This window comes from Toxotes jaculatrix, chromosome 5 (genome assembly GCF_017976425.1).
Source record: "Toxotes jaculatrix isolate fToxJac2 chromosome 5, fToxJac2.pri, whole genome shotgun sequence".
Lineage (NCBI taxonomy): Eukaryota > Metazoa > Chordata > Actinopteri > Toxotidae > Toxotes > Toxotes jaculatrix.
The window spans coordinates 16,703,424-16,810,576 of NC_054398.1; the positions used below are offsets into that span (position 1 = coordinate 16,703,424).

Sequence of the window (107,153 nt, forward strand, 5' to 3'; positions counted from 1 at the left end):
AAGAGCTTTTCATACATTCTGCTGTGTCATCTTGGATGGCGTAATCATATCTTTGTAACAACAACATCCATTCTGTGTTGACATTACATTTTTGTGTATAAGCGATCATGACAATCACTAAAACTAAAATGTTGGACATGGTATTTACTTTTACAGATATGTAAAAGGTTGAAAAGTGAGGGATTACTTTAGACCAAAAAATGAGATATAAAACAGGTTGAGTGCAATAAATCTATGAATGATGGTTACTGTTTGAATTGAGAAGGTCTGGTTGGATAAAAAAATGAAAAATATAAATCCATGAGATTACCAGGAGAGTCGTTATGACAACTTGAATTCTCCAAATTGATTGCATTGTCAGCAGCAGCAGACTGTCTGAGTTTTCATTTGTCTCTGTGAGATTGAATCACACACAGACTGAAAGCCCCTGACTCCGGTCCGGGATGTCTGCGTGTAAGCAAAAATCATCATCTGCTCTCCTCTAAGGGGTTTTCCTCACCCAGAGATCTTGTCTGGTATTTCAGATGTGTGGGATTTCACAGAAAGTGAGACAAGGTGTTCAAATTTCTGGACAAGCCCAGACACTGAAGCCAAAAGGGTTTAAATGACTTCAAACAACTTGCTAATTCTCATAATAATAATTCAGTTTTCAGGAGATATTCTTATGTAGTCATAAAAGAACCTCCATTTGGGAAAGTGACTGTTCATTGATTTCTCTATCTTAAAGCTACTACAGACAATTCACAGGCCTTTCATAAGCATCCCACTTGCTCTGGCATGCAGGTTTATGGATGGTATCAACAGAGGCCTCCACATTTACCACAGTAATGCTGTCTGGATAATAAGTAAACTCAAAAAAGGCTAAAGGCATGACAAGTTCAAGTTTCCCCCTCACAGAACTGCAAATTCCAAGACCATTTGTATGGTTGCACCATTAATTTAAATATAAAAATCTTTGTTTCTCTGAAACACCTCCTAGTGACACATTGGGCCTTGACTAGAAACTTCTTCTCACACAACACCAGTCTGTAAATATGAAAGTGCCAAAGGGATTGTAACATTCAGTTTTGACTAAACTACAAACAGCAATTCAGCAGAGGTCTTCAAATCTACCACATTAGTGCTGTCTGGACTGGACCCCGTTTCAGATCCTTTGCTGTCGAGCATCTGCTCTGTTGAAGCTGCTTGATAAGAACTTGAACAGCTTCCAGTTATGAGGGTGTTTTTCATTAGCTGACCGTGACCTTAAATCTTGGTGCAGACATACGGACAGCAAATATGAATTTACACTGTAATTTGCTCAAGAATTCAGCTGCAGATTATGATCGATGATGTTCATAATAACATTTAATGCTATGGTCAGTCATGATCTTTGACTTCCTATAGAGAGCTGTAGTAACTGCAAAATCTTAAAGTATACATGTCATGCTGTCTGAAGCCAGAAACAGTGAATTCATTGCCTCTGCAGAAAACAAATCTGTAGCACTGACATCATGTGCAGCATGAGCTCTGAAGCTGTAGATCAAACACAAAACAGACAGCTTCTGTAGGCGTTGTACTCATTCATGTAACAAGGTGAATATAGCGATAAAGCCTGTGATGAAGGCCTGTCAATAACTACTGCTGCTGTAAAAAGAGGGAAGAAGAGCATCCATGGCAACAACCTGTACTGTACAACAGTGAGATATTTCATAAAGAGTTGCAGACAATTTGGATGTTTGTTGGTTAGTATGTTCACAGATTTGTTTGTACACATAGTTATTATTATTTTCTTTTTAATTTTTGGTAATCTTTATTTCATTGATTTTATTTTTTGCAACTTTATCTGATCCCTTTCACACAGCAACTGAGTATCTTTTTAATTTCACTGCATGTTTTACTCTGTATCTCTGTGCATATGACAAATAAAGAATCATTAGAAGAAGCATTAGGTACAGGTGTGAGTCAGTGTGTTAGTTAATATCCCTGCTGAAAAATTATATGATCAAAATTAATTAGAAATGTTTTTAAAAATCTTAAAATAAACACTCAGTGAGGTTGAAAGAGCATTTATCACTGCAAATTTAAAGTTTTTTTTCGCAGTAAACCTGTCAAGCCAGTTAAAAATCAGCCAGCCTGACATGTTTGTTTAAAAAAAATACTGTCAGAAACTACAAAATAATGCTAATAAATGTTCCACAAGGCAGCATCTTCGACTGGTCACGCAAGCTGCACCAATTTGACCAGCATATGATGGCTTAGATGTCTTTTTCAAGAGTGCAACTCATGCATAAAATATCTTCCCTGTGACCACACCTGTAACTGAGCTAACAATGGTCTGCATTTTAAAACAGAAAAGTTTTTTTAAAAGTTTTTCTTTAAAGCTCTGGTGCCTGTTAAAACAGACTTTCAGGGTCCTACCGTATTCTCTACTGTGGCAAAACACCGACCTGATTAAAATTTTATGAAGGTATTTTTGAATTAAACTTAAATGTATCAACCTTTTTACTGTTCTTGTTTTGACAGAAAACTCACATTTGCCCTCCAACAATATAGCATTACATCTTCAATAGTGAGTTACTACAATTCAGTAAAGTCTGTCACTTGCTAAACAGTTTGAATACAGGAGTTCTTACTGAGAGAGCAACACACGAACGACATCCGTCTTGGCGTTTTTATTAATTTATCAACATATTTACCAATGAGTGGCAACAAACGCCATTTGTGAAAAGCTAAGGTCCCACCGAGATTTGAACTCGGATCGCTGGATTCAGAGTCCAGAGTGCTAACCATTACACCATGGAACCGCTTAGCACGCATCGTTTTAAAACTGGGTTCAGGCCTACTGATAATTATCGTGTTTTTACATTTCTCCTTTGTGATTACAATTAGTTATGAATATTTAGACGCGCCTACAGAGAGTGAAAACTTCTCAGTCGTTCCAGCTCTTCACCCACTCATGTTGTCTGCTCCCTGTTGGTCATGAGGAGGAACTGCAGTGTTTATACCGAACATGAATGAAGATTAAAACCAGCTTTTGCTGAAACTGATTTAAGGAGGTTTGAACTCAAATTTATGAGCATTTTAACGGCTGAAGTCTGTAATGCTGCTGAACCGTGTTGCATTATGCTCATCGTTATGAATAGTGTGGGAAAAACTAATAGAAACACCTGTCAGCTCACTTATTTCCAATAGCTCTTCTCCGGAGATCTTCAGCGTTTTCATGGAGGGACTAAAGATTAATGAACATCACGTTTCAGTTGGGAGTTTTAAAATGCAGGTACCTTGAAGGCCTTTTAAAAATGTGTTTCTGCATCTAATAGCTGGTATCACCACCTTTCCTTAAAAATAATGACTACACCTCCAGTGGCGGTTCTACATTGAGTTACTCCCTGGGCGATCCCCCCTCCGAGCACCCACCCCCCCAAAAAAGAAAAGACATTTAACACAAACAGCTGTGTTTTAACAATATTTATATTATAACAATCTCCAACTCCAACATTGCCAAAACAATTTAGAAATTAAAGTTATCAGAAATTAAATAAATATATTCTATATACATAAAAGTGGCAAAAATATACACAATCACGCATAACAACAGCAGAGAATAACAATAATATAAAATAAAAACAATATAATTTTATTATTTTATAATAATAAAGAAATGTCTGAATAGTACAAATCCTTCATCACACAAATGAAAACACACTAAAGGAAATCTATAACACTTTTAAAAAAAAACTAACAAACAAAAGCTAAAACTAAAACCTGACCTTTCCGGCCTTCCTTGATGCAAAATCATCAATAATGTCATCATATGAAACCTGCTCCCATATTGAGTGATTGATACTGTTGACAGCAAGGCCAGTGAGCCATTCCTGACACATGGTCAACCTCAGGTACGACTTCATCAACTTTAGCTTTGAAAAGCTCCTCTCTGCTTGAGCCACAGTGACTGCCAAAGTAAGTGTGATCCTGAGAACAGGATTATCAGAAAAACAAAACCGTGCAGGAATTATAGGCCTGTATTTATGATATGAATGAAATGTGAAATGAGAAAGTCGAGGTGGCTTTAGCCCACTAATTCCATTAGAGTACTTGTTTACATAACCTTGGTAAAATCTTTTGGCGGTGTTGGCATCATGATAGATAGATGTAGACACTTTGTCATACATTTTCAATCCCAGTTGGCACTTGGCCTGGTGTTGCTCTATACACGCCTCCCAATACCCACAATGCCCGCCGCCACTCCCTTGTGTCGTGGTGTTGCTTTATACGCGCCTCCCAATACCCACAATGCCCGCCGCCACTCATTTCTTTACTTCGGAGTAGATGATCATAATCACTTCATGTCAGCTGTACTGTGATCTGCAGCTACTGCACACAGTGACAAACCATAAACTCTGATATTTCAATGTAATAAATCTTTGACACAGTCAAGGTTGCTATATCTTTCTTCCTGTGGAGGAAATCACTTCTGATTTGGGGGATATAATAAACACTTGGCTGCTCTTGAATAGTAAACCTATACCATGGGTAAAAAATGAGCATGAGTATAGCTCTCTCCCTGTAAATAATCCATCCAAACAATCCATGTATGCTGCCCTTAGCGCTGCTTGGAACCATGTACATGTTGTTGCTTTATAAATATAAAGTCTTTTTCAACTTAAAACCTTTACATCTTTCATTTTAATCTTTCTCATTGATACTTTAAGTGAAAATATGTGAGACTGTGTATAACTTAAGCATTGAACACATCAGACTGAAATAAGAAGAAGAACAGGGGATGAGAAATGAGTTTTTCCTTCCTGCTGCGAGGATTAATTTTTATACCTGAGATGTGAAATGTGTTAGATAGAAAAACAAATGACTTCCTCTGAGACAGCTGCTGCACCTAGATTAGAAATGATGGCACAGATGTAGACAAGTGAGGATTTGAGAATCTAGTATTTTGTGAAATTTTAGATTTACATTACTTAATGATATACCTTGCATTGTAATCTAACCCAGACTAGCACAGAATGGCTGAACTACGAGTCAAGACTAAGAGAATCAAAAACATTTCCTTTTTCTGTCGCAGTGACTCAGCTGAAAGGCAGAACCAGCTCCCCAGCAGCAGTAATCATACCTGCATTTGAACATGAGTGGTGGTTTCAGTACCTTTTTGGGCAAATGTCATGCTGGGAAGCATCTGATTTCCACTCAGTTTGAACAACTTGAACATTTCAGTTTCTGTTCAGCTCTCAATCTGACGTCAAAGAAGTTAAATTAAATCCCTGTTTTGCTGCTGTCTTTAACTCTGACCGGTGAGAAATCACATATATTATTTCGATGTTGAGAGGATATTCAACAAGCTACACCAGAATTGAAATCTCTCTCGAGTGCTCGCCTTGCTTCAGTCTGACCTTGTTGTTTCGTGCGTCTCTCTACTCCCAGCTCTTTTTGAGGCACTCACATGTAGCTGTTCCATTAGCTCCTTGACTTACTGGCTGCATTTGCTTTCAGTGGGGCATCACTCAGGGCTTGTTGGCTGTCAGCTGGGTGGCATGTCCCAGGCCAGTCACCCTCTGTCAGGGTTTTGCTTTTATACACTTCCTCATCAGGTGGCCATCATCACTACTAGGCCCAGCCCAGCCACCCTCTGTCAGGGTTTTGCACTGCTGATTGGCTGTTACCCATGCCAATCAGCTCGGCGTGTAACCAGATGGTGTGGTTGGTGGGACAATGCTAGAGACAGAGAGAGGAGCGGCTGCATAAGAGCCAAAATGACCCAGTTTTAAATTGATCACTCATCGGCTGTCGGATTAAAAAAAAAGGCCGATGCAGATATGCGTCAAAATGCCGAATATCAGCACAGATAATCGGCCAGGCCGATAATCAGTATATCTCTACTCTGAAAGCACATTGTTAGCATAACTTAGACTGAGGTGTGCGAAGCATGACCAGCTGTACAACGTGACACGATGCGTAAATGTGAAAGCCTGAACAGACAGATCATTTTATATTGTCATAGTGCACAGAGTAATTCATATATTAATGATTTTAAACTGTTTAGTAATCAAACCTGGTAGACAGATGCACAGGGAAATTAAAGACATTAACAACCCGTAAACAGCTTGTCTTTGCTGACCACTACTGGTTTAAGTTGTTCTGCTGGATGTTGTGTTGACCAGTCACATACCTGCAAGCACTCATTCCTTGTGTATGTATTTCTACTGCTTAACTCATGATCATTGTGATTAATGATAAAAATGTTGCTGCTGTGATACCCAGAGTTGTAAAATCGTGTGTGTGAGTATTACAAACTGTGTGTGTTTTAGCAACATTAAGCTGTTACTACAACAGGCCTGGTTCATTGCCTCACCAATACCCACAACATGCACTCACCAACACAGCACGTTGTGTAGATGCTGTTTTCAGTCTGAATCTGAAACACTGGTGGTGCTGACAGTGTGTGGAAATTCAACCCTTTCATTTAAAATTTGTGAATAAAGTGAGCATCTGAAGAAAAGCTTCACATACCTAGCTACATAATTGCGCTGTTCAAATCACAAGCTACACAGAACTGCGACAATTTATAAATCATGTAGCTTCACTTCAGAGAGCTCATTGACAAAATGTAATGGAAGTTTTTTGTAATTCATGCAGAAGCAAGTAAGAAATTGAAAGCACTCCATTACAGAATAACATTTCATGAAATCCTTCATTCACCAGCATCAAACAATCTAGTCAACATTCATTATCATGACATTTGAAAAGTCAGAGCTACAGATGAAGAGAGACATGTCCTGTCTAACACTTGACATGAGAGGTAAATTCATGAAATTCATCTTTCATCTCTCCCGGGTATTAACCTGAGCAGAACAGGTTTTTCGATGGCAGAATAGGCTTTTAATTTGAAATTTATGTACCAAAACAACAAGCAGCATTGATATGACAGCAACTGGAAAAAACCTCCACAGAGGACAAAACAGTCACATAAAATATGATCCACTGTCACCACACTGGTCAAAGATGGTCAAAGATAATGTCCAGCACTAATGAAATGCTGTGTGGGCATCGATTGTCAACATGTTATTGCTTCTACAGAGGGTGAAATGGAATTCACATAGTGAATGAATAAACTGAGTTCAGTAAATAAGTAAGTTAATTAGCCTGATACAAACATAAAACATTTTTAAAATGGACTTTTTACATTATGGTTCTCTTTATAATTACCGCACAGGGTATTTGTGGGTCTAGAATTGGTCAGCTGAAACCTTATTTTAAATTTACAATCTGACACAGAGAGAGAAAAGACATTTTAAGCAACTTCAAAAACGGTTCACAAAATGACACTGATCATCTCACAAGAAGATAAGTTGTCTGTTATCTACATCAGTGGGTATCCATTATCTGATCATGCTCATCTTTTTTTTTTTTAAATCTAGTGTCACATTAATAAAGAGTCACCATCACTAATATAAATTAATAAATAAACAATTAGCTTTATAAATACAAAACTTAAAAGGTCAAAGCAATCCCTTCTTAACACCCAATATTCCAAAAACGTAAACTAAGACATTTGCAAGAAAAAAATGCTTCCACATAGAAAACAACACAAGATCTGATCACTTCATCAGTGTGGGAAAAAATACTGACTTTTAGACCTACTGTGTGTGTGTGTGTGTTTGTGTGTGTGTGTGTGTGTGTGTGTGTGTGTGTGTGTGTGTAACTCTGTAATGCAATAAATGCATGAACTCTGGTGACCTGAGAATCTCCAGATACACTGGGCCTCATTTACACTGCAACTTAAAGGAAGCTGTCAAGTTACAGACAGAGGTCACATTAGTATTAACTGTGGGATCATTACTGAATAAGAACGAATAAAGGACCATTACAATATTTTATGATTTATCCATGCTTTATCAGACTCGGCTCACTCTCAGCTAGGTTTCCATGTATAACATTTAAAATAGAGACTTCTCTACTATATAACTGAACATTTCTTTACTTCAGAGTAGATGATCATAATCACTTCGTGTCAGCTGAACTGTGATCTGCAGCTACTGCACACAGTGACGAACCATAAACTCTGATATCTCAATGTAATAAATCTTTGACTGCTTTGACACAGTCAAGGTTGCTATCTCTTCCTTCCTGTGGAGGAAATCACTTCTGATTTGGGGGATATAATAAACACTTGGCTGCTCTTAAATAGTAAACCTATACCATGGGCTAAAAATGAGCATGAGTATAGCTCTCTCCCTGTAAATAATCCGTCCAAACAATCCATGTATGCTGCCCTTAGCGCTGCTTGGAACCATTATGTTCCGCTTCAGGAGGTCCATGAAGAGGCCGGGCAGCAGTCTGAGTGATCAGTTCTATAAGAAAATAAAATGGACGAATGATCGCTGGTGTCTGGGACAGTCTTTCCTCCCCTCCCTCCTTCAGGGCCACAGAAGACTGTGAGTGACGGAGCCAAAGAGAGCAGGGTCCAGAGGAGCTGTGGCTGTCCCTTCATCTCAACATCTCAGCAACATCTAAATCAAACACACACGGAGACAGAGGGAGGGGTGTTGGTTGAAAGTTGGCTGAATGTTGTCCGGATGCTGGCACGTTCTCAGGACCAGGAGAAAGGTGTACCCTCTAGAGCAGGGAGCTGGGGCTTTCTGGGGGCGGCGGGGGTGTGTGTGTGGGGCTGTGACGCATGGGCAGTATATCATAGTGGCTGGGGATGTGGCTGCTGCGGGGAAGGTCATAGGGGCTCTGGGAAAAGCCGGTGGCCATTCCATTGGGTCCCTGCAGGACGCTCACCGTTGGCTCTGTGATAGTTTGGGAAAGAAGGAAGGAAAAACATAGGAAAGGTACGTAAGACTCACTGAGGCTGAAAAGTGAAAGGTGCAGTCTGAGGGAAAAGGAGAAAAGACAAGTGCATGCAATAGAGAGGCAGCTCACACTTCCTCTTATCAAGGCTTACAAAGTCTGTACAGGCTCACCGCAGGGAATATGACCAGAGAGGCCATAAGCTACTGGACCCCACTGAGCTCCACACATCAGAGCAACAACGCACTCACCAACATCATAGACATTCCTGCTAGCACTGCCCAGGAGGGTGGCAGTGCCTCCAAAGGGCACTTCGCGGTGGGAGGGGGACTTCATCTCCACATAACTGCTCTCTGTATGCTTGCAAGCCAGCCCTGGTGGGTCTCTAATGGTGGCATATGGATTCTCGCTATTCAGAGAGCAGGAGCTGTTGCTGCACATGGAGCCCTTGATGTAATCTGCAGTAGCCAGGAGACAAGGATATATTCAGTATCAGCAAAGATGAAGAGATTGTCACTTACTTTAAGCCATGGTATTAATGCTAGACGCTGACATTACCTCTAAAATTTAAATAGACATCAGAGTGCAGCCTGGAGAATGACAATGAATATCGTTGGCATTCTGGAGAAGTTGTACTTCTTTTGTCTCTGACAGGTGACTAATGGTGGTATAAAGTAATCAGAGTACAAAGGGGAGAGAGTGGAAGGCTCATCTCATCCATAACAGTCTCATCAGCCTGATAAGAGGCCTCATTAGAGACCACAGCAAAGCTCCTTCAGACCACTCTTCACACCCCTGGGTCCCTCGAATTCACCACCGACTGCACAGTGTGGGAGACAAAATGACGTATCGGGCACTGAGCCATAGAGAGCAATTACCCCTGGAACAAAACCTCAGCCCACCATGATCTTGTCCAAGTGCAGAGAGTTTTCACATAAATCATAGAGAATATATGGATATGGGATTTGGGGTCACAGAAATAGCTGTCTCAGAGGGGAACAGGAACCAAATGGGGAAACTGATACATGGGCTGTTGAGCATAAAAGGGTTTTGTAATATTGGTGCTGCTGAAAGCTGAACAGATTTCGACACACACACAAAAGCAGAACACACACACTGTTGTTACAATTAATTACTTACCTTTTCTCGACCCTCTCTGTGTCTGTGTCTCTCCCTGTTGAACATCTGTAACAAATGTCAAAACATGAAAGTCAAACGCCAAATATGAATTCCTCCAATGAATGAAGGTTGACAGGAAATATCTTATTAAAGGTACAAAGTAGTATGTCTGATTTTTCTAGAAGAACATGAGGGACGTGAATGTGAGGCATTACTGAATGTTTCATCCGCTTGCCATCATATTCCTTCAAGGCCTGCAAGCTTATATAATCAACTGTGGTCATGATGGGATATTTGCCAAACAACAAAACATCATGAATAGAATACTTCAGCGCGTCAGGATGAACATGCACAACTTTTTTTTTTTTTTGAGGGGGACATGTCAGTATGATTGATGTGTTGTGTGCTTTAACACACACTGGAATGAGCAGGTCAATGTGCAGATACTGACTTTTAAGTGAAGCGTGACAAAGCATAGATCGCAGATATTTAGATTTTTGCATGCAGCTTAGCAGTAATGAGCTTGTAATCACTACACAAGCATAGTTTTCATACCCACAGCACAGTTTTTACAATCTCTTTTGGTTTGCACAACCACAAACCAAGAGACTACAAGCAAGATTTATGTATTTCATTATGTAATCTTGATAAAGCATTATTTTAATTTCCATTATTCTGCATTTACAAATACCATATTTAAAGGTCAATAAATGACAATTATAATTGTCAGCAATTACAAAGTCTCCTATGAGACACAGAGGGAGTTACTGTTGTTGACTAATACATTAATAAACATTTAAATTTTCTTACAACTAGATTATAAAGGCAAAATAATGTGTTGAGATACAGCCAGTTAGCACAGATAATAAACCACATTTAAGTTATTATCAAATCAGTTTGCTGTCACACTTAATTTTCCGTTATCCACAGACCAGGAGTGTGCACTGTTTGACCCAGTGTAAGCGATTGCAGGGAAATGTGCAAGTGGGGGAAGTGAAAGAGGACTAATGAGCTCACAGTGACCCCTATTCACCTCTTCACCAGTGCGTCCTCTTTCCCACCCGCATATCTTATCAAAATCAGAGCAAAGGTTATGTCTAACAAGAAACCCCTGGTTCATCTTCATTCACAGCAAGGTAGCTATGTCCAGGCTGCTGCCAATGTAAGGTTTGCACTAATGACACATGCAATTTTTTTTTTGTCCTTGAACTGACAATCCTACAAAGTTCAAATTCCTCCTCCGTGGTATGTCATGATAAGAGAGAGAAAAACTGACCTAGGTCATTGAGGTTGCAGTAAGCTCTCCACTCTGAGCCATTTCTGCTTTTCAGTGTGCTTGACTGTGAAAGGAAGAGCACAGTTTGGTGTTGCTTTTACACTGTAGTGTGTTTTTGGGAAATTATGTTTTATGTAAATACACGTGTGGTCATACTTTGAGGGTCAGGGTGCCATCCAGATTGCTGGAAATGGTCGAGACAACATTACACTGGGCCACAGTGTGGTAACTGGGGTTGGAGAAGCACTGGCCACTGTTGCTGCTGCTCTGGCTCTGATTGACGTCTGCAGCACTGGTCCTCATTGCTACAGTACTGCCACACTCTGAGGATTCAAACAACAGGTTTAGAGGATTGAAAACGAAATGTATGGGTTTTTTGCATTAAATATTTTAGCTGCTAGTCTTGACATGCATTGATCAGATATAATAAATAATATATTTTTAAATATATATTTAATTAGTGAACTAAAATTAATAATAGTGAGCAAGTCCCTAAAAAGTTTTACCAGACAGGGAATAGTCAGTGTTGTTGATGTGCATCGCCTGTGTATACGACACGCTGGGCTGGATCTCGTGGCCTTTGTCCCTCTGCCTCTGTCTGTACCACACAAACAGACTGAGCATGGCCATGATGATGAGGAGGAGGAAGATGATGCCCATGACAGCCCCTGCCGACTGCCGTTCCGAACCTCGTGCTGGACTAATCTTGGTGTACGGGTTCAGCTCCTCCATCATCAGAGCTGCTACAGAGAAAACACAGAAAGTGGATTGTTTAAACACTGTGTACACATCTGTGTTTGAGTGATAGTACACTGGAGGGCTTCGATCATCTTGATCACCTCTCACCTTGATCGCAACGGATGCCTTTATATCCAGGGCTGCAGTAGCATGTTCCAGTCACATAGTCACAGGTAGCATTGTTCAGGCACTCACACAGCTGCTGGCAACCATATCCAAATGTGCCAGCAGGACACTCTGCATGGGAGAGAGGTGCATTACTACATCCATCAAAATTAAAGCACTTAGAGAGTGGGAGCCAAAGTGTTTATAGAACACATACACATAACCACACTCATCCACAGGGTAATTTTGCTCAGAGCTAAAATGTGCAGGGCCTACTCAACTCTGCTCACAGCTCGTCCCAATGAAGCCCGTTCGGCAAGCACACTGGCCAGTGATGTGGTCGCAGTCTGCGCCGTTTTGGCAGCGACAGACTTCAGAGCAATCCCTGCCGTAGAACCCTGAAGGACAGCCTGGGACAGAGATGTATAAAATGTTGGTGTGGGAGGGGTGGAGAAAACAAAGAGGGGAGAAGAAAATGTAAAGAGTCAAGGTCATATCGCAGGGGAACAGGAAAATCAATACCATTCAATGTCTCTGCAGCATACTCAATAAGGGACAATGAGAGTGAATGGAAATGAAACATTTCCTGCCTCAGCAGAAAATGCATTTCTGCTGGTAACATAGAGGTGGAGATACAGAACAAGAAAACTGCAAATAGTAAGAATCTATGTAAGATAAAAGGAAAAAACAAATGTTATTTCCATGCACAATGGCAGGAGCATGACACTTCAAAAAAAGACTGAATAAACCCTGGGGTCATAGATAATGGAATTCAAATTAGTGGACTGATGTTGATGATCTGGATTGTTCCTGGGTGAATGACTGGAATGTATAATAAGCAAAATAATGAAGTGATCATTACTTTTATTTTGATGTTGCTCTCTCAAAAAAAAATAAGGAAAAAAAACAAATGTGCCCAGTTGTCACTGAAAAAAAAATGTCTCGTTTCTCATTTGTTATCTGCTGCAGCTCTGTTGGACTGCCAGTAGAGGACAGTGTGTGTCTACTAACGGTATGAGAGACTCACGCTGTGTGCAGTAGAGTCCGGTCCAGCCAGGGCTGCACCTGCACTCCCCATCGTAGGCACTGCACTGGGCTCCGTTGTGACAGTTACACGAGTTGAGACAATCAGGGCCCCAGTGCCCAGAGGGACAGGCTGCAGACGCCAGAGACACAGTCAAGCTCATGGTCACAAACTCTATGTAATATGCATACAAGAAACACATACGTTTCAGAGGAGTTGCTGCGATATTCTCTACACACACATTCCACAGTATGCTTTATCCAAATCCTTGCAGAAAATCCAGTGTGTTCTTTCCCCCTCCACAAGCTCATAATAATGTCTTATATGAGCAGACACTGGTGTCAGGTTGAATAACCTGTAAAACACTAGTCCTGTAGCAGCTATCTAATCATGAGTTATTTTAACTTTAAGCAGTTATTGCCATAAAAAAAAACAACACATCAATTTCCCACGGCATGACAGCTCAAAGCTTCACTAATGATCTTTAGCCTACAGTGCTGTAAATCAAAGAGCATAATGTATTACAACAATCATTTAAGCAAGCTATGTGTTTTGCATCAGCTGGGGCTGAGAGCAGTTTGTGGAATATGTAAGGTCATGAAAATAATGAAGTGTTTGTGAAGCTGTGTATGAAGGTAAGTGAGAGAGAGAAATTAGGAGTGCAGACAGAAAATGAGAGGGGGAAAATAAAGCAAAACAAGCAAATGAAACCCAGGACGAAGGAGAGAAGCCATACCCTGAGAGCAATCCTCTCCTATCCAACCAGGGAAGCATTGGCAGGAGCCATCGATAGGGTTGCAGGTGCCGTTGTTGGTGCAGAGGCAGATCTCAGCGCAGGCCCTCCCGTACCTGCCGCTTGGACACACTACAAAAAAACAAAACAAAACAAAACAAAACAAAAACAAACAAAAAATAAATCCCATTACTTTACAAAATAACCCTAATCTGCATATTATCACTTACACCCAAAGACTAGTAAAATCCATTAACATTATGACCTCAAATTTGGACACATTATTGTGAGCACATTTATTCAAACAGAATCATTCTGTGAAAGGTTGTGTAAACACTATTTCTCTAATGGATGATATTGTTCTATTTGAGTGGACATGAAGTGAAGTGATCTGTTTAGACAAAAGGAGGAGTCAATCACTGCCTCCAGTGGCACAACTGCCCCATTTCCACTCACTAGAGTGGAATGAGAGATGTGCCACAGAATTAAAATAGACCATGTACACAGACCACTGTATACATTTTTTATGAAATTAATATTTCAATGGTCTCTGACGCTCTTCAATAAAAGATGTCATTTCCAATGAAACCACCTCCATTGTGTTTTCTTGTTGGACCGTGGGACAAATTGAACCAAGGTGTATCTAACCATCAGGATCAGGGAGCTGCAGCACCAGCAGATACATCAAAGGTCTCGTATAAAGAGAATAGCCCAGCATCAGAAATATCAGATAAGGTGGCTGGCTGTGAAAGAAACTCATTTTCATGTGGGGCGATTTTAATGATTGCATTTCAACTGGCTTTCCCCTCTTCTTGAGAGCTCTTTCAAGCTCCTTCAAGCAGGTTGTCATTAGGCCATGAGGTTGGCTCCCCCATACTGCTGCTTCTGGGGATTCAAGCCTCAACACACCAGGAGAGCTTCATTAGGCTGGGACTTTGTGAGCTGGACAGAGGACAAGTGAGGACGCCAAAGGAGCTCAACAAGAGGAGAATGTGCATGTTGTTGGCCACCTTCGTCCCCCATGGCCTAACGCCTGCTCACCAGTAATTACAGTCCAGACAAATTAGAACTGGCTCTCGTTATTTCTTTTTCCTTTTCCTTCAGCTAACCTATTAAACTTTTATTTGTAAGACACTGCTCAAAGCCATGAAAGAGAATTCAAAAATTCCCCACTGCCTTTCTGTAATTTATTGAAAAAAAAAGGTAAATTATTAGATGTAAAAGCTACAGTACATTGTAGGTATCATTCCTCAACGCAGTGATGGGAAGAAGATTTTTATAGCAGGAACTGCTGACAAGACAAATACAGTACCTTTGGTCATACAAATTGTCACACATGAGTTGGTATTGGATAAACTTAAAAGCTTTACTTTAAGCCCCGCTATTTAGCATTTATGAGCAGGAAATAAACATTTTATAAACACTCACGGCTCGTAACACTCTGTCATTCAGTTATATGCAGCTGTATGGGCACTTTTAAGTGCATATTTATGTAAAGTGTTTGTCAACAATTACAACTTTTCTTGTTAAGATTCATGTTTTTTTCTTTTTTTTTTTTTTTACAATTCAAAGAGAAATGTTTGCCTTGCTATATTGTCATTCATTATGAGTTTATACACCAGCACCTGAGAATAGATGTCTCACAAGAAGAGTTAAAGTCAATGACAAATATATTAACAGTTATCGGTGTAGAACTAAAATTTAGTGCATTATAGGCCATTTATTCAGTGTTTATATACTGTTATATACTTTGGTTATTGAGCAGATGAATGAGGACACAGAAAAAAACAATGATTCTACTTCAAATTTTAAATAAAAAAAAAAAAAAAATTGACCTGTCCTCTCTTTTGTTTTTTTTTTGTTTTTTGTGCTACACAGAAATTTTTACATGTATTTGATGTTTTACCTCTAATCTGTTAAAACGTTTTAATTTAAATGTTCTTGTTCTATGCACCTGACACGCTACAAGAGCAACATCATTAAAGAAACACTTCACATGGTAATTACAAATTCTTAATTGTCTATTGTCTAAAATGTATGTTGGCTCCGAAGGACGCAGATGTGTTAAAATGACCCATGACTTCTAAAAGTGTGACAACCTAATTAAACACATCTAGTGCTAAAATAAGAACCTGTAAGGAGGTAAATTGTATGTTTTCTGTCAGTGACATCTGACTAAAACAACATCGCAGAAGGAATTCACAGAAAATTGTCTGGTTGCCTTGAAATTAAATGCAACTAGAAAAACAAACGTGCCCATGTGTTTCGTCTTTGTCTCCATGTGGAAAGCAAATTACATATACCACTCTCTTTAGGAGTTAGGAAGATGGACAGAAACATTTGCTTGACGTATCCTTTGTCTGAAAAAGTGGGTCTCAGCAATATTCAGGCTCCTGTTGAAGGCTGATTTTCTTTTTTTCTTTTTTGGTCTGGGTTGCACTGATAATAGCCTTTATTCAGAGTTTCAAGGCTAAGATGCCAGTGGGGGAGGCAGCAGGTCATCCGTTGATCTTATTAGAGCCAGAGAGCACAGCACGGACTGTATGACAATGTACAGGTATACTCACAAAAAGCTGTGACAGAAAAGGTTTATTGGCATGTTACTGCACCCCAGAATATTATGAGTTATTGTAGGTACCTGCACATACCAGCTTTTAAAACAGTATCCTCTTTAATGCATTACACATTATTGTTTTTTTTAAAATAATCAACGCTATTTTCTAACCTATTTCAAATACAGATTTTTGTATTTTATGCCAAGAGAAAATGCCAAGACATTTTCAGAAATAAACTGTACTTGCCATTTTCCAGTAGCAAAGACAAAAACTTCACAGCGATTGAATTTGACAGTTAGTGAAACAGCAGGGAAAGGTCAAAGGGACACAGAAGGATACTTGCCTTGGTTGCACAGAGAGCCAGTGAAGCCGGACAGGCATTCACAGTGGCCCGTGATATGATGGCAGGGCCCGGTGCTGTGGACACACTGTGGACACGACTGGCTGCAGCGATGCCCGTAGAAACCTGGAGAGCAGACTGTAGCGGACAGGACAGGAGAGGAGAGGGAATCAATCGACAGTGTGCGATGGAACAAGAGGTATATAATAATGAAACAGGGCATGACAAGAGTGATCAAGAGAGTGCAGAAAAATCAAGGCCGGAAGAATTACAGAAAAGACGAGGAGAGACAGCAAAGGGAGGGAGAAAGCAGAAAAGTCAGTCTTTATTGTAATCACTCCCATTTCATCTCCTGTCAGATGGAATAGTAAAAGAGTTAAGAGAATCGTGAAAGTCTGTTTTATGTAATATCTTGAGAGTAGCTCTATAAATGTCAGGAAACAACGGTGCATTAATAAAGTGGATTTTATTGAAAGAATGTGAACCATTAAGAGATACTCAAAAGGTGGTAAAAAGATAATTATACTAACATTTTATACAAAGAGCCTTAACTGTGCAACCATGATAAGAGGCTGCATTTTATATTAGAAACATATTTTCATTTCAGTACAGCGAGAGCCTTAAAAATCTATGTTATGTTCCTATTTTCACAAAGTGATTTGGGAAAATTCCTGCTCCAATATCACTATTCCCGGGAGACAATCAGGTATTTCAAAAATAGAAACCTTTTAGGAACTGAAAAAAAAACACCCTGGGTTGTTGTTTGACAACCACACAGCGGTAAGTTTACCCATGGGTTTAGATTTTATTTAAAGAAGCAGGTGTGATGCACCTTTATCAGCCTCTGGAGAAGCATGTAATCCTTCGATTAAAGTTTCAACAGGAAAACTGCAGTTATGAGGTTTTCATCTGACGAGAAAATTATCTGTGTAAACATTGAATTTGGAGGAATAATCACTTCCTCTTGCACAGCCACACACACACACACACACAGCTTGTTTAAGCCCCTCTCTTACATTCCACTCAAACTGATGTTTACAGGTTTGTGACTGCAAATTTCACTCCCAATCAGTGAGCTCATCAATTGAGAGCGGCTTCAGACAGACACCATTCAGAAACCGGAGCTGGCACTCCCAGTGAGCACGCCCTCTGATGAGCCATGGGTGAAGACTGAGTCTCCCACTGAGAGTCCGTTGTTGAGGACAGGGGTAGGGGAGTGAAGAGAGCATGTGTTTGTGTTACTGTTTGTTTGTGTGTGTGTGTGTGTGTGTCTGGTGGGTTGCGTCGGGGTAAAGACACTGTGATTAAGTGATAGCAGTGATGAAGGGTTTACACTCAAGCAGTTATGACCGACAACGAAGTGCTTCTCCTCAGCTGGCTCACCCTTCAACAATTCTTCAAAGATCAAAGGAAGGTCAGTTCTGTGACGGAAGTTGTTACTGCACCGCTCTCAGTCTCGTGGCATTATTTCTTAAAGGTTGGAAAGAAAAGAGGTTGCCTAGAGAAAGAGAAGAAGGCTCACTTCTTTTGCAGGAGGTCCCTCTGTACCCAGGTGCGCACACACATGTACCATCCTCCGGAGAGCAGGATCCTCCGTTCTGACAGGAGCAGCTGACTGAACAGTTGGGTCCCCAGAAGCCTTGTGGGCACACATTATCACAGTGGATTCCTGCAGGCACATTACAATGACGAATATTCAGCGAATGCACGCTAAAAAGGCAAAGGCTGGTATGCTGAAATATTCTAAACAGCCTACCATCTGTAAAAACATATCATCAAAGGACAGCATTCACAATGTCTGATCACAGCGGATCTGTGGAGGGTTGTTCACCCAGCATGGATCCTCAATTGATTTTAGTCCTGAATGAAGAAGCTGCAGTTTGGAGTGTTTTTTTTTTTTTTAGTTCAGCCCACCCTTTCAGACTCTGTTTCTCCTTTCCAAATGCATTTTATTTTTGATCTGACTGCGGCTGCCTGCCAGTGCACTGTGTTGATTAACAGGGTTGGGTCTCCAGAGGGGCCGAGCTTGTCTCCCATTCTCTTTCAGCAGAGCCGAAGGGAAGTACTCTGGCTACAAGAGCACAGTCTGGAAGTGTCACTGTGTGTTTGGCACAGCTCCAACGAACAAACGCAAAACACCGCATCCATACAGAGCTCTCACTGTGCACATCAATGCATCGGCACATCCACTGGAGCAGCACGTTTTCTCTCAGCCATAGCCATGCCCTCAAAAAGTCACATGTACCATACTGTACATACAGTACATCACTGCAAACACAGACAATTGCGCACGCGCGCACACACACACACACACACACACACACGGTCACACACAGTCACACACTCACACAGAAACTCTGAAACCTTTCAAGCATCAGCCTTTAGTTCGAAGCCTCATTTGAAATTTCCTTTGAATGAGAATATCTGAGAATGGTGTGGCCATTAAAGCAGCATTAGTGCAGTACCTTTGATGTAAACCTGGACTAAACTCTGGGGACTAATGTTATACTGTAACCAGGGTGACTTAGGGCTGGAATGAAGGAGTAACTGAGAGGAAATGTTACTGCTGATGAGGAGGGGGCATGGTAGCAGTGATTTAGTCAGAAGCCCAGCCATGGACATCAAAAGGAGGGCAAGACTTGTGCAAGTGTGTTTGAGGTTCTGCTGGCCCAGGCAGAAAAAACACTGACGGCCTTTACTGTCAGAAAATGAATGCGGACAGAGCATCACACTCCTCAGTCTAATGGTGACAAACAGAGGGGCTTTGGATGCACAGTGAGGGAGAAGAAGAAAGAGCGAGAGAAGCCAGAACTGAAGTCTCTTCAAAGAAGGCTTTTCGAGGAGAAGCGCCAGAGGTCCCACTATCCAATTTGTGCAGAGTGAGCAGAGCAAAGCAAACCTCTCTCTCCCTCTTTAACTCGCTCTCTTTCTTTCTTTCTCAATGCATGTAAACACACGCTCACATTAACTGCTCTTTGACATGGACTAGAATCTCCTCAGAAATAAAAGGTGAAGGTGAAGTCCTATTTAACATGGAGTAGTCCCTGCATCAAGTGCCTAGTTACAGAGCGCTTTTAAATCTTTGTTGGCTGATGTCAGACTTACGACAGTTCAGCAACAACAGTGTGGGTCACAGAAAGCTTAGCCACTTACCCGCACACACTCCTAGAGTCAAGTTTCTTGACAGTTTTACGCAAACCTCACAACAAAACAAACAACAAGTTGACAGCAAAGTAGGATGCCATACCAACTGTGGGGCTTCCACGCTCAGTGATATGACAGTGTTTACTGCAAGAAATAGCTATAGTGTTTCTGTAAATAGCCATTTTTTTCCAACCCTGACTTAGTCCTGTGACGAATCCCGCATTGTCCTCTCTCTAGGTGCTCCTTCCTTCAGAGAGCCCATTGTCAAGCCTCGATGATTCAAGTATGTATGTATGTGTGTTTGTTCGGCCCACTGGGCTGCACACTGCCCCCAGCCCTGCACCCTGGTGACTCAATTAAGGCTGACAGATGGTCCCGACCTGTGCAGGATTCAGAGCATGAGAGGCCCGTTTTGCCGGCACCATTCTTGCAGATAATAAAACCCACATTTTTTCCCAGAATAAATGCCCTAAGCTCAGGAGGCTGAATGGAGTGGGCTGCTGAGAGCTCACAGGCTTGACCTTTCCTGCTGAATCTATTCCCTCCCTGACTGCACCTCTCCACCCAGGCTCAGAGACCAGGTCCTTAGCTAGCCCCCTGTATTTGACATTCAGATACAACGCTTCATTTTTGAGCATAATGATCCTCACCCTTGCTGTGACATTCACACTTTCCCACCTCCTGCTCTTTCCCTGTAAGCAAATGTTTGAAATGACAAGAAACAAAGAGCAGACATGCTGTATGTTTATGTGAAACTGACTATTTCTGTCTTGAGTGGATCAGAGTTCAAATGCAGAGTCAAAGAAAGAATTAATCCTCTGATGAACAAATAAGGCAGCAGGTTCAGTGAGATTTCACAACAACCTGGAACTTTAAATAACTAGCAGAGCCAAAAATAAAAATATTATAGGCTGTGTTTAAAACTCATGAGAACATTCTAGGCCAATGATTCGATTCAGTCTCCAAATATTTATCTGGTGAGTCACTTCAGACGTTGTGTATAACCAATAATGGATGCAATATAAGCATGATTGCATACCAGCATCCAGTGTGTCAGCCAAGAGAATTAATTTAGAGCTCAATTCTCAACATCTCTCATTCACATACCCCGCCGGCTCAGTGGCAAACAAATTGAACATTTAATTAACAAAACACTGTTGAGATATTCTGTAAACATACTGTAAAACACAAACCATAAATGTCCCAGCATATTTTGCTATTTTGGTAAATAAGTATGTCTGACTAGAATCTGATGTCTTTGATTTTCAGCTGATGAGGATAAATAAATACAGTTTAGATCACAGAGTTTATTTCTGCTCCTAATGTCAGACTGCTCTGATTAGTCTTTTGAAAAAGCAGCACTTACCTGTCCAGCCAGGGTAGCAGCGGCAGTAGCCACTCACTGGGTCACAGCCATCTGCATGGGTACAGTCACAGCGCTCACGGCACTCCAACCCATAGGTGCCATCCTGACAACGATAAAAGCTCACCGTTGTAAAATTTTACAACATGGCGCGTGGGAACAATGAGACGGTGCTCCAAAAGATTCGAGACCCAAAGAATCTTTTGCAGCATCCTCCCAGTTAGATGTTAGACAAACTTACAGGGCAGGACTCATCGCAGTGCTCTCCCCTCCACCCTGGAGAACATGTGCAGGTGCCATCCATAGGGTCACATGCAGCTCCATTGCCACATAAGCATGTTTGATTACAGCCCAGACCCCACGTACCACTGGAACAGAGGATGGAGCAGTCCACTCCCTGCCATCCTGCAGTAAGAGAAAGCAGAGACATATCAAACTTTAGACATATATATAAATGTCCCTTTAACCAGAGTACCAGAGTAGTGCTCTGGTTTAAAGGTGAAAGAACTGAGCCAGTGAAAGAAATGAACACCTAAAAGAAAAGGTGTCCCTAATGTGCACAGGCAGACAGGTTTAAGAAAACAGAGACCCCAGCGTGACACATTATCACTAACACAATACACATACACTTCAGTGCTTATGTGGCAAGACCACTGTCCAACCGCTCTAGTGTGGGAAACAAATATTTCCTTGTGTGTGTGCTGACAGTGGGTCTTAAACAAAACAAGCTTTTCCCATGAAAGCTGCCACAAGAAGGACAGTCTCTGCCAAGATTGTGGAGTTGCTGATCTAATATCCCACCATCCGGTTGCTAAAGATGGATAATGGGAAACATTTCAGTAATCCAACTCTTAGAGCAAGGGGAATCCAACAAATATCGGCAGTTCCCTATAAATCAGAAACTAATGGGGGGAGCTGAGAGAACAGTGAGAGCAGCAAAAGAATGGTTAATTAAAAATGCACTAAGTAACTGGGATACTCCAGAAAAACTGGTATTGGTACCACACAAGCACATCCAGGCTCCCAAACTGAATCAGAAATCAGTACCTACTCCACCTAACACAGACCCTCTTGTGTTTCAGGTTGGGGATGCTGTCTTGATGAGAAGGAAAGTCAGTCCTGACAAAGAAGCAATTAAAGCCAAAACAAAAGGGGAAGACAACATATTTACAGTAAACCCCAATAACACAGTAGTTCTTAAAGAGTTTGGTCCAGTATATTTCTCTCAGTTTAGAAGGAAATAGTGAGGATCATCCTTGCTACTGGCAAACACATTATAGGGGACTTGTGGTCCTGGCCCAAGGATTCTCCCCCCCCCCCCCCCCCCCCCCCCCCCCCACACCCCCCCCCAAATGATGGGAAGAGTACTGTTAGGGGAAGCTATGGTGCAGAAAGACTACCTCAGAGAAGAGCAAACTCCTGTGAACCAGGTCACCGTATAACATGTCAGGACAAATCCACCATTCCCCAAACCCCAAAATCTAGCAAGCACAAGATTTGGCTTTTCTCTAGGGGCACTGCAAAAAAAAGAAGAAGAACTGGGCAGTTATTTTAGCTTCTTTTTTTTCATCTTTAAGATTATTGTGCCACAGCTCACACCACCCACATATACCCTTTGTCTTAAGGCTTTTATTCAGAATACATCCAACAGTCAAGGGCTCCTGGACTCAGCTCTGGACTCTCTTACAGCTAACTGAACCATCAGACCTGATGTAAGAACCAGCTATGGTAGATAACTCAAGCTATGCCCATGGATTCAATCAAAGTCTAGCCAACATCTCGCCTGGAGAAGTGCAATGGGGAGAGGTTGTAAGACGAATTGTTTTAACTATTTTACTTTTCTTGGTGCCAAGCTCTCTAAGGACAAGAAACACTATAATCTAGATTCTTGTTATACCAATCATTGCGGCTAAAAATATACTCAAATTTATGACAGGACAACAATCCAGTTTAATTATGTACCCATTTTCGACAGAAAGAGAGATGCCAGTAAAATATTGGCAGTGTACTCTATTAGGATGTTTTGTTCTAGCTGGAACCAGTTTTATATTTCATTTAGTGTCACATCTGCTAAACAGACTAGGCTCATTCAGGTACAGCTTGATAGGTGTTGAACTGATGTGTTGAACTCAACCGATTCAGGCAGCAGCACCTGGTGCTTAACTCAGTCATGGACCATAGTCAAAGATCTTCAGCAAGGCAAATATAGCGCTAACCTCATAATAGGCTTAGCCAAGACAACCATAATGCTAGCAGGCCTATGTTTGCTGATAACGCTAGAACAACTAAGATTTTTAGCCCCCAGGCAAAGCATTTACTTACCAACCACCTGGATACGTTATGTTCTAGGATTAAGTACAAATCAGCGGAACAGGCTCAGTTCAGCATCTGACACCCTCAAGGGAAGAGAGTCCCAGGGACGGATGTGATGCATGTGGATGTAACCCCTTCCACTGCAGGCCGTCCCTTAGCTGCAGCACAATATGTATATTATGCAGTCTGAGACCCACTGTGCAGGCCAGATTTGACCTTTCTGAATTAGACGACCATGGATTTGGAAGTCTAATCCAATCATTTACCAATACCATTCATAAACTGTCTACCCAGAAGACAACTGGGACCTAGAAACTCCAGTGAGCCCTCATTTACAGGCTTGAATGATAACACAAGCCTGAGTTGAACTGAAAACAACCCTGGTGTGTTGAGAGAGAGATTAATTAGTGGTGCATTGCTTTGCATGCACACTAGGCACCTCTATAGCAAAGCTATAGAGGTACCTAGTGTGCAATGCAAAGCATGCACACTATTGTTCTCCCCGTTTTTAGTGGTGCATTGCTATGCATGCACACTAGGCACCTCTATAGCAAAGCTATAGAGGTACCTAGTGTGCAATGCAAAGCAATGCACACTACTGTTCTTCCCGTTTTTCTTCTTCTTCTTCCGTGTCGACTTTCGGTTCGTAACTCGTCCCACACCGTTGAGCGCACATCAACAAATGATACATCAAAACGTGCGGCTCGATCGGACTCGGTGTGCTTGTATTTTGTTCTCCAGAATATTCACGTTTCGCGAAGAAATTTGCGAAAAACCGGCCGAAATTTTCCCATAGAGAATGGCTGGGAAATTTTCAAAAAAGTCGCAAATTCTCCCCTTTTTCAAACAGTATCTCCTCTGGCATACTTTCACCTAGAAACACCATTCAAACTGTAAAATGTAGACACAAGTCTCGTGTATTCGGGGTGTATTCAACTTTTTCAAAAGTTGTGTAGTTTTTGAACTGTGAGCCCTAATTGATCAGCAGTGAATTTGGAAAAAATCAGGGTTTACAATGAGTGTGTATTGCGGAATGTTCCGGGCTAGAGTGGGAGGTTAGAGTGGAGAGGCTTTAAAAGAACTCTCTGAAATTTTTTCTTTACACGATGACTACGGCCACAAATTTTACTCTAGAGCAGTGAAATTCTCCACACTTGTAGCCACACTTGTCCTCTCTCTCACAATGTGTTCATTTTTTCTGTAGGATTTACGGTTTTTCTTTGGCGGGCCTTTTAGCGACAAGAGGAGCTCTCAACTGCTCCATTGACTCCAATGTTAATCGAGCAGAGGATTTTTGGAGAAAAGCAGAAAATCCCCTTTTTTGAAACTTGCTGTAAAATCCACATTTTAGACAGTAGGACCATAAAAAATAGATTCAGGTCTTCCTTAAAGTCTTCTCTCTTTGACGGTGCCGTTTGTTTAGCGATACCATGTTTTGTTTTTCCATGGATAGCAGTTGTTCGGCAGGCCCGATTCGGCCGAAAATGAGCTCGTCAGAGCACCTGTGAGCTGCCTCAGCGGCGGGAAAGCTCATCCCCATGGCAACCGTGACTGCAAGAGCTGTGGCTCTCTCTCTCCCTGTAACAACTCTATGTCTCTCTGTCTTTGTAATTAAAACTATAGCAGAACTATAGGGGTCAAAAGGGGGCTGTGCGTAGACACAGACACACACACACATACACACAGTCAATATTGTGCGGTGCGGTAGCACCGCACAATATTTACAGAGGCACACAGACACACACACAATAGTCAATTGTGTGTGTGTCTGTGCGAAGCACAACCCAGTATTGACTCAGACCCACTCAGGCACACACAGACAAACACACACACGCACACACACATACACACAATAGTCAATACTGGGTTGTGCGCAGCACAACCCAGTATTGACTCAGACCCACTCAGACCCACTCAGACCCACTCAGACTTTTGACAAAGACACAGACACACACACACATACACACAGTCAATATTGTGCGGTGCGGCAGCACCGCACAATATTTACAGAGGCACACAGACACACACACAATAGTCAATACTGGGTTGTGCGAAGCACAACCCAGTATTGACCCAGTATCGACCAGTATTGACCCAGTATCGACCTATCAATACTGGGTTGTGCTTCGCACAACCCAGTATTGACTCAGACCCACTCAGACCCACTCAGGCACACACAGACAAACACACACACCTTTTGACACAGACACACACACACGCACCCACAGTCAATATTGATAGAGGAACACAGACACACACAGGACAGAGGCACACAAACACACACACAATTGTGTTGTAGATACACACTCAGATAGACTTATACAGGACTGCATTGGTATGAATACTAGCGGTGCAATGCACCACTCTCGCGATTTCCCAAAGGGAAATTGTCTAGTTAGTGGTGCATTGCTATGCATGCACACTAGGCACCTCTATAGCAAAGCTATAGAGGTACCTAGTGTGCAATGCAAAGCAATGCACACTACTGTTCTCCCCGTTTTTCTTCTTCTTCTTCCGTGTCGATTTTCGGTTCGTAACTCGTCTCACACCGTTGAGCGCATCCCAACAAATGATACATCAAAACGTGCGGCTCGATCCAACTCGCTATGCTTGTATTTTGTTCTCCAGAATATTCACGTTTCGCGAAGTAATTCGCGAAAAACGGAGCAAATTTTTCCCATAGAGAATGAATGGGAAACGGTCAAAAAAGTCGCAAATTCTCCCCCTTTTTCAAACATCAACTGCTCTGGCATACTTTCACCTAGAAACACCATTCAAACTGTAAAATGTAGACACAAGTCTTGTGTATTCGGGGTGTATTCAACTTTTTCATAAGTTGTATCGTTTTTGAACTGTGAGCTCTAACTGATCATGAGTGATTTTGAAAAAATTCAGGGTTTTCAATGAGTGTGTATTGCGGAATGTTCCAGGCTAGAGTGGGAGGTTAGAGTGGAGAGGCTTTAAAAAAACTCTCTGAAATTTTTTCTTTACACGATGACTACGGCCACAAATTTTACTCTACAGCAGTGAAATTCTCCAAAGTTGTAGCCACACTTGTCCTCTCTCTCACAATGTGTTTACTTTTTCTGTAGGATTTATGGTTTTTCTTTGGCGTGCCTTTTAGCGACAAGAGGAGCTCTCAACTGCTCCATTGACTCCAATGTTAATCGAGCAGAGGATTTTTGGAGAAGAGCAGAAAATCCCCTTTTTTGAAACTTGCTGTAAAATCCACATTTTAGACAGTAGGACCATAAAAAATAGATTCAGGTCTTCCTTAAAGTCTTCTCTCTTTGACGGTGCCGTTTGTTTAGCGATACCATGTTTTGTTTTTCCATGAATAGCAGTTGTTCGGCAGGCCCGATTCGGCCGAAAATGAGCTCGTCAGAGCACCTGTGAGCTGCCTCAGCGGCGGGAAAGCTCATCCCCATGGCAACCGTGACTGCAAGAGCTGTGGCTCTCTCTCTCCCTGTAACAACTCTATGTCTCTCTGTCTTTGTAATTAGTGGTGCATTGCTTTGCATGCACACTAGGCACCTCTATAGCAAAGCTATAGAGGTACCTAGTGTGCAATGCAAAGCATGCACACTATTGTTCTTGCGGTTCATCTTCTTCTTACTTCTTCTTCCGTATCAATTTTCGGTTCGTAACTCGTCCCACACCGTTGAGCGCACATCGACAAATGATACATCAAAACGTGCGGCTCAATCGGACTCGGTGTGCTTGTATTTTGTTCTCCAGAATATTCACGTTTCGCAAAGTTATTCGCAAAAAACTGCGAAAAATTTCCCATAGAGAATGAATGGGAAACGGTCAAAAAAGTCGCAAATTATCATCGAATTCTCCCCCTTTTTCAAACATCTACTGCTCTGGCATATTTTCACCTAGAAACACCATTCAAACTGTAAAATGTAGACACAAGTCTCGTGTATTCGGGGTGTATTCAACTTTTTCATAAGTTGTGTAGTTTTTAAACTGTGAGCTCCAACTGATCATGAGTGATTTTGAAAAAAATCTGGGTTTTCAATGAGTGTGTATTGCGGAATGTTCCAGGCTAGAGTGGGAGGTTAGAGTGGAGAGGCTTTAAAAATACTCTCTGAAATGTTTTTTTTACACGACGACTACGGCCACAAATTTTACTCTACAGCAGTGAAATTCTCCAAAGTTGTAGCCACACTTGTCCTCTCTCTCACAATGTGTTCATTTTTTCTGTAGGATTTACGGTTTTTCTTTGGCGTGCCTTTTAGCGACAAGAGGAGCTCTCAACTGCTCCATTGACTCCAATGCTAATCGAGCAGAGGATTTTTGGAGAAAAGCAGAAAATCCCCTTTTTTGAAACTTGCTGTAAAATCCACATTTTAGACAGTAGGACCATAAAAAATAGATTCAGGTCTTCCTTAAAGTCTTGTCTCTTTGACGGTGCCGTTTGTTTAGTGATACCATGTTTTGTTTTTCCATGGATAGCAGTTGTTCGGCAGGCCCGATTCGGCCGAAAATGAGCTCGTCAGAGCACCTGTGAGCTGCCTCAGCGGCGGGAAAGCTCATCCCCATGGCAACCGTGACTGCAAGAGCTGTGGCTCTCTCTCTCCCTGTAACAACTCTGTCTCTCTGTCTTTGTAATTAAAACTATAGCAGAACTATAGGGGTCACACAGACACACATACACACAGTCAATATTGTGCGGTGCGTTAGCACCGCACAATATTTACAGAGGCACACAGACACACACACACAATAGTCAATACTGGGTTGTGCGAAGCACAACCCAGTATTGACTCAGACCCACTCAGGCACACACAGACAAACACACACACCCACAGTCAATATTGACAGAGGCACACAGACACACACACACAAACACAATATTTACAGAGGCACATAGACCCACACACACAATAGTCAATTGACTATTGACTCAGACCCACTCAGGCACACACAGACAAACACACACACACACACCCACAGTCAATATTGTGCGGTGCGGGAGCACCGCACAATATTTACAGAGGCACACAGACACACACACAATAGTCAATACTGGGTTGTGCGCAGCACAACCCAGTATTGACTCAGACCCACTCAGACTTTTGACAAAGACACAGACACACACACACACACACAGTCAATATTGTGCGGTGCGGTAGCACCGCACAATATTTACAGAGGCACACAGACACACACACAATAGTCAATACTGGGTTGTGCGAAGCACCCACTCAGACCCACTCAGACCCACTCAGGCACACACAGACAAACACACACACCTTTTGACACAGACACACACATAGACACACACACAGTCAATATTGACAGAGGCACACAGACACACACACACATACACACAATAGTCAATACTGGGTTGTGCGCAGCACAACCCAGTATTGACTCAGACCCACTCAGGCACACACAGACAAACACACACACGCACCCACAGTCAATATTGATAGAGGAACACAGACACACACAGGACAGAGGCACACAAACACACACACAATTGTGTTGTAGATACACACTCAGATAGACTTATACAGGAATGCATTGGTATGAATACTAGCGGTGCAATGCACCACTCTCGCGATTTCCCAAAGGGAAATTGTCTAGTTAGTGGTGCATTGCTTTGCATGCACACTAGGCACCTCTATAGCACAGCTATAGAGGTACCTAGTGTGCAATGCAAAGCATGCACACTCTTGTTCTCCCGGTTCTTCTTCTTTTTCTTCTTCTACTTCCTTCCCGATTTTCGGTTCGTAACTCGTCCCACACCGTTGAGCGCACATCAACAAATGATACATCAAAACGTGCGGCTCGATCTAACTCGCTATGCTATTATTTTGTTCTACAGAATATTCACGTTTCGCAAAGTTATTCGCAAAAAACTGCGAAAAATTTCCCATAGAGAATGAATGGGAAACGGTCAAAAAAGTCGCAAATTCTCCCCCTTTTTCAAACATCTACTGCTCTGGCATACTTTCACCTAGAAACACCATTCAAACTGTAAAATGTAGACACAAGTCTCGTGTATTCGGGGTGTATTCAACTTTTTCATTAGTTGTGTAGTTTTTAAACTGTGAGCTCTAACTGATCATGAGTGATTTTGAAAAAATTCAGGGTTTTCAATGAGTGTGTATTGCGGAATGTTCCAGGCTAGAGTGGGAGGTTAGAGTGGAGAGGCTTTAAAAAAACTCTCTGAAATTTTTTCTTTACACGACGACTACGGCCACAAATTTTACTGTAGAGCAGTGAAATTCTCCAAAGTTGTAGCCACACTTGTGCTCTCTCTCACAATGTGTTTACTTTTTCTGTAGGATTTACAGTTTTTCTTTGGCATGCCTTTTAGCGACAAGAGGAGCTCTCAACTGCTCCATTGACTCCAATGTTAATCGAGCAGAGGATTTTTGGAGAAAAGCAGAAAATCCCCTTTTTTGAAACTTGCTGTAAAATCCACATTTTAGACAGTAGGACCATAAAAAATAGATTCAGGTCTTCCTTAAAGTCTTCTCTCTTTGACGGTGCCGTTTGTTTAGCGATACCATGTTTTGTTTTTCCATGGATAGCAGTTGTTCGGCAGGCCCGATTCGGCCGAAAATGAGCTCGTCAGAGCACCTGTGAGCTGCCTCAGTGGCGGGAAAGTTCATCCCCATGGCAACCGTGACTGCAAGAGCTGTGGCTCTCTCTCTCCCTGTAACAACTCTATCTCTCTCTGTCTTTGTAATTAAAACTATAGCAGAACTATAGGGGTCAAAAGGGGCCTGTGCGTAGCACAGCCCCCTTTTGACACAGACACACACACATAGACAGACTGAAACACACAAAGTCAATATTGTGCGGTGCGCAAGCACCGCACAATATTGACAGAGGCACACAAACACACACACACACACACTCACACAATAGTCAATACTGGGTTGTGCTTCGCACAACCCAGTATTGACACAGACCCACTCAGGCCCACACAGACAGACTGACACACACACATACACACACAGTCAATATTGTGCGGTGCGGTAGCAGAGGCACACAGACACACACACATAGACAGACTGACACACACAAAGTCAATATTGTGCGGTGCGCAAGCACCGCACAATATTGACAGAGGCACACAAACACACACACACACACTCACACAATAGTCAATACTGGGTTGTGCGAAGCACAACCCAGTATTGACACAGTATTGACACAGACCCACTCAGGCACACACAGACAAACACAGACAGACTGACACACACACAGTCAATATTGTGCGGTGCGGTAGCAGAGGCACACAAACACACACACACACACTCACACAATAGTCAATACTGGGTTGTGCGAAGCACAACCCAGTATTGACACAGTATTGACACAGACCCACTCAGGCACACACAGACAAACACAGACAGACTGACACACACACAGTCAATATTGTGCGGTGCGGTAGCAGAGGCACACAAACACACACACACACACTCACACAATAGTCAATACTGGGTTGTGCGAAGCACAACCCAGTATTGACACAGACCCAATCAGGCACACACAGACACACACACATAGACAGACTGACACACACAAAGTCAATATTGTACTCACACAATAGTCAATACTGGGTTGTGCTTCGCACAACCCAGTATTGACACAGATCCACTCAGGCACACACAGACAAACACAGACAGACTGACACACACACATACACACACAGTCAATATTGACACAGACCCACTCAGGCACACACAGACAAACACAAACACAGACACACACAAACACAGACACACACAGACAGACAGACACACACACGCACACACACATTCAGACACACACACACACAATAGTGTCAATACTGGGTTTTGCGAAGCACACAACATTACTAGCAGTGCAATGCACCACTCTCGCGATTTCCCAAAGGGAAATTGTCTAGTTAGTGGTGCATTGCTATGCATGCACACTAGGCACCTCTATAGCAAAGCTATAGAGGTACCTAGTGTGCAATGCAAAGCAATGCACACTACTGTTATTCTGTGGATTTTTCTTCTTCTTCTTCCGCCCCGACTTTCGGTTCGTAACTCGTCTCACACCGTTGAGCGCACACTAACAAATGATACATCAAAACGTGCGGCTCGATCGGACTCGGTGTGCTTGTATTTTGTTCTCCAGAATATTCACGTTTCGCGAAGAAATTTGCGAAAAACCGGCCGAAATTTTCCCATAGAGAATGGCTGGGAAATTTTCAAAAAAGTCGCAAATTCTCCCCTTTTTCAAACAGTATCTCCTCTGGCATACTTTCACCTAGAAACACCATTCAAACTGTAAAATGTAGACACAAGTCTCGTGTATTCGGGGTGTATTCAACTTTTTCAAAAGTTGTGTAGTTTTTGAACTGTGAGCTCCAACTGATCATGAGTGATTTTGAAAAAATTCAGGCTTTTCAATGATTGTGTATTGCGGAATGTTCCAGGCTAGAGTGGGAGGTTAGAGTGGAGAGGCTTTAAAAAAACTCTCTGAAATTTTTTCTTTACACGACGACTACGGCCACAAATTTTACTCTAGAGCAGTGAAATTCTCCAGAGTTGTAGCCACACTTGTCCTCTCTCTCACAATGTGTTTACTTTTTCTGTAGGATTTACGGTTTCTCTTTGGCGTGCCTTTTAGCGACAAGAGGAGGTCTCAACTGCTCCATTGACTCCAATGTTAATCGAGCAGAGGATTTTTGGAGAAAAGCAGAAAATCCCCTTTTTTGAAACTTGCTGTAAAACCCACATTTTAGACAGTAGGACCATAAAAAATAGATTCAGGTCTTCCTTAAAGTCTTGTCTCTTTGACGGTGCCGTTTGTTTAGCGATACCATGTTTTGTTTTTCCATGGATAGCAGTTGTTCGGCAGGCCCGATTCGGCCGAAAATGAGCTCGTCAGAGCACCTGTGAGCTGCCTCAGCGGCGGGAAAGCTCATCCCCATGGCAACCGTGACTGCAAGAGCTGTGGCTCTCTCTCTCCCTGTAACAACTCTATGTCTCTCTGTCTTTGTAATAAAAACTATAGCAGAACTATAGGGGTCAAAAGGGGGCTGTGCATAGCACAGCCCCCTTTTGACACAGACACAGATATAGACAGACTGACACACACAAAGTCAATATTGTGCGGTGCGCTAGCACCGCACAATATTGACAGAGGCACACAAACACACACACACACACACACACAGACTCACACACAGACTCATACACACACACACACACACACAATAGTCAATACTGGGTTGTGCGAAGCACAACCCAGTATTGACACAGACCCACTCAGGCACACACAGACACACACATAGACAGACTGACACACACAAAGCCAATATTGTGCGGTGCGCCAGCACCGCACAATATTGACAGAGGCACACAGGACAGAGGCACTCAAACACAGACACACGCACAGACTCATACACACACACAAACACACACACACACACACACACAGACTCACACACAGACTCATACACACACACACACACACACAATAGTCAATACTGGGTTGTGCGAAGCACAACCCAGTATTGACACAGACCCACTCAGGCACACACAGACACACACATAGACAGACTGACACACACAAAGCCAATATTGTGCGGTGCGCCAGCACCGCACAATATTGACAGAGGCACACAGGACAGAGGCACTCAAACACAGACTCACACACAGACTCATACACACACACACACACACACAATAGTCAATACTGGGTTGTGCGAAGCACAACCCAGTATTGACACAGACCCACTCAGGCACACACAGACACACACATAGACAGACTGACACACACAAAGCCAATATTGTGCGGTGCGCCAGCACCGCACAATATTGACAGAGGCACACAGGACAGAGGCACTCAAACACAGACACACGCACAGACTCATACACACATACAAACACACACACACACACACACAATAGTCAATACTGGGTTGTGCGAAGCACAACCCAGTATTGACACAGATCCACTCAGGCACACACAGACAAACACAAACACATTCAGACACACACACACACAATAGTGTCAATACTGGGTTTTGCGAAGCACACAACATTACTAGCAGTGCAATGCACCACTCTCGCGATTTCCCAAAGGGAAATTGTCTAGTGTTTACTTTCAAATGCTCAGTTTTCTTCCTTCCCAATTTTCGGTTCGCTACTCCTCCCACACCGTTGAGCGCATACCAACAAATGATATATCAAAACGTGCGGCTCGGTCGGACTCGGTGTGCTTGTATTTTGTTCTACAGAATATTCACGTTTCGCAAAGTTATTCGCAAGAAACGGGCCGAAATTTTCCCATAGAGAATGAATGGGACAAGCTCAAAAAATTCCCAATTTCCCCCCTTTTTCAAACATCGACTGCTCTGGTATGCCTTCATCTAGAAACACCATTCAAACTGTAAAATGTAGACACAAGCCTTGTGTATTCGGGGTGTATTCAACTTTTTCCTAAGTTGTGTAGTTTTTGAACTGTGAGCCCCAACTGGTCAGCAGTGAATTTGGAAAAAATCAGGGTTTACAATGAGTGTGTATTGCGGAATGTTCCAGGCTAGAGTGAGAGGTTAGAGTGGAGAGGCTTTAAAAAAAATTCTCTGAAATTTTTTCTTTACACTACAACTACGGCCACAAATGTTACTCTACAGCAGTGAAATTCTCCAAGGTTGTAGCCACACTTGTCCTCTTTCTCACAATGTGTTCACTTTTTCTGTAGGATTTACGGTTTATCTTTGGTGTGCCTTTTAGCCACAAGAGGAGCTCTCAACTGCTCCATTGACTCCAATGTTAATCGAGCACAGGATTTCTGGAGAAAAGCAGAAACCCCCTTTTTTAAAACTCAATGACCTCGTCAGAGCACACACACACACAGCACAACCCAGTATTGACAGAGGAACACAGGACAGAGGCACACAAACACAGACACGCACAAACACACAATAGTCAATACTGGGTTGTGCGAAGCACAACCCAGTATTGACACAGACCCACTCAGGCACACACACACACACACAAACACAGACACACACATAGACAGACTGACACACACAAAGCCAATATTGTGCGGTGCGCCAGCACCGCACAATATTGACAGAGGCACTCAAACACAGACACACGCACAGACTCATACACACACACACACACACACACACACACACACACACACACACACACAATAGTCAATACTGGGTTGTGCGAAGCACAACCCAGTATTGACACAGACCCACTCAGGCACACACAGACAAACACAAACACAGACACACACAAACACAGACACACACAGACAGACAGACACACACACGCACACACACATTCAGACACACACACACACAATAGTGTCAATACTGGGTTTTGCGAAGCACACAACATTACTAGCAGTGCAATGCACCACTCTCGCGATTTCCCAAAGGGAAATTGTCTAGTGTTTACTTTCAAATGCTCAGTTTTCTTCCTTCCCAATTTTCGGTTCGCTACTCCTCCCACACCGTTGAGCGCATACCAACAAATGATATATCAAAACGTGCGGCTCGGTCGGACTCGGTGTGCTTGTATTTTGTTCTCCAGAATATTCACGTTTCGCAAAGTTATTCGCAAGAAACGGGCCGAAATTTTCCCATAGAGAATGAATGGGACAAGCTCAAAAAAGTCCCAATTTCCCCCCTTTTGACAAAGACACAGACACACACACACATACACACAGTCAATATTGACAATATTGACAGAAGCACACAAACACAGACTCACACACACACACAATAGTCAATACTGGGTTGTGCGAAGCACAACCCAGTATTGACACAGACCCACTCAGGCACACACAGACACAGACACACACAAACAGAGACACACACATAGATAGACTGACACACACAAAGTCAATATTGTGCGGTGCGCTAGCACCGCACAATATTGACAGAGGCACACAGGACAGAGGCACTCAAACACAGACACACGCACAGACTCATACACACACACACACACACACACACAATAGTCAATACTGGGTTGTGCGAGGCACAACCCAGTATTGACACAGATCCACTCAGGCACACACAGACAAACACAGACACACACAGACAGACTGACACACACACACACACACACAGTCAATATTGTGTAGTGCAGAAGCACCGCACAATATTGACAGAGGCACACAAACACATTCAGACACACACACACACACACAATAGTGTCAATACTGGGTTTTGCGAAGCACACAACATTACTAGCAGTGCAATGCACCACTCTCGCGATTTCCCAAAGGGAAATTGTCTAGTTAGTGGTGCATTGCTATGCATGCACACTAGGCACCTCTATAGCAAAGCTATAGAGGTACCTAGTGTGCAATGCAAAGCATGCACACTCTTGTTCTTCCCGTTCATCTTCTTCTTACTTCTTCTTCCTTCCCGATTTTCGGTTCGTAACTCGTCCCACACCGTTGAGCGCACATCAACAAATGATACATCAAAACGTGCGGCTCGATCGGACTCGGTGTGCTTGTATTTTGTTCTCCAGAATATTCACGTTTCGCGAAGAAATTCGCAAAAAACTGCGAAAAATTTCCCATAGAGAATGAATGGGAAATTTTCAAAAAAGTCGCAAATTCTCCCCCTTTTTCAAATATCAACTGCTCTGGCATACTTTCACCTAGAAACACCATTCAAACTGTAAAATGTAGACACAAGTCTCGTGTATTCGGGGTGTATTCAACTTTTTCATAAGTTGTGTAGTTTTTGAACTGTGAGCCCCAACTGGTCAGCAGTGAATTTGGAAAAAATCAGGGTTTACAATGAGTGTGTATTGCGGAATGTTCCAGGCTAGAGTGGGAGGTTAGAGTGGAGAGGCTTTAAAAAAACTCTCTGAAATTTTTTCTTTACACGACGACTACGGCCACAAATTTTACTCTAGAGCAGTGAAATTCTCCACACTTGTAGCCACACTTGTCCTCTCTCTCACAATGTGTTTACTTTTTCTGTAGGATTTACAGTTTTTCTTTGGCGTGCCTTTTAGCGACAAAAGGAGCTCTCAACTGCTCCATTGACTCCAATGTTAATCGAGCAGAGGATTTTTGGAGAAAAGCAGAAAATCCCCTTTTTTGAAACTTGCTGTAAAATCCACATTTTAGACAGTAGGACCATAAAAAATAGATTCAGGTCTTCCTTAAAGTCTTGTCTCTTTGACGGTGCCGTTTGTTTAGCGATACCATGTTTTGTTTTTCCATGGATAGCAGTTGTTCGGCAGGCCCGATTCGGCCGAAAATGAGCTCGTCAGAGCACCTGTGAGCTGCCTCAGCGGCGGGAAAGCTCATCCCCATGGCAACCGTGACTGCAAGAGCTGTGGCTCTCTCTCTCCCTGTAACAACTCTATGTCTCTCTGTCTTTGTAATTAAAACTATAGCAGAACTATAGGGGTCAAAAGGGGGCTGTGCGTAGCACACACACAAACACACAGTCAATATTGTGCGGTGCGGTAGCACCGCACAATATTTACAGAGGCACACAGACACACACACACAATAGTCAATACTGGGTTGTGCAAAGCACAACCCAGTATTGACTCAGACCCACTCAGGCACACACAGACAAACACACACACCCACAGTCAATATTGACAGAGGCACACAGACACACACACACAAACACAATATTTACAGAGGCACATAGACCCACACACACAATAGTCAATACTGGGTTGTGCGAAGCACAACCCAGTATTGACTCAGACCCACTCAGGCACACACAGACAAACACACACACACACACCCACAGTCAATATTGTGCGGTGCGGGAGCACCGCACAATATTGACAGAGGCACACAAACACAAACACACACACACACACACAGACTCATACACACACACAGACTCATACACACACACACACATGCGAAGCACAACCCAGTATTGACACAGACCCACTCAGGCACACATAGACAGACTGACACACACAAAGTCAATATTGTGCGGTGCGCCAGCACCGCACAATATTGACAGAGGCACACAAACACAAACACAAACACACACACACACACACAGACTCATACACACACACACACACACACGATAGTCAATACTGGGTTGTGCTTCGCACAACCCAGTATTGACACAGACCCTCTCAGGCACACACAGACACTGACACACAAACACACACACACACACACACACACACAGACACACAGAGGACAGAGGCACACAAACACAGACACGCACAAACACACAATAGTCAATACTGGGTTGTGCGAAGCACAACCCAGTATTGACACAGACCCACTCAGGCACACACAGACAAACACACACACACACACACCCACAGTCAATATTGTGCGGTGCGGCAGCACCGCACAATATTGACAGAGGCACTCAAACACAGACACACGCACAGACTCATACACACACACACACACACACAATAGTCAATACTGGGTTGTGCGAAGCACAACCCAGTATTGACACAGACCCACTCAGGCACACACAGACACAAACAAACACAGACACACACATAGACAGACTGACACACACAAAGTCAATATTGTGCGGTGCGCCAGCACCGCACAATATTGACAGAGGCACACAGGACAGAGGCACTCAAACACAGACACACGCACAGACTCATACACACACACACACACACAATAGTCAATACTGGGTTGTGCGAAGCACAACCCAGTATTGACACAGACCCACTCAGGCACACACAGACAAACACAAACACAGACACACACACACACACACACACAGAGGCACACAGACACACACACACAATAGTCAATACTGGGTTTTGCGAAGCACACAACATTACTAGCAGTGCAATGCACCACTCTCGCGATTTCCCAAAGGGAAATTGTCTAGTTAGTGGTGCATTGCTATGCATGCACACTAGGCACCTCTATAGCAAAGCTATAGAGGTACCTAGTGTGCAATGCAAAGCATGCACACTCTTGTTCTTCCCGTTCATCTTCTTCTTACTTCTTCTTCCTTCCCGATTTTCGGTTCGTAACTCGTCCCACACCGTTGAGCGCACATCAACAAATGATACATCAAAACGTGCGGCTCGATCGGACTCGGTGTGCTTGTATTTTGTTCTCCAGAATATTCACGTTTCGCGAAGAAATTCGCAAAAAACTGCGAAAAATTTCCCATAGAGAATGAATGGGAAATTTTCAAAAAAGTCGCAAATTCTCCCCCTTTTTCAAATATCAACTGCTCTGGCATACTTTCACCTAGAAACACCATTCAAACTGTAAAATGTAGACACAAGTCTCGTGTATTCGGGGTGTATTCAACTTTTTCATAAGTTGTGTAGTTTTTGAACTGTGAGCCCCAACTGGTCAGCAGTGAATTTGGAAAAAATCAGGGTTTACAATGAGTGTGTATTGCGGAATGTTCCAGGCTAGAGTGGGAGGTTAGAGTGGAGAGGCTTTAAAAAAACTCTCTGAAATTTTTTCTTTACACGACGACTACGGCCACAAATTTTACTCTAGAGCAGTGAAATTCTCCACACTTGTAGCCACACTTGTCCTCTCTCTCACAATGTGTTTACTTTTTCTGTAGGATTTACAGTTTTTCTTTGGCGTGCCTTTTAGCGACAAAAGGAGCTCTCAACTGCTCCATTGACTCCAATGTTAATCGAGCAGAGGATTTTTGGAGAAAAGCAGAAAATCCCCTTTTTTGAAACTTGCTGTAAAATCCACATTTTAGACAGTAGGACCATAAAAAATAGATTCAGGTCTTCCTTAAAGTCTTGTCTCTTTGACGGTGCCGTTTGTTTAGCGATACCATGTTTTGTTTTTCCATGGATAGCAGTTGTTCGGCAGGCCCGATTCGGCCGAAAATGAGCTCGTCAGAGCACCTGTGAGCTGCCTCAGCGGCGGGAAAGCTCATCCCCATGGCAACCGTGACTGCAAGAGCTGTGGCTCTCTCTCTCCCTGTAACAACTCTATGTCTCTCTGTCTTTGTAATTAAAACTATAGCAGAACTATAGGGGTCAAAAGGGGGCTGTGCGTAGCACACACACAAACACACAGTCAATATTGTGCGGTGCGGTAGCACCGCACAATATTTACAGAGGCACACAGACACACACACACAATAGTCAATACTGGGTTGTGCAAAGCACAACCCAGTATTGACTCAGACCCACTCAGGCACACACAGACAAACACACACACCCACAGTCAATATTGACAGAGGCACACAGACACACACACACAAACACAATATTTACAGAGGCACATAGACCCACACACACAATAGTCAATACTGGGTTGTGCGAAGCACAACCCAGTATTGACTCAGACCCACTCAGGCACACACAGACAAACACACACACACACACCCACAGTCAATATTGTGCGGTGCGGGAGCACCGCACAATATTGACAGAGGCACACAAACACAAACACACACACACACACACAGACTCATACACACACACAGACTCATACACACACACACACATGCGAAGCACAACCCAGTATTGACACAGACCCACTCAGGCACACATAGACAGACTGACACACACAAAGTCAATATTGTGCGGTGCGCCAGCACCGCACAATATTGACAGAGGCACACAAACACAAACACAAACACACACACACACACACAGACTCATACACACACACACACACACACGATAGTCAATACTGGGTTGTGCTTCGCACAACCCAGTATTGACACAGACCCTCTCAGGCACACACAGACACTGACACACAAACACACACACACACACACACACACACAGACACACAGAGGACAGAGGCACACAAACACAGACACGCACAAACACACAATAGTCAATACTGGGTTGTGCGAAGCACAACCCAGTATTGACACAGACCCACTCAGGCACACACAGACAAACACACACACACACACACCCACAGTCAATATTGTGCGGTGCGGCAGCACCGCACAATATTGACAGAGGCACTCAAACACAGACACACGCACAGACTCATACACACACACACACACACACAATAGTCAATACTGGGTTGTGCGAAGCACAACCCAGTATTGACACAGACCCACTCAGGCACACACAGACACAAACAAACACAGACACACACATAGACAGACTGACACACACAAAGTCAATATTGTGCGGTGCGCCAGCACCGCACAATATTGACAGAGGCACACAGGACAGAGGCACTCAAACACAGACACACGCACAGACTCATACACACACACACACACACAATAGTCAATACTGGGTTGTGCGAAGCACAACCCAGTATTGACACAGACCCACTCAGGCACACACAGACAAACACAAACACAGACACACACACACACACACACACAGAGGCACACAGACACACACACACAATAGTCAATACTGGGTTTTGCGAAGCACACAACATTACTAGCAGTGCAATGCACCACTCTCGCGATTTCCCAAAGGGAAATTGTCTAGTTAGTGGTGCATTGCTATGCATGCACACTAGGCACCTCTATAGCAAAGCTATAGAGGTACCTAGTGTGCAATGCAAAGCAATGCACACTACTGTTATTCTGTGGATTTTTCTTCTTCTTCTTCCGCCCCGACTTTCGGTTCGTAACTCGTCTCACACCGTTGAGCGCACACTAACAAATGATACATCAAAACGTGCGGCTCGATCGGACTCGGTGTGCTTGTATTTTGTTCTCCAGAATATTCACGTTTCGCGAAGAAATTTGCGAAAAACCGGCCGAAATTTTCCCATAGAGAATGGCTGGGAAATTTTCAAAAAAGTCGCAAATTCTCCCCTTTTTCAAACAGTATCTCCTCTGGCATACTTTCACCTAGAAACACCATTCAAACTGTAAAATGTAGACACAAGTCTCGTGTATTCGGGGTGTATTCAACTTTTTCAAAAGTTGTGTAGTTTTTGAACTGTGAGCTCCAACTGATCATGAGTGATTTTGAAAAAATTCAGGCTTTTCAATGATTGTGTATTGCGGAATGTTCCAGGCTAGAGTGGGAGGTTAGAGTGGAGAGGCTTTAAAAAAACTCTCTGAAATTTTTTCTTTACACGACGACTACGGCCACAAATTTTACTCTAGAGCAGTGAAATTCTCCAGAGTTGTAGCCACACTTGTCCTCTCTCTCACAATGTGTTTACTTTTTCTGTAGGATTTACGGTTTCTCTTTGGCGTGCCTTTTAGCGACAAGAGGAGGTCTCAACTGCTCCATTGACTCCAATGTTAATCGAGCAGAGGATTTTTGGAGAAAAGCAGAAAATCCCCTTTTTTGAAACTTGCTGTAAAACCCACATTTTAGACAGTAGGACCATAAAAAATAGATTCAGGTCTTCCTTAAAGTCTTGTCTCTTTGACGGTGCCGTTTGTTTAGCGATACCATGTTTTGTTTTTCCATGGATAGCAGTTGTTCGGCAGGCCCGATTCGGCCGAAAATGAGCTCGTCAGAGCACCTGTGAGCTGCCTCAGCGGCGGGAAAGCTCATCCCCATGGCAACCGTGACTGCAAGAGCTGTGGCTCTCTCTCTCCCTGTAACAACTCTATGTCTCTCTGTCTTTGTAATAAAAACTATAGCAGAACTATAGGGGTCAAAAGGGGGCTGTGCATAGCACAGCCCCCTTTTGACACAGACACAGATATAGACAGACTGACACACACAAAGTCAATATTGTGCGGTGCGCTAGCACCGCACAATATTGACAGAGGCACACAAACACACACACACACACACACACAGACTCACACACAGACTCATACACACACACACACACACACAATAGTCAATACTGGGTTGTGCGAAGCACAACCCAGTATTGACACAGACCCACTCAGGCACACACAGACACACACATAGACAGACTGACACACACAAAGCCAATATTGTGCGGTGCGCCAGCACCGCACAATATTGACAGAGGCACACAGGACAGAGGCACTCAAACACAGACACACGCACAGACTCATACACACACACAAACACACACACACACACACACACAGACTCACACACAGACTCATACACACACACACACACACACAATAGTCAATACTGGGTTGTGCGAAGCACAACCCAGTATTGACACAGACCCACTCAGGCACACACAGACACACACATAGACAGACTGACACACACAAAGCCAATATTGTGCGGTGCGCCAGCACCGCACAATATTGACAGAGGCACACAGGACAGAGGCACTCAAACACAGACTCACACACAGACTCATACACACACACACACACACACAATAGTCAATACTGGGTTGTGCGAAGCACAACCCAGTATTGACACAGACCCACTCAGGCACACACAGACACACACATAGACAGACTGACACACACAAAGCCAATATTGTGCGGTGCGCCAGCACCGCACAATATTGACAGAGGCACACAGGACAGAGGCACTCAAACACAGACACACGCACAGACTCATACACACATACAAACACACACACACACACACACAATAGTCAATACTGGGTTGTGCGAAGCACAACCCAGTATTGACACAGATCCACTCAGGCACACACAGACAAACACAAACACATTCAGACACACACACACACAATAGTGTCAATACTGGGTTTTGCGAAGCACACAACATTACTAGCAGTGCAATGCACCACTCTCGCGATTTCCCAAAGGGAAATTGTCTAGTGTTTACTTTCAAATGCTCAGTTTTCTTCCTTCCCAATTTTCGGTTCGCTACTCCTCCCACACCGTTGAGCGCATACCAACAAATGATATATCAAAACGTGCGGCTCGGTCGGACTCGGTGTGCTTGTATTTTGTTCTACAGAATATTCACGTTTCGCAAAGTTATTCGCAAGAAACGGGCCGAAATTTTCCCATAGAGAATGAATGGGACAAGCTCAAAAAATTCCCAATTTCCCCCCTTTTTCAAACATCGACTGCTCTGGTATGCCTTCATCTAGAAACACCATTCAAACTGTAAAATGTAGACACAAGCCTTGTGTATTCGGGGTGTATTCAACTTTTTCCTAAGTTGTGTAGTTTTTGAACTGTGAGCCCCAACTGGTCAGCAGTGAATTTGGAAAAAATCAGGGTTTACAATGAGTGTGTATTGCGGAATGTTCCAGGCTAGAGTGAGAGGTTAGAGTGGAGAGGCTTTAAAAAAAATTCTCTGAAATTTTTTCTTTACACTACAACTACGGCCACAAATGTTACTCTACAGCAGTGAAATTCTCCAAGGTTGTAGCCACACTTGTCCTCTTTCTCACAATGTGTTCACTTTTTCTGTAGGATTTACGGTTTATCTTTGGTGTGCCTTTTAGCCACAAGAGGAGCTCTCAACTGCTCCATTGACTCCAATGTTAATCGAGCACAGGATTTCTGGAGAAAAGCAGAAACCCCCTTTTTTAAAACTCAATGACCTCGTCAGAGCACACACACACACAGCACAACCCAGTATTGACAGAGGAACACAGGACAGAGGCACACAAACACAGACACGCACAAACACACAATAGTCAATACTGGGTTGTGCGAAGCACAACCCAGTATTGACACAGACCCACTCAGGCACACACACACACACACAAACACAGACACACACATAGACAGACTGACACACACAAAGCCAATATTGTGCGGTGCGCCAGCACCGCACAATATTGACAGAGGCACTCAAACACAGACACACGCACAGACTCATACACACACACACACACACACACACACACACACACACACACACACACAATAGTCAATACTGGGTTGTGCGAAGCACAACCCAGTATTGACACAGACCCACTCAGGCACACACAGACAAACACAAACACAGACACACACAAACACAGACACACACAGACAGACAGACACACACACGCACACACACATTCAGACACACACACACACAATAGTGTCAATACTGGGTTTTGCGAAGCACACAACATTACTAGCAGTGCAATGCACCACTCTCGCGATTTCCCAAAGGGAAATTGTCTAGTTCTTCTTCTTCTTCTTCCTTCCCGATTTTCGGTTCGTAACTCGTCCCACACCGTTGAGCGCATACTAACAAATGATACATCAAAACGTGCGGCTCGATCGGACTCGGTGTGCTTGTATTTTGTTCTCCAGAATATTCACGTTTCGCAAAGTTATTCGTAAAAAACTGCGAAAAATTTCCCATAGAGAATGAATGGGAATTTTTCAAAAAAGTCGCAAATTCTCCCCCTTTTTCAAACATCAACTGCTCTGGCATACTTTCACCTAGAAACACCATTCAAACTGTAAAATGTAGACACAAGTCTCGTGTATTCAGGGTGTATTCAACTTTTTCATAAGTTGTGTAGTTTTTAAACTGTGAGCTCCAACTGATCTTGAGTGATTTTGAAAAAATTCAGGCTTTTCAATGATTGTGTATTGCGGAATGTTCCAGGCTAGAGTGGGAGGTTAGAGTGGAGAGGCTTTAAAAAAACTCTCTGAAATTTTTTCTTTACACGACGACTACGGCCACAAATTTTACTGTAGAGCAGTGAAATTCTCCAAAGTTGTAGCCACACTTGTCCTCTCTCTCACAATGTGTTTACTTTTTCTTTAGGATTTACAGTTTTTCTTTGGCGTGCCTTTTAGCGACAAGAGGAGCTCTCAACTGCTCCATTGACTCCAATGTTAATCGAGCAGAGGATTTTTGGAGAAAAGCAGAAAATCCCCCTTTTTGAAACTTGCTGTAAAATCCACATTTTAGACAGTAGGACCATAAAAAATAGATTCAGGTCTTCCTTAAACTCTTGTCTCTTTGACGGTGCCGTTTGTTTAGCCATACCATGTTTTGTTTTTCCATGGATAGCAGTTGTTCGGCAGGCCCGATTCGGCCGAAAACGAGCTCGTCAGAGCACCTGTGAGCTGCCTCAGCGGCGGGAAAGCTCATCCCCATGGCAACCGTGACTGCAAGAGCTGTGGCTCTCTCTCTCCCTGTAATAACTCTATGTCTCTCTGTCTTTGTAATTAAAACTACAGCAGAACTATAGGGGTCAAGAACTATAGGGGTGTGTGTGTCTTTGACACAGACACACATACACACACATAGACTGACACAAACAAAGTCAATATTGTGCGGTGCGCCAGCACCGCACAATATTGACAGAGGCACACAAACACAAACACACACACACACACACAGACTCACACACAGACTCATACACACACACACACACACAATAGTCAATACAGTATTGACACAGATCCACTCAGGTACACACAGACAAACACAAACACAGACACACACAGACAGACTGACACACACACACACACACACACACACACACACATTCAGACACAAACACACACACACACACAAACACACACAAACACACACACACACACATACACAGAGACTCACACACACAAACACACAATAGTCAATACTGTAGTATTGACACAGACCCACTCAGGCACACACAGACAAACACAAACACAGACACACACATAGACAGACTGACACACACAAAGAGGCACACAGGACAGAGGCACTCAAACACAGACACACGCACACACACAATAGTCAATACTGAGTAGTATTGACACAGACCCACTCAGGCACACACAGACACAGACACAGACACACAAACACACACACACACAGACACACACAGGACAGAGGCACACAAACACAGACACGCACAAACACACAATAGTCAATACTGGGTTGTGCGAAGCACAACCCAGTATTGACACAGACCCACTCAGGCACACACAGACAGAGACACACAAACACACACACACACACAATAGTCAATACTGGGTTGTGCGAAGCACAACCCAGTATTGACTCAGACCCACTCAGGCACACACAGACAAACACACACACCCACAGTCAATATTGTGCGGTGCGGGAGCACCGCACAATATTTACAGAGGCACACAGACACACACACACAATAGTCAATACTGGGTTGTGCGAAGCACAACCCAGTATTGACTCAGACCCACTCAGGCACACACAGACACGCACACACACACAATAGTCAATCAGTATTGACACAGACCCACTCAGGCACACACAGACAAACACAAACACAGACACACACACACACACACACACACACACACAGAGGCACACAGACACACACACACAATAGTCAATACTGGGTTTTGCGAAGCACACAACATTACTAGCAGTGCAATGCACCACTCTCGCGATTTCCCAAAGGGAAATTGTCTAGTTTTTAATTAAGTTTTAACTGAATCAATTAATTTTAATCAAATTTCACTAAAGTGATGCTGAACTGATCCTCAGTTTACCTACTTGATGCTCAATTCAATATTACTATTTTAAGTATTTATGGCTGAAGTGTATACTGAATTGATTTGTCTTAAATTGAACTGGATTGTTACAAAAGTGAGGGTATGGGGGTAGAAGAGGCTTAACACTGCCTTGTTGAATCGGACATGGCTCTTGTACTCACGCTCCCCCAGACTATCTGAGGTACCACCAGGTTCCCCTAAAAAATGCAGCACATACATTAGATTGTTTGAACCCAAGCTGCTAATCGCAAGTAAGTGTAAGGTTTCCTATCCAGGCTCTAACTCAGTCAGCTGACAACAAACTACTGGACAGATTAAGATGATATTATGTGCAGGGCTGGGGACCCACTGGCTTTGATGATATCCAGTACTTTTTGACCAAATATCTGCAAAACTGATGATACTCCCATCAGTCTCAGCTGTAGTTTGTGTATAGTACTAATTAGGAAATATTAGTAAGCTAACGCATTAAACTAAGATGTGACAGCGTTTAGCTCCCTGCACCACTATGAGTAAGGACAGCCCAACAGAGCAGCTAGCATGTCTGTAGACTCTTAGTCTTATCATAAGAGTGTTTTTTGTTATAATATATTTGGGGGAACTTTTTGTCTCTTTATTAGATAGTTGAAGTAGAGAGATCAAAGGAAACAAGGGAGAAAGAGAACAGGAACAACATACAATAAATGTGGCCAGCTGGACACGACCGAGGGTTGTTGGATTTCACGCACAGTGCCTTAAATCATTCTTTGGTGCAACTCTTCATAACTCGCGTCTTAACTAAGGTCATAACCTAAGACGAGGGGTCTCACATAGATGTTTTCTCAAGGATTAAAAACTAAAAACTTTGAGAACGACTAGTACTACTAGAAAAGAACTAATTACTAAGAATATTTTGTGTTATACATCATTCATTAAAAAAGAAAACTGAACATAGCAAGGACAAATTAGGTCATATGGCATCAGGGGTCGTGGCAGTTGTGTATGAAACACTATGTACAAGAAAACAACCAATTAGTCTTACATTCTCAGGTACAGAATGAAAGAGGAGTCAGACCATACATACAAGTATGTATGTGGGCAAGTCTGTTCATCCATGTAAGAATCTGTCTCTTTAGATCATGTGCAGGCCGTGAAGCTATCTTAGAGAGCTCAGGAGTTGGTCTGATGCTACACCACGAGTCAATTGTACTGTACCTTCCCTGCAGATGCAGGAGCCATCGACAGGAGAGCAGGATGCATGATTATGGCAGGAGCAGGTGGACATGCAGTTCGGTCCATATAGACCGGGAGGACACACTGTAGCACAGTCTTCGCCCTGTGGTAGAAATAATGCAAAGTCATGAGGCAAAGAATCAGCAAGGCAATAAATGCTGACTCTGTCAGACCTAAAATAGTCTGATGCAGATGCAGAAAGAAAGACAAGATTCACTGCACTTTTCTAAAGGTAACTGAACTGTTTTTTTAGACTAGTCATATCTGTGTAAAGAACTAGGAGAAAAGCCACTGTAGACCTGAATGGATTTATGATAGTAACTGAAGTTCAAGAGGGAGGACCACTCTTGATTCACCCCCAGCTATCTCCTGCTAGCTTCCAATTATGCAGTCTATATATTCTGACAGCACATACTGCCAGCCAGGCTTTGCTTTTTGTAACTCTGTTTCACCCCATCTCTCCACTTCTCTTTCATCCTCTCTTGGCCTCTCTCTCTCTCTCTCTCTCTCTCTCTCTCTCTCTCTCTCTCACTCCCTCTAGGTTACTCTCATGGGGGGGCTCCCAGAAAAAAACAAAACCCAGAGAACCCCAGCTCTTCTCCAGTCCATCTCCAACCGCTTCTATCAAATCTTCCCTTGGGTTTAACCACTTTTACTTCATTAATATAAGAATTTCCGCCCTAAATAAACTTAAGCTGTGGTTCTAGCCAATGTGAAATATGCACAGGTTTCGTAGACATATCGAGGGGGACCACCAACAGTGATTAAATTCCAGGGTAGGGTGATGCAGCACTCAAGTCTCAACTACCATCTCAAAGATCAGCGGCCAAGCCTCCATTCTGTCCCTACATCCCAAAGGACACAGTTGACAGTGTTTGAGGATCATGCCCTTGTCCTCTAATTAGCGATTCTTACAGGTTGGTTGAGGTGCCTGCACTAAATGTGTGTATTGTAAACCTCAGAAACGCATGGACAGGGGAAAGCTGCATCCCTGAGATGTCCCTGACAGACTGCAGCTGACTCCCAATCTACTATCAACAAGTACACCAGTGTGATATTGGCAGGCATACTGGTGCAGCCTTCAAGTCTCTTGCCACTGCATTGGTAAGTGAGCTATCTGGTAAAGGACATAGAGTACTCCTTCCCTGTCCTCTAAAGCCTTCTGTCATTAGAATTTCTCTGCTTTAAAAGCTGAGCACAGCCCACCTCCACTAGTCTTGTCCCTCCCTAAGCTTGAGATCACAGCCAGTCTACGGATTCCCACACCCTCCCTTCCAAACCCTGCCTTGAGTGACAGGTGACACAATGATTTAGAGTTCCAATTAGCGGCCCAGAGGAGTCCTGAGTGGCTCTTGCTTCACTCACCAGAGGACTGGCGGACTGCTGGCTGCTCACTGCTCTCATTATCATTTTGAACTCAGTTTAAACAGGAGGCAGGAGAAGATGTGCCAGTGGACGCCAGGGGCAGGACACACATCTTAAAACATCTCTCCTCCCCGTCCACCACATAAAAGCGCCTGTCTGTGAATGAAATTTTTATCAATCGGTTGCAATAACCTTTGTTCTACTGAAAATGACAGCTTCAAGACTGCTAACAATAGCAGTTCAGTAACAGTTGTTAAGTGTGGAGAGAAGTTGGGGGGGGGGGGGGGGGGGTTAGAGAGGGCTGTCTTCAGAGCAGAGGCAATTTACTGGTGACTGGACTCATGGATAAAACGTCATGCAGCCACAAATGACCACATGGATTTTGTTGCATCCATGGCTGCGCCAGATTCCACTTGGTTTAACCCTGAGGGTGCAGAGACCGGTGGTTGGTCTGCTCTCAAGAGGGGAAAGGCAGCTCTCTCATTAGTCGACTGATTCATATTCCTTCTGAGCTGTGAAGGATAGAAGTCTGTATGTGGAGAATCATTATTAATACACGGGCTGTCAGTCCATTGCACGAGAGCAGCAGGACCTTACATAACTACACAGCCAATGGAGGCAGCAACCAGACCTGATCTGCTGAGAGGCAGCCAGGTCATCCTTGGCCAAGGCACCAAATTCATGCCTATTAGTATCTTAATGTAATTGGAGAGCATTTTTTTCCAAAAAGCCTGACGCTGACACGACATTGATCAGCCTGGTACCCACTGAGACTAGATGCAAATGGCACCACTAATTACCAATCAGTCTCACTCCTTAACAGTTCATCTAACTGCTGGATGAGTGACTGCCGTTTAAAATTCATACAGCACGAGAGAAAATGAACCTCTGAACCTTTTGATGAGGTTAGAAAGCCCTGAGAGATAGGAAAATGATTTGTTTTCGCCACCTACAAATGTAGACTGGAAGCCATTTCTAATGCATTCATATTTTCAATACAGCAGTGTCAACAGAATCTGTATTAACTGTAGACATAGGGGAGAAATGTTACTGTGAATACATGCTGCAGATTGCAAGGGACAATGCCTGAATAGGTAACATGTAATCACTTTGTCCCAGTCAAAAAGAGCATGTCCAATTACTAGAGCTAAATCAAGCGTGCAGGAGCTCAGTCTGCTCCAACACTTTGCTTAGTTTGCCCCCAGATGGGACTCCAGAACAAAGATGCAGCGGGGAGGCTTAGTCCTATCAGCTGTCCCCCGGAGAAATGACTTCACCAGCAATCATAGTCTCAACGCCATCGTCAGCCACATTTTAAAATCCCACTGCGTGATAATGATCATGTGCCATGCATATGACAAAAAGTTACACACTAACAGGTGAGAGCTACGATCATAGCTCTACCTTTCTAACAAACCATCTGTGTTGTTTGCACAGCAGCAGCTTTGTAAAAAGAATAAAAAAAAAAAAAAGATTACGAGCGCTCACACCCTCTCTTTCACACACACACACAAACACACCAATCCTCCATATGAGGTGTGTCTGTTCCCATCTGACTGCCTCCTTTTCTATCCGGCTCCTGCCCTCTAGGTCTGTTTAATGGATCTGGCAGCCCTTCCCAGCAGCCGGCAAAGAGAACAGGTGGAGCAAATTAAGACACAGTCTGCGGCCCCGCTCGGTAGCTCAATTCACCACAGTGGCCCCGCAGTAAGACACAGGCAATTTCCACTGAAATGTAATGTTGGCAGAAATGTACCCTCTCGGTCTCTGTTGCTCTGTAACTTCAGATTGCAAGACAAGAAATACAATAGGAGAACTGATGGAAGTTAACCAACTAATTTGACAGTTGTAAAAGGGGACAATATGGCTGCAGAAAAACTACTAAAACAGAAACATATAGGTCAAAGATACAATTTTCTTCCAATTGGTCCAGGAATATAGATCTAAGCTTGCTCTCTGCTTGTCTCTCCGAAGCTACAAGTTAAGGCATATCAAGCGTATCTGACTATAAATGGAGTAATCTCTTTCTGTCTGTCTGTTTGTCTTTATTTCGATTTTCTCGACAACCGTTCATCCGATCGACTTCAAACGTGGCAGGTGTATCGCTGAGGACCCAAGGAAGTGCAGCGTTGAATGTGACATTTTTTGGATGAGTTGTTCTCGAGAAAGCTTCAAACATCGCTTTTCTACATAAGAAAGAGGCAGAACTACACCACGAGAGCAATGCAGCACCTGGACAATTTACAGCACACACATGCCAGGGTTTTAAGAAAGGCAGAGCTCAACTGTGACAGCACTTTCTACACCGTCACCCAGACACTATCAGAGCGAAGCAACCCAGCCAACTCCAGCGGTAACAAACAACAGTGAGTCGCCTACACGGAATGCTTAAGAGTGGCACTACTTGTGTGACATTGTATGGAGCTCCCCCTGGGTCAGCTGAGGACAAAAAGATGCATGCTTTCATTGAGTAACGCTGTATTTACTGTGCTTTTCACTTGCAAACCAAGTCGTCTGTGTGCAAGATTTAGGGGACGCAACTATGTCAAGGCATTTGCTCAGGACCCAAGCAAGTGCTGTGTTGAGTGTGAAGCTGTTTGGTTGATGCGCTTGAGAAAGCTGCAATCTGGATTAACACAGGCCAAGCAATCAGCCCCTACCTACAAGCACATGTTGAACGGGCACTGCACTAGTTTGTAAAATACAATAAACTGATTATTAACATCTGCACGTAACCAGAGAATGAATCATTTAGCAAGGAATTTCTTATGGTGCAATAGAGCACATCTATAACAAGGCACTAATAAAATGTCTCACCTTGCTTCTGCCTGCCTATATGCAAAAAGCTTCTAAAGTAATACTGGGACCACTTCCAGGATGTTATGACCACAATGACGTAAGCATTTTACTACAGCCACAAATTACATGAAATATAAATCAACACTCCAACCTTTCCAAGTAAAGCTTATACTGTTGAAGGATAAAGTACTTCATAGTATGAGGTACCCATACTGAAATCTTCTTATGTCATTATTATTTAGTATATCTATTAATTTTTTTTAGCATAACAAAGGTTACAAGGAGCAAGGTTACAATGACAATTAATCTTTAATGATTTTAAGAAAAGTTAATGTAAGCAATAGCATAATTAGAAGTGACACCTAGTAATTACCGTAGTGTTTAAACTAAAATAGATAATGAAGTGTGAACTGACGACTGTGGACTGATGTTGGAGTGTTTTCATATTACATTTACTCATTTGGCAGATGCTTTTATCCTGTACATACATACACATACACACACACACACACACACACACACACACACACACACACACACACACACACACACACACACTCTCTCTCTCTCTCTCTCTCACAAGTGAGGGACAATTCTGAAGCTTCAGTACCGTAGGAGACCTTGAAGGAAGCACTAAGCACTAAATGTATTAATTCATTTTTCCTCTTTTGTTGTTTAGTATGCAGTTCGATACATATTAAGTTTTTCTATTTTTTCTCCTTTCTGTACTGTCCTTCCCTCAGTAAATGCTGGCTGTGTGTTGAAATGTGTATGCCTATATCATGAGGCCCTGAGTCCATGTAAAGGTCAAATAATAAATGAAATCAATAGCAATAAAACATGAAACTCACCATGAACCCAGGGGCACATATACAGGCACCTGTGACAGGCTGGCAGTCAGCTCCATTGGCACAGCTGCAAGGCAGCATGCATCCCTCTCCATAGTATCCAGGCGGGCAGGTTTCATTACAGTAAAGCCCTGTCCATCCCGCAGAGCAGGTGCATTCACCAGAAAGTGGGTGGCAGCTACAACATAATGAGAAAGAAAAATGGGACAACAGCAGGAAGAAAAAGAGTGAGATGAAGTTTCAGCTCTGAGAGTATCAACACTTCATTCCTGAGCAGGGTCAAAGGGTGAAGTCTGCGCCAACAGCAATTCATCCACCTATGTCTCTACGTGCTTGTTTCAGATAGATGAGGTGTCCCTTTTCTCCTTCTTTCTGTAATGACTTCTACGGTCGGTGCCCAACTCCGGTCGGAATCAGAGCATTAACATTGCATTAACTATGAATGTGGCTGAGAAATTATGAATGAAGCAAAGGTTGCGATTAAAAGCTAACTGGATCACACGTCTAAGAGGTGTCCAGACTTCAGGATGAGTGCTGGCTTAGAGCTAAGATGAAGCAAAATTGAGTTGGAGAAGTCTTTATTCATATGGAGCTACATGGGGCTTTGCTTCTGGGCTTGGTCAGAGTGAAGCTGTGTGTGGCCTTGCACTGATGTCTCACTTACCTCACAGTGTTGGTGGTATTACAGGGGCAGTACTTGTCACAGATGAGGCCGTAGAGGCCTGGGGGACAGAATCTCTCTTGGCAATTAGGCCCTTTAAATCCTGTTTCACACAGACAGGCTCCATTGATATGGTGACACTTGGCTCCATTCTGACACTCACACCTCTGGTTACACTGCGGACCAAAGGTTCCCACAGGACAGTCATCCTGACACCTGGGGAAAATTACATTGACTGTCTTTTAAACTGGTGCTCTAACAGTGTCAAGTGTGTTAAATAAATTAAAGTCAAGACTTGTCACATGAAATTCAAATGTTAAAAAAGTTAAAGCAGCTCTGTATACATGATACTTAAACAATCAGTTGATTAATCAATTAGTCAACAGAAAATGAATCAACAGCACTGAGCAAAAATCTCAAACTCTCTGTTTCCAGCCTCTCAAATGTGAAGATCTGCTTATTTTGTCTGTTTTATATCATAACAAATCTTTGAGTAATAAGTACTCTGAAAACATGATCTTTGAGTCTGCGGGCATTTCACACATTTTTTTCTATTATATTTTATATAACTTATGGCAGTATTGCCTCTTTCACCAGTGCTAATACTGCTGCTTCTACTAGTACTAGCATATTTTACACCTGAAATGTAAGGCTGAAAATATGAAATATATATATTTCGGATAGAGTTTCTAACTGAAATTCCGTTAGTGTTTCAAAAACAGTTATTGCTGCCTATTTTGACAGGAATGGTGTTGGGATGACCAATAATTACTTTAACTGAACAAATAACACATTTTCATGCCAACAGTGACATTGTACAACACAAGGCTGTGTTGGTAGTCAAAAAAAAGTGACAACATCTTTTTGGGATCAAAATCTTCAGCAACTACTGTAATATGGTAAAAATCTTACATTATTAATAGTCTTTTCATATGTCGTCATTTACATAATGAATATTTAATTTGAAAATATTTTCATAAATCCAAAGCGGACATAGTCAAATTTCCACGAGTACATGACAGGGAAGCCCTAAAAGCAACCCCCTGCTGTTAGCAGTCAAGACTTCAGTTTCTCTGCAAGGGTTGGACAAGACTTAGTAACAGTCACCAACCACAGAAATTAGAATTGCTGAGGAGTTTCTCCACATGAAGCACTGAAGTAGATCAGAAAATGGATTTTTTCTTCACTGAAATATACTGACTTAACTATACAATCCTGGTAGAGTATCAATCTCAAGAGTCTAACAAAGCTATTACAAATAGCTCAATTACATTATAAAATGGTCGACTTATGTTTCATGTTTAAATTATCCCAGCTTTAGTTTTATCAGGGGACAATGGTATTATTATACTAGACAGGAGAGAGTTGGGGCTAACACAATCTGAGATTATTCCTGGCAGGTTAATTCACCTGCCACTGACAAAATGAATGAGGGCAATTTTGCAAAATAATAAAGTAAAGGAAAGGTCTTGTCGAAGAAGTGTTTCCATCCAAGAGACAATTGCTTTAGCTGAACTAATAAACCCGGCCTGCTCTGGGCTGCTTGGCAGGCATAGGGAAGTAAAAAGATCTGTGGATTTCAATGAGACCTTAATATAAGCCCATTACTTATAATTAATGAGCAGAATCCAAACAGCATGTAGTCCATGGTGAGATCAATGGACAGGCTGGGAGTGGAGGAGGATGAAGGCTGAAGACATGAAACCTAGCTGGCCGGCATGAAGTACGAGATTAATTAAACATAAACACCCCTATTAAAAGCTTCCAATCCACCTTCAAATGGACTAATGGGCTGTTATAAATGCTTATTTCTCTTGAGCGTGAGATTATTCTAACATTTCCTTTCTCTTTTAAAAGAAAAGCCAGGTTTGCGCCTTATTTGGAAGTCAACAAAGAGAATAGGTCAATGAGTGACTGTTTAATGTGTAACTGTCGGCATGAAACCATCCCTTGGCATTAAATACTAATATCAATAAATCATGCCATTGTCTGACCTATTTTCAAAGTAGGAGTACAAAAGTTTGCACGGAGTGCTTCACAAAAGCCTTTTGTGCATAATAATTGAGTAGTATGTCTGCCAGAGGTGTCAGCTGCGTACCTGCGTCCACTGAAGCCAGCTGCGCACTGGCACTGCCCCGTGATGTGGTCGCACAGTCCACCATTACGACAGGAGCAGTCTTTGCTGCAGTTGATGCCGTACTTGCCAAGAGGACAGGGCTGGGCACAAACTGAGCCCTGAAAAACAGCCAACAAAGAAGCATTGCTAATGACTACGCCTCGCCAGGACTGAAGTACCTGAGAATAAGCCCTTCATTTTATTAATGCTTGGATAATTCAGACCTGTTATTTTACATGATTGCAGCATGTGTCTAAAGTGTTACATTTAAGAAATAACAAAAACTGACAATGCTACACAAAACAATACATTTCTTCTTTTGACACTGTTTTAACACATCATCTTCAGAAAGCTCATATTAATGCACAGTTTATTTTCACATGGAAAGTCCAGAGTGGTCATTACTGACCTCCGTTCCTTGGTGGGATTAGCATAGACACCTGCACTAGATTATCTTGTACAGGATAACCAGTTATCAGTATTGACATATTAGGGTTGGGGAATAAAACTCTTGGAAATTTTATCATACTGTTTATTTTAAGGCATCTCTGATTAGTCTAGGTCATTATGGATGGTGTAGCAAATGAATGAGCAGGAATTATTTACAGCACCACTGGTTGCCTATAAAAAGTTTTGAAAAAATGTGTTGAAGTACTTCAATTTGTCAGGTACTTAAATCACTAGATTAGACCCCCCCCAAAAAAAGACATTTCCATCTGGTTAATTCATACGCAGGTTCAGCAATGAGCCAATTATCAGGAAAATATATATCATGTTATATAAACAATGCATTAAAAATTATTTATACAATGAAAAACCATTTTATCTTTATTGCCCATCCCTGTTTTAAAGAAATGCCAAAAATCAAACTGGGCAGTGCTTTCAGTCCTTTTAAGATTAAGATTAAGATTTTTTTTTTTGCCTTCGTCAATAGTTTGACAGTAGTGACAGACATCTGGGAAGAGAGCAAGGAAGATGACAAAAACAAGGAATATTGCCTTGAAACACTAGTTTGTGAGAATGTCCCTAAAGTGACACTTTTATAATGTTAACTGTGGGTGGCAATGTTTGCTTGACATTACTTTTGTGAACTGGGGTTTAAGAAAGCATGCACTAGGAACTTTTTCTAGCAGGGAGCATAGAATCCCACTTTCCTCCTTATAATTGAACACAGCATACTGATCCTAAGGTCCATGTTCTCAACATGTCAGTCTCTGTGCGACAGCAAAGAGTACATTACAGACCTAAACATTTTTTCCAGATCACAACCAATATTCAGCCCTTTTCTTCTTTCCGGCGTTTCTTACTCATTTCTTTCCCACCTTTGCTTATATGACCTACCGTCCACCCGGCAGGGCAGGAACAATCTCCAGTGATGTGGTGGCATGTTCCTCCATTCTGACAGGGGCAGCGCTGCTCACACTGGGGCCCGTGACTACCGGAGGGGCAGCGCTCTCCACAGCTGTCACCACATAAGCCAAGAGTTAAAAGTCCTAGACACATAACCTGTGTTTGCCCAAAGTTCTTTGCATCAACAAAGAACGCTCAGACAAACAACATACAGCACATCAACATTTTTTCATAGACACCACAAACAAAGTGTCAAAGGAGTAAATATGTATCTGGTACTCACAAAGCTCCTGAGTACCCTGGTGCACAGATGCACTCCCCTGTCTCGTGGTTGCAGGTGGCACCATTGAGACACTGGCAGGGTAGTTGGCATGCTTTGCCATAGTAACCGTGCTCACAGGGCTCCTCACAACGCCATCCCTGGTACCCATCAGTGCAGACACAGGCACCTGTGATGGGGTTACACTTCGCCCCATTTTGGCACTGGCACCGATTACTGCAATGAGGTCCCCAGTAGTCACTCTCACAACCTGCAGGCACAGAGGGAAGTGGCATCAGACAGGGCAGAGAGACAAAACAAAAGAGAGTTTGCACCAGCATTTCCCCTCAAAAACATCTTAAATAATGTGTCAGACAAAGCAAGAAATTAATACATTTACTCAGAAATTAAATCCAGTATAATGCAAGTGAAAGTTCATTATGAATGGTAAATGTTTTAGAGGTGTACTCCTCCCAACTAATTACTTATTATTGTTCAATTGTGATGGCACTTAACAGTGCTGTATAAGCTTAATGTTGTTGACATTCATGTTCACCTTATATCTTTATCATTCATTTTCTATCAATATTATAAAATGTCACAGTTCTCAGTGTAAATATCGTATAATATTGTATGTTTGGCTTAAGGAATAAGGATCCTGATAATCTGATTATTTTGAGCCAATCCCTCATACACAGTCCTGCTGCTGTAGCTAACTATTCAGCAGAGCACCAAACACACTAGATAATCCTGTTTGAATATTTGCTAAAAGCTGAAATTACTGTCAGTTAAAAAAAATTGAAAGCATATATTCGTGGCCTGATTTACATCTTAAGTATGAGTAAATGGGCTTAGGGCTGAGTGGCAGACACCATAAGGCACAAAAGTTAAAAAGTACTGACAGATGGACTAACATTGTAGGTCTTGGTCTTTTCATATATATATATTTTCACAATAACAATAATAATAATAAAGCTGAATATCGCCAGCCTTATCTTTTAAATTAATTCACTGTCTTCACACCTGCTCAAGGTCACAGGGTGCAGGAGAGTATCCAAGCATGCTTTGAGCAAAAAGTGGAGTAACACCCTCCACAGGCTGCTATCCATTACAGAGTTAACCAACGACAGACAATCACTCACACACATTCACAGATAAACACAGGAAGAACATGCAACCTCACTCCACGTAGAAAGAACCGGAGCCAGAAATCAAAATGAGAGTGTGTGCGTGACCACTGAGCCTCTGTTTCACACTTACGAACACTCCTCTAGTTTGTGAAAAGCTTCTGTAAGACAAATATAAAGCCGGCAACACTGCAGAACAAAATTCATATCTTCTGTCAATATGAGCCTTCCAAAACATTAATCAAGCTGTAACAGAACCTGCCGGTATCCCAGACAAGTGACTAAAGAAAGCTCCTGGCTGAAAAATACACCACAAAAACAGCTTGCAAACATTACTGTTGAGCTCCAGGCAGGTTGCTTAATCAAATAAACTCTTTAAAAATCATTTGTCTTATAGTTGAGTCATTAAACATATCAGACAGGTCTATAGAAACAATAAAACCCATCTCACAAACCTGTTAACCCTCTCCTTTTTTGACTGATCTGTTGCTATGGTGTCTGTATGTTACCTCGTTAATGTCATCAAAACTGTCACATGGTAATTAAGACCTTAATTGTGATTCATTTTGCATCTTTGAAAGCTCAAGTTAAGCTTTCAGTTTCTCCATTTTCTTTTTCAGAAATGGCTCGACAGCTCGATGGATAGCACCCACAAAGAGTGTAATTAATTGGTTGCAGCTGTGATGTCTTTGTCTGCAATTAAAGCTGCATTTATCAATCAATTTTGACCACTAGGGGGAAGAAAAGCATCAAAACATGCTAACAGACACAAAGTCACCACAATATCTTCTACTTACACAGCTGTTCAGCTAATGTGTAAGCTCACCTTAAGTTTAATATTCACTCTCGTTTTAGTTCTGTCTTAGTCTCCGCAAACTACGTGTATATTTAGGAACTTACTAGCTAACTTAGATGCCTTCCCACATTCATCAGCTAATGTTAGCCAGGTCATTTGTTGCTTGATAATTAGCTTAAAACATGTTTAGCAGAGCCTGAAGGCAGACAGCTGACAATTATTTTGTCATTTCAGCTGCAGGTTATTTTCTTGATTAATTGTTTTGTGTGTAAAAAAAAAAAACAGTGAAAAATGCTCATTATAATTTCCTGGAGCCCAAAAGTGATCTTCAAATTCACTTTTTATTATCTGACCGGCAGTCCAAAACCTAAAGATATTAAGGTCAAAGAAAGCTAAGAAACCAAGTGTTTACATCCGAAAGACTGGAAGCAATGAATTTTTAGCATGTTTGTTTAAAAATTGATTTCAATGACCAACTGATTGTCAATTAATTTACTAATCATTTTCACTCAAACTAAACCATATGTGCATTTGTCACTATACAAGCAGCCCACACATTATCCACAGCCTTACACAGAGAGTCACTGGATTCTGTGTTAATATCAAAACTATTTGTGTGTATTAATGTGTTTTACTTCAGATTCCGGTTACTTTCCTTGCAGACTAAAGCTCTGTATCACCAACAAGTAAAATGAAATGATCAAACAGGTGGGAAAAAAAGAGTTCTGTTACCAAGACGCTGGTGAAGAAAGTATACTGCACCAGACTGAGTCTGTGATGTTGATATACGACAGACATCATAGAGAAAGGTCTTGATAACACCCTGAAATTAATCTGCAAAAAGGGAAGCAAATGTGCTAGCTGTTCACACCTCTCAGTGACTTGAGAGAAGAGCAAAAGACGACGCAAAGATTAAGAACACAATTTTCATATTTAACAGTGTGTTACTTGTATGTCTTTTAACACCTTTTTCAGGTGCAGTTTCTGCAGTACGCTGTCAAAATGGACAGAGGTAAAAAATAAAAATAAAAAAATCTTAAGATACTGGAAGCAGTGTTCATATATGCTCACTTTTTAAATTTTCAACTGTTCAAATCAACTTTAACTTAGTAATTGCACAGAACTTGAAGTAATTGTGCAGAAAGTTTCAATTTGATGGAATAACACCTGGATGAGACAATGTTCATCCTCTGTGACGACTGTGTAAATACCCGAGAGGTGTGATCCATCAGTAAATGATGAGCAGCAAAATTAGTCTTCCCAGCTGTATTCTTGTATTGGCAGTCAAGAAAATTGGTCAAGTTATATAACCTACTAATTTACATGGGTTAATGTAAATAGCTCAGTGACATTACTAAGCAGTACCTAAGGGGGTGATGTAAAATAAGCAATTTCCACATTTCTCAGGGGATGGGTCTATTTAGAAAAACTCAATATGTCCTGTAAACTGCAAGCAAATAGCAAATCTTCAAGGTTAAATGAACAACCAGCTTTTATGTTTAGAACAATCATCATTGAGGTGGGTAGTAGGCTGTCTTCACTCTCACCAGGGTCCTGTTCTGTTAAGATATGGTGGTGATTTAAGTGATTGGTGTGGCCTTATGTCTCTCCATCAGCAGCAGCAGCAGCATCTGTATTGACTCACATAAAATCCCAGCTTGAGATCCAGACCAGCACAACAACCAGGACGGTGAATATTCCACTATTGATTCTCACATCATCGCAAACTCAGTTGTAAATGTAAAGACACTATGCCCTCTCCTTGTATGCTCGCTTTGCCAGAACTCTCATCAGCCAGAGTGGGAGCTTAATGAACCCTGTTTCATGGTCGGCACTCAAGCCTGTTTTTTCATGTACACAGCAGGAAGATGATCAGCCTTTCCCTGATACAGACAGGTCTGCCCTGAAGGGGGTCCCGAAACACTGGGCTTGTTCAGTATTACTTCTACGGTCGGACAGACTAGAGGCCACATTACGGGGCTAACATTGATTTGATCTAATCCGCTCCTGGCCTCCAGTCTGGCATGAATGAGTTCCCTGAAGGTTGAGCTGCTGCCACGCAAACGACCCAGGCACATTAAATCTGAGGTGTGTGTGTGGGTGGCCAGGGTAATGGATGAGCAGTTTAGCTGCAACTTGGTTTAGCAGTCTATAAGTACTCATCAGAGCTCCCTCAGCACAGCAGAAAAAAACAGGCAGTGCTCTAGAGGCATCATCACAGCTGGTTTCAGCTACAGAACCTTGACCACATTAATAGAGTGCATCTTATATTTTCACATGTATAACCCAAAATATAATGTCAGTGGAAAAAAAACACCCAGAGTGGCAGAGAAAAACAGAAATAAACCGAAATCTATCCAACGCTTAATTTGCAGAGTTTTCTGGTGCTTAGGAGCTCAGCAAATGTTACCATTTGAAGTTTTAAACCTTCTTTAGCTTGCAGTTAGAGGCCTCAGCACATTGAGAGCAAAGCCCATTATCTCGCTGTCTCTCTCCTACACAGAGGTTCTCAAACTTTACCCAGTAGTCTCTCACTTCCCAGCTCTGACAGCATTTAACTGTGATTAAGAAGTCAGAGTTCATGATGAGCTGCGGGCAAAAACAGAGAGAAACGGCAGAAGAAAGCAGCATGTAGCATGAAGGCTTCAGCTTCTAGTGAGTACAGCTAAATTGTGTGAGGTGATGAGGACCCCCTGTGGGTTGCGGTGTGTAGGCAGCGAATCCCACACAAGTCTGAAACTAGAGAAGCTGCAGTCCAGCCTATTAACTGGTCTTGCCTGGGTCAGTGGGTCTAGTAAGCTCGGACTCTCAGAGCTCATAATACATAACTGTTAGAATGTGGATAACCTCACACACAGGGAAAGGTCCAATCCCAAGGTGCTAATCCCCTTGGCTGGAACAAAACAGATCATGTTGAGGGCTACAGACAGATAGTAAACTTCTGAAGGTGATGTCCAAAGAATGGGCTGAGAGAGCCATCATGGCAGTGCTGAGCTTTGAAGTGTACTCAAGACTCTGCATGATCAGGGGCTGGCTGCAACAGGATTAAAACCAAACAGCTTTCAGCAGCTGACTGCATTCAGAAGTTCTCCTGAACTTGGCCTCCTCAGCAAAATGTTTGTCACTGTTCTGTGTGAGGGAGAGTCTGTGCCACGGAAAGCTGCCGTAAGCTTCTCAAAACTAAATTCAAAATGAGGGCCTGAGTCAAGCTCTTTAAACACAGGACATCTCTCTCCATTCAAATGGCATTCTAGTTTTATTCTTCATTTATTCAGCTGGATGCAGGGCAAAAGCAAACTTCAATTAGAATCACGGCTGGACTGATATAAATGCTGGCGACTCGAGGTGGCTGGTGCAGACAGTTGCTTGCTGCTTTGCCAACTCTAACTGGGAATACCACATTATTGTTATTGGAATATTTGGCTCGCAGCCTAACTTCACTCCCCACTGCCTGAGCCACTCACTGTCACATAACTATTATTAACACACACTGTTGACACTTTAAGGAATAACTTAACTCACACAAGGCATTAGTAGACAAAATTCTCTGGCTCCTAACAGCCTTTCACTCCTTGCGTACTCTTCATCAGAACTTGCAAAGCAAAGCCATGTGACTCATTGTCTTGACTGGTCTCCTGCACTGCCGCATGAGAAGAATGCACCTCTGAGTTTCATATTATCTGATTTATGGTTTGTACCCCTCACGTTGTTCTTCTTTTTTTTCTTTCCTTGACAGATCAGAATTTTTCAAATTACACTTCATGACCAGAATTAATACCGACAAGTCACTATTTCAAAATGGCACGAGGATATGGGCTTTCTTTACTGATTTTAAATGTTAAAATGATCATTTCTAAAGGAACAATGAAACATTTGTGCCTACAATTTAGCTGACACAAGACTATGTAATATTCTGCTCTTCAGTCAGTATGAGCTATTTGTTATAGGAGTTATTTAATAAAAGAACGATTCAACATTCAGCTATTCATCACCGCTCTCTGACTCAATGACGCAGACTAATAGAGTGAAAAGCAGACATGACTGGTACTAAGGTCTGGAGGGAAAGTGATGATTGTTGTGCAAAGTGGTAAATTTGCATTGAGTGACAAATGTCTTTCAGCGTTGTTAAACTTGTGGCTGTAAGAGCTGCCAATATACTACAAGACAAGCACCACTGTCCCCTCCATGTCCTGCTGACACCTATTATACTGTTATTTATTAGTCCTCAGTAAACCCGGACGAGTAAACACTTTAGATACATCCCTGTGAGCTTGACAAATGAATTTCTAAATATACCGAAGAAACTGCCAATAGTCATGTGGGCAGTTCTGCTGAATTGGAATAACAGTGTGCTGCAGCTACTGCTGTGGGGCGTGTCGTTTGTCCTGCCCTAATTCATCTTAGCCGAGCCCCTGTGTATTCACATTCCCCCGGGGGAAAGAGCAGCACGGGACCAAGCCCACAACACAACGCACTCTCTCAACAGAGTTTGCTGCTCACAGACAGTTCAATGTAATGTACCATATGCTCCCCCTGATATCAGCTTGCAGGTGGATAACAAGTAACAAGATCTGACTGTTGCCTATTTGGAACCACAAAACTAATGAGTGAATAACTTAATTCTTTTAAGACCATGCATTACTGATTAAAAAGTCTGGCCTGGTTGTTTATCCTGTGGAGGATCTGATCATTTGTCCAAGTTCTCTTCAGGATGTGAACTTGGATCAATATGAGCCCTGCAGGTGCCAGCCGTCTCCTCTGCAGTGCAGCCCTAACAGGGTTAACATGGCCGGTGGTTGACCAAGACAGACAAGGCCAGGTCATTTCGCCCTTTTTTCTAAACAAGCACTTAAGAGTGATGCTTCTTAAAGAAGAGGCCTTTCTTTCTAATAAAGCTGACCGTGTTAAGCTGTATTACAAGCAGGCTGTGAAAGATGCTTTCGCCTCAGTGCAGTAAACCAGTCACTTGTTCAACAGAACCTGACACGGCTCATGCTTCTGGATCAGCAAATTGTTACACAGCCCACTGCTCTATCCAATTAATAATTTACCCCTTACCCTGTCCTGCAGAAAACAAACCCTTAGCTTTCCTGCCACAGGACAACAGAAAAGCAATCACATTTATCTATAGTACACACCGATGTACAGTGAGTACAAATAGAGCCATGATTGTCCTACATCACAGACATAACACACGGCAGTAGATCAGTCACGGGCACGGGACGAGGCTGCTCAAAAAACAATGGCAACCCGATAAAACCAACTGTTACCACACTTAATTTGCACACATTGATTTCCTATTTTCAATTATTAATTCTAATTAGGATGAAGTAGAACGTGCCACGGGGCAACAGCAGTCAATGTGAGAGGGTGCGGTCACAGACTGGAGACTGATGGACATTCGTATAATGTCAGTAGGGGCATCTCCATCTGCATCATGAGAAAGTCAAAGAATCCTCAGGGCAATATTTCATGTGCTTCAGGTGCTTTTTTTTAGTACAAATTTGAAGAACTTTTGTTGAGAAACCTCCATTTAATGCTTCTTCCATTTCAAAGGCAAAGACTGTACTTTTACTCCACTATATTTTTTTCAAAGCTATACTTACATGTTAGCTTTCAGGCAACACTGTGCATACAAAAACTATAATCAAGTAATAAAATGTGATGTATTATTGTCATTATGGACAAAACGATCAAGCAGCATATAAGGGAGGTAAGACTAGCCCCACCTCAACTCACCACAACACTAAAGTACTGCTTACATATTATTGCATCAATAATTATGATCCAATAACAACATATACATAAACAGACAGGGGGGCAGTTCTGTGTAATGAGTACCTAACATTTGAAATACATTTTTGTCAATGCTCATGCTTTTAGTTTTGTAAAATCTTGAATGCGAGAATTTTAACTGTAATGGTGTTTTTATAGTGTGTCCACCACTGCAGGTAAAAGGGGTAACCCTAGCCCAATATTTAGTAAACCACATTTCGAGAAGGCACATCCTCTGACATGGAGAAACCTGATGCGTTATTTGTTCAAAAGCAGAACAGATGCAGTAATAAACTAGAATTGCACTCAGTAGAGTGCATAACTCTGCCAAGGCAAAAGATGCCCCACCTTGCAATGTAAAGGAAAGTGATTAAAAAAATAAAATAAAATAAAAAAAAAATCCTGGATCTGCCCCTTTAACTGGATCTGCACCAAAATTTAATGGGTTCTTCCCTGGCCCATGCCCCATCCCTCAAGTTTGGTGCAAATCAGTTCTGTACTTTTTGTGTAATCCTGCTGACAAATAAACAAGCAAACCAACAGACACGGGTGAAAACATAATCTCCTTGGCAGGGGTAACAACTAGATGAACAGTACAAACACTTTTTTAAAAAAAAAAAAAAAGAAAAAGGGTGTTCCATCTGATAATAACCATCTTCGAAATGTCAGAGGATGAAGTGAATGAAAATAGACATTCCCAGGATTGCTAGATGAAGAAGAAAATGAACAAAAACATCAAATCAAGATGAGGCGAACAAAATGTGGTGACATGGCAGTCCTTCATCTCATGGCCTCTGGTGTGCTCAGCTACACTGGTAAAAAAAAAAAAGAAAAAAATTAACAGTGAGCTCTTTCCCCTGTGCTGTCTTTCATTTTGAGTGCAAGGCTGCAGTGTGAGGGCCCATTGTTGTGCCTCAGGTATCCTAATTAGAGTACTGTGGCTGACTTGATTTGCAGAAGTGGTCTCAACAAACGAGGCGTTGAACTGGAGAAAGCTGTTAAAATAGTGCACATGGGTCTAAATAGTGCACCTCTGTGTGCATAGTATGACTTCAGTTCTGTGCCAGACACACAGACACAATTCAACCCAGCCTTTTAACAGATAACGACTTACTGTAAATATTATTGTATGAGAAGTGTTTCATGTGACACTGAACATACAAGTTTGTTTCTCTCCAAACAGGGGAGGCAGATGCAGTCATAGGTGAATCTAGGACTTGCGATTAGGGGGTGCGAGCTTGAAAGAGATTTTTTTTTTTTTTAAACCAGTCTGTTTTAACATCTAGATGACATCAATTATCTATGTGCGTGCCAGGCTGCTGAACTGAAAATAGCAGGCAAAAAAGCAGATTCGTTTGGTGCATCACCAAACACAGCCACAAAAAAAGCGGCACCAGCGCAACATGCCACACTGTACAGACAACATAAACACCCTGCAGCTGTCAGGCCAAGTCCCTCAGAGCTGCACGCTGCACATTCAATATCACACAACAGAAAAGCATTAACCTCAGCATGTATCTGACACAAGAGACTATTATACACAAATGACCCTTACTAAACAGTCATGCATTTAAATATACAATAGACACTGTTTGTACAGCCCAGCATATACAAATAGTTTTTAAAAGATAACGTGATAATTTTAATTGTTTAGATTTTTAGATCTTAATAATTTCCCTCTGACCTGTAGGTCACCCCTGCAACCAGGATAAAATCACCAGTGGCGGCAGTGATATTGTTTGTGAACAAACACTAACATAAAAACTTGACATTAGACATGACAAACGTAGAAAATGTGATATAGAAAGTTTTCTAAAACATAATAAAACAAACAGACAAAACAAACAAGATTCTGTTTTTGTTTTCCAAAGAAGAACTGCAACTAATAGTTATTTCTATCATCAATTTATCCGATGATTATTTATTAATCCATATCTCCCATTTCCTGACCAATGTGATTTTTTTCTATGTCCAAAAAAAAAAGAGGTTACTATGAGTTTACTATGAAAGACAGCTTGAAAATCATTTAAACAATTAATCCAATTATCCAAATAGTTTCCAATTAATTTTCTGATTGACGAGAGGAGGACTGTCTCGGTTCCTCCAGTTCAGCCTGTAGCATGTTGATGACTGCAATTACAGTACGTGCCATGAAATGGTATCAAAATGTCCATGGAGATTTTACTGCTACTGAATCACTGCTGACTATATGTATCCTCAGTATTTATTTAAATATCCTTGCATTTTTTATTTATTTCTTTTTTTTTGTAGGTTTAATTTGAGCTCATGTGATACGTCACTTATGGTTGCAGTATGTCTGTTAACATAAACAGCACGACATATTTACTGTAGCTATACTTTAGAGGGATTAAAACACACTAAACCCACAGAAGACAAGTTGGCTATGCTGCATTGAGACATTTCTGCTTACTTTTTCCACCATGAAAACTTTAAACTTGTGTTATGTGATTGTAAATGTTAATGGTCTTCTGTTCCATCTAGTTTAAAATCTTCTCTTCTTAGCTACAGTTTCACAAACCATTTTGTTCCAGTTGTTGTGAAAGTTAAAACAAGTTGTCTTGGAAAATGATGTTTCACAGTCAATTCATCAATAATGTGCCCAAGACCTGAGGTCTGTGTAAGAAAAAAAACATACCTGAACTTCTTTTTAGCCAAATCAATTTTAGAAATTTAAACACAATTAGAAAAAAAAAAGCTCAAACTAATCATTTCCAGAAAATAAAAACTGGAATTAAACTAAGCTCGACCAGTAAATGAAATAAAAATTAACAAATTATTAAAATGGGAGAATAGTTACAAAACCTTGTACTTTTTTCATTGCTGTGCCTCCAAGTCATATTGTTTTCCGTGGCAGTCTAACAACTGACCAGTCATTAAAAAAAACAATGTGAAGTGTGAGGTTGTAAATAATGTTTCCCATCTGTCTATTTGATTATTGGAATTAACCTTAAGCTGTACCTATGCAGAAAAGTAATAAAATTGGAGTCAAAGTGCACTAAAATCTATCGGCTGACACAGTGAGGAGTATGAATGCAAATGCAGAGGAAGTTATTATTTTTTTCTGTTTGTACGCCTTTGACCATTTCTCTCCGTGGAGTGTTGTGTTAGCAAACAGCGCTTGTCAATTGTTGATTCAAACCAACGATGTTATGCATCTAACATGTCACAGCATATGGATCTGTCCCTCACTGTAGACACAAACACGATTTAGCTTGAAGACGGACAATCAGCTCGCCTATCCACCTTCCAAATAAATCCCAGAAATACAGAACCACATACGCACACACGAACACAAGGATAATTGCTTTTTAATGATCTCACATTATGCAAATGCTCATCATGAAGCCATAAATCTTGGAGGGAGTTTCTACCTGCCTGACCACCAGTAATGCCAACAGACTGACACACTGAATTATATTGTGTGAGGAAAGTTAAGAGGCGTAGACATTTACTTTTACCTGAATCTGCTTATCTGTGCAATTATAAACCGTACTCCTGTGCATTTACATGATCTAAACTGTCGAAAAAAAAAAAAACAACCCACCAGAGATGTACCATTTTAACTTTCAGAAAACTATTTTCTAGCAAAATTCTGCTGGCTCATTGATGTTTATCTAAAAATGGGCAGAATGTGGTACAGCGGTGTGTTTAATAACCTACTAAATTAGCACTGCATCTTGTGAAATATTCAAATATCTGAAAAGTAGAAGTTTGAAAACCACAGCAGTGCATTATGCTCAATTAGGTATGAAGAGCAGCAGCAGCGCAGGATAGATAGATAGCTGGTAGAATATGAAAGGACAGACACAGGAAAACATCTCTAGCCTTTGATTAACACAGAAAAACTGTAGATTAAAGGTTTTTCTTTTATACCATCATCTCTCCAGGATAATGTGGATGCTTTGGAGACTCCCCGCCCCCCCAAAAAAGGAAATCCTAGAGTTCAACTCAAATGAACTGCTGAATCTGAAAGCAGTGTTGTTCTTCCAGTCTCTGAAACTCGCTAGGCCCATGAATTATTCTCCTCGATTCTCAAAGTCAAAGCGAAGTGAGAAGTATACAACAGCAACTTAGGGAGTATTGTGTGTATGTGTATGTGTGTGTGCGTGTGTATGTGTGTGTGTTAGAGAGAGAGAGAGAGAGAGAGAGAAAGAGTGACAGAGAAAGGGTGAGGGACACTGAGAGAGATACTGTAGTTCCATTAAACAGGCAGCTTAGAAATGAATCGAGCCATCTGGGAAGAACAGGAGGTTCCTGCCCCTGTCAGCATGGGGCATAAATCCTGAATCTAGTCTACATGACATTTATAATGAGTGAAGGAACAGCATTTAAAATATTTAATACAAGCACAACAATAGATTGTATCACTGGTCACTTTTGATTAAACTGAAGTTGTCTAGTTTAAGGACAATCAGAAGATACAAGAGAAGAAATTTCCATCCAAAACCTTATTTCAGAGTCAAGGCAAGGACCAGTGATATTGATCCACGGACCTTAACCCTCTTTTTGTTCTGTGGCGGAGGCCTTTTTGTCATTCATACTACAGTATGCCTACGCCTGGAAAGGAAGTGAGTCTCAGAATCATAATACAAGCTACTGTTTAAAATGCGAGGCTGAGAGAATCACATGGTGTCAAGTTTCTTTGCAAATCTAATTTCTCAGGGGGGATTCATCACTTTGAGGATGCGGGAGCCGGAACCAGTAAGTCAGCATTTTCTGTCTTTTATCCATCTAAATTCAATTGAAAGGTCTTAATGAAGTGCACGCAACAGGACATGATGAACTCCTATAGGTCTGCTTTCTCTGGTCAGACATAACCTCTTATTGGCGGGCGACACATGCTCAACTGCTCCACACAAAAAGACGGCCACACTGACCTTGTGTTTTTTGTGCTGTTTGTGTCAGATTTGCGACTAATTTTGGACCAGTTTCTGCACAACACAGATTGGATCCCGGTGAAAGCCTCCTTGTGTCTGGTAATGATTACACTTCCTCTAAAATTTCCTTTGATCCCTATCATCCAGATGCCCTTTTGTCAACGTTTAGATCCCAGGCTACATCTCTTTGTTCCACTTAGTACACCCTAGCTATGCGATAGCGTCTTTTTGCTTATTGTCCTTTTCCTTTTTCCTCTGTGGCAAAAGTCACCATTTTAATTGAATTTCTGGGCTTTTAATGTCTGCATTACTCTAATCAGAGAAGAGGAGAGTAGAGTTGTTTATCTCGACCTTGGTAGAATTAGCAGAGGGTATTTGTGGAGATGTTAATGCTCTGAAAAAAAAAAAAAACACACACACAAACTATTCTGCAAGATCGTAACCTAAGCTTGTATTGATCAACTAGTCAAAGGAGCTTATAGACATTCAAGACACTGATGTGCACTAAGGCATCAGGGAGGAGGCATGTTCTGGTGACAAACTGCAATAAACTCACAACAAGGGCACACAACACTACGGTGTATCTGTTTCACAGACCAAAGCTCTGTGTTTAATATAAAATAATGCCAGTGTGGGCAAATAAATTTTATATGAGTTGACCTGGCTTCCTAGTCTTTTGTCATTCTGCTTTGTGGCTGTATAATATTAAGATGCTAGCGCTAGATGATTCATCAGTCACCGACAGTGGAAAGATAGGGCAGCCATTAAAGTAAGGTGCGGGGCATTCTGCTATCTCACACAAACAACATGCAATATAACCTTCTGAGAGGGTGGCACAACTGCAGGCGAGGCAGAACACAATGGAATGCAAAATACAACCCCAAATACCCTAGGGCCCGGAGGCAAATTTGATTAAAAGTTTGTTTTTCTTCACTCTCAACAAACGGAGGAGCTCGTCGATGCGGCACTGACAGTTAATTGGACTTGGCAGGGCCACGAGTTCATTCGTCAGCATTGTGTGGGGCTTGCCTAGGAGGAGCAGGACAATCGATGTCCCTCAGGACGGCCTGTAATCACTGCAACACTCCAATGAAGTCCAGGGTTAAACATCAGGAGATTGCAGGTGCACCAGAGGATCTGAGAAAGACTGCTAATATGCTCCCACTCCTAAAGCAAACCAAGGACACTGCAACACAGCACCCAAATGACTGTGCTGATCCCTAAGAACAGAGCCACACCTCAGGGTATTATTTTGACTGAAATTATCATAAATCCCAGGTCCTGAGAGGTGATATGGATGTGTATAACAAATATTTTGCAAATAAAATACTATGTGAGGCTTTCACTGTGCATAGTCTGGATAAGTAGCTCCCAGTCTGGGGTTTGGGTCCCCTGCAAAGGTTCACATTGAGGGGTCCTGATTGGACTAACAGGATATTAAAACAGAAAAAAAAAAAAACATATTTCTTCTAAACGCTATTCTGTTTTTCCTTTTTATTCACACCTTCCACTAATATTTGTTTTAATTAAGATATTAAATTTCCTCTAACAAAACCAGGGAAAGAAAAAAAAAATCACACTTTGGTTGTACTCATTGCAAATGCTAGACAAGTGCAACTGATTCTAGGGATCACAGCAGTGGCTTGATTTAAGGGGTCACAACCCACAGAGTGAGATGAAAAGGATGTTCCACTGATCAAAACAGAAAATATTATGACACCGAAGGCTTAACAAAGATCTGGCTCTGCTGGAGAGCCTTAACCACACAAAACCAAGCATGTGTTTCAACACCATGACAGCCTAAATCAGATGTGTGGAATTATGTCTGCCACACACTGAACTGTAAAAAGGTCATCAAAGGCAATGTTCAGTAAAAATCAATTGAACCCTTGGAAACAAACTTCATAAACACGGCAATGGACCACAAAATCAAGTGTGACTTATAGACTGTGAAACGAGCCTAAAACAGCTTTGTTCTACATTAGTATTCAGAGGATATCTTATCTCTCTAAACTGTTATCATAGCATTTCAGCTATTTTAGACACACTGACCTTCTCTTAAGGACAGGAGATAAGGCTTTTTAATGTCCTTATTAAATCAAACCATCTATGCAGACTCTCAGAGCTGGGTAGTGTGTTCCAGGAGCTCTTAACTCTTCTGTCTTACTGACTAATGACAAGCATCACGGTGATAATGACCAGCGGGACTGGATGTTGTATCGTACTAACCATCACCACGATATGCCATGATATCCACCAGCTTCTTGTGCTCAGGTTATATGCATGGTGGGAAAGCACACTCAGATTCACACACACGCTCACACACATTTAGGCATTCTCCCAAAGGTAATGGAGCAGTGAGCTCTTGGGGAACAATAAATCCTGCTTAATGGGATGGTACAAAAAAATCTTCAGAGCCGGGCAAAGTCAATCTGCATACTCGGCCAATGAGGCTTATATGTACAGAAAGTGTTACAGAGACGTGTGTGTGTGTGTGTGTGTGTGTGTGTGTGAAACCAGCTGATGCACAACACTAATGCAAAACCTCTTCAAAAGATTGTGTTGGTCGCCTTTAGAATATTTTAATAACATTTAGTTCATGATCAGCATTCATTTGTGTGTATGTGTGTGTGTGTGTGTTGTCAGCAGTAAAGAGGACACCCAGCGACAGCATGTGCACCACAATTCATTTGGTGGACTCACCATCAGTCAGCTGAAGTCTCGGCACAGTGATTTACACCACACATAAGTCACTTGAGTCACTAAGAGACACACAGGGAAAGATCTGAGAGGCATGCTGTCCAGGCCACGTCCTGAGGCATCTCTGTCAGACAGAGCCTCAGCAGTGACATAACAGCCAACACCAGCGCCTGTTTCTAAACCGCAGATAACCAACTCCTCCCCTGGATTGCATTGCACCAACTATTCATATTTAAATTATGTAGTTTGTGTATAAAGTCCCCCTAAAGTTCTTCATAGTAGCTAGTTTAAACTAGTTTTAAATAGTGATTTACTAAATCAGGCTGCATTATTAAAACTAATCTCTCAGCAAGAAAAGAAATTGCTAATTGATAAATCAGTTGCTAGGAAATATTTGAAATAGGAAATATCAGAATCATGAGCTGTAATGTAACATTAAAAAAACAAAATAAAAATACAGTTTTACAAGGTCAAACTTAAATTAAACTAGTGTCCTTGAGGTCTAACAGGTGTAGTGAATGTATTTGCTTCTTTGTGAAACATTTGCAAAGCTAATTTGTTAGATATTTCAAAACATGCATTGTTAACATCAATGTTTACTAGCTTGCAGTCTTGTGCTTCTCCAATTTTGTTGCTATTATTGCTTCATTTGTTGGAGCCTTGCCACCAACAACTATTGATCATCAGAACAGCATCAAACCAACTGCACTGCTTGTGTGTTTGCATGATACAAAAAAAATAGGGACCCACCCATAAAAAATATTACTCCATATCAATACCATGGTCAAAAACTCCACAGCATACCTTAAGCTTGTAATTTAAATGAAGTTATGACTTGGTTTTAATTATATATGCAAACAAAAGGAAAAATGTGCGTTTCAGAATTACATTTGTAGTAGTTATGCAGTTTAGAATGAATGGAAATTATGTAATTACAAATACCAAACCAAAGTTGTTTGGTCAATTAATGCAATTTAAAATCTACCCAACTGACATTGTTATCAAAAAGAATTTTCTCTTCAGTATAAATGGATCATACATATTAGTTGACTAACTTTAGCTTTGGTTCAGTCAGTTACATAAGATTTACATCTTACTGTGTGTAAATATTTAATACCAATGACTCTTTATGTACAAATGAGTTTGTGGGGTGCAGCCCGTTTTTTATTTAGTCATGAAGACCACGTTCAGACCAGCTATAGCCCTGCAGGGGGAAAAAAAATAGCAGCCTCCTCATTAATTTGAATGAAGCCAATCTGATGATGCAACAGTGGGTGCCAGTACAAAGGACTTTGGCAAAAAAGAGAAAAAAAACAAAAAACGTGGGGTCATAACCCAAACCCCTAACCACTGCACTGTGCCAAATGATGTCAGGCTGCTGTCCAGCAAAAGTTCAGCCACACTCAACTTCAAATAAACCAATGAAAAGCTCACATTCCTGGTTATTGCTTTGTGACATGAACGCTGTATTTCTACAGTTTTCCTCACAACAGTAAAATAATCATGCAAAAGAGCCCTGTGCAGTGTTTTGGCATTTGATAAGCCATCAAACACAAGGCTGTGCCACTCAAACTGGATTTTCTGGATCATAATTTATATCCCGTCAATAGTTGAAAAAATACGTCCACAGCAACACAGGGCTGTTTTTGGTATGAACACTAATTAAGATATGATAACTAGGTTAAGTTTGAACTGAAAGCTGGTTCCCCCTGCTCCAGTTCACCAGTATGATATGGATACAGAAAAATAGTTGATATCTCAATGAGTGTGAACTCTGTGCTTTGGAAAAACAAATAAGTCTGTCACAGCCTTGGCAGTAACTAAACTGGCTGCAACGCTCCCCATGAGCCAAGTGTACTACACAAAAACAAAGCCCTGTCAATGCAGGAGGGCTTCGTGGCTACACACATGAACACACACACACACACACACACACACACACACAGAGTAGTAAGTGTGTGTTACCGGTGCCAGACCTAGGGGAATCTGGACCGGCAGCAAAGATTACACAGACTGGGCAGCACTGTGCAATCTGTGGATCAAAGGAGGAGGACACAAGTTAGCGTATTCCGCTGGCGCTCATTTATTTCCAACTGCCGCACACATTTTGTGATCAAGCTTTTTTATAAAAAAATAAAATGACAACCAATTCACATTACTGATGATAAATAACATAAAACCTCACTCAGATAAAATAAAACAAATACATATGTATAGGTATATATATTTCTTACATAAAATGCGAGTAAATGTAAAAAAATAAATAAATTAATATGCATCCCTCAGCATCAGAGTACAAAATAATTGATCCAAGGTGAAACATAAAACTGACACAATCCCTATATTTCAAAATAAGGAAAATTAAAACACATTCTTACTACACACACACAAGACTACTATTACACAAACCCATTTACATGTTGTTAACTAGCACGCTCCCTGACACACATGCACGCGCACATATATGCTTGAGCAACGGTCACAAAATGACGTGGTGAACACCACAGTAACGGAAACCCAACGTCTCTTACCAAGTTTTTTTCTAACATCACTGACAACTGAAACTCTTAAAAACATTCAACTGAAACTCTTAAAAACATTCAAATAACCTTAATTCTACAAAATATTAACTACCGATACGCGAACAAAAATATGTTTACAGTAACGTTAAAGTTGCTAATTAGTGTAATTAAAGACCGGCAAAAACACTGGAACAAAGCCGAGACTCGTCACCTCATACACACATCTCCCAAACATCTCAAATCATTTTAAACATTTCGCTACACTTTATCTTTCATGTACATGCAATACTGAACAATAACAAAGTAACATTTGATATTACCTGTGGATCAAAGGAGGAGGACACAAGTTAGCGTATTCCGCTGGCGCTCATTTATTTCCAACTGCGCCTGCGCGGAGCTCCCTCCCCACTAGACCCACTACACCACACCGTCTCCTGGCAACCTAGTATCTCTACCTCAGACGTAAAGGCTGAAGAATATAAATCAATCACCTTTGCAGTGATTTAATGATTTAAAAAAAAAATAAGGGGTGTTTTCTTTTTTTTTTTTTTTTTTAAATACTATTTATATGGCATTTTTTCATACCTACTACACTCTCCCCTGCTTTAAGAGATGTCTCCGGACATCTTGAACTTCCATAAGTTCCATGTCCATGTTCAAAATGTTAAAGTCTAATAGTCAATATACCTTCAGTGTCATTACTACATTTATCAATCATGTCTTTTGTCAGAAGTCTAACATGTCCATATTAGAGTGGGATAGTAACAAGGGTCAGGAACGTAGTGGTACCAGGGCACAGAATAAGGAACACAGGCAGCCATTACATTTGCTCCTGGCCTCCAAGGCTGATATGAAGGCTGTCCCAGGTGCTCATAAGTGAGCACTTCCCGATGTTTTGGTACTCTGGTCGACCTCCTCAGAGAAGGTGCTGCCTCTGGTGGTTCTAATTGATCTGCAGCAACCTCATGGTTGTCGACCTGGTCTTCTGACCCTATGTTCTCCACAGTGTCACTTGGTTCCTCCTGCAAATCCACCGGTGGTGTAGCAGCTGGTTCCACAACCTGTACAGGTTCAGACACTATCACTGGTTTGGGTATCATGACTGGATCAGGTTCATATGGCTGGTGTCTTTGAACTGTCTCTGTAACATGCCTCATTGGCTGGAACTCTGGAGCTGCTGCACTGAGTCTGTGACACTGTTCCAGCTGAGGCGGTGGGGGTCTAATTCTCTGAAGTGTGGGCCTAAAATAATAGGTGTACTCCTCTTCTTCCTCAGAAAGTTCAAACTCCTCTCCCTGTGTCTCACCGTTGTTCTGCTTTCTTTTTTGATTGTCTGTATTGTGTTTCATTTTTTTGGCTGCACCTGGACTTTGCTCCTCCTGCTCCAAAGGTAGGTCATTGACAGGTAGCAGAAGGTTACGATGGCGGACACGGAGAGTCTGGTCTCCAGTTTCTGGCTGAACTCTGTACACAGGTCCTTCTCCAACCTTCTCAACAACACGATGAACTCTCTTCTCCCAGTAACTACGCAGCTTGCCTGGGCCACCTCTCTCTGACAAGTTTCTGACCAGCACCCGATCACCAGGCTGCAGCCCTATACCTTTAACATGACGATCATAGTGTTTCTTCCCTTTAGCTGAACTCTTGGAGCTGTTCTCTGCAGCGATCTTGTAAGCCTCCTGCATGCGAGAAGCCCACTTCTGTGCATACTGTTGTCTGGACTGTGGTTCTTGCTCAGGTTTTAGATCAAAGAGCAAATCAACAGGCAAGCGTGGGTCTCTTCCATACAGAAGAAAGAATGGGGAATAGCCCGTTCCTTCATGTCTGGTACAGTTGTAGGCGTGGACTATGTGTGGTAGATGGTCTTTCCACTCAGCTTTTTCTTTCTCCTGCAGTGTGCGAAGCATCTGGAGTAGTGTTCTGTTCAGACGCTCGACGGGGTTCCCCTGCGGGTGGTAAGGGGTAGTTCGAGAGTTGGTGATACCTGCCAGCTGTTGTAGTCTCTGAAACAAACTGTTCTCGAACTCCCGACCCTGGTCGTGATGGAGTTTTTCAGGGTACCCAAAGCGTGGAATAAAGTCATAGAAGATCTTTTCGGCCGCAGTTCTGCCTGACTTGTTCTTGGTAGGATAGGCCTGTGCAAAACGAGTAAAGTGATCTACTAAGACCAAGATATACTCGTAGCCACCTTTGCTTGGCTCAAGATGGAGGTAATCAACAGAGACGAGCTCAAAAGGCGCACTGGTTGTTATTGAACCCATCGGTGCCCTCTCTGGGATGTGTGGCTGTTTTTGCTTGATGCAATGGCACTGGCGAATGACATAGTCTTCAATTTCTTGTTGCATAAAGGGCCAGTAGAATCTTTCTCGTGCCAAGTGGATGACTTTATCAGCACCAATATGTCCCATATTGTCGTGTAACTGTTTTAGTACAGTCGTCTTCAGCTTACTGGGAAGTACCAACTGTGTCCGTTTTTCTGTCTGTCTGTACAGTATCCCTTTGTCTAATGTCAGTCTATTCCACTCATGTATCAGTCTGCGTGTCTCACGGTTCATTTGTCTTTTGTCTTTGTCATTTGGATTCCATCCTCTCATTTTTAAGTTTATCACCTTGCAGATGGAAGCATCTTCCCTCTGGGCTGCCCTCATGCTCTCTGGGGTGATAACTGATATACCCTCAGACAGTGTGTCCTCTGCATCGGAATGCACTTGCAGCGCGGCCATCCATGGCACATCGCTATCACGCATAGCTTTATCACCCTGACAGATGGCAGAGATCACATCCGGAGTCATTGTCTCAGTATACTCATTCAGGTGGTCACGAAGTTCCACTGGATACCGTGACAGGGTGTCAGCGTCTGTGTTGAACTTGCCTGGTCTATATTTGATGGTAAAATGGAAGTCAGCTAGCTCGCCTACCCATCGATGTCCAACTGCATTCAACTTGGCTGTGCTCAAAACATAAGTCAAGGGATTATTATCCGTGTACACAGTAAAGGTGGGGGCATAATAGAGATAATCTCTAAATTTGTCGCAAATGGCCCACTTGAGAGCCAGAAACTCAAGCTTGCCAGAATGGAGATGGTAATTTTTCTCAGCCGGCGTGAGCGTTCTGGAACCATAAGCAATGACACGGAGTTTGTTTCCCTGTTGCTGATAGAGCACGGCCCCCAGGCCCTCATTTGAGGCATCAGTGTGGAGGATGAAGGGCAAGTTAAAATCTGGGTATGCCAGAATGGGGGGGCTAGTTAGCATGTCCACTAGGTGTGACACCACCGCACTATGCTCTGATGTCCACAGAACTGGTGTTTTGGAAGGCACCTGGTTACTCCTTGAGCCCTTGGACTTTGTCCGGTTAAGTCTAGCCAGGGAGTCACTCTGGTTAGATGTACTAGGGTTCTCTATGAGCTTGAACAGTGGCCTGGCTAGCCTAGAAAAGTCCTGGATGAAGGTTCGGTAATAACCTAGAAACCCTAAGAGGGCCCTAACCTCGCCTACTGTTTTTGGTTCTCTGTCTCTCAAATGATGAACAGCTTCAAGGTCTCTAGGATCCATCTGCACACCTTCACTGGTCACTAGACGTCCTACATACCTAACCTGTCTCTTGAATAGCTCACATTTTTTTGGGCGAAGCTTAATACCATTCTCACGTAAACGGCAGAGTACTCGCCTCAAGTCATCCACATGGTCATGAAATGTCTTAGAAAAACAAAGCACGTCATCCAAATATGGAGAGCAACACTCATCCCTTAGACCTTCAAGAACTCCTTCCATGCATCTTTGAAATGCTGCTGGAGCGTTGGTGAGGCCAAACGGGAGACGAATCCACTCATATAACCCCCAAGGCGTGCTAAAAGCAGTCATGTGCCTGGAGTTCTCATCAACAAAACCTTGATGGTATGCACTGCCTTGGTCGAGTATCGAAAACCATGAATAGCCTCCCAGGTTATCCAGCAGATCCTGGATGCGGGGGAGGGGGTGCCGATCAGGTATGGTTTTGCGGTTCAGGCCACGAAAGTCAACACACAACCTTAATGTCTGGTCCTTTTTTCTGACACAGACCACTGGAGACGAGTAAGGGGAAGTGGACTTCCTGATCCAACCATGGTCAAGCAAGTTCTGGACATATTCCTTCACCTCTTTGTACAAAGGTTTAGGAATTGAATTATAAGATGTCTGAACTGGCGTCTCATCCTTAAGATGGATTTGTAATTGCAGACTTGGGATTCTCCCAATGTCCGAGTCATTTTGAGCAAACACGTCTGATTCCTCATACAACATGTCCCTGACAATCTTTTGCTCATGCTCCTCAAGATGAGACACATCAACAGGTGGGTGCCACCTCTGTTTTTGTGTTTCTGCCTGTTTGCCTGCATTTAGCTGGGCGGTACATACACTTGCAGTTGGGTGAGAAGAGGGCAAGCAGTGAACTGGCTTAGTCTCACTAACCTCTTCCAATGTACCTAAAACTGTTCTTTTTGCCAAGTAGATGTCATGTCTTGTAGAGTTCTGTATGGGGATTTTCACAATTTTTGTGAACCCACTTGGAACATCCACTAGAGCTGGGAACAGCTCTAAACCTTCAGGATAGTTACTCTCTAAGCTCGGCTCAAAGACCACTGTACCACCTTTTGGCCATTCTCGAACTCTACATCTCACCTCAAAAATCTGTCCTGCTGGAATGATTACACCTCTTTTTCCTGTCCTCACACTACACTCAGGAGCCAACTCCTCGAGAGTTAACGTCTGCAGAGTGCACACTAAAGCTTCCACTTTACTATCACTGACATTTAAAGCTTCTTTGAGTAAAGCCGAAATATCAGTCTCATCTGCCAGCTCTTTATTTGTTTTGATTATCTCGGCTATAACATTACTGCCTAAAAGAGGACAGTTAAGACAGTTTTGGCTGATTAGCACAGGTACCTGTATGGTAACATGTCCATAGTTCTTACTGCAGATCTGAAGTTCGACATCTGCCCACCCAACATAGGGAACATCTGTGCCATTTGCTGCCGATACCTCTAAAGGCTGGTCTGAGAGAAGAGACTCAAGTTGCTGGATTGGAACGTTAGGAAGGAATTCCTCCATCCATGTCTTCCCCACCATTGTCACTTGGGCTCCGGAGTCAAGCAGCATCTTGAGAGGAACACCATTAAGGGCACAGGAAACCATACATCGCTTACCTATAAGCTGTGCTAAGCGCTTTCTGGTTGGTGTTTCATTCTCCCTATTTGCATTTGTACTGCTAGATTTCTTTGAATGACTGATTTGTTCTTGGGGCTCTTGGGTTGTTAGAGTCACTGGCTGCCCCCCTCCAGTGACCTCAGCCCGTTTCCCTGTAACCTCTTTTGCAGACAACCAATGGCTCGGTGCCCAGTTTGACCACAAACAAAGCAATGAGAACAGTTCATTTTGCGCTGCTCCACACAACTGTTACATCTACCCCTGGTCTCAGATGATGATGTCCGAGGACAGACTGCGGTTGAGGGAGGGTCACTAGGCACAACACCATCAGTGGGTTTCACCATGTGGGTCAGTTGTTTGGTCAATGAAGTCACTTGTGCAGTCAACTCTCTAATAGCATCACGATTAGCTTGTAACTCAGTGTCAACTTGAGTTGTACTCACAGTTACTGGTCGAGTTTTTGTCACTGTACCAAGCCGTTTTTGTCTTTGTTCTTCCTCACTGGTAGACTTAGTAATTACATCTAGGAGAAAGTCATCACTAACCTGCAGGTCTGTAAGTAATGGCTTGAGGTCGTGTCGAACATGGTTATTTTTCTCACTTAACCCTTGGTAAAGAGTGTGCAAAAATGTACCTTGGACGAGCTTTTTGTCATAGGTAAACTCTGCACCAGGTTGCTGTGACTCAAAGAGAACACGTTGCTTTAGCCCCATTACTTTGTACAGAAACTGCTGTGGGCTCTCTTTGTCTTGTTGTTTAGCATTACTTAACTCTTGGAAAAGCTCAGTACTACTTTTGTCCCTGATATGAGCACGGAGAAACCGCTTTAGCTCATCAACACTTAAGTTATCTTTGCTAGACAACATCTCTTTGAAGGTACCCGGTTTTATAATCTTAATCACAGTGCGAATCACCTCAGACTCTGTGAAACCCTCTTCCAAACCTTCGTCAATCTGTTTAGACAAGTTACTGTATGACATGTCAGAACTAACATCAGAAATTTGACCACCATGTAGCTTAAACTCTCTACGTGGGAGCAGGGCTACTACATCATTCAGCCTTAGTCCATGATCTTCCACACTGGAAGGGAGACTCACCCTACCAACCGGAGCTTCTCCCACACCCGCTGTTGGTGGATTGGCAGACGCTGTAGGAGCGAGCTTCCTCATAGGTATGCTACTGTCTCTTCTTGAATGTGGAGATGGATGATGTGTGTGAGTGTTGGTGATTGGGAGAGAGGAGGGTTGGACTGAAGGGTTATGGTCAGGATAAAGGGGATTGGGGCATTCCTGGTGATAGGCTGTGGCATCTCCCATCTCGAGGGGATTGGCCTGGCTAGTTTCAACCAGCCTGGTCTCTGGGTTTAGCAGGTCATGCAGCAGGTCATCGAGGGTGAGGAGTTGAGCCATGCCTTCATCCTCCAGAGCAGTCAGTTCTTCACTTCTTATGTAGTTAACGATCAGATCGTACAGTTCTGGTTCACTCAAGTCCTCAATGTTGCTAGATGTGTCGCCGTCATCAATCGAACTGGCAACCCTCAGCAGCTGACTTGTATTCAAACTGGAAAGTCTCTTTTGGATTGTAAAAATCAATGTCCGCCGTACAGTGACTGGAGCCATATTGACGTTGCACAGGTGGCCTCTGCTTCCTGGATGACGCTCTGGTTTGCAGCCTTCCCTGAAGCTTTGGACACAGGTTCACGTCGTCTCGGCACACACTTCACCAGGCAGCAACACTATTACTATCCCGGACGAGCCCCCAATTGTTACCGGTGCCAGACCTAGGGGAATCTGGACCGGCAGCAAAGATTACACAGACTGGGCAGCACTGTGCAATCTGTGGATCAAAGGAGGAGGACACAAGTTAGCGTATTCCGCTGGCGCTCATTTATTTCCAACTGCCGCACACATTTTGTGATCAAGCTTTTTTATAAAAAAATAAAATGACAACCAATTCACATTACTGATGATAAATAACATAAAACCTCACTCAGATAAAATAAAACAAATACATATGTATAGGTATATATATTTCTTACATAAAATGCGAGTAAATGTAAAAAAATAAATAAATTAATATGCATCCCTCAGCATCAGAGTACAAAATAATTGATCCAAGGTGAAACATAAAACTGACACAATCCCTATATTTCAAAATAAGGAAAATTAAAACACATTCTTACTACACACACACAAGACTACTATTACACAAACCCATTTACATGTTGTTAACTAGCACGCTCCCTGACACACATGCACGCGCACATATATGCTTGAGCAACGGTCACAAAATGACGTGGTGAACACCACAGTAACGGAAACCCAACGTCTCTTACCAAGTTTTTTTCTAACATCACTGACAACTGAAACTCTTAAAAACATTCAACTGAAACTCTTAAAAACATTCAAATAACCTTAATTCTACAAAATATTAACTACCGATACGCGAACAAAAATATGTTTACAGTAACGTTAAAGTTGCTAATTAGTGTAATTAAAGACCGGCAAAAACACTGGAACAAAGCCGAGACTCGTCACCTCATACACACATCTCCCAAACATCTCAAATCATTTTAAACATTTCGCTACACTTTATCTTTCATGTACATGCAATACTGAACAATAACAAAGTAACATTTGATATTACCTGTGGATCAAAGGAGGAGGACACAAGTTAGCGTATTCCGCTGGCGCTCATTTATTTCCAACTGCGCCTGCGCGGAGCTCCCTCCCCACTAGACCCACTACACCACACCGTCTCCTGGCAACCTAGTATCTCTACCTCAGACGTAAAGGCTGAAGAATATAAATCAATCACCTTTGCAGTGATTTAATGATTTAAAAAAAAAATAAGGGGTGTTTTCTTTTTTTTTTTTTTTTTTAAATACTATTTATATGGCATTTTTTCATACCTACTACATGTGCACCATGAGGCTCTATAGATCAGTCCATCCACTGTCCTCTTGAGAAATGCCGTTTCCTGGGCGCTTTGATCTATAAAAATGAATGAGGCAGTCGGCATCCACTGTTACAAGCAGCAAGGAACCCCCTTCAGAATGATACAGTTAGAATATTTATAGTCCTAGAAAAATGTCTCTCTTTACATGGTTGTATAATGAGGAATTCAATCGATTTAGACATCTTTTTTTTTTAAAGTTGATGTGGAGATCAAATCCCACTTTTCCAGTTCTTTTGTTGATATGGGGCCATAATCTCAAAGAAAAGTGACTTATTGCTTTTACACTGATGTAGACATTTAAAGACACACGCACAGATGCAAGTTTGCACTGCTATTGTTGTTTGGACATTACACTGACTTACATCCATTGTGGGCTGCCTAACCCTGACCTGTGGCTTCATTAGGACCAGGTCCCCATGAGGACCACTGGTCCAGACAAAGTTGGTGTTTACACCAGAAAAGGTCCCCAAGTGGCAACAAAAACACGTACACACACACACACAAACACACACACACACATACTGAATTCTGTTTAATCTGTAAGATTAATGGGGAGAGAAGTTTTGAGAGAAAAGTACATAGACAGTTGGAGTGATGTCTCTAGTGAGAGTAAATCTGTGTGAGCATCTCTGTCCCTTTCAGTGTAATTCACAGTCTCTTGGTCTTTGACAGCGATGCATGTCAATGTCCTGCTGCTGTGGGATTGGAGAGGAACCATCTGGCTCTGATGCACTTCTGAGAATAATGTGTAAATACTGTCGACGGGTGCCAGAGGGAGTCCTCAGAAGGGTGTTTTTCAAGCCAAAATGAAGTTTAAGTGCGAGGTTTTGGTCTGGTTCCTCTTTAACATATAAAACTATATGTTCTATATGTTTTATTTATTTATTCTTTTTAATATTTTTTGTTTTATGAACTGACTGGAGAGCACTTTAAATTTCGTTGTACCTGTGACAATGACAATAAAGATCTATTCTATTCTATTCTATTAACACTGAATCTGTGCTTGCTAGGGCAATGTCATCTGCAATGAAATTAGCTAACGAAGCTAAGGGAAATATCTGCTTGACGCAGACCAAATTCATCAACAAGTCAAGTCAGAAATCCTAATAAAACCAATCACTGATTTAAAACTCTAATAGTGAATAATCTTACTGTTTTATTTAACAATTAACATAAAATATGTAGCATGTAGCCCCACTGTCTAGTGCAGTATCCCATAAAAAAGCATTCATAGGCCACATTCATCAATTAACCATGTGTATAGCACCCGCAGCAGTGGCTGCCTTCCCATTTGAATACATTATGTACCTCATGGACCACGGCTGACCAACCACATTAGATTTGGCTATTAAGTGTGATAGATTTCTTCTTAGAACACAAAAGATGCTTTGTGGTTAACAAAGCTAAACTACTCCATGGACTTTTCAGACAAGTATCTTGGTCGCATTGATTTGTAAAATCTCTGCACAAGTGGGCGAACATTTGCACCACAATAAGGAAAAGCAAACTCCGAGGAGGCAGAGAGAGAAAAACACTAAAATCAAACCAACCATCATATTTATGCACATTTCTTATCCCTGAGCACTGGGGATATATCATTATCTGACTGAAGCACATGAAATCAATGATAGTGCTTCAATGCACATAATATTTTACAAGTGATGGCAGTCATAACTAAATATACCTTGTACACACAACATCTATCTTTATCACTCTCTTTATTTGAAAGCTGTTATTACTGTAGCATATAGTGACCCTGTGTGACAGACTTATTAAATGTGATTAAATCACAAGTTCTGAAAAGTACGCAGAGATGGAGGCAAAGAGACGAGGTCATTTCTCTGCAACTTTAGAAAAGGAAAGTCTACTTTTAAATCCAAGAAACCCATAAGATTCTGAAAAAAAAATTATATAGTTTTCATTAAATAATCTCATAATATTCTACAGTGATTTGGTTTCCCATTTCATCTCATACTATGCCGTTCTTTTTACAGCAACATGTATTATATTTGCTGAAAACTTCAACCAATAACATCACTACTTTCACAAAACACAATACTTTACTTCAGTAGACTAAAATGACTAAAGACATACTGTTCAAACCCATAAGTAGAGCTCCATCTATCTGAATTGCTTTTGCAAATATTGCCTCTGTCCCTGTTTTATTGAGCCTAATATTTTTTCATCATTTAGGTTTTTTTTTTTTAATTTACATGGTGAAAATCCTACTGAGAACAATGTTGTTTTTTTGAGATGAATCCTACTGACAAAATAAAATATACACAGTGGCACAGAGAAGACAAACACAGTACATTTCAATAGAAAAAGAGCAGAAGGCAAGGCAAAAAACAAAAACAAAACAAAAACCACAAACACAACAGAGAAAGAACAGACCAAAAGAACCCAAATATTAACAGGTACATGTCACACTCCTTTAATGCCCTCAGCTGCTGAATGAAAAAAATTAAAATAATTATTTGATGACGTGATTAGAGAAACATGTTCAAGACCACATTCCACAAACACAATACACAGGCATCAGAGCACCAACCAACAGCAACAATTAATCATTCATCACTCTTTTGGGAGAACACAGCCTCAGCTCAGAATGCTCCAAATCCACATGTGATAGATGTAGAAAGAGACACCATTTGAAAACAACAGTCAACAACAAACATCCTGTTTAGCTGTTTCATCTGTGGTTCACTACCAGTGCGTCCTTGAGATGACTGAAATCTAAGACACCCCAGGACTCCAGGCAGGTCACAGGGTACGTCTGGTCTCAGTGGGACAGTTGCCTCAGGCCGAGGAAGAGGATGAAATGTTTTCTGGCTACAGCAGGTGGACACCAGCGGGTGAAAAAACAGGCGATATCTTTCTTCAGCCTTCACCGCCGCTCCCAACACAACTTACTGAATATCTCCCACCTCATCGCCTTCTCTTTTCTGGCCACAAACAGTCCAACTCTTTATTTTCACCACCTGACCCATATACAAAACTGCTTCCTGGTGGGTGCTGCTCCAGAAACGAGGTCCAAGCCTTTGATTCAGCTCCAGATCACTGGCTGAAAGGCTGTCACTTCAGCTTTAGGCCGCTCAGCATCCCACGGCAGCTCTTCATCTCCAAGCCTGGGCGACACACTTTTTATCACATTCACACATCCTTCGTCACGTGACCAGCCCATTCTGCCCTCTCACCAGCTATCGCACCAGGGAACTGGCTTTTTTATGCAAGCGCAAATACCTCAACTCAAACACAACAGTGGTAAAATAAACAGCAAATAAACCACGGCGTTAACTGTGTTGGAACTGAACAGATGTTTATGTGTGCTTTTCAGCCCATGTGAGCCAAAATATGATGGCTGCATCCACTTACACAAAGTCTACTAAAACTCACATCACCTATCTGTGCTGGGTGAAAGTAAAATTTACAGTGAAAGACAAGAAAACATGCTGAACCATTTACACGAAGGAAAAAGAGGGCAGATTTAATTTAAAAATTGGCACGCATTCCTCATTTCTACAGATGAAAGCTCGTAAATGAAAAAGCCTGGAATCATGCCTGGTATGGAAATCTAAAGTTATGAATAATGCCTCTGTCTCAATCATCAAGTCTGTTTTAATAAGGTGGATTAGCCCAGCACCTGCAGGCTGAAAAGCACACACGGCTGCACTCCTAACCAACCAAGAGTGGGACAAGAGTCCCTGCGGGCGCCGAACCTCACATCCTCCCTCTTGGACCTTCACCAGTCTGTAGGAGTGAGCAGCGACAAACAGCTCAGGCTTGTCATTTATGCCCATGAATCCACCTCCAATGGGACGGCGCCGCAGCGAGAGCAGCTGATTTACGCACAGTTGCTAATCAGTTGAATGGCTCTCTTGCTAATGAAAACTCATAGATCTATACAATAACACTATTGATTTGATTTTAGCTCCCATTACTCATTCCTAAATATGCAATAGGCAGTAACAGTTAAATACTAATGGGAACAGACAGTTGAAGAATCTGGGGTCAGAAATGTTGACACAGAAAATGCAGCCTGGGTCATTGCTATCTCTACCCTGTATGCACATCCACCATTTCTCTCTAGACATAAATATCACAAAGGAATAAATAAATTATTCCCTCCTCGCTGGCCCCTCCAGCATTTAGCTGATTGCAGGATGGACACTCCTAACTCCACCCACACATCCAGCTCTGGTAGCTGAACTTAGCCCAGTAAACAGAAAGGCCACTAGTATGGTTTGTTTCAGCTTGGCATTGATTCATCATTCCACTGTACAAGTCATAGGCACCAGTCTAATCATGATTAAGACCATAACAGAGAACTCAGTAGACACAGGGGGGATGCAACCATCCATCCATCCGCTATATTCATCAAGCAAAATCACTTCCACTTCCAGCAAATGAGAATGAATTCATTGTGACTTACCTGTTCCATTGGCTGTGTTTGCTAAGAAGAGAGGATATAAAGCTGAGCAGCTTTGAGATAGATGTACATTGAGGCAAAACAGATTCACAGCAAAGTCTTATGGACTACCTGGCTGTGAACGCCTTTTAGGAATAAATGACTCTAAGTGACTGATTGTAGGTTTAGAAGTTAAGTGCACTCACCACTGGAGCAATCCAGCCCGCCCCATCCAGGCTCACACTGGCATGTATCAGGAGACACACAGCGACCATGGACACATTCCTCTGTGCACAGAGCTGAGACACACAGAGACGTTCCCTCGTCAGCGCAGTTTATAATTGGGTTAACGCACACACGCACACACACACACAAACAGTGTAAAACATCATTAAACCATCAATAAACAGCCTAACGAAAACCACCAAGATAACAGCTGAACGAAAATGGCCCATAAAATTGAACACTCAATATCTCTCTAATACCATCAAGGGACTAAATCTTAGCCATGGCACTCATATTCAACATCCATCTTCACTACCTGACACCGGGCTAAATGATTTCTGAGGAGATTGAGTCCTTGGTCAACATCTCGGTTTATCACGTAGCTTTACTTTGCACAATGAGCTGTTATCAGCAGCCTGAGCCATGAAAGAACAAGCTGTAAATCCCCTCTAATTTGATCAGCCAGTGCTTTGTCATATAGTGATGCTTTAATGTAGCAGGTTCAGGCACCGCAGTGTTTACTAAGTGTGCAGTTTTCTTGATCATTCATATTGAGCAACACGGCACCCAATTGATTGGGTCGACATTAGTATTCCTGGGAGTGTGCTCACAATAGTTGGAAGTTTGGTTCCGCTGGATAATAAAGTGACCTACAAGGAGTTTTTTTTTTTTTTTTGGCCACAGTGCTAGTTTTTTTTTGTGTGTGAAGCCAAGAAGGGAACGCATCACGAAAACGAGCACTTGCATGAAATAAATCTGTGGTAGCCAAGGTCATCTGGCCAGCAGGGTTAAGACAGACAGGCTCTTATCTGAGGAAGGAGACAGTCAGGCCAATACAACGAGAGAGAAACCCCACCTGATGGGAATCAGCAGTCCACATGGCCTGTGGAGGAATGATACACAATCCAAGGGCAGCAGAACAGACAGTCCATCCCCTTAACTGATCAGACCTCGTCCAACATTTCATCCAAGTTCTGCGTCTTTTTTTCTTTATTTTTTTTCTTGTTTTATTATCAAAACTTTCAAAAAAAAAAAAAAAGGCATGACGGCTGTATCTATGTGTACTATTTTTTTTAAACAACAAAAGGCCTGGGGTGATTTTGCAGCTCTGTGTGTAACACCATGGCACTCATCCTGCAGGCAGAGAGGTCAGCAGGAGCTGGCTGCAGGCCTGAACAGTGCTACTATAGATTATCACTCAATCAGGCTTCGATTAGGATCCACCGCCAGCAGGAGAGATGCAGCGGGAGAGGAGAAAGAAGAGTGAATCCCAGACACCCACAAGCCGGTGCTAATCGCAGAAATGCTCCCAAGGCAAAAATGGTAAACCAGAGATTGAAAGATAATTCAGGGCAGATTTCTGAGCATCAGTAGTCTGGCAGGAAACTGTCTAATTGCAGTAAGCCAGCAAAAAGAAAAGGGGGAAGAGCTCCAACATTTGTGCTGACGAAGGTGTGAGATCGACTACCTGTAATCAATGAGCCCACAGTATGCAGAGTATTCAAAGAGAAGAGTAGACGAATTCAATGTCACCACGATGAGTTGATTTCGTTTAGTTTCAATCAGCAAATTCTGATCAGCGAGAACAGGGAAATGCAAATGTGTCACATCCTTTAGGAAAAAAAAAAGAAATATGGAAATGAAGTTTTGAATATGGGAGAAAGGATAAAGCGCACCCTTCTCCTGAGATCTGAACCGGTGTACTGAAGGGATGGCATAATAAAGTAGGAGGTAGGTCTTTCATTTTAATTGAAATTCATGAATCACTCTGCTTAACTCATGTCTAAGGAATCTGTTGGAAAATTGAGTCTTTCATCTAGATAAAAGGCTAATCTAACTCATTATGCAGAGGTGTTATCAGAACAGGGAACAATGGAGCTAATTGGTGATTGTCATGCAGTGTTAATAAATTTAATATTCTTGCCCAGTCGAACTACAATCTTTTAAAATGTCTGAAAAATAGACCTTTATAGTCTGTACTCTAAATGTGTTAGTCTCCCTGTTTTAGAAAAGCTTAGCAGCACTCAGGAAAAAAAAAAGACCTACCTGCACGATCCTGTTTGTTTCTAATTTTGTAGTAGTAGTGTTGAAAGTGAAAAACCTGGCAAATTGTGATGTAGCTGATGGTTAAATCAATCTCAGAGAGATGCCTAAAGAACATTTCAAACAACTCCCTCTAAAGGTTCTTCCACATGCCTCTATCTAGCACCGAGATGATATATTTTAAAACTGTGTCTTTGAAGCATTAAAAAAAAACGCAACAAAGCCAAAATGAAAAAGAAATCAAAGGCACAGACTCCCTTTCTGGAGAAAAATCTCATCATCTTCCCAATCATCAAAACCCAAATGTGAAATGTGCTAGCGTAATACTCCCTGAAACTTTATCAAAACCCAACTAATTCTGCCGCCAACGTCACTTTTAGAATTACATTACAGCACTGGACAGGCAAGAGTCATGCGGGAGTCATCTGGCCTAAATGCTCTGCAAAAAAAGAAGGGCTCATAGCCCTGCAGAGGCTGTCAGCCTCTGAAGATATTACAAGCTGTTGTCATTAGTGAGCTCCTCTCACTTCCTCATGCACAACTGTAATAATCATGCTTATTAAGAGGGAAATGAGTTCCTCATATCCTCTGCACAGGCTAGTTACAGATTAAGGTAATGACTTACGACAGATCAAAGGTCACAGAATTAATAAAGACCTCTTGTCAGAAACTTCAAGTACTAATTAATGAGTAACAGATCAAAGTTCATGTGGGGAGCTTTGCGAAAATTAAACATCCAAAGACGGAATGAAATAAAATAACAAAAGAAAAACATCCTTAAAGAAGATGGTATTGATTTAGTGTCAGAAGTATTCTCCTTTTGTGTAACTGTGTGATAATTTTAGTTAATTCAAGGTCTTCACATCCCCAGACTCATTTAGCTGCTTCTCATTGGAGCTAATGTAAGTGCTGATGCAGTGCCACATAATAATAATAATAATAATAATAATTAAAGAAAAAAAAAAAAACACAGGCAGGATTAAAAGGCAAACACTCTTTTAATGAAATAGACTTTATGGGAAAAGCTACAGTAAACTAACAATACACAAGAGGAGGGATATTTTACATTCAGTAAACAACAAAGTGTCCGGAAATAGACGACTTGAGTAAATTTTGGGTTGATTTACTTTAACAAAAGGGAGCATCCTTTTTGTCACTGCATGCAAAACAGCTCGGGGAGTACAAATCTCTTAATCCTGGTAGTGAGAGTGAGAGTGCTAGGATTAAAAGGGGTGGAGCAGTTTGCAAAGGCAGCAGAAAGCGAAAGCTGCCCCCTCGGCCCCCATGAACTCACTCTCACCACTTCACCTGACAGAGGGGTTAAAGGGGAGGGTGGCTGCTTTCACTCTTGGCCTGACATGATATCAAAATAAAAACCAACTGTTCGTACAGAGAGGAGGCCACATATGAGAGGCACCTCCACAATTTGCAGATTCTCCTGGTTAACACCCTGAAAAGACTATTAATGAACAAATACCTCCATTGTCAGGCAAATGGTTAATGAATACATTATTGATCAATCTGCACCTCCCTCGTCAAGACCCCCAGCTAATCAGACCAGCTCTTATTCTGGGCTTGCTGGCTGGCTTCCCGGTGCTCTGCTGCCCTGAGGCTAGTAAAGCCTAGACAAGGACAGGCTCGGCTGTGGTCAAAGAGCAAACCCACATGGCTGCAGTCACTGTTTCAGAATCTCCCTCATGTTGCAAAAGATCTAGGAAAATATTAAAATGTGATTCTAATCTTATTTAAAGGGAATAAAACATTAGGTAAGGCGAGGATATCAAAAACATAGCTCTCAGAAGCTATATGTTCTGTCTTTATTTGGCCAGCGTGCAAAAATATTCAGTTTGATGTGTGTGAGTAAAAATAGAAATTGATGACCATTAATGAAGCTGTAAAAATGACAGTGAAGGATTGTTATCAGCATATTGCCACAGTCCAATTTTCACGGCTTCTGCTCTTTTTATGTAATTGAATTCCGCTGTGGTTTTATGGCGGGTGCTATACGTACTCTGTCTGTAACCGGGACCCTCTTGGCTCGTTAATTTTTCTCATTGTTATACAACTTCAATTATATTATTCTTGCGGGAAGAGTAAAGGAGGAAGCGGTCTATGGTGTAAAATGCTGTTCCTTGACGTTAAATCATGCTCAATCATCCTAAACTGAGTAAACTCACAAGGATGCAAACAGAGGAGGAAGAGGTGGGGTGTTATTGAATGTCCATGATAAAGAGGATCAGACTGGAGTCGGGGCAACAGAGGCGGGGGGGAAGTGGCGGCCTGGCAGGGAGTTGTAGCTTTATCTGCAAGCCACCCACAGTAACGATCAATCCTAATATTTACTCCTTTTCTCTAAATGTCTAGCAGACATAACCTGAAATGTCATCAGCAAGGACAAAGGAGTTAAAAAAAGATACTCACGAACACACAAGTCTCCGCTCTCAAAGTAACCAGGGCAACACTGCGAGCGGCGCCTATACATGGTCCTCACTCCCCGCCGGTAAGCTGTCTTATAGCTGATCCTGGGAAAACAGACGCACCAAAACAGCGACATGACGTAAAGAATGACCCTTTCTGAAGGTCAGGAAAACATATGAGAGGGAAGTATAACTTGTGCCATGATATTTTGTTGTTCTGGGCAAGTTTGTGAAGTACAAGAGAAGAATAAGAATTAAAAGCCAGTGGAAATTTGTGGAAAACACCTGCTACATAAAAGTCAGTATTTGGGAGGTGACGCTCTTTGTACTTATTTAGTTGGATGCCCACTATAAACGTTAATGGAGTAATTAAAACATTTACTATAAGATGATTACAGGCAGATCCTGGCTCTGAGTACTTCACTGTCAGCCACGTTAACAAGGTCGTTTACTGGGGCCTTCATTGATTTGGCTCAGATTTTGGGGGACAGTAAAGGTTGAGACACTGATGAAATAAATATGGGGACAAACAAGGAGACCCTTGTAAACTTGCCTGTGCCGTGTGCATTTAAACCAGTTGAGGATGTCCGTGCATCTGGTGTAATAGATCTGGTCAAATGGGTGAGCGTAGGATTCCTGCACAGTCACGGCGTAGCTAAAAGACAGAAAGGTAACGACACAAGTGGTAGAAAGAACTGTACCGTACATGAGCACTGTTTTGAGTTAATTTTACTTGACTATTTCATTTCATTTCATGCTGTTTTATCCTTCAGCTCCACTACATTTCAGTGGAAAATAGTGTATCCTAGTTTAGTCAACAAGTCCTCCTACTTAAGGTACTTTACTACATTTATCTGACAGCAAAATAATACATATTAAAAATCAAATTTTAATCTAACATTTTGAACGCCGCCCTTTTAGTTGTAATGAGGTGTTTTTAAAACACTGGTACTTTTAATTAAGTACGGAAATATAGCAGTGAAAGACACTGGTGCAATCATGGTGTAAATAGAGAGATAATAATACAGATTTCTCATACTACTTGGAGGTTATTTGGAGGGAAAAAAAAGAACAATAACAGCACATATGTCCAGTCAATGGATACACTCCCAATAAAGCAATACAATAACTTTGATATGCAATGGAAAGACTTGAAAGGAGCTTTTATGTGATTCGTGTTAGTGATATATGCAGTCAGTGGCAGTCCGAGGATATTGGAGGACCTCAAAGCTATGAAGACAGCCCACTTAGGGAATTCATTTTGATGCCAGCAAGATGGAACCACGATCCCTAAGTACCCTCACCTTGGTCAGGCAATAATCCAGATAATATATCTTCACAGCTTTCTTTCCTCCCCTTTGCATCGAGGACAGAAATTATTCCTGCTTATTTCTCAAAAGTGACACTGGCCAGCATAACTAATAATTATTCAGGCTCTATGGCTGTCATGATTGATTGGAATGAGAGTACACTGATCAATTTGCCTGCGTATTTCATTTGAAGCTGCAACTCCTCCAATCTTTCAGAGCTTGGTGACTTGAGCTGTGTGAGATCGATACCGCTGTATGGACTTTGAGAATAGATCTGGAACTTTGCATAAGAGCGCTTGAAGCAGGTGCACTGAAAAAGTTCCGGGATCGACACTGTTAGTCCTGAGAGCTGGTGTTCTCAAAATGCCGCAGATTCTCTTTCAAATCTAAAATTCGATGTACTGTGCTAAAAACAAGAGGGTACATTGCTCACCTCTCCCAGTGGCTGCAGACATTGGGGTCATCTGGGTTCAGACTCCATACACCAGCAGGGAATCCCGGGACAAGCAGCAGGGCCAGCAGGGCAACAGATGACCCCATCCTTCACTCTGAGAGGGGGGCAGGAAATAGAGATGAATGGTTGTACAGGTCGATGGATCCATTCACATACTGGTATACTGGTACATATTGGTCTTCCTAATAAAAACTCATTTGTCCTTGGAAGTAGGGCACCTGTGGTAATCTAATAACAACTAAAGAAATAGTTCAGCTGTTTAGGAAATACACTTGTTCACCGTCTTCCCATGAATTTGACGAGAGGCTCGATACCATTCTCATGTCTGTAAATTAAGTATGAAATCGCAGTGAGCAGCTGGGTATCTTAGCTTAAAACATAAAGACTGGAAACAGGGGGAAACAAAATCCACCTACCAGTACCTCTACAGCTCAGACATTAAATTAGCGGATTTTGCCTCGTGTTCAGACAAAACACAATGCATACACACACATAACAAGTGGGCACAATTTGGCAGCGGCAGCGTAAACTGAGGCAAAGGCGTGACCATATGAGTTAAAAATGTTTCAACTTGAGCAAAAAAAACTTTGCAGTTATCTTCTGACTTTATGAATCTGCTGAGAAGAAAAAGGAGAAAGACTGGAGGAAAATGACAGAAAGAACCGGACTTCGTGATGAGTTCAGAGATCAGTCAGGGGCCGAGCAGTACACAAATACATAGAGACACACTCCCACATACACAGTTAATGCGTACTTTGCTAGCTAGCTTACAGCTAACCTCTGTTCATTTGGTACATTGGATGTTCAGGGCAAATAAACACAGACTGCACAAATGACCTCGCAGTCAAATTCACTCGAATGATGCAAGGTGGAAATTTGCTTCGCTTTCTGTCTGAACACACAGTTAGAGGTGCTGGTGGGCAGATTTTGTTGCGTTTTCCAAAATGGCAAGCTGTTCTCTTAAAGTGCTGTTTTTGCAGGCTGGGATTATCAAAACACATGCCAGCGCTTGTTTAACATTTGCTCCTGAGTTCGTCTCCTTCAGGAAGACCTTCAAAAACCACATGTGCTCTGCTCGATGAGCGGCTGCAGAGATGAAACCTCCGTTTGACAGTGATAGAGATGCCGATTTGTTTAGACCAGCAGGTTATTTCATTAGACATATAGGGAGAGCAAGAGTGCATATGATCAACAGACATAACAGTGATGGATTCTCCACATGCTGAGGTCTTATCTTAGCAAATCACTGCCTGAAGATAAAGGATTTATGGATGACACATGACTGACACACAACATATTTCATACTGTAGGTTAATGCCTGGACACCATTAGCAGTAACATCGCTGTATCTTATTTATGGTGATCTATCTCAGGACACTGAATATGATGTGCCCTTTTCGATAGTAGGAAACTCACACAGTGTTGTATTATACACAAACACATGAGAATGAATACAAAGAAACTGAACCCTGAGTTGTCTTTACATCTTGGTATGGCTCAGTGTGTAGGGATCACATGCATACGTGATAGTGGGTTTGCATGTATATATTAGCTTGTGTGTGCTCTGCATGTGCTTCGGGGAGTTATAGGGGATGCGTTCAATATTTCTGAGTGACTGTATCCAATAACACAGGCATTCACATGTTCAGCTAATCTTCTGCATTGATAGCTGCATGTAGTTCACTCACATGTGAAAGAAAATCAATCAGACCTCCACTTCCTCTAAGCAGCAGTTCATCTGAACAGGCAGAGGTTAAAGTCATGTTCATTTCCTTACCAGGATGATTAATCAAGATACACACGTTACAGGCTACAGCTGCTTTTATATTCAGGCCCCTTCTCTGAAACAATCTTGTTAAATACTACAAGAACTGTGCTCGATTGACTAGAAAGCTTTTATTGGTCCTGTGATTAGACCACTGCCCTCAGTCATTTCTCTGAATAGCTCTGGACAAGTGGAAAACCTCATAACCTGTCATGTCACATTTTTCAAACCGCACAAGTTCTCAGTCACAAGCCTGCGGCGAGAGACCAAGAGGTGATAAAATTAGGATTATCCTGAATATGTAGCAAGATTAAGTGAATCAATGGCTTTTAGTAGTTCTCAGAGTGATGACTGCAAGCAAAATAAGTGCTAGAGAACTATCGAAGAAAGAGACAGTGACGGATCTAATAGCCGGAGGCACGTGGCCTTAAACTCACCTAATCTTACAGCCTGTGGTCCCTGGGTGGTTTTTTTTGTGGATGCTGAGGGGGATCTGGAAGCACAAAGTGACAGAAGTGCCGCTGTGTTCAGACACAAACACACACTCGCCAGGAGAGGTGATGACAGGTCGCAGATCTATGGGAGAGAAGAAAAATAATGAGCTTATGATGACACACAGAAGACACATGCTTCCTTCCTTGCTCTCACACGCATGCGTGCACACAAACCCATAAATTTCTTAGGGGATCAAGAATCTCAACAGGGGTATAGTTCACAAAAGCTGCTCTTGAAAGGCCAGTTTACTCTGCACAGCCTCCACATCCGACCACACAGTTTTCATTCCATTTTCCAGTGTCCCTCCTACCTGGTATCCACAGACACACTAAAGTTACCCACAGGAATAAAAGCCTACATTAACTCAAGAGGGGTTGATACAATGAACCCTGTTCACACTTCAAACACTACAAGTGGCTTGTCCACAATGTGACAAGATCACATTATCCGTACTCATTAACAAAGCCTACACAAGGGTTACTGCAATGATAATGCAGGCGTGAACAGAACATTGATGTGTTTATCATCTCTCTAACTACACTGCTCTTAATGATTCCTCCAGAAGGTCAGAGGGTGGGTTCGAGATTCTTCTGCCCTTCATTTGCTGTGAATACTGAATAAAGATGTAAACACAAGCACAACAAAATAATATGGTTGTTTTTTGTCCTTGGCTAAATAAATTATTCAACATTTTTCTTTTGCATGTAAACTGTTGCTAAGGCCCGGCTGGGCAGACATTGAGACAGAAGACTTTAGAATTGTTGTAGGTAGACTCATTACGTCTATTGCACTCACATATAAGATCATATAGAGATCTTTGTTCGATAAAAAGAACTGAATTTCAATTAACCAGTCTACAAACGTGATCAAACAGCTGGCTAACAAATACACAACAGTGCACTACTACTGTCACGACAACAGGCATACATTTAGAATAATTAATAGAACAGAATAATTAATATCTGGATTAGTGGTTTACATTGAAGACTGGCCATTTTTTGATCCATTGTGACCTATTTTCACTCAACACAAACCACAGTAAAAGTTTGTTTTTATATTTTGCTGGTGCTCAGCCAAAGTAATACAAGCTCCAGATTAAAAGCTCTATGTGATAACTACTAAAGTATGCAACAAAGTGTTTTTGCTTAATGTAGGACCCTTCACATTTGCCTATTTGTCCATGACACAATGAGTTTTTTTGTTTGTACTCAGTTAAAATTGTCTTGCATGCTGCATTTATTTCTTGATCCGTCGTAATCTGCATGCCCCATGCAGGCAGCACACATGCGCATCATGAAAAGTGCAACAGACTAACAAATTCTTACCTGAAATCAAATCTTCTGTCCAGGTTGTCACTATTGTGCCATCACACAGGGATCTAATGCCAAATTATACCCTGTTAGATCCGGTCACACTGTACCTCCACTGAGATATTTGTGTGCAGCACAGCATGTCCCAGTAACAGTTCGATGACTTTAAAAATCTGAATGTCAAGGACAAGAAACTCCCTGATGTGGTTTTACGCCTGAACAGATTTGCCATTTCCTTTAGTGTGGATTATAACATTTGAATTAAAAAAAATAAAAAAAAGACAAAGGTAATCCACTTAATAATGGTACATTCAGTTTAAGTGAACTTGTGTTCATGGTCGATTCTGCATACAACATGCGTTAACAAAGAGCACTGCATAAGACAGAGAAGTTGGATCAATATGAGGCTTATCACTTGGGGCTTTCCTGTATGCCTCTTCCCTGTACCTGCTGACATCCAAGAAAGCAGTTTGTTTCTGTTTTCACTTCAAACATGTTCTCTTTGCACCAAACAAAATGTTCTCCAGAGACCGTATTCACCCTAAATGAATTTCTCTCCTGTTCCTTTGATTACTGAGACTATACGAAACCCTCTGTGCTGCTGCATCTGATCCTGCTGACAAACTGCTGAAATAGCAACATCTTCTAGGCTACTGATGGAGACACAAGTGCAGAGTACAAAAGGTAGAGTGTTGAGTTAAGGTGTAGGATAAGGAGGTCTGACTCTTGACATGGACACACCACAGTTAACATTGAACACCTGCCTGCAGAAACATTGACACTGATGAGACAGAGCCACATATGTCCCCCGTACTGCCTATCAGCAGAGACATCTGCATGATTAAAGCCATGTCCCTTCAGTGTGTGACTTATTAAAGTGCAATGCAATTAACCACCCCGTCCCCTGGCTGACCAGCTCCTGCACTCTTCCATGAATGATGCTCCGCAGGCAGCACTGACTGGCACAAGTCAGAAGCCCACCTCCCATCGATAGATCCCTGCTGCTTTTCAGGCTCATCTTACAGCTCTCTGTCCTCATTCATCACTATGCTCAGTTTTTTGTCTTGCTTGTGTTAATTTACATCTACATAATGGAAACCAGTCAACGGAAACATCGCTTGGCATTGCAATCTTGTCTGGGGCAGCAGAGAGAATGCCTGATCAGTTGTGGGCTTGTGTGTGTAACATGTCTTTGCACAATCAGCCTATTATCCCTCTTCTAAATTCAAGCTGAGGGCTCATATACAATTTTTATGAGAATTCTTCCGGCCACTCAATCTGTTTTGTAATCACTACTGAAGGATTCCCAGAGCAACCTAATTTGGAGTGATCTAAAGGTTACAGGTGTAACCACGCAGTACAGAGTGCCAATGAGATAAGCCCCATTACTGGCCATCCCTGTCTGCTGCTGGGGGCTATGAGTCATTAAGAGTCAGGCCTCATTAAAGAGCCCATGATGTGGTGCGTCATAGACACTGCCTCCCCTGGCTTCTGCAACATACCTGAGCGTCTGATGTGTTAGAGGCCAGGCGAAGAAGACAATGACATGTCGAGGGACGTGCTGGTTTTCTGCCAAGCAAAGCAACAAAACAGCACAAAACTAAACCTTGCACTGCTCCTGTCAACGGCAAAAAAAATGTATTTTAAAAGCTCCTTGAACCGTATTTTTAGAACACGATTCAACTGTGAATTGTGAAAAATAATTTAGTACATTTGCACAAGTATTATATTTATTATACCAAGATGTACTGGAATACTTTGATTAAGGATCTTTATACATACAACATTCAAAAGAAAAACACTGGACCTTTTCACTACACAGTATATTTATGTGACCATAATTACCACTAATTCTTTTGCAGTTTAAGAATTTAAAAACAAATCACATGTACAAGTAAAACATGAGTTGTTATAGAACTACTCAACAGTTTTTTTTTTAAATGAGCTCCCCCTCAACCAGAAACATTACTGAAATACTGCTTACACCTTAACAAATCAAAAGTAATAATGTAGAATAATATATATATATGAAAAAATATAATATACAATAATACATTGCTTGGAATAGGAGCTTTCTGCATGGACTACTTTTAGTACATTTTAACAATGATGCTTCTGTAGTTTTACTCGAATACACTTTTGTTGAACTTTTACCTGTAAAAGAATAATTTCACATTGTGGTATTTTTACTGTACCCACTTTCACCCGCTGACTGAGCTGAAAATTTCCAGTAAACAGTAAGTTAGTCTGTGACGACCTTTATGGCAGCAAGGAATCTAGTTAAGTGTTTTGTCTTAGCTCCTCCTGATTTCTTGTGTTATTCCTCTCTTTATATACATCACTTTAAAGAGACCTAACGCCTGAGTTGGCATCAAGTGTACTGAAGTCATAAAGCCAGAGAGGGTGTTTGTCGCTGCATTTATGGGAATTTCAGTAATGCTGACAGCCTGAAGTGCAGCCAAGGCAGCAATATCCTACACCTGATCTCAGTAAAAATGTACTCCTGGGTACTTTACCTTTTATTACACTTCAATGATTAGGAATGTCAGCTTGACATGATCCTGCTAAGGATTAACTTCAAAATCTCTCAATCTCAGACTGGACACACTATGACTATAATACCGCTCAGTTATGGTAACGGGCATTAGTAGTTCAACTCATTTGAGAGCTGAACTACAGGACACAGTGTGATTTTCAGAGCTGAGAGTGAAGGTCCACAGGAAGGACTGAAGACAGATGTTATTCAGATTATTAACACGCACCATATATATGTGCATGTTAATAATTGCACTTCTGATGATATATTGCATTAAAGAAAAGAAAATATACAAAAAATAGTCATGGTAGGTGTGCACTACAAATTATCATTTGATGGCTGAAGCACATTCACACAATCAGATTTATTCAGATCAACCTGATTTATGGCTTCAGCTGACTCTTGGCTGTCTTTTCCCACTTTCCATAACTTTCCAATGAACTTGTAGCCACCCAGCCCTCAGCTGACAGTACAGCTAAAGTAATGGGAATCATCAGTGGTCAGGAAACACCTCAAAGATTTTAGTTTTTCAGCTTTTGCACTGGGCCATTGACAACTTTCCTCACAAAACAGCTATGACACAACAGCAACTATGACTATGATTTCCACTTCCATTGAGGCACCTGGGAAAATGCTGTGCGTCGTTTAACAGGAGCTTAATTCCGGCCACATGGTTTATTCATGTGGCGACCGCTGATATCACGGCTCTCATAAATCACGCAGTGCGGCATGCTGGACGTCCACACGCTCAGGCAGGGCTCACTAATCTCAACACCATCTTTCATCTGAATAACCTTGCCTTACCGCAGGGCAGGCCAACACCAGACACAGCCCATTGGAGGGAGGCTCTCCTCATACTTTTATTTCTTTCACTCTGGGCGCAAAGAGTTTCTGCAGCCTGTCAGAGCAGACAAACAGTGTCCAGTGTGCTCGCAGGCAGGAGTCTGCCCACTCTCAACCACAAGCAATAATGAGAAATTGCTTCATGGACATCAGAGAAACTAATCTAGTCTAACGTTAGCTTTATGAATGTAGAATCAGACACACAGGGGAGGAGAGCAGTGGTGCCGGTCGAGCCATCTGTTCAGAAGTGGTTCAAAGAAAGAACAGAAAGTTGAAACAGTTAATCAGTAAACATGATCTTTAAATATAGCTAGGGTAATAGAATAGAGCATGTAGCAACTTTGCCCTATTTCTTCTAATGTTGTTTCTAATGTCAAACATCTTTTTTTTTTTGTAATTAATTGGATTTGGGTTCTTATTCACATAAGCACAGAATCTACAGCAATAAACATGTCACCAATTACCAGCTTTAGGCCTACATTTTCCGTAAGAAAACTAATTAGTGAAACAACACCACTTAATGAACCAAAATAACAATGTGCCTGATGTCACATAGCTCTGCCTGCTGCTTAGAATAGTCACTATATTTCACCCCATGCTTCTAATAACAAACCCCAGGCATCACATCGACAGCCAAATGTGCTGCAATGCCCTCTGCGCTACGTCTGTCCTCTCTCCACGGCCTGATTCTGGCGTCCCGCTGTCACCAGTCAGAATCACCAGTCAGGCTCCTCCTCGCCCCAGTAAGGCTCTCCATCCCCACACAGACAATTAGCCACCCTGTGACTGATTGCGAGTAATGAGAGCTGCTGGAGAACAGTTGGACATCTTAAGACAAATTAACGTGTGAATATTAGCCTGTTGAACCTTCTGCTCTCTCCCACCAGGATCATTTTTAGTGGAGAACAAAACTGAACCACTCTATTACTGAGCAGCTCTCTGGTCAAGGAAGCACAATCACACAATCATGCATACTAAGCAGGCTGGATGGTTATCACTGTATTTTATAAAGTTAAAGCTTCTACCGAGCTGGGGCCGAACTCAGCAGAGGTATGGTGTGGACAGAAAAACAAATGAAAAAAGGTGAAGGAAAGAAGTCACTGAACAGGCAAGTAGGGACGCTAGCTGAGCAGCTCGCCATGAAATGCTGAAACAACAGCACGGCTGCCAGGGCAATTTTACACCCCAATAGTTTCACACCTCAGCCACCAACCCCTTCCAACTCTGAACCTTGTGTCTTCTTTGTGTCTTCATTTATTTTGTGTCAGTGTCCAAGATGTGAGAAGCCAAGCAGTGAGAAACTCGTCCCAAATGTCGCTGGGTAAGCGGTGTGTGAAGCAGACGAGGGGCGGGTGAAGAAGAGAAAAGTCCACTGCGCCTGGATGCACCTCGCTTTCTGCACAAACAATCCTCTGGAACCTCACAGGAGGGTGCTGAACTTCACATTCACCTCACACTTAGGGAAACATGTCAGTGACACAAGGAGTATTCAGATCCTTTCCTGTACCAATACATTAATGTGAAAAAAAATACTCATTTACAAGTTTAAGTCCTACATTCAAAATGCTACTTAGGTAAAAGCACATAAGTATTATCAGCAAAATGTATTTAAAGTATTAAAGTAAAAAACTGGTTCTACAGTAAAATGCCCCCTGTGACTGATATATTGTTGTATATGACTATATTATAAAATTGTTGACACTGACGTATCAAACAGCATTTTACCATTGTAGCTGACTGAAGTAATGATAATTACTTTATTTACAGTTAAGTAGTGTAGTACTGTTTCCCAACCTAAGGGCCAAGGACCCTCCAAAGGGTCACAAGATTTAATGGAAGAGGAAAGAAAGAATACTAAATTCTGTCACACAAATTGTTTTCTTTATTTATTTATTTTTTATCTTTTCTCCAATCTTTGATTTGTTGTCAAACATCGGATTATTCAATACAACTATTGAAATGAAACCATTTGAGAAATTTGGAGTGGATGTCTTTTTGCTGGAACTGGCAAAACCTCACAGACACTGGACACATGACAAGGATTCATAATATATCACTGTATTTTTTTTATATTGGATCACCAGTCAGAAAGGTTGGGACCACCAGTTTAATATTTAAAAATGTGTTTTATTTTATGAGCTTATCATGTTTCTGTAGAGGAGTCAAAAGTACAAGATTTCCCTCTGAAATAGTAATAGTATTGGAGTAGAAGTATAAAGCAGTTATGGTATTTACTCAAGTAAATAGCAACAGAAATGGAAAGAAGTAGTGGAATACCTTACAAGAAGAATGTGTGTATTTTTTAAGTGGAATTTCTTTTCTGAAAATAAACACTAAGAATAAAATATTAATTCTTTATGTTCCACTAAAAACTACACCTCTCAAATCCCTCTCCAGATCAATGGTTTACTCCCTCTGCTAGTGTTGCACATTAACCTTTTGGATCACTAGTCAATGACTGAAAGAAGAATGACTTTACCATCATGATTATTAAATCTGAAAAAATGCTCCTGCTGCATGTTAAGCCTTGGCTATCGTACAACCAGGTGATCTCAATTTGGTGAAATGAGAGCTCCATCAACCAGATTTGCATTAAAGAGGTGTGTCCAATTTTTCTCACTATGACCTTTTGAATGTCCTTGAATCCACTTGAGCAAAATACACCTACTTATACTGAATGCATTAAAAAAATGAACAAAAGAGAGGAGTGTGTGTGGCTCTGTTCATCCTGCCTGATAAATGCAAGAAGAAGATACTTATTTTCATCACCAATATGACAGACTTAAATTAAGTTAAAAGTGGTGATGGAAACTCAAAATGCACAAAACGCAAGTGAAAGTCATTAGGAATTTGCTTGTACAATCATTAGGATACAGAATACTGTAAAACCACTGGGCTGAAGACACAATTCTCTGACAAGTATTCTTTATAAATCAGTTGCTTCATTAGAGGTTCACACTGTTAAAACTCATCCAGTATCGTCCATCGTCTGAAATACTAGCATGTAATTGTGTCATGTATCACAACAGTGTAAATATCACCATGCAAGCCTACATACAAAATAAACAAAATATAGATTCAAACTTGCAGAACAATTGTTACCCTACAGTGCAAACAGCATGCACTGTAAACCTGTCTGAAAATAATGATATCTGTCATGTTGGACAGTTCTGTCCTGCTTTCTATCCATGGCCTGAATGGTAGAAAAACCACATAAGCTTGTTTGATTGCAGTTTTCTCTCTGATGTCAGCATACACTGCCTTGTGCTGTATATTAAAATGTCAACCTAAACCACACAAACCTAATCAAAATGAGCACAGCTGTAAATTTTGCCACATCTCCTCTATGCCCTCACAACCTTTACTTGCTACTCTTTCAGCCTCTACTCCATTATTCTCTCCACTCTCCCATGGCTGTGCCAGGTAGGGTCACCGGATGTTGGTGCTGGGGGTGCCAAGTATTTTTGCCCTGACCTTCTGCTCTCTGGACAGGTCTGAGTACGAAAGCATCGCCTGCGAGGGGCCATTGGAGATGGGACTCATGGCTGGCTGGTGCATTATTCATGAGTCGCCCCTGTTGAGTGGGCAGTTATTCAGCATCCAAATCCCAGATGTGGTTCAATCTGTGCTCCATTCACTGTCCTGACTGCTGGCCATTGATCACAAGCAAGGTACCCGGGTGCTGAATAAGCGCAGGGGCTTTATGTTATAGGGCTCAAAGAGCCTCACTGATAACACAAAGATCCATCACCAGACACTGGAAACGGTCCAGATTTCGATCACTAGAACTGATCGGACAGGCTGAGAGAAGATACATCTACAAAATTTGTTAACCAGGAGGAGTACAGCATATGACTGAGCTGTGGCAGTGATATGTTTTGTGCCAGGTAGCCATGCAATGTAGCTGTGGAGCTGAGAGTATCCAAGTAAGCATCTCTGTATGTGAATCAAATTTCACTTCCACAGAATTCAGCTGCACTGTGATTACCCAGATATACACACCCTAACACACACATACACAGAAACAGACGGACAAAAAAATAAAAATAAAAAAAAAAAATACTATGATGAGGTCCCTCTCTGAAAGGTGCCAGAGGCAAGGTATCACACTCTAACAGGCATCACACTATTAATGGACAGCTGAACAGGGTGAATCATTTGTCCACTTTAATCATCAATCACATATAGTCAGCCAAATGTGGCATGGCCACAACTCTCCTGTCTGCGTTTGTCAGGATGATGATCATCCATCATCGATTGTGTTGCAGAATTACAGTATAATATGAAATGTGAATAATAATTACCATGTCAGCTAGTCTTCTGACACATACAGGACTCACTGTGGCACTTACTGAAACACCTACGTAACAATCTCACGGCCTCGAGAGAGCTAATACTCAGGTCAGTGTTTCCTGTTAATTACATGTTCTTTAAAAATCAGTGTTAAACTTCAGGCTCTTCCAATTTAATTTTACCTTTCAAAGCTGACACAAAAAGTATTCTCTTGTTAGCACATTGGATTTCTGATTTAACATAGTTTGAAGCTGAGGAAACAATCTGACAAGTTTCAATAAATTTATGACCCAAGCAGAGTTTACACCGTGGGGTGCTGGGAAATATTTGAGTTGGTTTAACCTCAGTTAGAAAAGAAAAGGTGACCTGTTTGTTTTTTTAAATGATCAAATATTGAAAATGGCCTCATCTATGGATCATCTTCTGCATAACAATTCATGGAATTTTTATGAAATGAATCACATCCATTTCAGCAGATTTTCTCCAACATTTTAAAAAACTTTTAGTGCTTCTCAGTACCTTTTCCATGCTGTCAAATTAACATTAAATATTAAATTTCAGCCTGTTTCTGAGAAGACCATATTTAAATTCTGTACTTCTGCCCAATAGCCCCAGTTCTCAGAAGAAAAGATAACCCAAAATTGAAGATGCTCACTGAATATCTTCGGTTTCTCTACAGTCTAAATGAGTGATTAAATCCTTTTTAAACTCCACAGTAATTAGCAATAAAAGCCAGTTCAACTCATCTGCAAATGTAAAGCAGTGAATAAACTATGCATAAAAAGCATATGCCCGAGATGGAGAGTGGATTTTTGCTGTCTAAGGCATAATGATGAATAATAGCCTTATCAACAAAGCACAACACATCCCAACACGCTGAGATCTTATCACTGCTCATGTATTTCCTGTATCTACGGTGGAAAATGTGTCGTGTGGTTCCTTGCGCTGTAACTGACAGTCTAGTCATGTCAAAAGACTCAGGCTTTATGGCAGCAGTCCTTTCATGAGACAAGGGAGAAAAAAAAAGTGGCAGGTGTAAGCAGATGCATCAGCACTATTTGCAAAAAGTCACCAGATTCCCAAAAGGGACATGCTTGTCATTAAAACAAACAAGAAAAGAACTGATGAGTGCATTAATCAGAGCGCGGCCAAGCATCGGTGGTGAGCTGTAGTCCGTGGCGGTTCTCCCCAGGAGTGGCTGCACCTGAGGGAGGGGGGATTAACGCAGCTCCGCGCTGGAGCTCTTGTATCTGAAATCTGCCTGAGCTCATCGTTTCTGCTACCCGCTAAGAGGCTATGGCTGGATATCAGGCTCAGGCAATCTATTCTCCTGCAGACTGCTGGCTGACCGGCATCAATGCCACGCATTGTCGAATTATTAATTAAATGCATGCAAGCATAATCAGGTGCAGACATAGTCAGACCTTTGGGACAGCTAACATAGAACTGAAGCTGAATCTAAATTGCAGATTTCTACTTATTTTTCAGCGCCAGCTAAGCTATGCCGTTTTAGGAAGAAAATCTTGTGGCCTTAAAAATTAATTTAGCATCGCTTTGCACTTGTTTAACTTTGTTGTGATGCAAATCATGCATGGCCATGACTGTTTTCAACAATGCAGACTCACAAGAGAAGAAAACACGTGAGAAAAAGGACTTAAACAGACTTGTGTCCTCAGTTTACTGCCAAATAATACAGTATAGACTGCAGCAAAAATATGTTTACATAGACACGTAAGAGATAAGATGTAGGTGCATGCTGTGTTA

General features: G+C 41.9%; 1 protein-coding gene and 1 non-coding gene across 2 annotated transcripts; both read right to left on the reverse strand.

The window, feature by feature from the left end:
- Positions 1–2,714: 2,714 nt before the first annotated feature.
- trnaq-cug lies at positions 2,715–2,786 on the reverse strand. Its single transcript has one exon. It is a non-coding gene; the product is annotated as a tRNA-Gln (tRNA).
- A 5,821-nt stretch (positions 2,787–8,607) lies between these two features.
- megf11 (multiple EGF-like-domains 11) lies at positions 8,608–92,488 on the reverse strand. The gene is made up of 22 exons (XM_041038355.1): positions 92,388–92,488; positions 87,905–87,997; positions 57,356–57,602; positions 57,064–57,184; positions 55,705–55,841; positions 53,610–53,822; positions 52,949–53,123; positions 47,916–48,036; positions 21,423–21,586; positions 21,185–21,287; positions 18,197–18,343; positions 16,678–16,812; positions 13,783–13,911; positions 13,050–13,178; positions 12,304–12,432; positions 12,026–12,154; positions 11,686–11,922; positions 11,336–11,502; positions 11,180–11,243; positions 9,927–9,969; positions 9,036–9,253; positions 8,608–8,783 (listed from the first exon to the last, which is right to left on the reverse strand). Exons 1-22 carry the CDS (start codon positions 92,446–92,448, stop codon positions 8,608–8,610), a joined length of 3,138 nt encoding a protein of 1,045 aa, XP_040894289.1. The 5' UTR covers positions 92,449–92,488.
- Between the last annotated feature and the right edge of the window lie 14,665 nt (positions 92,489–107,153).

Coding starts and splice junctions, on each gene's coding strand:
- megf11 (XM_041038355.1), bottom strand. CDS start 92,448: ATGTATAGGCGCCGCTCGCAGTGTTGCCCTGGTTACTTTGAGAGCGGA. Junction 55,842..57,063: donor CCTGCCCTGCCGGGTGGACG/GTAGGTCATATA, acceptor GCTGTTTTTCAG/GGCTCAGTTTGTGCCCAGCC. Junction 13,912..16,677: donor TGGCTCTCTGTGCAACCAAG/GCAAGTATCCTT, acceptor GTTTTTTTGTAG/TGTGTCCAAGCGGCAGGTAC.